This window comes from Lolium perenne, chromosome 6 (genome assembly GCF_019359855.2).
Source record: "Lolium perenne isolate Kyuss_39 chromosome 6, Kyuss_2.0, whole genome shotgun sequence".
NCBI classification, from domain to species: Eukaryota; Viridiplantae; Streptophyta; class Magnoliopsida; order Poales; family Poaceae; genus Lolium; species Lolium perenne.
Window position 1 is genome coordinate 43,400,369 of NC_067249.2, and position 144,179 is coordinate 43,544,547.

General features: G+C 43.4%; 4 protein-coding genes across 4 annotated transcripts; all 4 read left to right on the plus strand.

Annotated features, from left to right (window-relative positions):
* The first annotated feature begins 39,049 nt into the window (after positions 1–39,049).
* LOC127321325 (GDSL esterase/lipase At5g03610-like) lies at positions 39,050–40,451 on the plus strand. The gene is made up of 4 exons (XM_051350347.1): positions 39,050–39,356; positions 39,442–39,728; positions 39,811–40,087; positions 40,216–40,451. The coding sequence occupies exons 1-4, from the start codon at positions 39,050–39,052 to the stop codon at positions 40,449–40,451; spliced, it is 1,107 nt and encodes a 368-aa protein (XP_051206307.1).
* Positions 40,452–71,947: 31,496 nt separating this feature from the next.
* On the plus strand, positions 71,948–75,065 carry LOC127321318 (uncharacterized). The gene is made up of 2 exons (XM_051350339.2): positions 71,948–72,107; positions 74,278–75,065. Exon 2 carries the CDS (start codon positions 74,292–74,294, stop codon positions 74,844–74,846), a length of 555 nt encoding a protein of 184 aa, XP_051206299.1. The 5' UTR covers positions 71,948–72,107; positions 74,278–74,291; the 3' UTR covers positions 74,847–75,065.
* A 1,139-nt stretch (positions 75,066–76,204) lies between these two features.
* Positions 76,205–76,931, plus strand: LOC127321322 (GDSL esterase/lipase At3g09930-like). Its single transcript, XM_051350344.2, has 2 exons — positions 76,205–76,514; positions 76,633–76,931. The coding sequence occupies exons 1-2, from the start codon at positions 76,205–76,207 to the stop codon at positions 76,929–76,931; spliced, it is 609 nt and encodes a 202-aa protein (XP_051206304.2).
* Positions 76,932–100,877: 23,946 nt separating this feature from the next.
* LOC127321321 (GDSL esterase/lipase At5g03600-like) lies at positions 100,878–102,396 on the plus strand. The gene is made up of 4 exons (XM_051350343.1): positions 100,878–101,187; positions 101,280–101,566; positions 101,680–101,956; positions 102,080–102,396. Exons 1-4 carry the CDS (start codon positions 100,878–100,880, stop codon positions 102,313–102,315), a joined length of 1,110 nt encoding a protein of 369 aa, XP_051206303.1. The 3' UTR covers positions 102,316–102,396.
* Positions 102,397–144,179: the final 41,783 nt, after the last annotated feature.

Below are 144,179 nucleotides of genomic sequence, written 5' to 3' on the forward strand. Positions count from 1 at the left end.
CTAGACATATTCAAACCATACAAATCATGTATCTACCCGCTAACCCCTAAACTATGTCTTAAGAAGTCAAGCATGAAGAGAAGTGGTTTTGGGTTTCAAACATGGAAATTTCAAAAACCTCCCAAAAACTTCATTTTAGGGTGACTAAGAAGGATACAGGCTTCCCTTTTCATTTTCATGTTCTATACTTGTTTAAATCTTGGTAAAACCTAGGATTTGACCAAGATTCAAATGTGCATCAAAATTCAAAAAAAAATCAGAAAAATGAAAAACCAAAGCACATAGTTTTCTTATGTTACATACATATATATAGTAAGCATTCAAAAGTTGATAAACAAGGTCTACCTAGACATATTCAAATAAGACAAATCATGTACCCCGTAACCCTAAACTTTGTCTTAATTATATATGAAGTCAAGCATGAAGCAGAGAAGTGTGGTTTTGGGTTTCAAACATGGAAATTTCAAAAACCTCCCAAAAAGCTTCATTTTAATTAGACTGGCTGGTTAATTAAGAAGGATCCATGATTAATTACCTTTTCATTGTCATGTTTTAAACTTGTTTAAATCTTGGACGAACCTAGGATTTAACCAAGATTCAAATGGGCATAAAAATTCAGAAAAAAATCGAAAGAATGAAAAACCAAAGCACATAGCCTTCTTATGTCATATTGTAAGCATTCAAATTGATAAACATGGTCTAGACATATTCAAACCAGAAAAATCATGTATCTACCCCTAACCCTAAACTCTGTCTTATGAAGTCAAGCATGAAAAGAAGTACGGTGGTTTTGGGTTTCAAACATGGTAAATTCAAGAACCTCCCAAAAGCTTCATTTTAGAGTTACTAAGAGAAAGATCCAGACTTAATTACCTTATCATTTTCACATGTTAAACTTGTTTAAATCTTGCTCAACAAACCTAGGATTTTACCGAGATTCTCAAATGGGCATAAAAATCAAAAAATGAAATACCAATGCACATAGTCCTCTTATGTCATATAGTAAGCATTCAAGTTGATAAACAAGGTCTAGACATATTCAAACAAGACAAATCATGTATCTACCCCCTATCGACCCTAAACTTCGTCTTATGAAGTCAAGCATGAAGAGAAGTGGTTTTGGGTTTCAAACATGGAAATTTCAAAAACCTCCCAAAATTCAGCTTCATTTTAGAGCGACTAAGAAGGATCGATGCTTACCTTTTCATTTCCATGTTTTAAACTTGTTTAAATCTTGGTCAAATCTAGGATTTGACCAAGATTCAAATGGGCATAAAATAAAAAAACCGAAAAATGAAAAACCAAAGCGCACATAGTCTTCTTATATGTCATATAGTAAGCATTAAAGTTGATAAACAAGGTCTAGACATATTCAAACTAGCTAGACAAATCATGTATCTACCCCTAACCCCTAAACTCTGTCTTATGACGAAGTCAAGCATGAAGATAAGTGGTTTTAGGTTTCAAACATGGAAATTTCAAAAACCTCCCAAAAACTTCATTTTAGGGTGACTAATTAAGAAGGATACATGCTTCCCTTTTCATTTTCATGTTCTATATATACTTGTTTAAATCTTGGTCAAACCTAGGATTTGACCAAGATTCAAATGTGCATCAAAATTCCAAAAAATATCAGAAAAATGAAAAACCAAAGCACATAGTTTTCTTATGTCATATAGTAGCATTAAAGTTGATAAACAAGGTCTAGACATATTCAAACAAGAAAAATCATGTATCTACTCCCTAACCCTAAACTTTGTCTTATGTAGTCAAGCATGAAGAGAAGTGGTTTTGGGTTTCAAATATGGAAATTTCAAAAACCTACCAAAAGCTTCATTTTAGAGTGACTAAGAAGGATCAATGCTTACCTTTTCATTTTCATATTTTAAACTTGTTTAAATCATTGTCAAACCAGGATTTGACCAAGATTTAAATGGGCATAAAATTAAAAAAATCAGAAAAATGAAAAACAAAAGCACATAGTCTTCTTATGTCACATATATATATAGTAAGCATTCAAAAGTTGACAAACAAGGTCTATACATATTCAAATAAGACAAATCATGTATCTACCCCTAACCCTAAACTCTGTCTTATGAAGTCAAGCATGAAGAGAAGTGGTTTTTGGTTTTAAACATGGAAATTTCAAAAACCTCCCAAAAGCTTCATTTTAGAGTGACTAAGAAGGATCCAGGCTTACCTTTTCATTTTCATGTTTTAAACTTGTTTAAATCTTGGTCAAACCTAGGATTTGACCAATATTAAAATGGGCATAAAATAAAAAAATAAAAGAAACCAAAGCACATAGTCTTCTTATGTCATATAGTAAGCATTCAAGTTCATAAACAAGGTCTAGACATATTCAAACCAGACAAATCATGTATCTACCCCCTATCGACCCTAAACTTCGTCTTATGAAGTCAAGCATGAAGAGAAGTGGTTTTGGGTTTCAAACATGGAAATTTCAAAAACCAACCAAAAGCTTCATTTTAGAGCGAGTAAGAAGGATCGATGCTTATCTTTTCATTTTCATGTTTTAAACTTATTTAAATCTTGGTCAAACCTAGGATTTGACCAAGATTCAAATGGGCATAAAAATTCAGACAAAAATCTAAAGAATGAAAAACCAAAGCACGTACATAGCCTTCTTAATTATGTCATATAGTAAACATTCAAGTTGATAAACAAGGTCTAGACATATTCAAACCAGAAAAATCGTGTATCTACCCCTAACCCTAATTAAACTCTGTCTTATGAAGTCAAGCATGAAGAAAAGTGGTTTTGAGTTTCAAGCATGCATGGAAATTTCGAGAACCTCTCAAAAGCTTCATTTTAGAGTGACTACGAAGGATCCATGCTTACACCTTTTCATTTTCAAGTTTTAAACTTGTTTAAAACCTGGTCAAACCTGGGATTTGACCAAGATTCAAATGGGCATAAAATTTAAAAAAATTAGATAAATGAAAAACCATAGCACATAGTCTTCTTATGTCATATTGTAAGCATTCAAGTGTATAAACAAGCTCTAGACATACTGAAACCAGACAAATCATGTATCTACCCCTATCCCTAAACTATGTCTTATGAAGTCTAGCATGAAAAGAAGTGGTTTTGGGTTTCAAATATGGAAATTTCAAAAACCTCCCAAAAGCTTCATTTTGGATTGACTAAGGAGGATCCAGGCTTACTTTTTCATTTTCATGTTTTAAACTTGTTTAAATCTAGGTCAAACCTAGGATTTGACCAAGATTCAAATGGACATAAAAAATCAACAGTTTACAACAGCACACAAACATCTAAATCCCTAACTTTTACATGGAGGACCCCAGGCTGAAAGCAAGAAATGCGATCGGGTCTTGAATCTTGATGCGTCTTCTCTTGATAAAGAAGATCGCTGGGAGTTTGCGTACGTACGGCACGTCACTTGTGCTCACTGAAGTGTGGGACATGACGCATGCATGGGCAACACACGTAAGTGACATGGATTCAAGGGTAGGGAAGCCAAGAGAAAAAAACGAGAATTTGGACAAAAATAACCCAATCTTGCTAGTATGTCGAAAGTTTGTTTTTCCCAATCTTTTCGACTTTGGGTTATTTTCTGTCTATTTTGCCGAAAAACGAGGACAGAGACTGAAACGGTGATGCATCTAGCTTCGTAGTACGTCAGATTAAGACTTCATGAGCAACACTAGTCCGACGTAAGTACGATGTATATCTGAGACAAGACAGGGACTAGACATTGCTACCCACGTCCCTCTGCGCCCCTTCAAAGAAATCATACTCCGTACTAGAATCTCGAAACGTAGGAATTAGTCTGACACGATTTCCGATTGTTTAATTCATAGGATTGCAATTTTCAGAATTCATTGACAATACATTTTTATACAAAAACAAAAAATCCTTCATTGTGTAATCGTATGTTACTACTAGTATTTCTTTTGGTTTTCACACGCAATCAAATGTTATTGGATCCAAATACTGTTGTTTCTCAATCCTATATATTTGGAGATGATCATCACTCTCTAATCATACAATTTTCATATTCCCGCACTTTGAAAATCTTGCGAATAATCAAAGCAGCCAAAATATATGGTGTGTATTGTATATGTTTATGCCATGCTTAGTTTCATCGAATATTGTTTGGTTGCATCGCGGGGAAACCGCGTGAATTTAGATTAATTGTTGCATGTTTGTTTGTGGTGTGACCAACTGCTTTTGCAACGAAACAACCCCCCCACCATGTACGCATTGTTTGGGTCACATGCATGATGTGTACAAAATGTTAAAATAGAAATAATGTAGGAATTGAATATGATTGCATGTTGAATTAATCCTATATGAGAGAAATCACACAAATTTGAATTGCATGTTCTTTGGTTGTAGTGCTACACAAAAAACACGTGAATTAGTATGAATTATCATGTATTCAAGAATCAAAGGAGCCACTGAGATTTGAATCCCACAAAATTTCTATGAATTTTCTTTGAACCAAACAAGCCCAACAAGATTCCAAAGGAATATAATACAACGAACAAACAACTTCCGTTGTTGGAATATTTCCTTAGGACATCAATCCAATAGAAACTATATGATCCAGATTTCGGCGACAATCTGGTCGGTGTAGGCTCGAGGAGGCCAATTGTATATATATGTTTGGACCCGGTTGGTTGAGTGATCATGCTCGTGACATCCAGCCTGAAAGGTAAAATTCGGGCAAGGCCAGCGTGACGCCACAATACTTTTGAAATATTCAAAAGCGCGTAATATTTGTGAAATTTTAATAATAGCTACTACTTATGTGAATTTTTTTCGTTCATACGCTTATTGGGGGTAGGCTAACCCTAATGGCCTCCTCAAGATCCCTACCTCTACCAAGGTTTCCCGAGTTCATCCACCTCGACGGGTTCCTTGCCACTTTCGACCATGTTGTGGGCATCATTTCGGGTCCCGTACCACGGCCAGTCCTTTTCAGGAGTCCCGGACCCGATGCCATAATATTTGTTTGAAAAATTCAAGACCGCACAATATTTGTTGAAATAAATGAATAAGCATTTTTAAATAGCTAAATAAAAGAAGTATGAATTTTGAAAAATTTATTTTTTCTAAAACATTAATTGGAGCGTTGACATGTTGAACCCACTTGTCGATTTTGCTATCAACATGACTAACTAGCTGATTAGATAACCAAGTGGTGAAATTTGCAACATATTAGACCACCACATGGTGGAAACTGCAAAAAAAATGTCCAAGTGGTGGTTTGTGCAACATATAGAGCAAGACAAGATATGGTAGTACAAGATGAATGTGTGCCTTGCCGTGGGCCCGTGGTAATATATCATGATGATGGCAAAGGATCTTTTCTCTCGAAACTGTCCGTAGCTGATTTGATGAGACAAAATACAGCTCCACGGCGTGCAAGGACAGTATACAAGACATTAGCTTCGTCTCGGGTCACTCGCCTTCATGACAAGTGCAATAGTGCAGCAGAGACCAGAGAGAGAAGGCACGCCTGTAGTACTCGTATTATTGAGTTCAATTCAAAGTGTTTTTTTGCCTGCTTCTCCGTCTTCTTCATCTCCATCTTCTCTGGCGACCCCGCCTACACCAGCAACCCACTGCACCACCGCCGCCATGCCTTTTTCGGATCATCTCGAGCCACCTGTTTGATGGTACTAGTAGGAGTTGTGGACTTTTATCCATATCGCTCTACCAGCTGCCGCTCGCACTGTCCTCCAATACCTCATACCCAAACGCCAGCGTCCCACTCCCACACCCCCACACCCACTTGACCGCATCCTTCCAATGGCGAGATCGATCAATGAGAGTGGCAGTTCTTGGGTGTTTCCTGATGGCCCCCTTGAAGAAATCGCATCCCGATGCGATGTCATCACCGCCGCGAGCCTCGTCGGTTCATGCAAGTTTTATCATGATTCAGCAACACAAAGTGTAGCTCTACCTGCATCTCAGCCGTTTGGCATGCCCTGTGTTCTTCATACTCACCAAACTGAGGTACCGCCCACGCACAATCCCTTCTCCCGCGTCCACAAGTTCAAGCAGCGAGTGGTGCGCGAAGGACAAGCAGCATAATGCAAAAGATCGCAAGGGTACCTTGTGCCAACCGACGCCGCTGGACAGGATCTCTTCCGATGCTGTGATTCCGGATGGTGGTACGGGCATGTGGGCAAAGCGCGAATGGAGATTGGATCGCCCTTCTTGGCTTCCCCTGGAATTGGGAGCTTGTCAATGTGTACACTGGTCGCCGGATTCCTCTACCACCAATAAGTGAGTTTAAATCCACCCCGGATAAACTTGTGTTCGAGTCTAATGATCAACATCTTCAACTGCTGAAGATAGCTATTTGCCGAGTTCCAACAAATTGCTTCAAATTATACTAGTTTCTCTGTTCTTGCCATCTTCAACGCGGCAATTGCAGTCCTTCACTGTGCTTCTAGCAGATGGACAGTTCTTGACAACCAGTTCTTAGCGTACGGCTACTCCGATGCAATCATCCACAAGGGTATTGTATTTGTCAGAACTTTCGCAGTGCGAAGTTTATGCATGGAATCAACTTTCTTGGGGTAATTTTTCTCATCTCATATGATGTGTTTTCGCTATTACCTGCTAGTTTCAGATTTAGCTTTAGCCTTTTTCTTTTTGTTGTGCAGTTTTCATGTCATGCACATGCCTTTCCCCTCTATATTCAATCAAAATCAGCAGCGATATGCCTTTGAGTCAAAATAAAGTACTCCCTCCGATCCAAATCAAATTGACTCAGCTTTGTCTAGCCAGTGCATCTAGCTAGACAAACTTGAGTCAATTAATTTGTGCATATCTAGCTAGACACATCCAGTTGAGTCAATTAATTTGGATCGGAGGCGATATTTTAGCTACATCATTATTCATGTATGTAATGAACTAATCAAGTTTTGCTGAATTGACTTCAAGCTGTGCTTTCCTTTGCAAGGTACTTTGTTGATCAGCACGGCACCTATTCCGCCGTAACTTGATGAACAAGGTCGGTACAATCTTGGCTCCTGGTGGTTAGCACGATCTCCTGATGGTTCTAGACTTTTCTGGTCCATACGGGGCGTTGCGACGGGCGGGATTATCTTTGGACTGGTTCGGATTTTACCGTCTGCTACCTCCGAGGGTCGTCATGGTCGCACTATTCGCGGGTATGGTAAGGGTTTACTTGGCTGCGAGGTGTACAAAGATGGACACCGGTCAGTTGATGCCACCGAGGCCATGGAGGAGGATTATTTCCCTTGGATCATATTCTCTCTTCCTTGGAGTGAACTATCCGATTATCATTCCGAGAGAAGACGGGGCAGAACATGACCGTCCAAATATGGCGAGAAGCAACTATGTTTACACATCGCACCATGCGGTAGGCCTTGCATATCCTCCTTCTCCGTAAATTTGCCGCTTCAGTTTGAATTTGAAGACTGTCTTCGTTGGTTTCCAAACCAACATTAGATGGACATGGCGGCAGGTTCCGTTGTGGCTCATCCCAAGCTTCGCCAACGCCGGCAATGGAACCTGCCTTCGCGTCACGAGTCCGTAAAGAAGGGCTGATGTACTTTATGTAATACTCGTGTTGTAATGCAAGATTTGTATCTGTTGAACTATTTCATTTGCATGTTTATCTCTACCTAGGCTACTCCCTTTCCGTAGTTGTGTTGTACTATCTGTTGAACTATTTCCTTTGCCTCTTATCTCTACCTAGGCTACTCCTCCGTAGTTGTTAAATTGATGTAATGCTCCTACAATGCGAGGCTACACCGGGCGTGTGGCCTGTAATGTTATCAAACACCTTTTGTACTCGTTCTAGTAAGCATTTCACACTATAGCTCACATAATTAAAGTACTCCTACAACGTATTAGTTGAAAGATATCTCTCATAAGTAAGTACCCCTCTTTGAGCTTATGCGAAACATAAATGACTATTTTAGAAATATATACTCTCGACACAAGATTATATTAAAAACAATGGTACATAGTTCTATTAGAAAAAGAAAGTGTGAATAGTAGAATGATGGAGAAGTGTTTTTTGAGGTCTGTGCATAGCTAGTGTTCATGGTGCAAAAGCACTTAGACTAGTCACAATGGGAAGTATCGTAGACTGATACTAGTCTATGATACAACACCTTCAATGCATAGTATCATGAATTAGTATCATGCAATGTTGCGAAAAACCAATTATTCATTTCTTTCCAAATAGACTAGCTTTGCGAGGATGACAAAACATTTCTTTATTGCCCTCTCGTATGAATCACCTCCATACATCACCTCTCATACCGATTGAAAGCCATGCCAAATCGTTGGTTCAAGACCATGAATACCAAGCCAATTTTGTTAGCTAGTTGGACCACCCTCGGATTGAGAACCAACGGTTGAAAGAAAGGTGGGCGCCAACTCATATTTTTTTCTCGAGAGTCCGACACTTGATGTTGATTGCAAAGTTCACAAAGGCCAAAATTTTGACATCCTCTTTGTGCAAGTCTTGCCACCATCCAAACTCGGTTTTGAAGTACCAACCAAGAAAAAAAAAGCTTGCACTTTGGAGGACCCCATGGACCATGAAAATTTTGAAAAACTTCCAGTAAATCATGCATATTTCGATTTATATTTTGGTGAAGTTTCATTCGATTTGAATCATAGGTTTGTGAGCAAATATATATTTAGTTTAAACTAGTGCTCGAGTATGTAAGAATCTATTTAATCACAAGCTAGTCATCCGAATGGGATGAAATATTCATAGATTTTAAAACAAGGAATCTACATATTACTGGATTTTTTTTCAAAATTTTCTGAATAGTTTTTCTTTTTTAGCTACGAAATAAGAGATAGTTTGGAACGTTGGATCTCAAATGGATGGTAGATGGTGGGACACAGTCACAATGTATCTTGGAAGCATCAAGTCACTGAAGCTCTGTCCGGTTTCCAAACCAAGCTAGGAAAGGCATTGAAAATGAAGTTCTGCTCTAAAAAATTTCTCATTCCATTTTGGTGCTCGCGTGGTTGCATGCTGCCCACGTGTTAAGGTACGTGTCTCTGGCATGTAGAGAACTACGATTATTGGCGAAAAATATATCGAAATGGAAACTATAAAAAAAAGCCCTCTCTGGTCAACCTGATGTGACGAGACATCACTGCACCAAACGTCGTCGCAAATTTATAGATGGGTGACGTGCTAGTCTACCAACAGTCACATCGGCGCCCGATCCAGCAGCCTAGAGTACTACCTAGTTTTTGCCCCTTGCATGTCTATCATCTTCTTCTTCACCCCGTTACAAAAAAATAAAAAATCTTCTTCTTCACCCTCCCAGAATCACGCGCACGCGCAAGATCTCGATCCCCACCACGCCGCATCACTAGTACTACTCCGTATACCTTTCTCTCCTTACCCCGGCTGGCCGCGCGCCGCATCGTTCCTTCCATAGCGCTCGCCCTCTCCTCCGAAAACCCCAAGCGCAGTTGCATCCGCCATCCACCTAAATCCATCTTCACGTGATGGATTATTCTAGGCTTTGCCGGGGCGGCGGGGACGGCCACTTGGAGGCTCTCACCGGCGACAACATCGACCTCATCGCTGCGCATCTGGACGTTACCTACACCGTCCGACTTGCTGCATGTTCCAGGGAGCTCTACGACATGATCGGCAAGGATGAAGGTAAGATGCACCATTGGGATGAACCACACTGCCGATGCCTCCGCCTGCTTATTGGTTCGATGAACACTGGGACCTGGCGACAGCATCTCGTCTGCATGATACCGTGTATGACCTGGTGCCCCTCGACCATCCTCGCCGTTCTGTCGCCCTGCCGTTCATGCACGACAGAAAATGGCTTGGCGCGAACGGCGACTGGATCGCCACCGCCGATCATCATGAGTGGTGCCTCGTGAACGTCTACACCGAGCGACATATCCCCCTTCCATCCCTACCTGATTCGAAGATTCATCATAGTATTGTTTCATATCGACCTGCATACTCTTTTAACTGGGGTCCAGCAATTTATTTGTTGAAGATTGTAATCTGCCAAGTGCCCACAAAAGGTGGGAGGTACGCAGATTACAAGCTCATCGCCTTGTTCGACAAAATGATTTTCTACCTTGATGGGGGTGGCGACTGGAGAATGCTGGAGGCCCTTACACCTGCACCTGATTATCCAAATTACTGTGATGCCATTGAACTCCGTGGCCACGTTTTTGCGGTGGACTAAGCGATGGCTCCACGTACTCGGGACACCGCAAATGGTATTTTTTCAGTCCTTATGTTGCATTGCATGATACACTGCCTTAACCAATGAAGTTATTCATGAACTACCTTGTTTATATTTTACCTTTCTTATATGACTTAATGATCACACCCCCTTTTGCTGAATATGAATGAACCGTTGCTTGCAATGAATTAGTAGTACTAATTAGTCACCAACAAACATAGTATGCTCAGTATGTGATTGCATTCCTGAATTAGTAACTCTACGCCACTGCAGAATATGGGTGTAATTAACCAGTATCTCAAAAGATAACGTGGCACTATGAAGGCACCCTTTTTGATAACCTTTTACACCCATTGTTTCATATATAAATAATTGATTTTGCCTCCAAAAGGAGGACGAGAGACCCCCGCCATCTGCATCAGAGAGATGCATAAGGACTTTCATAAGTATATGACTTAACGATCACATCCTTTATCTGAATATGAATGAACCGTTGCTTGCAATGAATTAGTACTAGTCAGTCATCAGCAAACATAGTATACTCCGTATGTGAATGCATTCCTGAATTAGTAACTCTATGCAACTGCAGAATATGGATGTAATTAACAAGTATCTCAAATGTTAACGTAGAAACAGAAAAATAGAAGAAAATCATTTGTAATTACATGTGTAGCTTATATTTTCTAGAGATCGGGAAAAAAGCCTTGATTGGATGTACCTACATGCAGATCAAGCAGTTCTTTGTTTATATCGGTGAACAATCTGCAGAATGGTATAATTAATTTTGTTTTTTATACATTTTTTCTCCCATTTTCTTGAATAGATTTCAGTTTCCCACAATTATCTTTCATTAGTGATTGTGACGTCCCCTCATTCAAAATAACTCAGGTTATCTTTTTCCTAATTCAATGATATTTAAGTTTGAGTAAGTTTACGATTAATATCTACAACCTCATATATATATAAGATTTAGCACCTGCAGGCCTAACAAAGTTAGCTGCCTCTAGTCCCCTGTATAGTTCTTTCTTTTTGCTTTCTCAGTTTTTCGTAGCCTTGCTACAACCCTGTATGCTCTAATATATAATGATCCACAACTAGGCATGTGTTCAAGAAAAGAAAATCTAAATATCTTTTGTAATATATGAACCTATATTGATGTTTTAGATGTTGGTAGTATAATTTTCGATAAACTTGAACAGACTTAAATCAGTTTAACTTAGCACAACCATATAGCGTACCTTTTTTAGAACGCGAAAATGAGGTAAACAAATACCATGTGTACCCTTTACTATCAATAGTAGAGAAGAGATTATGAACCTTCAACTCTAAAATGCAAATTCTTCTACTGAATGGATAGCTGCATCTGATACCTATTTTGCAAATGTTACCAGACTTGGGGTTAGCTACAAAGAGCATTTCTTTCTTGTCAAGCTTCATGCACTACCAACACAACCAAAAGTCCGAACTGATCGCAAGGGCGGCAATCCACTTATACAATTCAACACCCCCCCTCACGTGTGATGGGAGACAAGTCAACATGTGGAAAGACTCAGAGGTATAGCTCAAGAGGCATATACGTGGACTCCGAGGGGGCAACAACAATTTTAGGATAAATTGCGAAAGCCAGGACTCGAACTCGAGACCCTGGCTCTGACACCATGTCAAGCTTCATGGACTAGCCAATGCAACCAAAAGTCCGAACTGATGGAAAGGTCTAGGCAATCCACTTATACAGTTAAACATCTCTTACCCTTCGGGTGGTCACAGGGAAGCTCTCTAATAGATCACTTAAGACAAAGGGAATTAACTACAGCACAGGACTTAAACTTAAGATGATATATATTTGTCAAAATTTGAATGTATCTATATGCTTTCACTGTCTAGATACATCTGAATTTGGACAAATCTCAGACACTTTCGGTGGGACAGAGGTAGTATATAACTGTGTATACACTAACTAGTGTCTAGTTTTGGCGAAGTTTAGACTAGTTTCGTGGGATGGATGCAGTATAACTGATATATTGGACACTCGATTTGAACACATGAATGATCAATGTCCTTAGCTTACATAGTCGTATTTATACTGTGAGCATGAACGATGAACAATGCCTTTGTTTGAATATGGTTGCCGGTAACACCCTATTCGTCTCCATTTCTAATATTGCGAGAAAACCTGATGCTCCCGTTTGTAATCCCGCCACCGGTGGTGGATGCTTAGCGATACGCGTGGTTCCTCGCTCCATCTGCGATGGCAAGCGATTGATGATCATCCTTACGGTAAACAAGATTGGGATTGCCAATGCTGAAGTACCTCCCGACATTCCCTATGCTGCTAATGGGCTTCGACTACGGCGATATCCTCCTGTTGCCACCTACGTCTTTGAGCTGGATCCCTTATCTACCGCACGTGCGGGGGACTTTCTTTGGAGGCGGGTTAACGGCCTCGGCGACCACTCTGTTCCTCGGACTCAATTACCCAATCATTGCCAACCTGAAGAAGCGTGAATCCAAAGCTCCTGATAGCACATTGGTTCCATTCATGAGGAAAAACTGCGTCTACACAACATACCGGAATATTCGTTATAATCAATACCCTAAAATTTTTGCTGCAACCTCCGGCCAGGATGAAGGTGATACGTGGGAGTTATCAGCCTTCCCAAGGATGGTTGGGATAGTGTCCGACAAGCGGCTATGTGGTTTAAGCCTGCTTTAAACATTGCCCGTTCGGTGTTACCTTTAAAAAAACAGTGACACTTTTTTTATTATGCTTGAAGTGTTGAGAAGTAGTACACTGTTTTTAGTATGTACTAGTTTGAATCAGTTTATTTGAACACTTGCCACTGCTTTTGTATTTCGTGTTGCCTTCATATTATAACCCATGCATGGCTGTTTTAGGATTGACTTTATTTCAGCACTATAATTACAATGTGTGTACGTCCTTTATAATATAGCCACCTCTTGTTGATCATACTCATGAGAGGACCATTCCTATTTTTTTCGCCGCTAAAGGGTAAAGTACATCCACTGGCACGGGGGTGTGTTCGGTTCCACCCCATCCCCAAACCGAACATGCATCAACTACGAGCAAGGAAGTAGATGTGCGACCTAGGTGATTTGTGCGGACCCCACATGTGAACCAAAGAAAAAAACATGTCAATACGGAACTGATGTACATACGACAACTCCTATATGATATGCGTATGTACGATTGAGCATCTGGAGGTGTGCTGCCACCTGCTTCCTCACACGAAGGGTTGGATCTTGTGTTTCGTACACGGATCGGACTGAAATTGTCGTGTGCATAGCAAGGTTCATGTCAATAAGGCTGAGTTTGGCATCTAAGTCTAGGCAACAAATACTTTTGGGTTCCAACGGCCATCTACAAGGTATTTGCTATAGGCCTACTTGCTCACGTTGTCGAAGCCCAATAACTACAAATGGGCATTTCTGCTCATGCAATGTTGGCCCTTTTCTAAAGAACCACGAGATCCTATGATTGGCAAAAAACAAAAACACGGAGATTCTACATAAAAGTTGTTTGTATTTATTTTGAATTATTGGGTTGCAATTTTTGAAACTGCTCATGGCCAATATGAAAATCCTTGATCGCTCCATACCCACATAGATCACGGTATTTTCAAAAATTCATAAAGTGGATTTGAAATTTAAAACATATCCTAATAATTCCATGATTTATTCTATTAACTTGCAAGATCTTGGAGCGAAAGAGCTTGTATTAGTCTCATGAAAATAATGCGATAAACCTGTCGTTAACAAGAAATGAAGGTTTATCGTTCGGAAAAGGATGCCATGTGGGACCCATGAGACAGATGGCGTCCTCAACGTTTCAAAGAAAAAGGCAAGTAGCCCGACAATAGGGGTAAACAATAAATCCTACAAAGGAACCATTTATAGTTCATAGAGGCTGACATGTGGGACCGATCTGCTTGCATCCTCATCATTTCGAAGTCGGCGAGGATCGAAGAAAAAGGTAAATAGCCAGAAATTAGGGGTCAAAAATAAATCCAAAAGGAAACTTTTATTCTTCATAGAGGATGACATGTGGGACCGACCTGCCGGCGTCCTCATCGTTTCAAAGGCCGCGGGGATCAAAAGAAAAAAAAGGCAAATAGCCGAAATTAGGGGTAAAAAATAAATCCAACAAAGGAAAGGTTTGTTGTTCATAGAGAGGATGCCATGTGGGACCCATGAGCCAGCGGCGACCTCAATTTCAAAGGCGGCATATGATCGAAAAGAAAAAGGCAAGTTAGCAAAAATCAGGGGTAAAAAATCTAAGAAAAGAAACTTTATTGTACATAGAGGATGACATGCGGGTCCCATGAGCCAGCACCTTACTCAACGTTTCAGAGGCGGCATGAGATCAAAAGAAAAAGGAAAGCGACCAAATATCAGAGCAAAAAATAATCCAAGAAAAGAAACTTTTATTGTACATAGAGGATGACATATGGGTCCCACTTATACAAGCTCTTTCGCTCCAAGATCTTGCAAGTTGATTGTACATAGAGGATGACATGCGGGGCCCTTGTGTCAAGCAGCTTAATCAACGTTTCCAAGGCGGCGGGGGATCAAAAGAAAAAGGAAATAGCCAAAAATAAGAGGGTGAAAAAATCCAAGAAAAGAAACTTTTATAGTATAGAGGATGACATGTGGGTCCCATGAGCCAGCGGCTTCCTCAACGTTTGAGAGGCTGCATGAGATCGAAAGAAAAAGGCAAGTGACCAAAAATAAGGGGGTAAAAAAATCCAAGAAAAGAGACTTGATTGTACATAGAGGATGACATGTGGGTCCCATAGATCAGCAGCTTACTCAACGTTTCCAAGGCGGTAGGGGATCAAAAGAAAATGGAAATAGCCAAAGATCAGAGGGTGAAAAAATCCAAGAAAAGAAACTTTTGTAGTACATAGAGGATGACATGCGGGTCCCATGGGCCGGCGGGTTCCTCAACGTTTTCAAGGGCGGCATGAGATCGAAAGAAAAAGGCAAGTGACCAAAAATCGAGAGGGTGAAAAATAATCCAAGAAAAGAAACTTTTATTGTACATAGAGGATGACATGCTGTCCCAACGTTTCAAATGCGGCTTCAGATCAAAAGAAAAAGAACGTCGGCAGAAATTAGTGGGTAAAAAACTCCAAGAAAAGAAAATTGATTGTACATAGAGGATGACATGCGGGTCCCACGAGTTAGCAGCTTACTCAACGTTTCCAAGGCGGCGGGGGATCAAAAGAAAAAGGAAATAGCCAAAAATCGAGAGAGTGAAAAAAAAACCCCTAGAAAATAAACTTTTGTAGTACATAGAGGATGACATGCGGGTCCCATGAGCCAAGCGGGTTCCTCAACGTTTCAAACGTGGCATGAGATCGAAAGAAAAAGGCAAGTGACCAAATATCGGGAGCCAAAAATAATCCAAGAAAAGAAACTTGATTGTACATAGAGGATGACATGCGGGTCCCATTGTGCGGCGGTGGTCCCAACGTTTCAAATGCGGCTTGAGATCAAAAGAAAATGAAAGTAGCCGAGAAATTAGGGGTCAAAAAAACTCCAAGAAAGGAAAGCTTTATCGTTCATACAGGTGACATGTGGGACCTATGAGCCAGCAGCTTACTAAACGTTTCAAAGGCGGCGGGGGATCAAAAGAAAAAGGAAATAGCCAAAAATCAGAGGGTGAAAAAAATCCAAGAAATCAAACTTTTATTGTACATAGAGGATGACATGCGGGTCCCATGAGTCAGTGATTCCTCAACGTTTCAAACGTGGCATGAGATCGAAAGAAAAAGGCAAGTGACCAAATATCAGAGCCAAAAATAATCCAAGAAAAGAAACTTTATTGTACATAGAGGATGACATGCGGGTCCCATTTTGCAGCGGCGGTCTCAACGTTTCCAAGGCGGCACGGGACCAAAAGAAAAATGAAGTAGCCGAAATCAGGGGTGAAAAAAATCCAAGAAAAGAAAGATTTCAATTGGGCTGCATCTGGACATCCGGGCCTTCGAACTATCCTTCGGGCCTTTTGACTCGTACAATTTCAGCCCACTCGAACATGAAAGTTCGGATTTTTCTCAAAAAAAACAGGAAAGTCCTATGCTTCGCCAAAACAAAAAACAAGGAGATTCAAGATATAAGTTGTAAAAATAAAGATTTAATTTATCCGTTTGCAATAGCTCGAGTGAAATACACTGTTTATTGTCTGCAAAATAATCAAGATATCACATGTTTCTTGTACGGGGAGGCCGACATCAGGGACCCATGAGCCAGCAGCGTCGTCAACGTTTCAAAGGCAGCAGGGGATCGAAAATAAAAATAAACCAAATATCAGTTGGTAAAAAAATCCAAGAAAAGAAAACATTTATCGTTCTGAGAGGATGACATGCGGGACCGATGAGGCAGCAGCATCCTCAACGTTTCCAAGGCGGCAGGGGATCAAAGAAAAAAAAGGAAATAGCCAGAAATTAATTAGGGGTTCAAAATAAATCCATCAAAGGAAAGTTTTATTGTTCATAGAGGATGACATGTGGGCCGACCTGCCAACAGCGTCCTCATCGTTTCAAAGGGGGCAGGAGATCAAAAGAAAAAGGCAAATAGCCAGAAATTAGGGGTAAAAAATAACTCCAAGAAAGGAAACTTTTATTGTTCGTAGAGGATGACATGCGGGACCCATGAGCCAGCAGCTTACTAAACGTTTCAAACGAGGCATGAGATCGAAAGAAAAAGGCAAGTGACAAAAAAACAGGAGCCCAAGATAATCCAAGAAAAGAAACTTTATTTACATAGAGGATGACATGCGGGTCCCATTTTGCAGCAGCGGTCCCAACGTTTCAAAAGCGGCTTGAGATCAAAAGAAAAAGAAAGTAGCCAGAAATTAGGGGTTCAAAAAAAATCCAAGAAAATAAAGTTGATGGACATAGAGGATGACATGCGGGTCCCATGACCTAGCAGCTTACTCAACGTTTCCAAGGCGGCAGGGGATCAAAAGAAAAAGGAAATAGCCATAAATGAGTGGGATAAAATAAAACAAAGAAACTAAACTTTTATTGTTCTTAGAGGATGACATGCGGGTCCCATGAGCCAGCAGGTTCCTCAACGTTTCAAACGTGGCATGAGATCGAAAGAAAAAGGCAAGTGACCAAATATCAGGAGCCAAAAATAATTCAAGAAAAGAAACTTGATTGTACATAGAGGATGACATGCGGGTCCCAATTAGCAGCAGCGGTATCACCGTTTGAGAGGCTGCACGGGATCGAAAGAAAAAGGCAAGTGACCAAATATCAGGAGCCAAAAATAAACCAAGAAAAGAAATTTTATTGTACGTAGAGGATGACATGCGGGTCCCATTTTGCGGCGGCGGTCTCAACGTTTCCAAGGCGGCACAGAACCAAAAGAAAAATGAAGTAGCCGAGAAATCAGGGGTGAAAAAATCCAAGAAGAAAGATTTCAATTGGGCTGCATACGGACATCTGGGCCTTCGAACTATCTGCTTGGCCTTTTGACTCGTACAATTTCAGCCCACTCCAAAACAGGAAAGTTCCGAATTTTCTAAAAAAACAGGAAAGTCCTATGCTTCGCAAAGACAAAAAAACAAGGAGATTCAACATATAAGTTTGTTTATGTAAAAATAAAGATTTAATTATCCGTTTGAAATAGCTCAGAGCGCAATACATTGTTTATTGTCTGCAAAATAATCAAGATATCATATGTTTCTTGTACGGGGAGGCTGACATCGGGGACCCATGAGCCAACAACGTCGTCCAACGTTTTAAAGGCGGCGAGGGGATGGAAAGAAAAATAAACCATAAATCTGTTGGTAAAAAATCCAAGAAAAGAAACATTTTCGTTACGAGAGGATGACATGCGGGACCCATGAGGCAGCGACATCCTCGGCGTTTATTGTTCATAGAGGTTGACATGTGGGACCCGTGAGCCGGCGGCGTCCTCAACGTTTTAAAGGCTGCACGTGATCGAAAGAAAAAATAAGCCAAAAATCGTTTGGTCAACAAAATCCAAGAAAATAAACATTTACCGTTACGAGAGGATGACATGCGGGACCCATGAGGCGGCGGCATCCTCAACGATTCCAAGGCGGCGGGGAAATATCCGAGAAATTAATTAGGGGTTCAAAATAAATCCATCAAAGGAAACTTTTATTGTTCATAGAGGATGACATGTGGGACCGACCTGCCAACAGCGTCCTCATCGTTTTAGAGGGGGCAGGAGATCAAAAGAAAAAGGCAAATAGCCAGAAATTAGGGGTAAAAAATAACTCCAAGAAAGGAAACTTTTATTGTTCGTAGAGGATGACATGCGGGACCCATGAGCCAGCAGCTTACTCAACGTTTCAAAGGCGGCATGAGATCGAAAGAAAAAGGCAAGTGGCAAAATATCGGGAGCCCAAGCTAATCCAAGAAAAGAAACTTTATTGTACGTAGAGGATGACATGCGGGTCCCATTTAGCAGCGGTCTCAACCTTTCAAATGCGGCTTGAGATCAAAAGAAAAAGAAAGTTGATTGTACATAGAGGATGACATGCGGGTCCCATGAGTCAGCAGCTTACCCAACGTTTCCAAGGCGGCAGGGGATCAAAAGAAAAAGGAAATAGCCAAAAATCAGAGGGTGAAAAAAATAATAAAGAAAATAAACTTTTATAGCACATAGAGGATGACATGCGGGTCCCATGAGCCAGCAGGTTCCTCAACGTTTCAAACGTGGCATGAGATCGAAAGAAAAAGGCAAGTGACCAAATATGAGGAGCCAAAAATAATTCAAGAAAAGAAAGTTTTATAGTACATAGAGGATGACATGCGGGTCCCATTTAGCAGCAGCGGTATCACCGTTTGAGAGGCGGCGGGGATCAAAAGAAAAAAGAAATTCCAAAAAAGCGGAGGGGTAAAAATATCCAAGAAAATGAACTTTTATAGTACATAGAGGATGACATGCGGGTCCCATGAGCCTGCAGGTTCCTCAACGTTTCAAACGTGGCATGAGATCGAAAGAAAAAGGCAAGTGAAAAAATATCAGGAGCCAAAAATAATTCAAGAAAAGAAAGTTTTATAGTACATAGAGGATGACATGCGGGTCCCATTTAGCAACAGCGGTATCACCGTTTGAGAGGCGGCAGGGGATCGAAAGAAAAAGGCAAGTGAAAAAATATGAGGAGCCAAAAATAATTCAAGAAAAGAAATTTTTATAGTACATAGAGGATGACATGCGGGTCCCATTTAGCAGTAGCGGTATCACCGTTTGAGAGGCGGCAGGGGATCGAAAGAAAAAGGTAAGTGACCAAATATGAGGTGCCAAAAATAATTCAAGAAAAGAAAGTTTTATAGTACATAGAGGATGGCATGCGGGTCCCAGTTAGCAGCAGCGGTATCACCGTTTGAGAGGCGGCAGGGGATCGAAAGAAAAAGGCAAGTGACCAAATTTGAGGTGCCAAAAAAAACTCCAAGAAAAGAAAGTTGATTGCACATAGAGGATGACATACGGGTCCCATTTAGCAGTAGCGGTCTCAACGTTTCCAAGGCGGCAAGGGATCAAAAGAAAAAGGAAGTAGCCAGAAATCAGGGGGTCAAAAAATCCAAGAATAGAAAGAATTTTGGTTCATAGAGGATGACATGCGGGACCCATGATCCTGCATCGTAAACGGCTCGATCGGAGAACGTTGAACGAGATGGCGCGATCGAGAAAAAAAACAATGCCAGAGAGGCTGCCATCTGGGCCCTACATCCCTCGGCGGTGCGGATTTGCGTTGACTCGGCTGGCGAACCCGAGATTTCGAGATGCACCACGTCCCGGGCCACCATACGCGACGTTTTGGCCGCTTTCGTCGGGCTAGGTGGCCTCAAAAACGAGAAAAAAAAGTTTTCACATGCACCACGGAGGGACCAAAAATCGTCGGCCATGGTACACCAGCAACCACGGCGCGACTTCAACTTCGTCGGCCATGGCAACTTTTCTTGTAGTGTGATAAAAAAAATGATGGCATTGTTGTAAATATGTTGATACAGGAAACGCTAAAGTTCAATTCACATAAGGTCGTAAAATAATTAAAATGGGGAATTCATTCGATTATAAAAATAATGAGTTACAGGTGATGCACTCAAGTTAGTGTTAAACCTTGTAATGTTTTGTACAATACCGGTATAGAGTAGTACTCTACCTGTTATTGTACTCCTTGTATTGCCACGTGTAGGGCTTTTCTACACCTATATAAACATGCAACCCGGCCTAGGTAGAGGGTACAGTTCTACCCTAGACAACTAACATGGTATCAGAGCTACCTTCTCCTACCTAGAACGTCTAGCTCCGCAGCCGCCACCCACCTACCGTAGATCGACCGGTGAAGGAACCCTCTCTGAAACAAACCCAAACACAAAACAACCAGCTCTCTCTCCGGCTGCTTCACGTCGTCGGAGATCCTCAAACAATCCCAGATCAAACCAAAACAAACCAAAACCAAAACCTAGATCAACCATGCCCGGTCGCCGTTCTTTGTCGTCGACCGCGAGCAACAGCAACAACAACCGATGGCTTCTTCCTCGTATGCGTCTGCCGTCGCCAGCCTCACGGCTGCTCTCGGCTCGCCCCCGACGGAGAAGCTTACCAGGCAGAATCATCTATTCTGGAAAACCCAAGTCCTTCTGGCCCTGCGTGGAGCTCAGGTGATGGAGCTGCTCGATGGCTCAGACGAAGCTCCGCCCAAGACGATTGAGGTGGAAGATAGCAACAACAAGAAAACTACTGTCCCAAATTTGGCGTATGGCGTCTGGCTTGCCCGAGACCAAGCGGTGATGAGCTTCCTCGTCAAGGGGCTAGATCAGGACCTTCTCTCCCATGTCATTGGACTTGAGCATGCACATGAAATCTGGTCTACCATTGAAGGCTTATTCATCTCACAGTCCTACTCTCGTGTGAACATGCTAAGGGGAGAGCTTGCCAACACAAAGAAGAATGATCTGAAGGTGGCGCAGTTCATCTCTAAGATGTGTGGTTTTGCATCTGAACTTGTAGCCGCAGGAAAACTCGTGGATGATGACGAACTGAAGGGCTACATACTAGGAGGGCTTCAGGGGCCATACACACTGTTTCTTGCATCCATGAACGTTGTCCCCAATACCACTCTTATTGACATGTGTTCTCAACTTCAAGCCCTTGATGACAGAGAAGGAGTACTAGCTCAAGCTCAGATTACCCCTGTTTTTCAGTCCTCTGCAAACATTGCCGCTCGAGATGTGGCACAGAGGCATCGTCTTGAAGACTCCCTCCGTGATGGAGGTGGCTACCATGATGATGGAGGCTACCGCGATGGAGGTGGCTACTGTGGTCGACGTGAAGAGCATCCCGAGATGACTACCGTTGTGACGATCGTGGAAATTATCGTGACCGCCGTGATGATCGAGGGTACAGGCGTGATGATCGTGGAGGTGGCCAATACAGGCATGATGATGGGTAGCGCCTTGATGGTGGTGCTAGCAGTGGCCGTGATGATCGTGGTGCACAAAAGGGAGGTTGTGGCTCTGGAAGAATCTATCTTACCATGTTGATCTCAATACTGATGAGGTTGATGAGGTAGATATGTATGTTTGGCTACATGTGCATGTCTATTCTTAACGAGCCTTAACGAGCAGCTCGCGAGCACTCGCATGCATATAACGAGCCGAGCCAAACAATGATTTTAGCTCGTTATTCTTAACGAGCTTAACGATTCGAGCCTTAATGATCTTGAGCTTAATGAGCCGAGCCTTAAACGATCCGAGCAGCTCGTTAGGGTCCACCCCTAGAGACAACACTCTTCCTTTTACTCCATAAATATGCAAGGAGGGCCAGGGTAGTATCACTCCGTCCTCTAATATAAGATGTTATTACGAGAGTGGATAAATGGAGGCCGAGCTCCATGTAGCTATTTTTTCAAAAATTTAGACATCATAGTTTTAAGTTTCAAAAAATTCTGAAAATAATTCCTAGATGTAGCCAATGATAGAATCTATAAACATGAAAAATCTCAACGTGAAATTCTTAGTACTTTAGGCTACACAAAAATGACAAATGTGTGGATCTGAGAATTGTGAATAGTGCACATTTCAAAACTATAAAACCTATCAGATTTTGTCATTTTTGTTGGAGATATGCCCAAGAGGCAATAATAAAAGTGGTTATTATATATCTTTATGTTTATGATAAATGTTTATATACCATGCTATAATTGTATTAACCGAAACATTGATACATGTGTGTTATGTAAACAAACAAATGAGTCCCTAGTAAGCCTCTTAACTAGCTTGTTGATTAATAGATGATTAGTTTCATAATCATGAACATTGGATGTTATTAATGACAAGGTTATATCATTATATGAATGATGTAATGGACACACCCAATTAAGCGTAGCATAAGATCACGTCATTAAGTTATTTGCTATAAGCTTTCGATACATTGTTACCTAGTCCTTATAACCATGAGATCATGTAAATCACTTATGCCGGAAAGGTACTTTGATTACATCAAACACCACTGCGTAAATGGGTGGTTATAAAGGTGGGATTAAGTATCCGGAAAGTATGAGTTGAGGCATATGGATCAATAGTGGGATTTGTCCATCCCGATGACGGATAGATATACTCTGGGCCCTCTCGGTGGAATGTCGTCTAATGTCTTGCAAGCATATGAATAAGTTCATAAGAGACCACATACCACGGTATGAGTAAAGAGTACTTGTCAGGAGACGAGGTTGAACAAGGTATAGAGTGATACCGATGATCAAACCTCGGACAAGTAAAATATCGCGTGACAAAGGGAATTGGTATCGTATGTGAATGGTTCATTCGATCACTAAGTCATCGTTGAATATGTGGGAGCCATTATGGATCTCCAGATCCCGCTATTGGTTATTGGTCGGAGTGAGTACTCAACCATGTCCGCATAGTTCGCGAACCATAGGGTGACACACTTAAAGTTGGATGTTGAAATGGTAGAACTTGAATATGGAATGGAGTTCGAATATTTGTTCGAAGTCCCGGATGAGATCCCGGACATCACGAGGAGTTCCGGAATGGTCCGGAGAATAAGATTCATATATAGGATGTCATTTTATGTGTTTGAAAATGATCCGGTGCATTTATGGAAGGTTCTAGAAGGTTCTAGAAAAATCCGGAAGAAAGTCACTTTGGAAGGTGGAGTCCCGAAGGGACTCCACCACCATGGCCGGCCAACCCTAGGGGGTGGAGTCCCAGGTGGACTCCACCTAAGGTGGCCGGCCACCCCCTCCCAAGGGAAGGTGGGAATCCCACCTCTAGTGGGAGTCCTAGCTTGGGTAGGTTTCATGTGATATGGAAGGTTTTGGTTTGGGGTCTTATTCGAAGACTTGTAGACAAACTCTTGGGTGTTCCACCTATATAATGAGGGCCAAGGGGAGGGGGCCGGCCACCACAAAGCCACAAGCTGGCCGCACCCCATAGAGGCCGGCCACCCCCTCTCCCCAAACCGTAGCCGCCCACTCCTCCTTCTTCCCCGCACGCTTAGCGAAGCTCCGCCGGGATTCTCCACCGCCACCGACACCACGCCGTCGTGCTGTCGGATTCAAGAGGAGCTACTACTTCCGCTGCCCGCTGGAACGGGGAGGTGGACGTCGTCTTCATCAACAACTGATGGCGTGTATTTCACACGTTCGTTGGGCAACCCCAAGAGGAAGGTATGATGCGCACAGCAGCAAGTTTTCCCTCAGAAAGAAACCAAGGTTTATCGAACCAGGAGGAGCCAAGAAGCACGTTGAAGGTTGATGGCGGCGGGATGTAGTGCGGCGCAACACCAGAGATTCCGGCGCCAACGTGGAACCTGCACAACACAACCACAGTACTTTGCCCCAACGAAACAGTGAGGTTGTCAATCTCACCGGCTTGCTGTAACAAAGAGTTAACCGTATTGTGTGGAAGATGATTGTTTGCAGAAAACAGTAGAACAGTATTGCAGTAGATTGTATTTCAGTAAAGAGAATTGGACCGGGGTCCACAGTTCACTAAAGGTGTCTCTCCCATAAAACAAGCAGCATGTTGGGTGAACAAATTACAGTTGGGCAATTGACAAATAAAGAGAGCATGACCATGCACATACATATCATGATGAGTATAGTGAGATTTAATTGGGCATTACGACAAAGTACATAGACCGTCATCCAACTGCATCTATGCCTAAAAAGTCCACCTTCAGGTTATCATCCGAACCCCCTCCAGTATTAAGTTGCAAAGCAACAGACAATTGCATTAAGTATGGTGCGTAATGTAATCAACAACTACATCCTTAGACATAGCATCAATGTTTTATCCCTAGTGGCAACAGCACAACACAACCTTAGAACTTTCTGTCACTGTCCCAGGTGTCAATGCAGGCATGAACCCACTATCGAGCATAAATACTCCCTCTTGGAGTTACAAGCATCTACTTGGCCAGAGCATCTACTAATAACGGAGAGCATGCAAGATCATAAACAACACATAAGCATAGCTTTGATAATCAACATAACAAGTATTCTCTATTCATCGGATCCCAACAAACGCAACATATAGAATTACAGATAGATGATCTTGATCATGTTAGGCAGCTCACAAGATCCGACAATGATAGCACAATGGGGAGAAGACAACCATCTAGCTACTGCTATGGACCCATAGTCCAGGGGTAGACTACTCACACATCACACCGGAGGCGACCATGGCGGCGTAGAGTCCTCCAGGAGATGATTCCCCTCTCCGGCAGGGTGCCGGAGGCGATCTCTGGATCCCCGAGATGGGATCGGCGGCGGCGGCGTCTCTGGAAGGTTTTCCGTATCGTGGTTCTCAGATCGGGGTTTTCGTCACGGAGACTTTTTATAGGCGAAAGGGTAGGTCAAGAGGTGGCACGGGGGCCCCACACCACAGGGCCGCGCGGCCAAGGGGGCCGCCGCCTAGGGTGTGGCCCCTCCGTGGCCCCTCTTCGTCTCTCCTTCGGACTTCGGAAGCTTCGTGGAAAAATAGGCCCCGGGCTTTGATTTCGTCAATTCCGAGAATATTTCCTTACTAGGATTTCTGAAACCAAAAACAGCAGAAAACAGCAATCGGCACTTCGGCATCTTGTTAATAGGTTAGTTCCGAAAATGCACGAATATGACATAAAGTGTGCATAAAACATGTAGATAACATCAATAATGTGGCATGGAACATAAGAAATTATCGATACGTCGGAGACGTATCAGCATCCCCAAGCTTAGTTCTGCTCGTCCCGAGCAGGTAAAACGATAACACGGATAATTTCGGAGTGACATGCCATCATAATCTTGATCATACTATTTGTAAAGCATATGTAGTGAATGCAGCGATCAAAACAATGTATATGACATGAGTAAACAAGTGAATCATATAGCAAAGACTTTTCATGAATAGCACTTCAAGACAAGCATCAATAAGTCTTGCATAAGAGTTAACTCATAAAGCAATAATTCAAAGTAAAGGTATTGAAGCAACACAAAAGAAGATTAAGTTTCAGCGGTTGCTTTCAACTTGTAACATGTATATCTCATAGATATTGTCAACATAGAGTAATATAATAAGTGCAATAAGCAAGTATGTAGGAATCAATGCACAGTTCACACAAGTGTTTGTTTCTTGAGGTGGAGAGAAATAGGTGAACTGACTCAACATTGAAAGTAAAAGAATGGTCCTCCATAGAGGAAAAGCATCGATTGCTATATTTGTGCTAGAGCTTTGATTTTGAAAACATGAAACAATTTTGTCAACGGTAGTAATAAAGCATATGCATCATGTAAATTATATCTTATAAGTTGCAAGCCTCATGCATAGTGTACCAATAGTGCCCGCACCTTGTCCTAATTAGCTTGGACTACCTGGATTATCACCGCAATACATATGCTTTAACCAAGTATCACAAAGGGGTACCTCTATGTCACTTTGTACAAAGGTCTAAGGAGAAAGCTCGCATTTGGATTTCTCGCTTTTGATTATTCTCAACTTAGACATCCATACCGGGACAACATAGACAACAGATAATGGACTCCTCTTTTAATGCTTTAAGCATTCAACAACAATTAATTCTTTTCTCATTAGAGATTTGAGGATGTTTGTCCAAAACTGAAACTTCCACCATGGATCATGGCTTTAGTTAGCGGCCCAATGTTCTTCTCTCACAATATGCATGCTCAAACCATTCAACTCAGTGTAGATCGCCCTTACTTCAGACAAGACGAACATGCATAGCAACTCACATGAAATTCAACCAATGAATAGTTGATGGCGTCCCCAGTAAACATGGTTATCGCACAACAAGCAACTTAATAAGAGATAAAGTGCATAATGACATATTCAATACCACAATAGTTTTTAAGCTATTTGTCCCATGAGCTATATATTGCAAAGGTGAATGATGGAATTTTAAAGGTAGCACTCAAGCAATTTACTTTGGAATGGCGGAAAATACCATGTAGTATAGGTAGGTATGGTGGACACAAATGGCATAGTGGTTGGCTCAAGTATTTTGGATGCATGAGAAGTATTCCCTCTCGATACAAGGTTTAGGCTAGCAAGGCTTATTTGAAACAAACACAAGGATGAACCGGTGCAGCAAAACTCACATAAAAGACATATTGAAAACATTATAAGACTCTACACCGTCTTCCTTGTTGTTCAAACTCAATACTAGAAATTATCTAGACCTTAGAGAAACCAAATATGCAAACCAAATTTTAGCATGCTCTATGTATTTCTTCATTAATGGGTGCAAAGCATATGATGCAAGAGCTTAATCATGAGCACAACAATTGCCAAGTATCACATTACCCAAAACATTTATAGCAATTACTACATGTATCATTTTCCAATTCCAACCATATAACAATTTAACGAAGAAGAAACTTCGCCATGAATACTATGAGTAGAAACCAAGGACATACTTGTCCATATGCTACAGCGGAGCGTGTCTCTCTCCCATAAAGTGAATGCTAGGATCCATTTTATTCAAACAAAACAAAAACAAAAACAAACCGACGCTCCAAGAAAAAGCACATAAGATGTGATGGAATAAAAATATAGTTTCAGGGGAGGAACCTGATAATGTTGTCGATGAAGAAGGGGATGCCTTGGGCATCCCCAAGCTTAGACGCTTGAGTCTTCTTGATATATGCAGGGGTGAACCACCGGGGCATCCCCAAGCTTAGAGCTTTCACTCTCCTTGATCATGTTGCATCATACTCCTCTCTTGATCCTTGAAAACTTCCTCCACACCAAACTCGAAACAACTCATTAGAGGGTTAGTGCACAATATAAATTGACATATTCAGAGGTGACACAATCATTCTTAACACTTCTGGACATTGCATAATGCTACTGGACATTAGTGGATCAAAGAAATTCATCCAACATAGCGAAAGAGGCAATGCGAAATAAAAGGCAGAATCTGTCAAAACAGAACAGTTCGTATTGACGAATTTTAAAATGGCACCAGACTTGCTCAAATGAAAATGCTCAAATTGAATGAAAGTTGCGTACATATCTGAGGATCATGCACGTAAATTGGCATAATTTTCTGAGTTACCTACAGGGAGGTGGACCCAGATTCGTGACAGCAAAGAAATCTGGAACTGTGCAGTAATCCAAATCTAGTACTTACTTTTCTATCAACGGCTTAACTTGGCACAACAAAACACAAAACTAAGATAAGGAGAGGTTGCTACAGTAGTAATCAACTTCCAAGACACAAAATAAAAACAAAGTACTGTAGGTAAAAACATGGGTTGTCTCCCATAAGCGCTTTTCTTTAACGCCTTTCAGCTAGGCGCAGAAAGTGTGTATCAAGTATTATCGAAGGGTGGTGCATCGTTATCATGAGCTCCCCCATCCATAGTGGTACTGAGGGATTTGTCAATTTTAGGCCTATAATAATACTTCTTTGGTCTAGGCACTTTAGAGACATACATAAACTTTTGCTCCTTACCCACATAAGCTTTCTCCTTATATTTAAGAGAAGAAAATGTTGAACCCAAGGTTCCCATAGCTTTTTCAAGTTCGTCAATCCTATTGATTTGATCATCATGGACAGCATTAGTTCCTAGGACACTAATTCTTTCATCAATTCCTCCTAAGGATTTATCAAGTTCATCAGTTTTATCAAGTAATATTTCCAATTTAGCTTCAATACTTGGAAAAATTTTCTCTATGGTTTCCAATTTTTTCATAACATCTTCAAGAGAGATTTCAGTTTTAACTTTATCAACAGGGGGTATTCCAAATAAGCTCTCAATAATGCAACTAGCTTCTAATGCAGGAGTACTTAGGAAGTCACCTTTTGCGAGACTATCAAGAACATATCTATTCCAGCTAGAGATACCAACATAAAAATTCCTGAGTAAAATAATGGTGGAGTGCTTCTTAGTGCATCTATTATGAGCATCGCTAATTCTATACCAAGCATCTCTCAAACATTCTCCCCCTCGTTGCTTAAACATGCGAACTTCAACTTCAGGATTACTCATTTTAGTAGCAGTAAATAAAGCAAACTAGATAAAGTAGATGCAAGTAAACTAAATTTTTTGTGTGTTTTCGATATAGCAAACAAGATAGCAAATAAAGTAAAACTAGCAACTAATTTTTTTGTATTTTGATTTAGTGCAGCAAACAAAGTAGTAAATAAAACTAAGCAAGACAAAAACAAAGTAAAGAGATTGAGAAGTGGAGACTCCCCTTGCAGCGTGTCTTGATCTCCCCGGCAACGGCGCCAGAAAAAGAGCTTGATGGCGTGTATTTCACACGTTCGTTGGGCAACCCCAAGAGGAAGGTATGATGCGCACAGCAGCAAGTTTTCCCTCAGAAAGAAACCAAGGTTTATCGAACCAGGAGGAGCCAAGAAGCACGTTGAAGGTTGATGGCGGCGGGATGTAGTGCGGCGCAACACCAGAGATTCCGGCGCCAACGTGGAACCTGCACAACACAACCACAGTACTTTGCCCCAACGAAACAGTGAGGTTGTCAATCTCACCAGCTTGCTGTAACAAAGAGTTAACCGTATTGTGTGGAAGATGATTGTTTGCAGAAAACAGTAGAACAGTATTGCAGTAGATTGTATTTCAGTAAAGAGAATTGGACCGGGGTCCACAGTTCACTAGAGGTGTCTCTCCCATAAAACAAGCAGCATGTTGGGTGAACAAATTACAGTTGGGCAATTGACAAATAAAGAGAGCATGACCATGCACATACATATCATGATGAGTATAGTGAGATTTAATTGGGCATTACGACAAAGTACATAGACCGTCATCCAACTGCATCTATGCCTAAAAAGTCCACCTTCAGGTTATCATCCGAACCCCCTCCAGTATTAAGTTGCAAAGCAACAGACAATTGCATTAAGTATGGTGCGTAATGTAATCAACAACTACATCCTTAGACATAGCATCAATGTTTTATCCCTAGTGGCAACAAGACAACACAACCTTAGAACTTTCTCACATCCGTCCTGTGTGTCAATGCAGGCATGAACCCACTATCGAGCATAAATACTCCCTCTTGGAGTTACAAGCATCTACTTGGCCAGAGCATCTACTAATAACGGAGAGCATGCAAGATCATAAACAACACATAAGCATAGCTTTGATAATCAACATAACAAGTATTCTCTATTCATCAGATCCCAACAAACGCAACATATAGAATTACAGATAGATGATCTTGATCATGTTAGGCAGCTCACAAGATCCGACAATGATAGCACAATGGGGAGAAGACAACCATCTAGCTACTGCTATGGACCCATAGTCCAGGGGTAGACTACTCACACATCACACCGGAGGCGACCATGGCGGCGTAGAGTCCTCCGGGAGATGATTCCCCTCTCCGGCAGGGTGCCGGAGGCGATCTCCTGGATCCCCCGAGATGGGATCGGCGGCGGCGGCGTCTCTGGAAGGTTTTCCGTATCGTGGTTCTCGGTACTGGGGTTTTCGTCACGGAGACTTTTTATAGGCGAAAGGGCAGGTCAAGAGGCGGCACGGGGGCCCCACACCACAGGGCCGCGCGGCCAAGGGGGGCCGCGCCGCCCTAGGGTGTGGCCCTCCGTGGCCCCTCTTCGTCTCTCCTTCGGACTTACGGAAGCTTCGTGGAAAAATAGGCCCCTGGGCTTTGATTTCGTCCAATTCCGAGAATATTTCCTTACTAGGATTTCTGAAACCAAAAACAGCAGAAAACAAAGAATCGGCACTTCGGCATCTTGTTAATAGGTTAGTTCCAGAAAATGCACGAATATGACATAAAGTGTGCATAAAACATGTAGATAACATCAATAATGTGGCATGGAACATAAGAAATTATCGATACGTCGGAGACGTATCAACAACCGAACGTGTGACCGAGTACGGAGGTGCTGCCCGTTCGTGGCACCGTGATCAAGATCTTCTACGCGCTTTTGCAAGCGGCAAGTGATCGTCTACCGCAGCAACAAGAGCCTCATCTTGTAGGCTTTGGAATCTCTTCAAGGGTGAGACTCGACAATCCCCTCGTTGCTACCGTCTTCTAGATTGCATCTTGGCTTGGATTTCGTGTTCGCGGTAGGAAATTTTTTGTTTTCTATGCTACGTTATCCAACAGTGGTATCAGAGCCGTGTCTATGCATAGATGGTTGCACGAGTAGAACACAATGGTTTTGTGGGCGTTGATGCTTTTGTTATCTTTAGTTTGAGTACTTTGCATCTTTGTGGCATAGTGGGATGAAGCGGCTCGGGCTAACTTTACATGACCGCGTTCATGAGATTTGCTCCACGCTCGACATGCAACTTGTATTGCATAAGTGGCTTTGCGGGTGTCTGTCTCTCCTACTATAGTGAAGATTCAATTTACTCTTCTATTGACAACACTAGTATCACCGTTGTGGTTCATGTTCGTAGGTAGATTGAATCTTACTCGAAAACCCTAAACCACGTAAAATATGCAAACCAAATTAGAGAACGTCTAACTTGTTTTTGCAGGGTTTGGTGATGTGATATGGCCATAATGTGATGATGACTATGTATGAGATGATCATTATTGTATTGTGGCAACCGGCAGGAGCCTTATGGTTGTCTTTAAATTTCATGTTGAGTAGTATTTCAAAGTAGTTGTAATAGTTGCTACATGGAGGATAATCATGAAGACGGCGCCATTGACCTTGGTGCTTCGCCGACGATGATGGAGATCATGCCCGTTGATGATGGAGATCATGTCCGTGCTTTGGAGATGAAGATCAAAGGCGCAAAGACAAAAGGGCCATATCATATCACATATGAACTGCATGTGATGTTAATCCTTTTATGCATCTTATTTTGCTTAGATCGCGATGGTAGCATTATAAGATGATCCCTCTCACTAAAATATCAAGATAATAAAGTGTTCATCCTTAGTAGCACCGTTGCCAAGACTTGTCGTTTTGAAGCATCTCGTGATGATCGGGTGTGATAGATTCAACAAGTGCATACAACGGGTGCAAGACAGTTTTGCACATGCGGATACTAAGGTGGCCTTGACGAGCCTAGCATGTACAGACATGGTCTCGGAACACGTGATACCGAAAGGTAGAGCATGAATCATATGATTGATATGATGAACACTTTGAGTGTTCGCCATTGAAGTTACATCTTGTCTCGTGATGATGGGACTTGGTGTGGTGGATTTGGTTCGTGTGATCACTAAGACAATGCGAGGGATATTGTTTTGAGTGGGAGTTCACCTAGTTTTTAATTATGTTGAATTAAAATTTGAACTCAATTTGTCATAAACATTAGTCTAAACTATTGCAAATATGTTGTAGATATGGCGTCCTCAATCAATTTTAACCAGTTCCTAGAGAAAGAAAAGCTTAAGAGCAACGGTAGCAACTTCACCGACTGGTTGCGTCATGTGAGGATCTTCCTCAATGGCGGAAATCTGCAATATGTGCTTGATGCACCGCTAGGTGACCCTCCTGCAGAAACTGAAACCGATGAAGTAAAGAATGTTTACGCGACTCGGAAAACTCGGTACTCTCAAGTTCAGTGTGCCATCCTATGCAGTCTGGAAGCCGATCTTCAAAAACGTTTTGAGCACCACGATCCACATGAGTTAATCAATGAGTTGAAGACTATCTTTGAAACTCATGCGGCCGTGGAATGCTATGAAGCATCGAAACACTTCTTCAGCTGCATGATGGAAGAAGGCAGCTCCGTTAGTGAGCACATGCTCGCCATGTCCGGGCATGCGAAGAAACTCAGTGATTTGGGAATAGTGATTCCTAACAGATTGGGGATTAATCGTGTCCTTCAATCACTGCCACCTAGTTACAAGAACTTTGTGATGAACTACAATATGCAGAACATGAACAAAGAGTTACCTGAACTCTTCTCCATGCTGAAATCTGCTGAGATTGAAATCAAGAAAGAGCACCAAGTGTTGATGGTCAACAAAACCACCAGTTTCAAGAAACAGGGCAAGTCTAAGGGAAAATTCAAGAAGGGTGGCAAGAAAGCTGCCACGCCTCCTGTGAAACCTAAGACTGGCCCTAAGCCTGATGCTGAGTGCTATTACTGCAAGGAGAAGGGACACTGGAAGCGTAATTGCTCCAAGTATTTGGCGGATCTGAAGAGCGGCCTTGTCAAGAAGAAGAAAGAAGGTATATCTGATATACATGTTATAGATGTTTATCTTACTGGTTCTCGTACTAGTACCTGGGTATTTGATACTGGTTCGGTTGCTCATATTTGTAACTCGAAACAGGAACTAAAGAATAAACGAAGATTACTAAAAGATGAAGTGACCATGCGCGTTGGAAATGGATCCAAAGTCGATGTGATCGCTGTCGGCACACTTCCTCTACATCTACCTTCGGGATTAGTTTTAAGCCTCAATAATTGTTATTTTGTACCCGCGTTGAGCATGAACATTATATCTGGATCTTGTTTAATACAAGACGGTTATTCATTCAAGTCTGAGAATAATGGTTGTTCTATTTTTATGAATAATATCTTTTATGGTCGAGCACCTGAAAAGAATGGCTTATTTCTGTTAGATCTCGATAGTAGTGATACACATATACATAACATTGATGCTAAGCGAATTAAATTAAATGATAATTCTACTTATATGTGGCACTGTCGTCTTGGTCATATTGGAGTGAAACGCATGAAGAAACTCCATACCGATGGATTACTTGAATCACTTGACTTTGAGTCACTTGATAGATGCGAAGCATGTCTAATGGGAAAAATGACTAAGACTCCATTCTCTCAGTATTATGGAGCGAGCTACTGACTTATTGGAAATCATACATACCGATGTGTGCGGACCAATGAGTGTAGCATCGCGCGGTGGTTATCGTTATGTTCTAACCTTCACAGATGATCTGAGTAGATATGGGTATATCTATTTCATGAAACATAAATACGAAACTTTTGAGAAGTTTAAGGAATTCCAAAGTGAAGTAGAAAATCAACGTAACAAGAAGATTAAATTTCTACGATCTGATCGCGGAGGTGAATATCTGAGTTATGAGTTTGGCATGCATTTAAAGAAATGTGGAATACTTTCACAATTGAAACCGCCGGGAACACCACAACGAAACGGTGTGTCCGAACGTCGTAATCGAACTCTCTTAGATATGGTTCGTTCTATGATGTCTCTTACTGATTTGCCGTTATCATTTTGGAGTTATGCATTAGAGACAGCCGCATTCACTTTAAATAGAGCACCATCAAAATCCGTTGAAACGACACCGTATGAATTATGGTTTAATTAGAAACCTAAGCTGTCGTTCCTGAAAGTTTGGGGTTGCGAAGCCTATGTAAAAAAGTTACAACCGGACAAGCTAGAACCCAAAGCGGAGAAATGCGTCTTCATAGGATACCCTAAGGAAACTATAGGGTACACTTTCTATCACAGATCCGAAGGCAAGATCTTTGTTGCTAAGAACGGAACCTTTCTTGAGAAAGAATTTCTCACTAACGAAGTGTGGGGACGAAAAGTCGCACTCGATGAGAGTGAAGAATCTCTGCTCGTTGATCGAATAGCGCGATCGGAAGATGTTCTTGTGCCGCCTACACAGACAACAGAGGAAGCTAATGATAATGATCATGAAACTTCAAATGAGACAACTACTGAACCTCGCAGATCGACAAGGGAACGTGCCACTCCTGAATGGTATGATCCTTGTCTAAATGTCATGATTGTGGATAACAATGATGAAGACCCTGCGACGTATGAAGAAGTGATGATGAGCCCAGATTCCAACAAATGGCAAGAAGCCATGAAATCCGAAATGGGATCCATGTATGATAACAAAGTATGGACTTTGGTAGACTTACCTGATAGCCGAAAGGCTGTCGAGAATAAATGGATCTTCAAGAGAAAAACAGATGCTGATGGTAATATTACTGTCTATAAAGCTCGACTTGTCGCAAAGGGTTTCCGACAAATTCAAGGTGTTGACTACGATGAGACTTTCTCACCTGTAGCGAAGCTAAAATATGTGAGGATTTTGTTAGCAATAGCTGCATTTTTCGATTATGAGATTTGGCAGATGGATGTCAAAACGGCGTTCCTTAATGGAGACATTGAGGAAGAGTTGTATATGGTACAACCCAAAGGTTTTGTCGATCCTAAAAATGCTGACAAAGTATGCAAACTTCAGCGTTCAATCTATGGACTGAAGCAAGCATCGAGAAGTTGGAACCGACGTTTTGATAAGGTGATCAAAGACTTCGGGTTTATACAGTGTCATGGAGAGGCATGTATTTACAAGAAAGTGAGTGGGAGCTCTGTAGCATTCCTGATATTATATGTAGATGACATATTATTGATTGGGAATGATATAGAACTATTAAGCAGTGTAAAGGGTTATTTGAATAATAGTTTTTCAATGAAAGACCTTGGTGAAGCATCATATATATTAGGCATCAAGATTTATAGAGATAGATCAAGATGTCTAATAGGGCTATCACAGAGTACATATCTGGACAAGATCCTAAAGAAGTTTAGAATGGACGAAAGTAAGAAAGGATTCTTACCTATGTTACCAGGCAAAGTCTTGAGTAAGACTCAAGGTCCGGCTACGGCAGAAGAAAGAGAAAGGATGAGTCAAATCCCCTATGCCTCGGCAGTAGGCTCTATCATGTATGCCATGCTATGTACAAGACCGGATATAGCACATGCTGTTAGTTTGACTAGCAGATATCAAAGTGATCCAGGAATGGAACACTGGACAGCGGTCAAGAATATCCTGAAGTATTTGAAAAGAACTAAGGATATGTTTCTTTGTTATGGAGGTGACCAAGAGCTCGTTGTAACAAGTTACACCGATGCAAGTTGGAACACTGATCCTGATGACTCTAAGTCACAGTCTGGGTACGTGTTTATATTGAATGGTGCTGCAGTAAGCTGGACAAGCTCGAAGCAGTGCACGGTGGCGAAATCCTCAACAGAATCGGAGTACATAGCGGCTTCAGAGGCTTCATCAGAAGCGGTATGGATGAAGAGGTTCATTATAGAGCTCGGTGTGGTTCCTAGTGCATTGGACCCACTAGTCATCTACTGTGATAACATGGGTGCCATCGCCAATGCACAAGAACCAAGGTCACACAAGAGGCTGAAGCATATCAAGCTGCGTTATCATTCGATTCGCGAGTACATCGAAGATGGAGAAGTAAAGATTTGCAAAGTACACACTGATCTGAATGTAGCAGATCCGTTGACTAAAGCTCTCCCTAGGGCAAAGCATGACCAACACCAGAATGCCATGGATGTTAGGTACCTTACAATGTAATCTAGATTATTGACTCTAGTGCAAGTGGGAGACTGTTGGAGATATGCCCAAGAGGCAATAATAAAAGTGGTTATTATATATCTTTATGTTTATGATAAATGTTTATATACCATGCTATAATTGTATTAACCGAAACATTGATACATGTGTGTTATGTAAACAAACAAATGAGTCCCTAGTAAGCCTCTTAACTAGCTTGTTGATTAATAGATGATTAGTTTCATAATCATGAACATTGGATGTTATTAATGACAAGGTTATATCATTATATGAATGATGTAATGGACACACCCAATTAAGCGTAGCATAAGATCACGTTATTAAGTTATTTGCTATAAGCTTTCAATACATTGTTACCTAGTCCTTATGACCATGAGATCATGTAAATCACTTATGCCGGAAAGGTACTTTGATTACATCAAACACCACTGCGTAAATGGGTGGTTATAAAGGTGGGATTAAGTATCCGGAAAGTATGAGTTGAGGCATATGGATCAATAGTGGGATTTGTCCATCCCGATGACGGATAGATATACTCTGGGCCCTCTCGGTGGAATGTCGTCTAATGTCTTGCAAGCATATGAATAAGTTCATAAGAGACCACATACCACGGTACGAGTAAAGAGTACTTGTCAGGAGACGAGGTTGAACAAGGTATAGAGTGATACCGATGATCAAACCTCGGACAAGTAAAATATCGCGTGACAAAGGGAATTGGTATCGTATGTGAATGGTTCATTCGATCACTAAGTCATCGTTGAATATGTGGGAGCCATTATGGATCTCCAGATCCCGCTATTGGTTATTGGTCGGAGTGAGTACTCAACCATGTCCGCATAGTTCGCGAACCGTAGGGTGACACACTTAAAGTTGGATGTTGAAATGGTAGAACTTGAATATGGAATGGAGTTCGAATATTTGTTCGAAGTCCCGGATGAGATCCCGGACATCACGAGGAGTTCCGGAATGGTCCGGAGAATAAGATTCATATATAGGATGTCATTTTATGTGTTTGAAAATGATCCGGTGCATTTATGGAAGGTTCTAGAAGGTTCTAGAAAAATCCGGAAGAAAGTCACTTTGGAAGGCGGAGTCCCGAAGGGACTCCACCACCATGGCCGGCCAACCCTAGGGGGTGGAGTCCCAGGTGGACTCCACCTAAGGTGGCCGGCCACCCCCTCCCAAGGGAAGGTGGGAATCCCACCTCTAGTGGGAGTCCTAGCTTGGGTAGGTTTCATGTGATATGGAAGGTTTTGGTTTGGGGTCTTATTCGAAGTCTTGTAGACCAACTCTTGGGTGTTCCACCTATATAATGAGGGCCAAGGGGAGGGGGCCGGCCACCACAAAGCCACAAGCTGGCCGCACCCCATAGAGGCCGGCCACCCCCTCTCCCCAAACCCTAGCCGCCCCACTCCTCCTTCTTCCCCGCACGCTTAGCGAAGCTCCGCCGGGATTCTCCACCGCCACCGACACCACGCCGTCGTGCTGTCGGATTCAAGAGGAGCTACTACTTCCGCTGCCCGCTGGAATGGGGAGGTGGACGTCGTCTTCATCAACAACCGAACGTGTGACCGAGTACGGAGGTGCTGCCCGTTCGTGGCGCCGTGATCAAGATCTTCTACGCGCTTTTGCAAGCGGCAAGTGATCGTCTACCGCAGCAACAAGAGCCTCATCTTGTAGGCTTTGGAATCTCTTCAAGGGTGAGACTCGACAATCCCCTCGTTGCTACCGTCTTCTAGATTGCATCTTGGCTTGGATTTCGTGTTCGCGGTAGGAAATTTTTTGTTTTCTATGCTACGTTATCCAACAATTTTTGTGTACTCTAAAATACAAAAAAAAATCACATCGAGATTTTGCATGTTTGTAGATTTCATTATTGTCTACATTCAGGATTTTTTTTCATATTTTTTAAAACTTTAAACTATGATTTCTGAATTTTTTAAAATAAAGGGCTACATGTAGCTCGGTCTCCATTTGCAGTTTTCGATGTTATTACAATCAACATGCTCATATATTAGTTGTAATAACATCTTATATTATGGGATAGTTAATAACAAAACAAGAGGTGGTCCTAAAACTAAAACTCATCTAGGGTTCCGTCCTCTTACTGGCGCTGCCGCCAATCAGTTCTGCCTCTTATGGCCTTGGGGACTTGGAGGCGTGGCGGATTACGGGTCCTCGCCGGCGAAACCGTTCCGTTCTTTCTTTCTCAATGTTTTATTCTAGACGGTGAGGCGGCGACTATATCTTGAAGTAAAAGTAAGGCCCTCCCCACTCTATCCTTTCTTCTGTGGTGCGTCTAGCATTGGTGGAGGGTGCATAGAGTTTGTATCCCGTGAATCTCCTGGGATCAAGTCGGTTTTCGTGTTTGCTGGTGCAGTTTTAGTTCTGGCTCTTTCGACCTACGAGTCTCATCTTTGGCGATGGTTGCTCTAGTGTGTTGGTTCTTTGCAACCTTAGCACGATGACTTTTTGTTTTTTCTACTACAATATATTCTTCTACGACAAGCTTTGACCAGCTACAGTGACACTTTTGGCCCGCGCCAATGTGTGTAGTCACCGCTGGGTGGTCCATAGATCTATTTGTATTTTTGTTACTTTTTAGGTTCTTTGTACTGCTTGGATGGTTATCGATAGATTGATAATTTTTTGTGAAATGAATAAATAATAGGCCAAGGTCTCACCTCGATTCTTAAAATGTTCAAAGGAGAAAGCCCGAAGGGTTCACCATATGCAATGAGGGCCATGACGTGCAGCTGGTCGTTGGCTTGGGTGGTGAACTCCGTGTCCGATTGTGTTGTACGCGTACCTGTACATGACTCCGTGTCCAACCGTGCTGTAGCCCGATCTAGCTGTGGTCTCCGATTCCGACCGACGCCGCGAGTCCGTTTACGATTTTACCTTCCTGGTATTTGAGCTTTGCGTTGCTGGTTCCATAAATAGGAAGAGAGGAGCCTATATCGCAGAAGACGAGTTCGAGGATCCTCGTATCCGCGCCCGCAAACATAAGCACTAGACTAGAGGCAATGAAGCTCCATAGGACCGTCCTGGGCGTCATCCTCCTCGTCCTCCTTGTTCTGAACCCCAATGGAGTTGAGGCCCGGCCTGCCCCTGCCGACGGCCATCAGAAGAAGCTGTCAAGCTACAGCCTTTTCGTCTTCGGGGATGACTTCGCCGACAACGGGAACCTCCCGCTAACCGACCCTGTCACCCAGATGTCCCGGCAGTGGGCATACCCCTACGGCTCCTCCTATGTTGACGCCGATGGAAACCCGCGACCAAATACTCCGTCGGGACGCTTCTCCAACTATAAAATTCAGTCTGATTTCATTGGTATGTACTACTCGGTATGATTGTCAATTAGTAGCTAGTATAGTATATATACTTACTCATGTGATCTCTGGTTCCTTAATTTCAGCAACGATCCTCGGGATCGAGGAAGCACCTCCAGCCCATGCCCTCACGGCGGAGAAGACATGCGACCCGTCCGGCATGACCTTCGCTCATGGCGGCGCTGGCGTGCTGGAAACCACGTCGGCACACAAGGTCCCCACCCTCGTCAAGCAAGTGGACACTTTCAAGAAGATGGTTAAAGACGGGATCATCTCAGAGAAGCAATTGAGTCGCTCCGTGGCGCTGGTGGCCATCTCTGGCAACGACTACCATGCGAACACCGGCGTGATTGGCCTCACTACTCCCAACGATGTGAGTAGCTACCGGCGTTATTTATTTATTATCTCTGCTTCTTACTTACTACTAATTCTGATACTATCATGTATGTATGCAGATCAATGCTTATATTGCGAAGGTGACCAAGGAGATTGCCGACAATGTGGACCAACTGCAGAAGCTCGGGGTGACAAAGGTTCTTGTGAACAACTTGCATCCTGTCGGCTGCACGCCATCACAAACAAGGACAAGCAACTACACCGCGTGTGACGTCTTCGGAAACCTGGGTGCATCTGTCCATAACAATAACCTGAAACAAGTGATGGAAGCAAAGAAGAATGTCCACGTTGTCGACCTCTACACCGGCTTCAGTAACATAGTGGATAATGTACCAGGTACGTACATACATGCATGCATCGGCAAGTATCATTGTATCAATGCTATTAAGTATAAGATTTCTAATCTATGAATTTGATTGTGTGTTTGAAATTGATACGAACAATTTTATCTGATGTACCTATAGGTAAAGGCCAAGAGCTATCCAAGCAATTCAAGCGGAAGTTGTCACCGTGCTGTGAAAGTTTCGATTCAAAGGGTTACTGTGGACAACAAGGCGAGTCGTCAGAGCTTCTTTACACGGTGTGCGACAAGTCCAGCAAATTTTTCTACTGGGACGACATGCACCCGACACATGCAGGATGGGAGGCAGTGATGAAACAGTTGGAGAAGCCATTGAGAGAGTTTGTAGATCAAGACTAGCTAGGATTTTCGTAGATATTTTTATTGTTTCTCTTCGATTGTACTGGCTTGGAGTATCTAGAGCTATGGATTTTTTTACTCTTTAATAATTCTATTTATTACACGATTAAACCTTTTTTGTGAAAATTATGTTCGTAGTCTTCCATCTTCCATGAACAACGAAGATGTGTTCTAGGCCTTTTGGGAATTATATAATTGATTGACTACATAACTACTACGAAGCTTAGACACGGCGACATGCATAATAATTTCTGATTCGATTTGTCAAACAAATCTAACATGTGCAAGACGGTGCTCAGGCTTTTTTTTTTTTTTTTTTTTTTTTGAGAAGTTACCACGTGTCCATTCATATTAGCAACCGATTACAACGTGGAAACAACACGAACACTCCAGAACAACAGCTGTTCCGACACTTTGCACAAAAGACCTCACAAAAAAGAAAATTACACATAGGCCCTTGAGATCTTTGTGCAGAACGCCATCGAGCATCTCCCGCACCCGCCGCCGTCGAGAACGCCGGAAGGGAAAGAGATGAAACCATCGAACCTTGACTCGGAGAAGCACCCTCGCAGACGCCGCTGCTTTATGGACCTCTAACCGCACCCGCCGAGCACGGCGGAGTTGCCTTCTTTGGGGAACATCGGCCGGGGAGAGCCCCGAGCTTGTCCGAGTCGCGCCGCCGCCGGAGCCAATCGACAGAGTCGATGGAAAACCGCGACGCCGCCCATCCACATCCACCAAGCCCGCATCGGCGACAGCAGCCTCTGGAGTGAACTGGCCCTTGATGCCAGCGCGACTCCTGTACAGAACCTCCCTAGCTCCATGGCGGCGTTGGAGTGAGCGCAGCCACGACGGCGAAGCCGGAGGACAAAATCCACAAGGGAGTTGGCGCCGCCGCCACGCCAACCCCCCGAGGAACCCTACTCCCATGGATCCGCCAGATCCGCGGGCACACACGGCCTCCAGCTCTCCGACGCCACCAGGGAAGGCGTCGTCGCGATGGGGATTGAGCTGAGGCCCCTTTATTCCTCCCGGCGTCGCCTCCACCACCACAACGCCGCCGGTAGACCCATCGACCCTACTATCTACAAGCCGGATCCGTAGATCCGCGGTTCCCCCACTCTCCCGCCGCCGAGGCAGCCGGTGGAGAGTGAGGGAACCGGCGATCTGGCCGGCGGAGAGACTAGGGAAACCTGGCTTCTCCTTTCCGCCTCTCACGGGTACTGTAGCGAGGAGAAGGGAAGAGGAAAGCAAGTTCAAAGACGGTGCTCAGGCTGCGACTGATGATAGACTGCAAGATTGAGATTCAATCATCCCACTAACGGCTATATATACATGACAAGGATACATATATATCTCAAAGTAGAACGCTCTCTCTTCTTCTCTCCACTCTCCTCTCCTCTACAAGTAAATGTTAAAGTCAAACTAACAGACGCACCCCGCACGTGGCTTATGATAACAGAATTGTATTTATAGAATTGTAATATCAGGAAGTGTGGCTATCACGCCCAAAACGTGTACATACTAAAGGGGTAAAAGCATCCCAATGGAGTGTGACTTTTTTTTGCACTGATTGGAGCCAGATCCCTGCTAGTACAGATAAATGGAGAATTTCCATGCTAAACCAATATGAATCATGGATGGCCAATAATTGGAAATCATTTTTGGACAAAGTTTTCCATAGGTTTGGTTTATCACCCGAGAAAGTGGAAACGACATGGTAGGAGGTTTGCACCCAGACTCACGATGCAGAATCAGCAACATGCGCGGTCAGAGGTTGCTGAAAAGAGAACATGCTTGTAACCGGAGGTACTAACGGTGACCCTAAGGCCACCGTCGAGAAACTTTCGGGTGTGTTGACGGAGTCATGGCCAACTGGCCCGTGGATCATCTCGACGCAGTGCGAAGGTTTGTAGGCCGGTGGCTTGAGCCGCTTCTGATCCGCACAAGGTTGCAACTGCAGCACCAGAGGGAGACGCTTGTTGCAGATCCGCCACGGTAGCTTGGAGTTGCCCCGAGCGGGCTTCAAGATTCGGCTTCCATGCACATAAATCAGCTAGTTGAGTGGTCTGATTTGCGATCTGGTTTGACATGGCCTCCTGTCGGGCCATGAGCGAAGCCGATTCCTGGCACGCGTCGTCTCCTAGTTCTCGGTCAAGAGCGTCGCCGTGTCCTGCCTCATTTCTCAAGATACTCCTTGAGAGCGGGATCCATGGTGGAGAGGAGGCGACGTCAATTGACAGTATAGCGGCGGGTTTCCAGTGTGGTGGGGGAAAGGAGATCGACCCGGCAAATCTGATACCGGATGTCATGATACCGTTGGGATCTATTCTTATCAGAAGTATATGGTGGCAATATCCGATTACAACGATGGTGGTAATATTCGATTACAGGGGACAATGCTCCGCCGCCGCCCAGGCCGTGATCTTGAGGATGCTTCTCTCCTTTGACAGTTGTTGCCTTAAGTAGAGGCGTGCGCTAGGCGTCGGTTGTCAGATCCGCCCCCCAAAATCAGTTGCATTTACTAACGTTCGATCAATATTGGATGATCATGAACCGGTAACCTTTCTCCCTATTGTTGCGCTGTGTCAGGGCATCTCCAACGGGCCGACGCATATCGGACGCCCAAAAGGTTACCTTACGCGCGTCTATTTGCATCGTCCCGCGTACATATTTTTACCGCGCGTCCGTTTGCGTCTGGGTGTGCTGCCAGCGGGGCGACCCATTTTTTTTGTTTTCCAATAATATTTAAAAAGCATAATGATGCAGCCCCGCCTATCGTCGACGCTACACCATGGCCAAGGAGTCCCCCAAGTGGACCAACGACACAAAACCCCGCCATATATGTCAAGGTGAACCCTATCCTCTCTATGGTCGACGTCAACACCAACTTGAATGGTATGCTACCTCATGCCTATCATCATGGTGTCTACAGGTGCCGACATCGACAAGGACCAAGAGAGAAGGAACTCTCATGGTGCAAGGAAGAAGGAAGAAGAAGAAGGAAAGAAGAGAAGAAGGAAGAGGAAGAAGAGGCGGGAGGAGAAGGCCCAGCCGGCCCAGAGGCCGGTCAGACCGGGCCCCAGACCAGATCCACCCCGGCGACAACCGGGCGTCGTACCGACGCCAACCGGATGGACTTTTGCGACCTTCCCGGTTGCCGCCCGGTCCCTGGCCCGGTTTGGACCGGACCGTCTGGTCCCAGGCCCGGTTGGACCGGCCCCTGGACCGGCTTTCACGGGTTCGACTCGACCGGAACTACCCGAGTCGGTCCACTGCATACCTATTCGACCCAAGTCACCTTGTACCTCTATATAAGCACCTAGGTCTTCCCCTTTACTCCCAAGACAAGATTTAGGCTTAGACATGGATTTGAGCTTTGTCTCCCTAGGGTTTCATCCCCTTTGTATCAAGGCTACTCTTGTTGGATGATTGGATATTTGTGAGTGAGATTCTAGTGTGCTCCACTCTCTCTCCCTCACCGGTCTCCGTCTTCAACACCGATCTCTCACACGGAATTCTACCTCGCGTCTCTTCCGGGTGATTCTATTGGCGTGGTCCATCGAGCCACGAGGGTAAGTATCGATTGTATCGGGTAGGTGTGCATGCGTGAGTTCCTCGTGTTCTTCGTGTTCATCGTATTCTTCGCGCTCTCCCTCCCTTCCCCCTTTGGATTTCGGGTCAATCGCGAGATCGGGCCACACACGGGGTATTAGACCACATCATATGGTATCAGCAGTCTTTGGTTTCCGCGGTTTTAACCCCCCACCCACCCAATTTCTTCTCAAAAAAAAATTCCCCAAAAATCCCCAAAAATAGCCCTAAATTGCCTTTTGATGGATCTGCGATTTCTTTGTGTTTTGAGTGGTTTTGGTCCATGGATTCGGTGTTATTGTGCTTGATCCACTATTTCCCCAACTTCTAGCCCCCAATTCCATCGTTTTCCTTCGATTTGGGTCGATTTGGACGAGTTTGGCTCAAGAACACGACAGGCCGGTTGAGAAACCCGGTCAACCGGGCGGCAGACCGGACCAGCCGGCGCCAGGGCCGGTCAACCGGGCGCCAAACCGGGTGCCAACCGGGCCAAAACCCGGTCAACAGGGCGGCAGACCGAGCCAGCCGGTCACAGGGCCGGTCAACCAGGCCCCAGACCGGGCGCCACCACTCCCACCTCCGCCGCCGACCACCACCACTCCTCTCCATCGCCGGCAAGCACCGCCACCATCCCAAACCACCGGTAAACACCACCGCGGGCCCTCAACCACCGCCGCAACCGCAAGAGCATCGACACATTCCACCACCGGCTTACCACCGCCACCACCGCCAAGCTACTTTGACCCTTTTTCTTCCGCTAACTTGTGTTTGCTTGTTCCGGTTTGAGTGCCTTGTTTGTGAAACTAACCCGCAGCTCCGAAGCAAGCGATGACATCCGAGGCACCCCAAACTTGCAACCGTACTCTTGACATCACCGCCATCATCGCAAGTTGTGTGTTCATCACCGCCTAACATCTTAGGTATAACTTGCATTCCCCTTGTAACCCCTCTTCTTTTGCGATCTATCCTATCGAGCATTGCTTATTGAGTGTTGCGAGACATTGCACGTGGCCCCGATAGTGAGGTGTGTGTGTAGTGTGGAGTCAAGCTTCTAAGCAAAACTCGTGTGGCAAGATAGCAAAAGCGAGCTAACGCTAACATAGTGCGAGAAAAAGCCGCAAAAACACAAAAAGAGTGCAAGTCGCACCATACATACAAAAGAGTACAAGTGCCACCATAGATACAAAAAGAGTGTCAAGTGCCACCAAATACAAAAGAGAAAAGCTTTTAAGCAAAAGAGAGAAAAGGATAAGAGAGGCCGCGTGTGAATCTTGTTGTCTCTTCGTTTGCAACCAAAGCTTTGATCTCTTCTTGTGTTAGTGTGACACCGAGCACCCTTGATTAAGGGCTTCTTACACTTTTCCGCTCATTCCTTGGTTGCACTAACCCCGCTTATCCCGTGTGTGCGTTCCACAACTTTTCCGTGTTTATAGTGATCATCGCTTTGACATTTGATTTTTGGATTTCACCCACTCTTAACAACAAACTTGATTTCGGATTTCGTCTTTTGGCTTTCCACCACACTCACCTACCACCATATTTGCTAGCTTTTGCATGTGTCTTTGTGTGAGTGCCCGATACAATTGTTCTAACTCTCGGTTTGTTGGATCACCCCAATCTTGTCATACCACGGTAAGGTTGCAAGGTAGTGTTCTTCCACTAACATACACCATATAGATCTTGTCGTGCTAACATGTATAGCGACGAAGAAGATATGGAGGAGTACACGGAGCACTTCGAGGAGGATACCTCTTCAAGCACCGCGGATGTGGAGGAACATGTGGAGCTCTACTCTGACTATGGCTCCGCAAGCATCATCGGCATGTCCGACATCGAGGAGCTCGACAACGACCATGGCTCCCCAAGCATCACCGACATCTCCGACATCGAGGAGCTCGACAACGACCATGGCTCCCCAAGCATCATCGACATGGACGACATGGTGGAGCGCCACCTTAAGGACGACTTCGACGAGCTCTACATCGACAATGGCTCACCAAGCATGGACGACATGATGGAGCAACGCCACGAGTACGACATCGACACCATGGCAGAGCCTCACCTCGACCCCACCATGAGCAACACCGGTGCCTCCATGTACCCCTACTTGGCCAATGGAGCTACATATGAAGATAGAGGACCTCCACGATGGCACCATCATATGGATCATCAAGAGCGTCCCCATCATGAGCGTCATCGACACACTTCTCCGAGCTCCTCAAGGCGCCACTATGAGAGTGCTTATGCACAAGATCGTCGACCTCAAGTACATCATATGGAGCATCAAGAGCGTCCCCTGCATGATCGTCATCGACACTCTCCTCCAAGCCCCACAAGGCACCGCAAGCAACATGCCAAGTCGCATGAGCCATCATCTAGGCATGGCAAGGACCGTCATCGACTCACACCATCTCATGATAGTCGTCGACCACTACCACCTCATGGTCTCCATCGACATACATCGCCACATGATCTTCGCCGCCACAAGCCATCTCATGTTCGCCATCGACCAACATCCCCCAAGGATCTTCGACGACACTCATCAAGACATGGTGACGAAGCACGAAGACGAGAGCCTCGACATGAAGGCGACAAACACCATCATAGGGTGTCTACCACTCCAAGGATGGAGAGGGCACATCAAGAGGGTCTTCCTCATAAGGCGACTTCCACCTCTTGTGCCACCACCACAATGGCCCCTACCTCGTCACATGCCTATGGACTCCAATGCTACAAGTGCAAGCAACAAGGCCACCCTCCACGGGAATGTCCCAATCTCCTATGTGAGGTGTGCAAGGCCAAGGGTCATGTGGCATGGCAATGCACAACACCAAGCGCCAAGACGCTCTACTTCAACGAGCTAAATGCACAAGTCCCCAAGATGCCTATAGCGCCCACACTTCAAGATGAAGATCTACACGGTCAACTCAAGGATGATGTGGATCCGAGCCTAGCTCTCCACGACACTATGGCGCCACCGCTTGAGGATGACTTGGGAGGCGATGGAGTTGAGCATGGTGACCATGGGATTCTCCCTTCACCTATGGAGGCGCATGGAGTTGAGATGGTTGAGCATGGGAACTTCCCTTCATCCAAGGAGGTGCATGGAGATGAGAAAGTCGAGCCTACTCCTATATGCTTGATCGATGAGTTGGTACCAATCCCATGTGAGCATGAGAGCCACTTAGCCCACTTGAGTGAGAGTGATAGTGAGTTGAGTGACTCCCACCCCATATGTGAGTTTGAGTGCTTCCATTTGGAGGACATGAGTGATACACCAAGTGAGTTGAGAGAGGTAGATGATAGGTCCATGGAGGACATCGCATTTGCTAACACATTAACCTCTCCCTCGTTTGTGTCTTCTTATGTGGCACTAGGTTCCACGGAGGACGAGTTCCCGATTATGGAGACGATGTACATGGTGCATGAGGATGATGATATCTCACCATGCTTGCTTCAAGACGGACATGTCGACCACATGGATCCTCCTACTTCCACAACACCTACCTCAAATGAGTCGGCCGACAAAGGTAACAACATAGGTGTTGATGATGCCATGATCCCACTAGTGGACATGATGACTTATGAGTGCATGCATGATCTTGATGATACATTTGCTACGTCACATGCTACTTTCATTTTCCCATACGATACTTTGCTTGATAACATTGTTGATCATGTGGAAGTGAATGCTTGTGATACCATGACCATGCCATGCTATGAGAGCTTTAATTTTTCTACCATTGCTTGCAATATGTCGACCACTTGCTCTTTCCCATGTATTGCTTGCAATGATAATGACAAGGATGACATTAGCTTCCGCATGCTTTGCCCCAAATGTTTACACTCTTCCATGATCCTCGCATCCAAGATTGTGAACAATTGCTCTTTCTTATGCTTGGTATGCAAGAATGCTTATTTCATTGTCCACGAGATGGCCCCCATAGCCTTCTCACTTTTTGATGATCATGAGTTACCACATGCCATGAATGCACCTTCTTGCCATATGCACCATCGCCATGCATTTCATACTATCTTGCTTGACACTAATGGTGATGTGCACAAGTCATGGAACATAATGATGGATGATGTTTTCATCTACCATGCACACACGCTTTTTGTTTTGCTTCTTCCATGTGTAGGTACACGGACGACCGCTTCAACCGCCACAGAACATGAGTTGACGAAACGCGCAATTGAGAGCTACCCCAACAAGGGCCTTACCCATGGGATTCACACCAAACGGTATGTTCCCAAAAGCCTTCGCCCTCGTGTGTTTCCGGCTTGTCTTGTCGAGCTTTCGGTTTGGTCCAACTCCTCGTCACCTCTTTGGCCTCTTATGCAACATCTCTTGACACATCTTGTTGGCACAATGGTTGTTGTATGTCTTGATGTTATCATCATACACTCCGAGAATCTCAAGGACCATGCCATACATGTGAGAGACACCTTATGCATCTTGTGCCACATGTCACACAAAAAGTTGCTCTCCTTTGGATTTCTCATTTCATCTTTGGCAATTGAAATGGATTCTTTGACACTTGAGGATACCCATACTTGGCTCACGCCAACCATACTTTCCCAAGCTAGAAGTTTCCATCTCTTTGCCATTGCACATAACAGTTTTGCCCAAAATTTTGCCGCCGATACTTGCCTTTTGATTGTTCCATTTGTGTGGGACAATTCTACACATCACATTTTTGACACTTTACAAACCAAACTTTTACATGCACAAACTTTTGCCCCACCAAATTTTGGATACATCGACACTCTTGTGGTTCCCATTTTTGCCACATGCCTCTTCGAGAAACGACTTGATGCTTCGCATTTGATTGAGAGCCTCTTGTTGGCCGATCACAAAATTGGCATCCACAAGCTTTCCATTCGCAAGTTGTTTTTCACCAAGTTCTTCTTCGACCGCGACTTTATCCCTCCACCACTACATGGGAGACCCGTCATGGACTACAACAAGGACGCCCGCACCACGACGAGCATCCATAAGGATACAAGGGCAACTATACAAGTCCTTCCCCAAGCTACAAGGATCAACGTCTACCTCATCGGTGAGGAGGAGCAAGAGTCGATGACGACTTTTCCCCAAGGGGGGGGGGGAGATGATGCAGCCCCGCCTATCGTCGACGCTACACCATGGCCAAGGAGTCCCCCAAGTGGACCAACGACACAAAACCACGTCATATATGTCAAGGTGAACCCTATCCTCTCTATGGTCGACGTCAACACCAACTTGAATGGTATGCTACCTCATGCCTATCATCATGGTGTCTACAGGTGCCGACATCGACAAGGACCAAGAGAGAAGGAACTCCCATGGTGCAAGGAAGAAGGAAGAAGAAGAAGAAGGAAAGAAGAGAAGAAGGAAGAGGAAGAAGAGGCGGGAGGAGAAGGCCCAGCCGGCCCAGAGGCCGGTCAGACCGGGCCCCAGACCGGCCAGGCCGGCCCCAGGGCCGGTCAGACCGGGCCCCATACCGGATCCACCCCGGCGACAACTGGGCGTCGTACCGACGCCAACCGGATGGACTTTTGCGACCTTCCCGGTTGCCGCCCGGTCCCTGGCCCGGTTTGGACCGGACCGTCCGGTCCCAGGCCCGGTTGGACCGGCCCCTGGACCGGATTTCACGGGTTCGACTCGACCGGAACTGCCCGAGTCGGTCCACTGCATACCTATTCGACCCAAGTCGCCTTGTACCTCTATATAAGCACCTAGGTCGTCCCCTTTACTCCCAAGACAAGATTTAGGCTTAGACATGGATTTGAGCTTTGTCTCCCTAGGGTTTCATCCCCTTTGTATCAAGGCTACCCTTGTTGGATGATTGGATATTTGTGAGTGAGATTCTAGTGTGCTCCACTCTCTCTCCCTCACCGGTCTCCGTCTTCAACACCGATCTCTCACACGGAATTCTACCTCGCGTCTCTTCCGGGTGATTCTATTGGCGTGGTCCATCGAGCCACGGGGGTAAGTATCGATTGTATCGGGTAGGTGTGCGTGCGTGAGTTTGTCGTGTTCTTCGTGTTCATCGTGTTCTTCGTGCTCTCCCTCCCTTCCCCCTTTGGATTTCGGGTCAATCGCGAGATCGGGCCACACACGGGGTCTTAGACCACATCACATAATGTACTACAAACTACAGTTGATACAAGACCTAGGCTACTTTCTACCTGACGGCCCAGCCCCTCCCTCGTCTGCTTCTTCGCCGCCAGCCGTGCAGCCGCTAGAGCTCGGTGCACCATCGCGTCCTCTAGCAGGCACCACCGCAGCGTCTCGTTCGCGGCATCCTCGGCCTTCTTGAGCGTCTCGAAGGAGTCGACTAACGTCCTCTACTACAGCGCCTTCTCCTCCGGGGTAGGCGCATCAGGGTCATCAGATGACCATGAGATTTCGGAGGAGTCGTCCTCTGCGGCGGCCGCTTCCCTGCGGCATTTCATCTCGGCGTCGAACGCCGCGTGGGCCGCCTGCTCCTCCTCTGCTTCCTGCTCTGCGTTAGCCAGGAACTTCGCGTCCCTGGCCGCGTCGAGGACGTTGTCGCTGCTTTCGTCGTCCTCCAACTCCTCGTCAGAGCTCTCGACCAGAGGAGGTGGAGTCAGAGGTGGAGACGCGGTAGCATGGCCGCGTCCGGCGCTACTCATGGCAAAGGTGGAGGTTGTGCGGCGGCGCTATGGTGGAGGTTGTGCGGCGGCTAGGGTTTTGCGTGGGAGGAGATGAGATGCGCGCGCCCCTCTTTATATATGTCGGAGGCAGGCGACGGCCGCGGCACGCTGATGTCTACACACGCTTCTATTCCTGTAGACAGTGTTGGGCCTCCAAGAGCAGAGGTTTGTAGAACAGCAGCAAGTTTCCCTTAAGTGAATCACCCAAGGTTTATCGAACTCAGGGAGGTAGAGGACAAAGATATCCCTCTCAAGCAACCCTGCAATCACGATACAAGAAGTCTCTTGTGTCCCCAACACACCTAATACACTTGTCAGATGTATAGGTGCACTAGTTCGGCGAAGAGATAGTGAAATACAAGTAATATGGATGAATATGAGTGGTAATAGCAATCTGAAATAAAGATGGCAGCGAGTAAACATGCAACATAACAGTAAATAAACGGAGTTTCAGTGCTTGGAAACAAGGCCTAGGGATCATACTTTCACTAGTGGACACTCTCAACATTGATCACATAATAAATAAGTTCTCTTCCTTTGTACTACTTTCAAAGACTCTATTGTTGGATAACAAACACCATTCATTGTGTAGGGCTACGAGAGCACCCTCAAGCCGGAGTAAACAAGCTCCATAACGTCATAAAGGAATCACACAAGATGCAAACACTGTCACTGTCACACCATAGAGAGTAATTCCGGAGTTCATATAAAGTAACTCTAGAGTGCATAGTAATAGTTAACTTCACAATCTACAAGAGATCACGATCATAACCTACGCCAAGTACTACATGATGCACACACTGTCCACATTACATCATGAAGGAGGAATAGACTACTTTAATAACATCACTAGGGTAGCACATAGATTAATAGTGATACAAAGCTCATCATATGGATCTCAATTATGCAAGGCAATTCATGAGATCATTGTATTGGGGTACATGAGAGAGAGATTAACCACATAGCTACCGGTAGAGCCCTCAGCCCCGGGGGAGAACTACTCCCTCCTCATCATGGAGACAGCGATGGCGGTGAAGATGGTGGTGGAGATGCCTTCCGGGGGCACTTCCCCGTCCCGGCGGCGTGCCGAAACAGAGACTTCTGTCCCCCGAATCTTGGCTTTGCGATGGCGGCGGCTCTGGAACTTTTCTCGTATCGTGGCTTATTCGGTTAGGGTTTTCGCGACGGAGTCCTTAAGTAGGCGGAAGGGCAGCCTCGGAGGGGCCCTGGTGGGGCCACACAATAGGGGGGCGCGCCCCACCCCTTGGCTGCGCCGCCCTGGCGTGTGGGGCCCCCCTGGCTCCCCTCTGGTCTTTCTCCGGTGTTCTGAAAGCTTCGTGGAAAAATAAGATACTAGGCGTTGATTTCGTCCAATTCCGAGAATATTTCCTTACTAGGATTTCTGAAACCAAAAACAGCAGAAAACAGGAACTGGCACTTCGGCATCTGTCAATAGGTTAGTTCCGGAAAATGCATAATAATGACATAAAGTGTGAACAAAACATGTAGGTATTGTCATAAAACTAGCATGGAACATAAGAAATTATAGATACATTTGGGACGTATCAAGCATCCCCAAGCTTAGTTCCTACTCGCCCTCGAGTAGGTAAATGATAACAAAGATAATTTCTGAAGTGACATGCTATCATAATCTTGATCAATACTATTGTAAAGCATATGAGATGAATGCAGCGATTCGAAGCAATGATGAAGACAATGAGTAAACAACTGAATCATATAGCAAAGACTTTCATGAATAATACTTTCAAGACAAGCATCAATAAGACTTGCATAAGAGTTACTCATAAACAATAAATTCTTAGTAGAAAGCTTTGAAACAACACAAAGGAAGATATAAGTTTCTGCGACTTCAACATGTATATCTCATGGATAATTGTCAACACAAAGTAATATAACAAGTGCAATAGGTAAACATGTAAGAATCAATGCACACAGTTTATACAAGTATTTGCTTCTGAGATGGAAAGAAGTAGGTAAACTGACTCAACAATAAAGTAGAAGAATGGCCCTTCGCAGAGGGAAGCATGGATTACTATTTTTGTGCTAGATCTTTTCATTTTGAAAACATAGAAACAATTTTGTCAACGGTAGTAATAAATCATATGTGTTATGTATAAGACATCTTATAAGTTGCAAGCCTCATGCATAGTATACCAATAGTGCTTGCACCTTGTCCTAATTAGCTTGGATTAACACGGATTATCATTGCATAACATATGTTTCAACCAAGTGTCACAAAGGGGTACCTCTATGCCGCCTGTACAAAGGTCTAAGGAGAAAGCTCGCATTGGATTTCTCTCTTTTGATTATTCTCAACTTAGACATCCATACCGGGACAACATAGACAACAAATAATGGACTCCTCTTTAATGCATAAGAATTTAACAACAGATAATATTCTCATAAGAGATTGAGGATTGATTGTCCAAACTGAAACTTCCACCATGGATCATGGTTTTAGTTAGCGGCCCAATGTTCTTCTCTAACAATATGCATACTCAAACCATTTGATCATGAAAATCGCCCTTACTTCAGACAAGACGAACATGCATAGCAACTGACATGATATTCAACAAAGGTAAAAGTTGATGGCGTCCCCAGAAACATGGTTACCGCACAACAAGCAACTTATTAAGAAATAAGATACATATGTACATATTCAATACCACAATAGTTTTTAAGGCTATTTTCCCATGAACTATATATTGCGGAGACAAAGAATAGAATTTTAAAGGTAGCACTCAAGTAATTTACTTTGGAATGGCAGAGAAATACCATGTAGTAGGTAGGTATGGTGGACACAAATGGCATAGTTTTTTGGCTCAAGGATTTGGATGCACGAGAAGAATTCCCTCTCAATACAAGGCTAGGCTAGCAAGGTTGTTTGAAGAAAACTCAAGTATAAAACGGCGCAGCAAGACTCACATATGAACATATTGTAAGCATTATAAGACTTTACATCGTCTTCTTGTTGTTCAAACACCTTAACCAGAAAATATCTAGACTCTAGAGACCAATCATGCAAACCAAATTTTAACAAGCTCTATGTAGTTCTTCATTGATAGGTGCAAAGTACATGATGCAAGAGCTTAAACATGATCTATATGAGCACAACAATTGCCAAGTATCAAATTATTCAAGACATTATACCAATTACCACATGCAGCATTTTCCGTTTCCAACCATATATCAATGAATGAAGTAGTTCAACCTTCGCAATGAACATTAAGAATAAAGCTAAGAACATATGTGTTCATACGAAACAGCGGAGAGTGTCTCTCTCCCACATAAAGAATGCTAAGATCTGATTTTATTCAAACAAACACAAAAATAAAAACAAACAGACGCTCCAAGTAAAGCACATAAGATGTGACTGAATAAAAATATAGTTTCACTAGAGGTGACCTGATAAGTTGTCGATGAAGAAGGAGATGCCTTGGGCATCCCCAAGCTTAGATGCTTGAGTCTTCTTGAAATATGCAGGGATGAACCACGGGGGCATCCCCAAGCTTAGACTTTTCACTCTTCTTGATCATATTGTATCATCCTCCTCTCTTGACCCTTGAAAACTTCCTCCACACCAAACTCGAAACAAACTCATTAGAGGGTTAGTGCATAATTGAAAATTCATATATTCAGAGGTGACATAATAATTCTTAACACTTCTGTACATTGCACAAAGCTACTTAAAGTTAATGGAACAAAGAAATCCATCAAACATAGCAAAACAGGCAATGCAAAATAAAAGGCAGAATCTGTCAAAACAGAACAGTCCGTAAAGACGAATTTTTCAGGGGCACTTAACTTGCTCAGATGAAAATTCTCAAATTGAATGAAAGTTGCGTACATATCTGAGGATCAAGCACGTAAATTGGCAGATTTTTCTGAGTTACCTACTGAGAATTCTACTCAAATTCGTGACAGTAAGAAATCTATTTCTGCGTAGTAATCCAAATCTAGTATTGACTTTCTATTAGAGACTTCACTTGGCACAACATTGCAATAAAATAAAGATAAGGAGAGGTTGCTACAGTAGTAACAACTTCCAAGACACAACAAAACAGTAGCAAAATAAAACATGGGTTATCTCCCAAGAAGTGCTTTCTTTATAGCCATTAAGATAGGCTCAGCAATTTTAATGATGCACTCCCAAGAAATAAGAGTTGAAGCAAAAGAGAGCATCAAAAAGCAAATTCAAAACACATTTAAGTCTAACCCACTTCCTATGAAAAGGAATCTTGTAAATAAACAAATTCATAAAGCATAATGCAACAAGCATAGAAAGATAAAACAAGTGTAACTTCAAGATTTTCAGCAAAAAGAGAGGTGTTTTAGTAACACGAAAATTTCTACAACCATATTTTCCTCTCTCATAAAGATTTTCAGTAGCATCATGAACAAACTCAACAATATAACTATCACATGAAACATTCTTATCATGAGCTACATGCATAAAATTATTACTCTCCACATAAGCATAGTCATTCTTATTAATTGTAGTGGGAGCAAATTCAACAAAGTGACTATCATTATTATTCTCATCACCATAATCATCATATATAGGAGGCATATTGTAATCATAATTAATTTTCTCCTCAGTAGTAGGTGGACTGAAAATATCATAGTCATCATTGTAATCATCATATTTAGGAGGTAAAGTATCATCAAAGTAAATTTTCTCCTCCATGCTTGGGGGACTAAAGATATCATGCTCATCAAAACCAGCTTCCCCAAGCTTAGAATTTTCCGTAGCATTAGCAACAATGGTGTTCGAAGCGTTCATATTAATATCATTGCTACTAGCATGCAAATAAGGTTCCATCGGTTTTTTAATTTTCGCATCAAACCATCCATGTCTTAACTCAGGAAATAAATTAAAAAGCTCACAGTTGTTTTCCATTATGCCTTACTAGTGTAAACAAGAAACAAAAAGATGCAATTGCAGGATCTAAAGGAAATATCTTCGAGCACTCACACATAGGCAACAGTGCTAGGAAATAGCTTAGTAGTCGGAGGATGTGAATACCTTTTACCTTACCTCCCCGACAACGGCGCCAGAAAATAGCTTGATGTCTACGCACGCTTCTATTCCTGTAGACAGTGTTGGGCCTCCAAGAGCAGAGGTTTGTAGAACAGCAGCAAGTTTTCCTTAAGTGAATCACCCAAGGTTTATCGAACTCAGGGAAGTAGAGGACAAAGATATCCCTCTCAAGCAACCCTGCAATCACGATACAAGAAGTCTCTTGTGTCCCCAACGCACCTAATACACTTGTCAGATGTATAGGTGCACTAGTTCGGCGAAGAGATAGTGAAATACAAGTAATATGGATGAATATGAGTGGTAATAGCAATCTGAAATAAAGATGGCAGCGAGTAAACATGCAGCAGAACAGTAAATAAACGGAGTTTCAGTGCTTGGAAACAAGGCCTAGGGATCATACTTTCACTAGTGGACACTCTCAACATTGATCACATAATAAATAAGTTCTCTTCCTTTGTACTACTTTCAAAGACTCTATTGTTGGATAACAAACACCATTCATTGTGTAGGGCTACGAGAGCACCCTCAAGCCGGAGTAAACAAGCTCCACAACATCATAAAGGAATCACACAAGATGCAAACACCATCCTTTGTCACACCATAGAGAGTAATTCCGGAGTTCATATAAAGTAACTCTAGAGTGCATAGTAATAGTTAACTTCACAATCTACAAGAGATCACGATCATAACCTACGCCAAGTACTACATGATGCACATACTGTCCACATTACATCATGAAGGAGGAATAGACTACTTTAATAACATCACTAGGGTAGCACATAGATTAATAGTGATACAAAGCTCATCATATGGATCTCAATTATGCAAGGCAATTCATGAGATCATTGTATTGGGGTACATGAGAGAGAGATTAACCACATAGCTACCGGTAGAGCCCTCAGCCCCGGGGGAGAACTACTCCCTCCTCATCATGGAGACAGCGATGGCGGTGAAGATGGCGGTGGAGATGCCTTCCGGGGGCACTTCCCCGTCCCGGCGGCGTGCCGGAACATAGACTTCTGTCCCCCGAATCTTGGCTTCGCGATGGCGGCGGCTCTGGAACTTTTCTCGTATCGTGGCTTATTCGGTTAGGGTTTTCGCGACGGAGTCCTTAAGTAGGCGGAAGGGCAGCCTCGGAGGGGCCCTGGTGGGGCCACACAATAGGGGGGCGCGCCCCACCCCTTGGCCGCGCCGCCCTGGCGTGTAGGGCCCCCCTGGCTCCCCTCTGGTCTCTCTCCGGTGTTCTGGAAGCTTCGTGGAAAAATAAGATACTGGGCGTTGATTTCGTCTAATTCCGAGAATATTTCCTTACTAGGATTTCTGAAACCAAAAACAGCAGAAAACAGGAACTGGCACTTCGGCATCTTGTCAATAGGTTAGTTCCGGAAAATGCATAATAATGACATAAAGTGTGAACAAAACATGTAGGTACTGTCATAAAACTAGCATGGAACATAAGAAATTATAGATACGTTTGGGACGTATCACACGCGTGGCATCACCATTACTTCGTGCGCAGAGGTAGGTGACGGCCGCGCGCCATGCGAGGCATCACCATTAACGTGGCCGCGGACTGCCGAAGCGATGCATCGGCGTACTGGTGCGCCTAAGAAGACGCATCGAGCCTGGGTCACTGTTAATTAGGCAGGCCCGACGAAACGTCCGCCAGACGCGAGCGAACACTTTGCATGTTCGCGCAGTGACAGCAGAGACGCATTCGAGGCGCATATTTAGACCGGGTTTGCGTCGCTGCGGACGGTCAGGCCACTATGCGTCGCCCCGCTAGAGCAGGACCCAGACGCATTTACGACCGCACGAACGTAAATGGTCGCGCAACGTCCGTTTACCGTTGGAGATGCCTTTAAGCCTTGTCACGGGGTTGGGGGCAAGCACGGCAGGCATGCATGGGGTCCATACGGTAAACGGAGGCTGCCCACGTGAGTGTAGAGCCCACCAAATGATGTGATTGATTTCTCCTACTGCAGGTATGCACCCCATAGATGATTTCATATTGTACAAGGAAAATAGTGTTGAGCAATTATAACAGAAATTATGTGTCTCCAGTAATAAAATGTGGTTAAGGAACATATGTGAAACAACGTTTTTTTGAATAATAATAATTACAAAAGTTTCCAATATTTACAATAAAAATGCGACCCTAGGATAGATTTGAGTCATACCAAGTATTGCAATAAAATCTCTCACTCCGCTTACAAAAAATTTAAAAATAATATTATAAAAATGGTTAAACAACAACAAATTTTGATATAGGTTGGTTTACAACAAAAATCAACAATAATTACAATAAAAAAACTACACATATTACACTGATGACGCGTAAAGCACACGCTCGTTGGGAACCCCAAGTGGAAGGTGTGATGCGTACAGCAGCAAGTTTCCCTCAGTAAGAAACCAAGGTTTATCGAACCAGTAGGAGTCAAGAAGCACGTTGAAGGTTGATGGCGGCGGGATGTAGTGCGGCGCAACACCAGGGATTCCGGCGCCAACGTGGAACCTGCACAACACAACCAAAGTACTTTGCCCCAACGAAACAGTGAGGTTGTCAATCTCACCGGCTTGCTGTAACAAAGGATTAACCGTATTGTGTGGAAGATGATTGTTTGCAGAAAACAGTAGAACAAGTATTGCAGTAGATTGTATTTCAGTAAAGAGAATTGGACCGGGGTCCACAGTTCACTAGAGGTGTCTCTCCCATAAGATAAACAGCATGTTGGGTGAACAAATTACAGTTGGGCAATTGACAAATAAAGAGAGCATGACCATGCACATACATATCATGATGAGTATAGTGAGATTTAATTGGGCATTACGACAAAGTACATAGACCGCCATCCAGCATGCATCTATGCCTAAAAAGTCCACCTTCAGGTTATCATCCGAACCCCCTCCAGTATTAAGTTGCTAACAACAGACAATTGCATTAAGTATTGCGCGTAATGTAACTAGTGACTACATCCTTGAACATAGCACTAATGTTTTATCCCTAGTGGCAACAGCACATCCATAACCTTAGAGGTTCTTATCACCCCTCCAGATTCACGGAGACATGAACCCACTATCGAGCATAAATACTCCCTCTTGGAGTTACTAGCATCAACTTGGCCAGAGCATCTACTAATAACGGAGAGCATGCAAGATCATAAACAACACATAGATATAACTTTGATAATCAACATAACAAGTATTCTCTATTCATCGGATCCCAACAAACGCAACATATAGAATTACAGATAGATGATCTTGATCATGTTAGGCAGCTCACAAGATCCGACAATGATAGCACAATGGGGAGAAGACAACCATCTAGCTACTGCTATGGACCTATAGTCCAGGGGTAGACTACTCACACATCACTCCGGAGGCGACCATGGCGGCGTAGAGTCCTCCGGGAGATGAATCCCCTCTCCGGCAGGGTGCCGGAGGAGATCTCCAGAATCCCCCGAGATGGGATTGGCGGCGGCGGCGTCTCAGTAAGGTTTTCCGTATCGTGGCTCTCGGTACTGGGGGTTTCGCGACGGAGGCTATTTGTAGGCGGAAGGGCAGGTCAGGAGGCGGCACGAGGGGCCCACACCACAGGGCCGCGCGGCCAAGGGGGGGCCATGCCACCCTAGGGTGTGGCCACCTCGTGGCCCCACTTCGTCTCCTCTTCGGTCTTCTGGAAGCTTCGTGGCAAAATAGGACCCTGGGCGTTGATTTCGTCCAATTCCGAGAATATTTCGTTACTAGGATTTCTGAAACCAAAAACAGCAGAAAACAAAGAATCGGCACTTCGGCAGCTTGTTAATAGGTTAGTTCCAGAAAATGCACGAATATGACATAAAGTGTGCATAAAACATGTAGATAACATCAATAATGTGGCATGGAACATAAGAAATTATCGATACGTCGGAGACGTATCAGCATCCCCAAGCTTAGTTCTGCTCGTCCCGAGCAGGTAAAACGATAACACAGATAATTTCTGGAGTGACATGCCATCGTAACCTTGATCATACTATTTGTAAAGCATATGTAGTGAATGCAGCGATCAAAACAATGGTAATGACATGAGTAAACAAGTGAATCATAAAGCAAATACTTTTCATGAATAGTACTTCAAGACAAGCATCAATAAGTCTTGCATAAGAGTTAACTCATAAAGCAATAAATCAAAGTAAAGGTATTGAAGCAACACAAAGGAAGATTAAGTTTCAGCGGTTGCTTTCAACTTATAACATGTATATCTCATGAATAATTGTCAACATAGAGTAATATAATAAGTGCAATATGCAAGTATGTAGGAATCAATGCACAGTTCACACAAGTGTTTGCTTCTTGAGATGGAGAGAAATAGGTGAACTGACTCAACATAAAAGTAAAAAGAATGGTCCTTCAAAGAGGAAAACATCGATTGCTATATTTGTGCTAAAGCTTTGATTTTGAAAACATGAAACAATTTTGTCAACGGTAGTAATAAAGCATATGAGTTATGTAAATTATATCTTACAAGTTGCAAGCCTCATGCATAGTATACTAATAGTGTCCGCACCTTGTCCTAATTAGCTTGGACTACCGGATCATCGCAATGCACATGTTTTAACCAAGTGTCACAATGGGGTACCTCTATGCACTTTGTACAAAGGTCTAAGGAGAAAGCTCGCATTGGATTTCTCGCTATTGATTATTCTCAACTTAGACATCCATACCGGGACAACATAGACAACAGATAATGGACTCCTCTTTTATGCATAAGCATGTAACAACAATTAATAATTTTCTCATATGAGATTGAGGATATATGTCCAAAACTGAAACTTCCACCATGGATCATGGCTTTAGTTAGCGGCCCAATGTTCTTCTCTAACAATATGCATGCTTAACCATAAGGTGGTAGATCGCTCTTACTTCAGACAAGACGAACATGCATAGCAACTCACATGGAATTCAACAAAGAGTAGTTGATGGCGTCCCCAGAAACATGGTTATCGCACAACAAGCAACTTAATAAGAGATAAAGTGCATAAATACATATTCAATACCACAATAGTTTTTAAGCTATTTGTCCCATGAGCTATATATTGTAAAGGCGAATGATGGAATTTTAAAGGTAGCACTCAAGCAATTTACTTTGGAATGGCGGAGAAATACCATGTAGTAGGTAGGTATGGTGGACACAAATGGCATAGTGGTTGGCTCAAGGATTTTGGATGCATGAGAAGTATTCCCTCTCGATACAAGGTTTAGGCTAGCAAGGTTATTTGAAACAAACACAAGGATGAACCGGTGCAGCAAAACTCACATAAAAGACATATTGAAAACATTATAAGACTCTACACCGTCTTCCTTGTTGTTCAAACTCAATACTAGAAATTATCTAGACCTTAGAGAGACCAAATATGCAAACCAAATTTAGCATGCTCTATGTATTTCTTCATTAATGGGTGCAAAGTATATGATGCAAGAGCTTAAACATGAGCACAACAATTGCCAAGTATCACATTACCCAAGACATTTATAGCAATTACTACATGTATCATTTTCCAATTCCAACCATATAACAATTTAACGAAGAAGAAACTTCGCCATGAATACTATGAGTAGAGACTAAGGACATACTTGTCCATATGCTACAGCGGAGCGTGTCTCTCTCCCATAAAGTGAATGCTAGGATCCATTTTATTCAAACAAAACAAAAACAAAAACAAACTGACGCTCCAAGAAAAGCACATAAGATGTGATGGAATAAAAATATAGTTTCAGGGGAGGAACCTGATAATGTTGTCGATGAAGAAGGGGATGCCATGGGCATCCCCAAGCTTAGACGCTTGAGTCTTCTTGGAATATGCAGGGGTGAACCACCGGGGCATCCCCAAGCTTAGAGCTTTCACTCTCCTTGATCATGTTGCATCATACTCCTCTCTTGATCCTTGAAAACTTCCTCCACACCAAACTTAGAACAACTCATTAGAGGGTTAGCGACAATAAAAATTAACATGTTCAGAGGTGACACAATCATTCTTAACACTTCTGGACATTGCATAAAGCTACTGGACATTAATGGATCAAAGAAATTCATCCAACATAGCAAAAGAGGCAATGCGAAATAAAAGGCAGAATCTGTCAAAACAGAACAGTTCGTATTGACGAATTTTAAAATGGCACCAGACTTGATCAAATGAAAATGCTCAAATTGAATGAAAGTTGCGTACATATCTGAGGATCACTCACATAAATTGGCATAATTTTTTGAGTTACCTACAGAGAATTTAGCCCAGATTCGTGACAGCAAAGAAATCTGAAACTGCGCAGTAATCCAAATCTAGTATGAACTTTACTATCAAAGACTTTACTTGGCACAACAAAACACTAAACTAAGATAAGGAGAGGTTGCTACAGTAGTAAACAACTTCCAAGACACAAAATAAAAACAAAGTACTGTAGGTAAAACATGGGTTGTCTCCCATATGCGCTTTTCTTTAACGCCTTTCAGCTAGGCGCAGAAAGTGTGTATCAAGTATTGTCGAAGGGTGGTACTTCTACAGCGGGGTGTGGATTTTTCTCAACCAAGCATAGTATATTGGATACATAAGTTTTAGCGTCTCCCTTTTCATTAGTCTTGGGCTTGCTACTCTCATCAAACAAATTTTCGGGAACAAGCCAAGCATAGTTATTTTCTAGTGCATCATTCATAGCTAGGAGTTTACACGGTATTGGTGCTTTGATCTCCCCTCCATCATCAATATTATTAGTGTATCTTATTCTATCCATGTCCATCTTTTTAAGGAGACTAACAAAATTAGTATGAGAACCAAGCATATTAAATTTAGGAAAGACCTTTCTAGCTTCTCTTGCTAGACCACCAAATTCTCTAAGAAGGGTTTCTAAAACAAAATCTTTCTTTTCCCCCTCTTCCATATCACCAAGTGTAAGGAACATGTGTTGGATTATATGATTGAGATTAACAAATTTAGTTTCCAACAGGTGAACTAAATGCGCAGCAGCAATTTCATAAGTGGGAGCAAGGTCTACCAAGTGTCTATCTTCAAAATCTTCAATGGTACTAACATGATTGAAAAATTCTTCTATATTATTTCTCCCAACTATAGACCCACGTCCTACCGGTATGTCTTTTGTGGTAAAATTAAAAGGAAACATGATGAATCAAGTAAAGTAAATGCAAGTAACTAATTTTTTTGTGTTTTTGATATAGCAAACAAGATAGCAAATAAAGTAAAACTAGCAACTAATTTTTTTGTGTTTTGATTTATTGCAGCAAACAAAGTAGTAAATAAAACTAAGCAAGACAAAAACAAAGTAAAGAGATTGAGAAGTGGAGACTCCCCTTGCAGCGTGTCTTGATCTCCCCGGCAACGGCGCCAGAAATTTAGCTTGATGACGCGTAAAGCACACGCTCGTTGGGAACCCCAAGTGGAAGGTGTGATGCGTACAGCAGCAAGTTTCCCTCAGTAAGAAACCAAGGTTTATCGAACCAGTAGGAGTCAAGAAGCACGTTGAAGGTTGATGGCGGCGGGATGTAGTGCGGCGCAACACCAGGGATTCCGGCGCCAACGTGGAACCTGCACAACACAACCAAAGTACTTTGCCCCAACGAAACAGTGAGGTTGTCAATCTCACCGGCTTGCTGTAACAAAGGATTAACCGTATTGTGTGGAAGATGATTGTTTGCAGAAAACAGTAGAACAAGTATTGCAGTAGATTGTATTTCAGTAAAGAGAATTGGACCGGGGTCCACAGTTCACTAGAGGTGTCTCTCCCATAAGATAAACAGCATGTTGGGTGAACAAATTACAGTTGGGCAATTGACAAATAAAGAGAGCATGACCATGCACATACATATCATGATGAGTATAGTGAGATTTAATTGGGCATTACGACAAAGTACATAGACCGCCATCCAGCATGCATCTATGCCTAAAAAGTCCACCTTCAGGTTATCATCCGAACCCCCTCCAGTATTAAGTTGCTAACAACAGACAATTGCATTAAGTATTGCGCGTAATGTAACTAGTGACTACATCCTTGAACATAGCACTAATGTTTTATCCCTAGTGGCAACAGCACATCCATAACCTTAGAGGTTCTTGTCACCCCTCCAGATTCACGGAGACATGAACCCACTATCGAGCATAAATACTCCCTCTTGGAGTTACTAGCATCAACTTGGCCAGAGCATCTACTAATAACGGAGAGCATGCAAGATCATAAACAACACATAGATATAACTTTGATAATCAATATAACAAGTATTCTCTATTCATCGAATCCCAACAAACGCAACATATAGAATTACAGATAGATGATCTTGATCATGTTAGGCAGCTCACAAGATCCGACAATGATAGCACAATGGGGAGAAGACAACCATCTAGCTACTGCTATGGACCCATAGTCCAGGGGTAGACTACTCACACATCACTCCGGAGGCGACCATGGCGGCGTAGAGTCCTCCGGGAGATGAATCCCCTCTCCGGCAGGGTGCCGGAGGAGATCTCCAGAATCCCCCGAGATGGGATTGGCAGCGGCGGCGTCTCAGTAAGGTTTTCCGTATCGTGGCTCTCGGTACTGGGGGTTTCGCGACGGAGGCTATTTGTAGGCGGAAGGGCAGGTCAGGAGGCGGCACGAGGGGCCCACACCACAGGGCCGCGCGGCCAAGGGGGGGGGCCGCGCCGCCCTAGGGTGTGGCCACCTCGTGGCCCCACTTCGTCTCCTCTTCGGTCTTCTGGAAGCTTCGTGGCAAAATAGGACCCTGGGCGTTGATTTCGTCCAATTCCGAGAATATTTCGTTACTAGGATTTATGAAACCAAAAACAGCAGAAAACAGCAACTGGCACTTCGGCAGCTTGTTAATAGGTTAGTTCCAGAAAATGCACGAATATGACATAAAGTGTGCATAAAACATGTAGATAACATCAATAATGTGGCATGGAACATAAGAAATTATCGATACGTCGGAGACGTATCATACACCAAAAAAAATTCTTTGTGGCTATAAAAAATTGGTTAAGCAATGAAAAATTTGCTATATATTTAGTTACAATAAAAATCACCAGCTATTTCAATAAAATTTATAAACGATTACTACTGAAACCATAAACTTGTGGTAAACATCTGGTAACATTACAACATCTTTGATATTATTTCACTACAAAATTAATACGAAACTATTACAAAATTAAGAAACGTATGTATAAAACATCTCTAGCGAGACATAGTTTGGAAAAGAGGGAGTCACAACATAAAATAGCTGCCCATGTGCACATAGCAGATTATCAAAGTTTCGCATGCACGAGTAGCCTAGAAGGTACTCTATAAACACTAGCCTAGAGTTGCGGTTGCATGCATGTTCCGACCTGTTGTGCAATAGTCTGCCAAAGTGTTGCTTCTACATGCATGCGAGACCATGCATGCGAGATCTGATTTGATATCGATGCAGTGGTTTGACCAAGTGCTTCTGCATGCACTAAGAAACCAGCGTGGAAAAGTTAGCTAGCTCCGCGCGAAGAAAAACAGCAATATGCAACAGGACAAAAAAAAAGCAGACAATGTTTTCCTTTTTTTGAGAGAGAATGCCTTGTGGCGCTTTATTAAACTTTAAATATAGTTACATCATCCATTACAAAAGGCAAAATGAAATCAGGAGATCCCGTCCCAAACTAAAGTTTGCTTCGAGAAATAAACATGCCTTGCTATTTCATGCGCCACCTTATTTGCATCCCTAAGACAATGGTTAAAACTTAAAAGAGATATCCACCATTGAATTAACCTTCAGGAAGCACTCAACCAAAATTGCAGAGTAAGGACTGCAGATATCAGAGTTACCCGTGCATGCCTCAATGAGCTCTAGGGAATCCGACTCGATGCAATCTACAAATGCACCCAGTTGCTCCAGGAACTCCAATCCCCTAAACAGAGCTAGCGCTTCCGCAGTAGCATCACTAAGGACATTTTGCAACAAACTTCCTGCACCAGCTATAGCCCCCCCTCTGCTATTTCGCAGGACAGCACCCGTCGCACCAGAACCATCATTGTGATAAGAAGCATCAATGTTTAATTTGTAAGAACCAGACATTGTTTTCCTTAAGTAAATGAGGATGATGTGCTTCCCGTCACTTGGTCTAGTTGTAACATCCCAAAAGTTCAAATCAATAAAAAGAACCATTTCCCATTATTCAAAAATTGGAACCAACAAAAACTTAAATTGATTTGTATAGTGTGCATAGTACTCATGCCTAAATGTGGTGAGTTTTGCCATGATGCTTGTTTGAAGTGTTTACCAATGATTCTAAAATCCTAACCATGCATAATGGAATCAAATAGGGACAAAGAAAAAGAAAAGAAAACCAAAATAACATCACATATGAGTCTATGGCCATTTTTGTAAAACCTTAACCTAGGCCATTTTACTTTGTGTAAATGGTTTGGAAACTACTAAACTCAAAATAATAACATTTGAATCAAAGAAATGCAAAACAAATCAAAAGAAAATCAAAAACCAAGTTACATGTGATAATGGTCATTTGTGCCATTTATATCAGGGTACCCACTTTGAGCCCCTGTATTAAGAGATTTCTACACTAAACTTGCTCAACTCTTTGCACCTCATCCAAAACCTCATCAAGATGAACACTTTTGGTATTGACCAACCTGGCTGATTCATTTTCAAATTCTTAGAAATGGCATGCAAAGAGGCAACATCAAACAGAATTAAGATCACACCAAATTTGGATTTCACCAAATCACTTCCACTTTGCAAACCAACACCACCCAGAGGTGCCAAACAATATTTGGATCACACCCATAAAATATTTTGGCCAAATTCAAATTTGAATTTCATGCGGCCATTTCATCAAACACCTTGTGTGCCCAAACCTGCCAACTCCATACACTCTTATATCCAACATGTTTTAGCCTAAACCATCCATGCCTAGGTCATCACCAGCCTCCTGTTGCACCTAGTGAGCAATGCCAAGCACCAAAGACCATGATCATGCATGATCATGACCGGTACCAAACCATGTCGTGGCATCATGCCACTCACCCAAGTCAAACCCCTCTCCTCTCACTTCTGGCTTGCATCACCTTGTCCTTGACCTTCTCCTCATTTTGCTGAACACGATGGACACAACCCTTGGCCAAGGAGAGAAAGGCAACGGCCAGGCCAGGACGTGCCCGCGTCAGCACTGTGACGCCAGAGCGTGCACGGCCATGTCCACGGGCACGCTAGAGCGTCGTCTCGCCCCGTCAGCACCGTCCTCCCCTTGAGCTCCTTTTCTGCACCGAGCATCATCACGCCACCGTCTACCTCCCAGACACGCTCAAATGGACCGGAGAGCCCTGTCGCCGTCGTCCATGTCGACGACTTCCGCCACGGTACTGCCAGCCTCCGTCACTCTCCTGCTCGTGTCAGCCCTCTGTTTTCTGTGCAATCAAGCCTGTCGTGCTCGCCGTGACGTAGAGAACACCGCTGCGTCATCGCCCAAGCCTCTCCGCCACTGTAGCGACGTTGCCATGGTCGACCTGCCCCGTGCGCCTCGGCACCTCGTCGCCCCTCTAAAAGGAGCACTCCCCCGTGCTCAACCTCCACACCATTCGCCTCCTCTCCTCTCAGAACCCCTCCACGAGCATCGCCACCTCCCAATTTCATCGCCACTGCCCCAATTGATCGCCGGAGTACCGCGGAGCCACCGCAGAACGAGCCGTTGATTGGAGCCGCCCCAGGAGACGTCGCCGGTACCAGGAGCACCGCCGTCGTCGACAATCTCGCCCTGCATCAACGCTGATCATCGCCGGACCTCCGGTGAGCCGCCGACCCCCTAGTGCTCGCCGCTAGTAGCGCCCGTGCTCGCCGTCGACGACGACGATCATCGGCCGTTAGATCCTCGTCTAATCCTACGGTCCATCGAGAGCATACCGTTTCGCTGTTTCAATAGCCACTGACCGGTGGAGCCCACTGTCAGGCGGCCCGTGCGTGCGAGACGCGTAGCTGGGCCGGCCTGTTATTTTTTTTCTCTCACTGGCCCATTTTCGTTTCCCGCCTAAGCCCACGATTTGAATTTGAATTAATTCATTTAGTTTAAATTCAATACTGATGCCATGTTCAAAATTAAATAGAACAAGATCTACTGAGCCAAAAATTGTGAATTAAATATTGTTGGAAAGCTTAGGAAATTATCTAGCCAACTACGCTGGTCTCAACCCTAGATTCATTGTATAACTCATGTAGTAAAAATAACAAGGCAGTAACTTTTCAAACTTCAATCATTTATTAAAAATCAACCATAAATTATTTTGAGTTGATTCCAACTCTCATAATTCACATTTCAAAGGTTCTACATGATTATGTAAAAATATAGCATAGTTGTTTACTGTGATCATGGGCTAGAGCAAAATAATGGCTATGTGGCCATTTCTAGTCCATTTAAACTACCCCAAATTATTTATTAAATGGTATGAGAGGTATCCTCTCATTTAAATCAATGTCCCAAGTAATCCAATGTGAGATAATGACCTTGGTATATAGAACCTCATATTTGATTACTTAGTGATATTAAATTGTTTCTAAAGTAGTGATTAAAATGGTATGAGATATTTTATCTCATTTAAATCATTTTCCCAAATGGTAAATATGAAGTGGTGACTTAGTTCAACATGATCTCATACTTATTATTTGAGGAGATTAAATCTTAATAAGATTCAATGAGAGGAAATTATTTCTCAAAGGAAATAAATAGAAACCCTAATAAATATTTCTATGAGAGGAAATTATTTTTCTTAAAAGAAAACAAAGCCAACCACCATGTTAATAATGTTGTGATGCTATATTAGCTTGTGTGATCCCTGTGAGTGTTAAGTCTAGTACTTAAGCATTGTTTGGTGATTACATACCTCGTATCCGTTTATAGACGCTAGTACCGAGGGCTGCGAGGAGGAGGAGGTCTTCTACGAAGAAGAAGAAGAATAAAACTTTGATCACTGTACTAATCAAGGCAAGCTATACTCTTGCAACCTACCCTAATGCAAGCTCTACTTGAGCAAGGCACCATTGCAATGTTAATTTTGTGTTTAAGGATTTTACTTTCCAAGCCCAAGTTTTTTTTATCTTGCAAAGCTTTTGCTTTGGTTATCACGGTTACTTTTATAGTTAACCTTGGTCTAGATATGAAGTATTACAAGAACATCAAAATTAGCCTAGAGAGTTACAAGTTAGTTAGCACCCCTCATGACTAGTTGCTAGTGCTAAAACTAAAATTGACTACTCTAGATGGGAACATGTGAATCAAATGACTTTGAAAACCTTGGAATGATAAGTCATTCTATTGAAAGATTTTGAAGGCGAATATGACTTGAATGACTTGGTGATTTCGACAAAAACTGATGATTGGGTTCGGATACGATACCACTCCAATTTTAGAGTACCCCCACAATACCTGATTATGGGTAGGACTTAACTGGAAATTTATGCACTTTAGTATGGGTTCCCTCTAAACAAGCGTCATAGGGGTTATGCCGAGGCTGGCACCGTGAAATGTAAAATGACGTGAAAATGAGGTGAATGTCTTACCCAAGCCCTGTGCAGTTCCCAGGGTGGCAGATTGCTATTACTGGGAGGCCAAGCTCATGGGGGAGGTGCCTATACTAGGGTATGTAAGTGAAAGGTTAATGGTTGATGATCCGCATACTGAGTATGATTATTCAGGGCTATCCCTGACGGGTGTAATCAAATGTTGTGGCACAAGTGTACAACCTCTGCAGAGTGTAAACCTATTCGAATAGCTGTGTCCGCGGTTATGGACGGTTGGATGGCCATACTGTTCCGTTATGAGATATTTTTCTAATAATGAATGGTGAATTGAAAGGTGAATTTGACTTGATCACAAAAGAGTTGTGGGAATGACACTAATGTTCCCACTTGAGTTAGTTAGGCAAATAAAGAGTCTTTTATTACTAAGTGCTTATGAAATAAAATTGGCTTTATGCAAATGAACCTAGAGGTTAGAACCCCATTGATATAGTTAATAATGCTTACACTAGTATTAGTTTGCGAGTACTTTAAAGTACTCATGGATGTGTCCCTGGCTATTCAAATGGCCAGACTATGAAGAGGAGCAGCAGTATCAGGATGATGGACAGCAGGACGTCTATGATAACTAGGATCGTCTCCTAACGTTAAGCGTTGCCTGTGGAATAGATGGACCACTACTACGTATTCCCGCTATATGTTGTGTAATTGATCCTTAGATCAACTGTTGTATTAAGACTGGATCATGTGATCCTTTGATGTAAGACTATTATGGTTTGTAATGAATGATGTGCTGTGATACGAACTTATTATGTCTCGCAAAAACAATCTTATTGGGATTGCGATGTATGGCATAATAGGCATCTGGACTTAAAAATCCGGGTGTTGACACTAGTTGTCACCCAGGTAGCGTCTGCTGGGCTGGCCGGACGAGTCTTGCGGGCTGTGTGCATCGCAAGACGAGACCCGTCCGTCTCCTTGTCCTCCGAGGCCTGCTTGGTATGTGGGCTAACAAATACACCATTTTTTTCTTGTTTCCCTAATTTTCTGGCCAGTCCTATACACCGACCAGGTCGGTGCCGATGCGGTTGCCACACACCCTGGTTGGGTATTGGGCCTGGCCCATTTAGCATTTTTTCGATTTCGCTTTCTCTTTCATTTTCTCTACTTTTTTTTCTTATTTGTTTTTTCTGTTTTCTGTTTTATTTTCTTTCTTTCTGTTTATATTTTCTTTTGTTCAAATTGAAAAAGTCTATATACGAAAAATGTTTAAATTTGAAAAACGTTCAAATTTGAGAATTACTAAAATTGGAAATTGTTCAAATATGAAAAATGTTCAAATTCAAAAATTGTTCAAATCTGAAAATCGTTCATATTCGAAATTTTTTCAAATTCAAAAATTGTTCTAATATGAAAATCTTTCAGATTCGAGAGTTGTTCAAATATAAAATTTGTTCAAATTTAGAAATGTTCAAATTTGGAAACTGTTCATAGAAAAAAAAATGTTCAAATTAATAAAATTTCAAATCTGAAAAATGTTCAGATTTTTAAAATGTGATTTCTTCTTAATTTTGAAAATATTAAAATTTGACAAATGTTCAGATTTTAAAAAGGATTTCTTTTAAAAAAGAAAACAAACAGCAGAAAACAAAAAGAAACGAAAAAAATGGCTTACCTGATGTTGGGCTGCGGCCCAGTTGGTAACGCGGGGCGCGCGGGGTGTGCGGTAACCGGATCGGCACCGACCAGCTCGGTGGATAGCACCTCCCTAATTTTCTAGTTTTTCCTATTTTTTTTAGAAAACAGTTCAAAAGGCTTAAATGGCCAGCCCGTTTAGTTACTGGGTCTTTCCTGGGCCGCCATCTAGATCTAGATGTTTATATTTCCATTCTGTGCCGGGCCGGCCCCTTGGGCAGGTCTTCCCGGGGGGTGCTTTACACCGACCTGCTCGGTGGGAAGCGACGAACCGCACACCCCCTCGGTCGTTGTTGGGCCCGGCCCATGAGCGCGGTTTCAGATCTGAACAGTTTTTTTATTTTTTTAGATTTGAACAATTTTTAAGTTGGAACAAATTTTAAATTGCAAACTAATTTTAAACGGAACAAATTTTGAAAATTTATTATTTTTTATATATGAACAATTTCCGAAGAACATTTTTTAAATTTAAACAATTTTCGAATTCAAACAATTTTTATATTTGAGCAATTTCGAATTTGAAAAAAATCATATTGATTTTTTTTGTATTTGAATAATTTTTATACTTGAAATTTTTTCGAATTTGAACAATTTTTGAATTTGAACAATTTTTGTACTTGAACAATTTTGGAATTTGAACAATTTTTGTACTTGAATAATTTTCGCATTTGAACAATTTTTATACTTGAACAATTTTCGAATTTGAATTCTTTTCGAATATTTGAGATAGAAAATTTTACATTTAAATATATTTAAACTTAAAAAATTAAATCTTAAGAAAATAAAAATAAACGAAAAAGAAAAAGAAACAGAAAAAAAGAAACAGAAAACATAAATAAAACAGAAAACAGAAAATAACACGAACTGGGCCGACCAGGCTGGCCCATACCGCGCGCGCGGGGGTGTGCGGCGCGCGGTAGCCACCGACCTGGTCGGCATATAGGATTTGCCGGTCTTCCCGACACCGATTAACCCACGACCAAACACCCCTTCCGGACTCTTCTCCTCCACCGCCGGAGTACGCCTCGTACCGGAGCTGCTCTCCGGCCTGCTCGTCCTCCCCTCCATCGCATCCGGACCGGCTGCTCCTCCCCCCTTCCTATCGGTAAGGAAGCCCTAGCCTTGCTTCGATTGTGCCTCCTTCTTGATTCGACCTTCTGCCGCAAGAACCGAGTCGAATCGAGGTCAGCCGGATCTCCCTTCTCCGAGATCGTTCTCGCGTCCCGTCGGTAGTGTAGGACTGCCGTGGGGCGCGGGGCTGCGACCCGTCCAGCGTATTAGTATTTTGCCCTCTGTTTGGCACCGAATTCAGGGAGATTGGGGAGCGATTCTAGACGGGACCGAATTGACCATGCCACGCGGGTGACGCAGCCTAGAGGGATGCTGTAGACTGCAGTTGATGATGCTTTAGCGCCCTGTTGTCAATCCTCGAGGGCTGTTACCTACAGCTTCTGATTCGTATGAAAGAGGTCAGACAGGTTGCCCAAATTGGATAGAAGTGCTCTTCTTCATCGATGCATCGTGGTACATTTTAGGCTTGCTGTTGAATCGATTAATACAACAATTCTGTTTTCAGCTATACAATACTGTCCGATATAAGTGTTGTTACTACCTCCATGTGGATATATCCCAGCATGGAGTCGTCATCAGTTTATGAGCTGCTAGACCCTGGTACACAGGAGAACAAGATTACAACACCTAGTTACCCAACTGACTTTATTAGCTATGTGGGAATTCTGTCTTTAGCTAGGAACAATGTTACAATGTTACTGTCTCGGTGTGGATACTGCCAAACATGGAGTCGTAATCGGTTTACTGACTTATTTTACACGTGCGGTTCCACATTTTATTTTCTATATCCATATGAGTGTGCTTGTATGTGTTCATGTACATTTATGTGCTAGGCCCTAGTAGAAAGGAGAGCAAGACTAGGAAACCTAATTATCTGTAGATTTCTGAGCACAAATAATTTATCTGTGATTAGTGTTAAGAACTATTGTGCAAATAAGTTGCGGATGAAGGAATTGCAGGAAGATACTGTTGGTCCATTTGAATAAATAATTCACTCAATAATTTTAGTGGAAACTGTTTGTAAAACAATACTAAAATAAAATATGATGCAATCAGATGAATCTGCATTTGCACCTCAACAGTTTGTGTTCTGGCCGGCTACGTAGGTCGTCTTTAAAATGTAGAGAAACCCTCCACAAGAATACAGGGGCATGCACAAGAAAGCAAACAACGGAAGGAGAGAGATTGATACATTCCGTGCCTTCTTCTCCACTGTGGGCCAGGTATGGCGTCAATACTCTTCAGGCTGGTGTTGTGAGCTCTTCTCCTCCCCTGCCCTCTTTGGTTCCGGAGCAGATATCATTATCCCCTACCCCTCCTTTGTTTGTTTGTGTGGTTGACTGGTTTCTTTAAGAAAAACATTGAACTCATCCAGATCTTTCTTCCCCTCCAGTTCATCCGCATGTGCTGCTTTTTCTTTGCGGTATCTTTACAGAAAACATTGCGGTGAACATGAAACTCAATCCACATCTTTCATCGTCCTCTTTTGCGTTTTTCTGGCGGACCTGCCGCGCAAGATCTTTGGTCTTCCCCTGGAACCGATGAAAAAAAGTGGATCACTTCTTATGTACTCGCTCAGAATGATTCTTCTCTATCTATATTTCATGGCCTAATCCTTCCAGTTTGTTGCTGAGAGACTTGTTTGCTTCCTTGCCCTTGCATGGTGTGGAGTTCTAGTATTACTTCCAAATACTTTGATCCTTCCACCCCTATTCAGTTGCTTCCGTAAGAGCAGCCATCAGGTCCCTAGCGTTTCTTGAAAGATGCAAAAGAGCGAGTTATTATTTGTTTGCACGCATTTGTTTATGTATGTAGGATCTGAAAGCTAGAAAATGAAATGATGATTGTGCTAATCCCTGACCTAACCAGGAAGCATTCTACAATTGTGTATGCCCTCCTGTTTTTAATGTGAAATTTTGGTGCAGGGCATATATATTCATTGACTGTTATGTAACATTAATAGGCATGCATGATGCCTTCAAATTTCTAACTGAAAGCGTTTTGTGTTCTAGAGTTGTGCTCTCATATTGTCATTGCCCCTCAAATCGTCTATTTAATTTGCGGATAATACTGTACTGGATAGCATTCAATATAGAGCCCAGCCCAGGTGTTCACTAGTATTTAACATGCCTGATACCTTGCTTGCTTGAACCTCCAAAAATATTGCTCTTAATGCCTGAATTTTTCTCTTGATGATATTTCAGAATTCTTGTCTGCCATGGGTGATTACAAGATCCAGATAAGCACCGAGTTGATCAACCAGCTCGCCCGCGATGATGAGAAGGTGAAAAGGAAGGTCAGGAAACCCAAGCCTAAGAAGGCTGTGGAACAACGAGATGGGCCTCAGGACAATGGCAGGGAGCTTCCAGGTGAGCCCAAGATTAACCCCACTCCTGCTCCTGGGTGGCAGCTGCCACCCCCCTTGTACCTGCCAGCGACCCCTGCGCCTCCGCCACCACCGTCGCCCACAATCCAGGAGGTGGAGGCCATACGCACCATCGTGGCAGAGAGTGAAAAGGTGCTGGAGAAGCTTGACAAGCAGGGGGCCGGGATGCAGCAGGAGCTCACCAGGAGAGCCAAGGAGCTGCACGACCGGGAGTTCAAGCTGCCCTACCAGAACCCAGTGCCGTGCGCCGACGAGAAGGCGGACTGCCGCGAGTGCTACGTGAGCAATGCTGCCCAAGACCCACTCAAGTGCGCCGAGGCTGTCAGGAGGTTCGAGGCGTGCGTCCGCATGGCCAGGCACAGCGGCGGGGTGCAAGTTGGTCAATAGTACCGTAGCTAGTCGTAATGAGTGAGTGAGCCGGCACACGATTTTGCGTTGAATAATCTGAGTTTTTGGTGAGACCTGAAACGCCATTGTAGATCAATTATGGTTAAGGGATTGCTAGGCACCCGTTTACTGTGACACGCCTGGGTCAGTGTCCTTGAATTTACGGGTTCCATGTTACATACTTTCTGCTGCAAAATGGACATGAATTGCAGGTACAAATCAAGTAGTAGTTTTTTTTTGTAGCTTTAGGCTTAAGCATGTTGCTTTTCACATGATCTCAATATCTCATCATCCCATGTTGAGTGGATTACTGTTTGCTATTAAAAATCCTGATGACACTTGATGACATATTGAGATCAAATACCGGGGCCTAGTTCTTAAATTTAGAGCTTGTGTGGAATTTTTCCAGATGAGAAGCCCAGTTTTCAAATATGATAGCAAGTTTATGTCTAGAGCGAGAATAAAAGTTCACAACTCAAATTAGTGAGTGCTAAGCAGTTAATCAACTTTAAATCATCTTTATGCTATTTCTATACTCCTTACTGATGTATAATAGAGTTTATTGGAACAGCCTACTCGCCATATTCCTAGAAGGAAAAGAAACTTGTGACATCACACTGCGAGCAGCCACGCTGATACTTCAGTTCGTGTCAAACAGGACCAAAATGTTCACGAACTTGAGATTTCCCTACTTCTGTACTTAATCTGGACAAGTATTGATATTGAATCAAATAAAATTTGGGCTTAATTGAATGTAATTTGTCCGAAAAAAATCTACGTTTGGCCAGACTTCCATAAGTAATAAGTTTGCAGATCCACCATTATGCTGTGTAGCGGTGTTCGAGCGGGCGTGGGACTAGTTTTATCGATTTTCTTCTGGTTTTTGCTAATTAACTGGAAACATTTCTCTTCTTGACTAAAAAAATAAACGTTTTTGCCTTCTCATCATCTCATCGGTTAGAACGAGTTCAAAGGAGAAAGCCCCAAGGGTCCACCGTATGCAACGAGGGTTGTTTGCTTGGCTAGTGAAATCCGTCTCCGACTGTGCTGTACATCCCTGGCGCGTATCTGTGACTCCGTGCCCGATACTGTAGGCACGTCTAGCTATGGTTTCCGATTCCGACCGATAACGCGAGTCCGTTTACGACTTCACCTTCCTGGTGTTTGAGCTTTGCGTTGCTGGTTCCATAAATAGAAGAGAGGAGCGCATCGAAGAGGACAAGCTAGCTCGAGTTCCTGATTTCGACCTTTTCCGTTCCCGACCAGCAAATTCGAGGACCCTCGCCTCGGGCCAGCGCGCGGGTACCTAGCTACCACAGAAAGCCAGTTCGGCGATCCGCCTTCGAAGCACCGGAGGCATGAAGCTTCGTCCGGCCGTCCTCGGCCTCCTCCTTCTCCTCGTCCTTGTTCTAAACCCCAATGGCGCGGAGGCCCGGCCTGCCCCTGCTGGCGGCCATCCTCAGAAGAAGCTGTCGAGCTACAGCTTCTTCGTCTTCGGGGATGACTTCGTCGACAACGGGAACCTCCCTCTAACAGACCCCGTCACCCAGATGTCGCGGCAATGGGCCTACCCCTACGGCTCCTCCTACGTTGACGCCGATGGAAACCCGCGACCAAATACTCCGTCGGGACGCTTCTCCAACTACCAAATCCAATCCGATTTCATGGGTAAGCATTATAATTCCCTCATACTCACTCATGTGCTATACAGTACCTAGCTAGTAGACTAGTACGTGCGTCATAATTAACACTGCGTATTGCTTTATTTCTACGTACGTACCTGCAGCAACGATCTTGGGGCTCGAGGAAGCACCTCCGGCGCATGCTCTGACGGCGGAGAAAACCTGTGACCCGTCAGGCATGACCTTCGCCTATGCTGGCGCTGGCGTATTGGATAGCTCGTCGACGCACAAGGTCCCCACCCTTGCCAAGCAGGTCGACACTTTCAGGAAGATGGTCAACGACGGGATCATCTCTGAGCAGCAGCTCAGTCGCTCAGTGGCCCTCGTGGCCGTCTCCGGCAACGACTACCGCGGGAGCTCCAGCAACATTGGCCTAAGCACCCCCAACGATGTGAGTAGCTAGCAACAGTTCAAAGCATGCATACATAGATTTCAAATGACTATTTTGTTTGTGCATCTTAACTAATGTGCTAACTTTTCATGTATATATGCAGATCAATGCTTATATTGGGAGGGTGACAAAGGAGATCGCAGCCAACGTGGAGCAATTGCAGAAGCTAGGGATGACAAAGGTTGTCGTCAATAACTTGCACCCCGTCGGATGCACACCATTGCAAACACGGACTAACAACTACACCGCCTGCGACGTCTTTGGAAATTTGGGTGCATCCGTCCATAACAGTAACCTCAAACAAACGATGGAGGGCAAGAAAAATGTCCACGTTGCCGACCTCTACACCGCCTTCAGTAATATTGTGGATACAGCCCCAGGTATGTACATACATGCATGCATGCATGCACAAGTGCCCAAAGTATTATTTATAAGATTTTGGATATATAGATGGATTTGAATGTGCGTTTGCTGCCTTTAAACTTTCTTTTATTTATGTACACGCAGGTAAAGGCCAGGAGCTATCTAAACAATTCAAGCGCAAGCTTTCGCCGTGCTGCGAAAGTTTTGATTCAAACGGTTACTGCGGACAACAAGGCGATTCCTCGGAGCTTCTCTACACTGTGTGCGACAAGTCCAATAAGTTTTTCTACTGGGATGACATGCACCCTACACATACAGGGTGGGAGGCAGTGATGAAGCAATTGGAAAAGCCCTTGAGAGAGTTTGTTGTTCAAGACTAGACTAGATAGGTTCCATGATATTCGTAGAGCTACCGATGCAAGCTCAACATCTTCTAATTGTTTTTCTAGGATTGCAGCTTACTTAGTTTGGAGTATATATTTAAAGCTAGGCTATGGGTTTTCTTGTATCTGAAGTCAATATGTTCTTTATTTACGTGACTTTGTCTTCTTTTGTGATTTTTTTTTGGGTTCATGATCACGTGTACACCAAATATATGTTGGAGGCCCACTTCCGTACACCTCCTCCTTCCCCTTCAAACTCAAACATATCAATGGTTGAGATCGCTCTTTACCCCTTCGCAAGCTTAATTACAAAGTGGTATGGGACATTATGAGCTCCTGGTATGTCTTGGGAGGGTGATATACCGACCCGAAACCTATATGTTTTAGCTTTTTTTAAATGACCATAAATAAAAATGTTCACATAATGAATACTACTCTACTATAGTTGCCAAGAAAAAAAAATCTCTCCGGCTCAAATTAGTAAAGGAAACCATATACTTGTCCAATATAAGTATACTCCTAAGTAGTGTGAATTAGTTTTGGCGTAAGGGGTTTTACTTTTTTTTCCTATTAGGCCTATGAGCCCAAATGAGACCATGGAACCAATTGGTCATATGGCAACTCAAAAAGTTGCACCTGGAACATTAGCAGAGATATAGAAATTCACCCATACTTAAAGTTCTCCGGTGGCACACTAGCGTGTGAATTGTCCTAATCCCACGCATGCACCTAACGTTGTTGATGACCAAGCTAAACCCATCATTGCTGTAGGTTTTGTGCAAATATCCTCTCTTCTTCTCTACTTACAAAATGTTCTAGCCCTCTTCTCATATAGTCAAAAACTTAATCTCGGTTCATCAATTTACTCATGATAACTATGTCTCAATTAAATATGATCATTTTAATTTTTCGTGAAGAACCTAGCCACCAAGACCCTTCTTCTTCGCTCCAATAGTGATGGTGACCTATCCCCTTCTTCGGATCCAAGACACCTCCACATGCATCCATGTGACTATGCAACGGCCAGAAATCCGAGGATGGCTATAAATAGCCACCCTTTCTTCCCCCAAGGGGTAGGTCTTCAGGTCGTGGGTTTTCTATCTCCTCCATTACTCTAGAGCTTCAAGTTGGTGGTTCTCCCTATGTAGCCAATTCACCCCATCTTTAGGTAATCGAAGGAGGAGGGCCCAATATACCCTTTGACCAAAGGGATTTGAATTTCCTCTTGATTCTATTGTGGAACTTGTAACCCTAGGTATTCATAGTGGATAGTCGAGACCCTTGTGAAGAGAGCATCTTGAGGGCTTGCTTGGTGTTGTACAAATATCTAGGTGTTGTTGGGAGCCTCGATGAAGTTGTCGAGTTGTGCCACAATCTTGTGAAGGTTTGGCAGCGCTTAGTGGACAAGTGAATTCATCTTTATGGTGGGTTCACTGGAGAATAAGGTGAGGCATTTGTGTCGTTGGTAGCCTTTGTTTCCCTTTTTATGCTTAATAATAAACTGGTATAGAGCGATGATGACCCACAAGTATAGGGGGTGTATCGTAGTATCTTCGATAAGTAAGAATGTCGATCCCAACGAGGAGCATAAGGTGTCGACAAGCAGTTTCGATGAAGGATTCACTGTAAATGCTCACAGACAAGTATTCAGGGGGTTTTGATGTAGCAGATGAATAAAGTACGAGTAAGTAAAGTGCGAGAGTAACAATTGCAGCGAGTGGCCCAATCTTTTTTAGCACAAAGGACAAACCGGTTTGTTTACTTATAATGACCAAACGTTCTCGAGGACACACGGGATTTTAGTCTAGTGCTTTCGCTACATACGGCTAATTAATCTTCATTGTTTTGATAAGTGTTGTGTGGGTGAACCTGTGCTAATGTACCGCCCTTCCTAGGACTAATACATACTTGTGATTATACCCCTTGCAAGCATCCGCAACTACAAGAAAGTAATTAAGATAAATCTAACCACAGCCTTAAACTCTGAGATCCTGCTATCCCTCCTGCATCGATATACCAACGGGGGTTTAGGTTTCTGTCACTCCGGCAACCCCGCAATTGGCGAACGAGTACAAGATGCATTCCGCTAGGCCCATAAAGGTGAAGTGTCGTGTAGTCGACGTTCACACGACACCACTAGAAGAATAACACCACAACTTAAATATCATAACATTGAATATTACTCAACCATACTTCACTACTAACATTTAGACTTCACCCATGTCCTCAAGAACTAAACGAACTACTCACGAGACATCATATGGAACATGATCAGAGGTGATATGATGATGAATAACAATCTGAACATAAACCTTGGTTCAACGGTTTCACTCAATAGCATCAATAACAAGTAGAAATCAATACCGGGAGAGTTTCCCCTATCAAATAATCAAGATCAAACCCAAATTGCTACAGCGGTGACGATGTGCAGCGGTGGAGACGGCGGTGATGATGATGAAGATGATGATGATGGTGATGGAGATGATGTCCAACTTGATGGCGGTGACGATGGCGTCGATTTCCCCCTCCGGGAGGGAATTTTCCCGGCGGATCTCAGCCTGCCGGAGAGCTCTTTTCTCTCTGGTGTTCTCCGCCCCGCAGAGGCGGCTGTAACTCTTCGCGAGGTACCCTCTGGAGCTTAGGTTTTCGGGACGAAGGCATACGCGAAGAAAAGGAGGCGAGAGGGGGCTGTGGGCCCCCTCCTCACAGGGCGGCGCGGCCAGGCCTTGGGCCGCGCCGGCCTATGGGGTGGGCCCACCTCGGGTCCCCTCGGCTCCCCCTTCTGGCTCACTTCATCCTTTGGAAAAATAAGGTTTTTCGTACAATTTCTGTCAACTGTTGATCTTCCGAAATATTGCATTCTAACGGCGCTTTTTCCAACAGAATCCTGGCTCCGGTGCTCGATCCTCCAATAATCATGAAACATGCAAAATAGATGAAATAACATAAGTATTATCCCCAAATATGAAATATATCAATGAATAACAGCAAATTATGATATAAAATAGTGATGCAAATTGGACGTATCAACTCCCCCCAAGCTTAGACTTCGCTTGTCCCCAAGCGAAACTGAACTCGGTAAACAGGACCACATGTTTATGGAGTGAAGAGTCGATAAATAAAATATGGACAAAAAGCATCATATTCATTCACACAAGACATTCTAGCAAACAACTTCCTCATATAACTCAACTTGAATTAAGTATAAGGTAATCACAAATAAAGGTGCATAAGAAATCATAGTTGGTGATGGCAAACTTCGTTCTTGGTCAGAGAACAATTAACAGGTTATTCTTATCTATCGAGCAGCGCTCTCATGTTAAAGTTTATATGGCACAACTTGCATACTCAATCATAATAGTCTCCTCATGATCATTGATAACTTGCAAAGCTATATTCATTTAGATAAAACTTGTACTAAACAAGGAAGAATAAAAGACATGATGAAGCAAATCACAATATAATGGTTTGATCACAACTACTCAAATGCTTGCCTGAGATGGAGGGAAATAGGTTTACTGACTCAACATAGAGTAAAAGACAGGCCCTTCGCAGAGGGAAGCAGGGATTAAATCATGTGCTAGAGCTTTTTCAGTTTTGAAATCATATAAAGAGAATAAAAGTAACATTTTGAGAGGTGTTTGTTGTTGTCAACGACTGGTAGCGGGTACTGTAACCCCCTTGCCAGACAAACCTTCAAAGAGTGGATCCCATTTTATTTTTATTTTGTGTGGCACTCCTTCCAACCTTTCTTTCACAAACCATGGCTAACCGAATCCTCGGGTGCCTGCCAACAATCTCATACCATGAAGGAGTGCCTTTTTATTTTAGTTTTATTATGATGACACTCCCCCCAACCTTTGCTTACACAAGCCATGGCTAACCGAATCCTTCGGGTGCCGTCCATCAATCACATACCATGGAGGAGTATCTATTTAGGTTAATTAATTTGGGACTGGGAATCCCATTGCCGGCTCTTTTTGCAAAATTATTGGATAAGCGGATGAAGCCACTAGTCCATTGGTGAAAGTTGCCCAACAAGGTTGAAAGATAAAACACCACATACTTCCTCATGAGCTATAAAACATTGACACAAATAAGAGATAGTAAATTTTGAATTGTTTAAAGGTAGCACACGAAGTATTTACTTGGAATGGCAGGAAATACCATGTAGTAGGTAGTTATGGTGGACACAAATGACATAGGTTTGGGTTAAGGTTTGGATGCACGAGAAGTATTCCCTCTCAGTACAGGTCTTTGGCTAGCAAGGTTAATTAGCAAGCATAAGAGTCGAGGGAAACAAACAAATATACATGTGATAGAAACAACCATGCATCTTCCTTGCAAGCACAAACAGTTTTAACTTCAGAATAATAAACTATGAGCTAACAAGAAAGAAAGATAATGAAACAACTACATGTATTTCTCTTTTCTACTTAAACTTCAAAGTGTTGTTGCTATTGACCAATGCTAAGTTTGCCAAAACCAAATAGATTTATTAAATGCTCCCAAAGTGATACCAATACTAATAACAAGATCAATCATATAATAAGGATTGCAAACTTAAATAAGATGTGCAACATGTAAATGATAAGACTTCTCATTAATATTCCATAACGATAACTCACACCAAGGGATACATAGATAATCAACTAAAGGAGAGATACTTCCACACTACAACCCATCTTATATGATAACTTCCCTACTCATGATATGACACTACTTGACAGTAAAAAGTAAAAGATAGTGATGATGTGATACCGCGGCACTCCCCCAAGCTTGGAACAAACCAAGGGGATGCCAATACCGATGATGAATTACTCCTTCGGCGATGGTGGTGATGAATTCCTGACAAGCTTCTCAACAAGCTCCTGAAGCTCATCAATCTTGTACGTGAGGTTGCGAATCATCTCCGAATTGTGCTCGACGCGGTTAAGAAGTATGTCCGACGGCGAGTCCCAACTCTTGGAGTTATTTCCCCACTCTTCACCCTCAGGCTTCATCCTTCTTGCAGTGTTAGAACGATCTATATCCCAATTGCTAGGCAATGCTGCCCTGGGAGTCCTTTCAACTTGACTATTGAAAATTAGATTGCGGAAGGGATGGTGAGTGCCTGAGAAAGATGTCTTCGGAGCTAGGTAATGACGTGGAACCCTTCCCCCGGTGCGAATTCTTGCGCTCTTGTTTGCACTAAAAGGGTTATCCACCACCTTGATGCTTGCGATGGTAGCACGCGGGTGTGCGCGCGAGTCTTCCTCCACCTCTTCTCCATCCTCTTCCTTGACGCTCTTGTCCACCTCTTTCCACTCGGGATCTTGAATATCTTCATCCGAAAGCTCCTTGCCCTTGTTCTTGGAGACCATGGTGCTCCTAGATTGAAAACAAATCCTGGCAGAAACAGCTCGAAACAAAACACGTCGAGAAAACGATATACGGACCTCCAGGGGTCCGGGGGATTATATAGCAGGAATTTTCACGACAAAAGGAAAGTACCAGGTCGAACCAGAGTCGGAAAGAGGCGACGAGGCGGCCAGCTCATAGGGCGGCGCGGCCTGGCTGGGGCCCGCGCCGGCCTATGAGGGCACGCCCTCGTGCGTCTCCTCCACTCCGTTTCGATCTCGTAATTTTTCATATTTTCCAAAAACAGCAAAAACATTGTTCGGAAAGTAAATTGCGAACTTTTTATTACCAGTACTGTTACCTATTCAAAGTCGAGTTCTGGCGGACTGTCAATTTGTCCTTTGATGAAAGCCTCCGGTGTTTCCACTCGAATAATATCAACATCTACATTATAAGAATCACCTGAGATATAATGCTTGAGTCTTTGTCCATTCACCACTTGTGTAGCATTGCCTTGGAGAGAGCTAATTTTAATTGCTCCTGAACGATACACCTCCTCAACAACATATGGTCCTTCCCATTTCGAGAGTAATTTCCCTGCAAAGAATCTGAGACGAGACCGATACAATAGGACTTTATCCCCAATATTAAATTCTCTTTTGATAATCCTTCTATCATGCCATTTTTTAACTTTCTCTTTAAAGAGTTTAGCATTTTCATAAGCTTCACTTCTCCATTCATCTAGAGAACTCAATTGCAGCAACCTCTTATTACCGGCAAGTTTAGGATCTTTATTTAATTCTCTAACAGCCCAATAAGCTTTGTGCTCTAGTTCTAAAGGTAAATGCCAAGCTTTCCCATAAACCATTTTATAAGGTGACATTCCCATGGGATTTTTATAAGCAGTTCTATAAGCCCATAGTGCATCCTTCAATTTACTAGCCCAATTCTTTCTAGTTTTATTAACAGTCTTTTCCAAGATAGATTTAATCTCTCTATTTGATAATTCTACTTGCCCACTAGTTTGAGGATGATAAGCGGAAGCAATTCTATGATTAATACCATATTTAGCAAGAGTTTTTCTAAAACCACCATGAATAAAATGAGAACCTCTATCAGTCATAATATATCTAGGAACTCCAAATCTAGGAAAAATAATATCTAAAAGCATTCTTAAAGAGGTCTCACCATCAGCACTTTTTGTAGGTATGGCTTCCACCCATTTAGTAACATAATCAACAGCAACAAGTATATGAGTGTTACCCTATGAAGAGGGAAAAGGTCCCATGAAGTCAAATCCCCAACAATCGAACGGTTCAATAACAAGAGTATAATTCATAGGCATTTCATTGCGTCTAGAGATATTACCAACCCTTTGGCATTCATCACAAGATAGGATAAACCTCCTTGCATCTTTGAAGAGAGTTGGCCAATAAAAACCTGATTGTAGAACCTTTTGCGCGGTTCTATCTCCGGCGTGATGTCCTCCATAAGCACTACCATGACATTTACTCAATATCTCTTGTTGTTCATATTCGGGAACACATCTTCGCAGAATACCATCCACTCCTTCTTTATATAAGTGTGGGTCATCCCAGAAATAATGCCTCAAGTCATAAAAGAATTTCCTCCTTTGCTGGGCTGAAAAAGTTGGAGGCAAGTACTTGGAAACAATAAAGTTAGCATAATCAGCATACCAAGGGCTATCTCGCGAGCTCACCTTTATTACAGCCAATTGTTCATTTGGAAAACTATCATTAACAGGAACAGGATCATAAGCAATATTTTCCAATCTAGACAAATTATCAGCAACAGGATTATCAGCACCTTTCCAATCTACAATATGTAAATCAAATTCTTGTAACAGAAGTACCCATCTAATAAGCCTTGGCTTAGCATCTTTCTTTTGCATAAGTTATCTGATTGCAGCATGATCAGTATGTATAGTAACTTTTGAATCAACAATATAAGATCTAAACTTATCACAAGCAAAGACTACAGCTAACAATTCTTTTTCAGTAGTAGCATAATTTCTTTGAGCAGCATCAAGGGTTTTACTAGCATAATATATAACATTCAATTTTTTATTTACTCGCTGTCTAAGAACAGCGCCTACAGCATAATCACTAGCATCGCACATAATTTCAAATGGTAAATTCCAATCAGGAGGTTCAACTATAGGAGCAGTTGTTAAGGGTTTCTTTAGAGTTTCAAAAGCTTCCTTACAATCATCATCAAAAACAAAAGGTACATCTTTTTGAAGAAGATTAGTAAGAGGCTTTGAAATCTTGGAGAAATCTTTAATAAACCTCCTATAAAACCCAGCATGACCAAGAACACTACGAATACCTTTAACATCCCTAGGATAGGGCATCTTCTCAATTGCTTCAACTTTAGCTCTATCAACTTCAATACCTCTCTCGGAAATTTTATGTCCCAATACAATTCATTCATTAACCATAAAGTGGCATTTCTCCCAATTGAGAACAAGGTTAGTTTCTTCACATCTCTGCAAAACCTTTATCAAGGTTCCGCAAGCAATTATCAAAAGAATTCCCATAGACAGAAAAATCATCCATGAATACCTCTACAATACTCTCGCAAAAGCCATGAAAAATAGCAGACATGCATCTTTGAAAAGTAGCAGGGGCATTACATAAACCAAAAGGCATACGTCTATAAGCATAAGTTCCATAGGGACAAGTAAAAGTGGTTTTCTCTTGATCCTTAGTTTTAACAGCAATTTGTGAAAACCCAGAATAACCATCAAGAAAGCAAAAGTGAGTATTCTTAGATAACCTTTCAAACATTTGATCAATAAAAGGCAAAGGGTAATGATCTTTTTTAGTAACCTTATTAACTTTTCGATAATCAATGCACATTCTATACCCTACAACTACTCTTTGAGGTATGAGCTCATCATTATCATTAGGCACAACAGTCATTCCTCCTTTCTTAGGAACACAATGCACAGGACTAACCCATCTACTATCAGCAATAGGATATATAATACCAGCTTCAAGAAGTCTTAATACCTCATTTCTTACCACATCCTTCATCTTAGGAATTAGACGACGCTGAGGTTCAACAACAGGCTTCACATCATCTTCCATATTAATGGCGTGTTGGCAAATAGAGGGAGAAATCCCCTTCAAGTCATCAAGAGTGTAGCCAATAGCTCCTCGGTGCTTCTTCAGTATTTCCAATAGCCTTTCTTCTTCAAACTCTGAAAGCTTAGAACTAATAATAACAGGATATATTTTCTTATCATCAATATGAGCATATTTAAGATTATCAGGCAATGGTTTTAAATCAAAGACAGGATCTTCCTTTGGTGGTGGTGTTGTACCCAGATCTTCCACCGGTAAATCATGCTTAAGAATAGGTTGACGAAGGAAAATTTCATCAAGCTCATCTCTTTCTTCCCTAAAAACTTCACTCTCACTATTCTCCAAATGTTGCTGCAAAGGATTATTAGGAGCAAGAACAATAGATGCACACTGTTCAACTTTAAAATCATTATTAGGCAAATCAACTTTATAAGGAGTTTTGGTAAATTTAGAGAAGTTAAACTCATAAGATTCACCAGCAAATTTGATCAAAATTTTCTCTTTCTTGCAATCTATAATAGCTCCACAAGTATTTAGAAAAGGTCTACCAAAAATGATAGGACAATATTTACTAGGAGCAGAACCAAGTACCAAAAAGTCAGCAGGATATTTAATCTTACCACATAGAACTTCCACATCTCGAACAATACCAATTGGAGAAATAGTTTCTCTATTAGCCAGCCGAATAACCACATCAATATCTTCAAGTTCACAAGAACCAATTTCGTGCATAATCTCCGTGTAAAGCTCATAAGGAATAGCACTAATACTTGCACCAATATCACATAAACCATAATAACAATGATCACCAATTCTAACAGATAGCATAGGAACACTAGCTTGCTTGGACTTATTAGGATGTGAAATAATATTAGAAGCATCTTCACAGAAAATAATATGACCATCCTCCACATTTTCAGTCACAAGATCTTTAACTATTGCAACAGCAGGTTCAACTTTTATTTGTTCTACAGGTTCTATAGGTTTCTTTTCACTTTTATGAACCGCACTATTTATAACAGAATACTCCTTCATTTTAGCAGGGAAAGGAGTTTTTTCAATATAAGCTTCAGGAATAACATGATCAACAGTTTCAACTACAACACATTTATTAATAGATGAATCAATTTTATCTTTATACGGTTCATGATACTTATCAAAATTCTTCTTAGGCAATTCATAATGAGAGGCAAAAGCTTTATAAAGATTTGCAGCAACTTGAGAATCAAGACCATAAGTAGCACTCATATTACGAAATTTATCAGTATCCATAAAAGTTTCAATGCATTTATAATCATAATTTATACCTGATTCTCTATCTTTGTCGTTCTCCCATCCTTCAGTATTTTCCTGGATCCGATTAAGAAGGTCCCTTTTAAACTCTTCCTTGTTGCGCGTGAATGATCCAGAACAAGAAGTATACAGCAAGGTCTTGTCTTCAAAAGAAAGTCTTGCATAGAAATTATCAACAATAACATTACCAGGAAGCTCATGAATGGGACATTTGAGCATTAAAGACTCCAATCTCCCCCACGCTTGGGCAATACTCTCTCCATCATGAGGCCAAAAATTATATATGCGATTCCGATCCTTGTGAATTTCACTTGGAGGATAGAACTTAGAATAAAACCGGGACACAATATCATTCCATTCAAGAGAATCCCCATTATCCAGTAATTTATACCAATGCGCCGCTTTACCAGATAGCGATATAGAGAATAGTTTCTTCCTCACTTCATCCATAGCAATACCTGCACACTTGAATAAACCGCATAATTCATGTAAGAACAATAAATGATCTCCAGGGTGGACAGTTCCATCCCCTGTATAACGGTTATCCACTACACGTTCAATAATTTTCATAGGTATTTTGTATGGTATCTCTTCCTCACCTGGCGCCTCATCCACTACCTTTGCAGTAGTAGCAGATTTTCCAAATAAAAACTCAAGAGAAGATCTCTCCATAATGAATTATGGCAGCAGCCAGAAATAAAATCAGCACAAACAGTAGAAATTTCCCTTACCAATAGCGCTTCACTCCCCGGCAACGGCGCCAGAAAATAGTCTTGATGACCCACAAGTATAGGGGGTGTATCGTAGTATCTTCGATAAGTAAGAATGTCGATCCCAACGAGGAGCAGAAGGTGTCGACAAGCAGTTTCGATGAAGGATTCACTGTAAATGCTCACAGACAAGTATTCAGGGGGTTTTGATGTAGCAGATGAATAAAGTACGAGTAAGTAAAGTGCGAGAGTAACAATTGCAGCGAGTGGCCCAATCCTTTTTAGCACAAAGGACAAACCGGTTTGTTTACTTATAATGACCAAACGTTCTCGAGGACACACGGGATTTTAGTCTAGTGCTTTCGCTACATACGGCTAATTAATCTTCATTGTTTTGATAAGTGTTGTGTGGGTGAACCTGTGCTAATGTACCGCCCTTCCTAGGACTAATACATACTTGTGATTATACCCTTGCAAGCATCCGCAACTACAAGAAAGTAATTAAGATAAATCTAACCACAGCCTTAAACTCTGAGATCCTGCTATCCCTCCTGCATCGATATACCAACGGGGGTTTAGGTTTCTGTCACTCCGGCAACCCCGCAATTGGCAAACGAGTACAAGATGCATTCCCCTAGGCCCATACAGGTGAAGTGTCATGTAGTCGACGTTCACACGACACCACTAGAAGAATAACACCACAACTTAAATATCATAACATTGAATATTACTCAACCATACTTCACTACTAACATTTAGACTTCACCCATGTCCTCAAGAACTAAACGAACTACTCACGAGACATCATATGGAACATGATCAGAGGTGATATGATGATGACTAACAATCTGAACATAAACCTTGGTTCAACGGTTTCACTCAATAGCATCAATAACAAGTAGAAATCAATACCGGGAGAGTTTCCCCTATCAAACAATCAAGATCAAACCCAAATTGCTACAGCGGTGACGATGTGCAGCGGTGGAGACGGCGGTGATGATGATGAAGATGATGATGATGATGGTGATGGAGATGATGTCCAACTTGATGGCGGTGACGATGGCGTCGATTTCCCCCTCCGGGAGGGAATTTCCCCGGCGGATCTCAGCCTGCCGGAGAGCTCTTTTCTCTCTGGTGTTCTCCGCCCCGCAGAGGCGGCTGTAACTCTTCGCGAGGTACCCTCTGGAGCTTAGGTTTTTGGGACGAAGGCATACGCGAAGAAAAGGAGGCGAGAGGGGGCTGTGGGCCCCCTCCTCACAGGGCGGCGCGGCCAGGCCTTGGGCCGCGCCGGCCTATGGGGTGGGCCTGAAGGAGATATGCCCTAGAGGCAATAATAAAGTGGTTATTATTTATATCTTTATTTTTATGATAAATGTTTATATATCATGCTATAATTGTATTAACTGAAACATTAGTACATGTCTGATATGTAAACAACAAAGAGTCCCTAGTATGCCTCTTAACTAGCTTGTTGATTAATGGATGATTAGTTTCATAATCATGAACATTGGATGTTATTAATAACAAGGTTATATCATTGTATGAATGATGTAATGGACACACCCAATTAAGCGTAGCATAAGATCTCGTCATTAAGTTATTTGCTATAAGCTTTCGATACATAGTTACCTAGTCCTTATGACCATGAGATCATGTAAATCACTTATACCGGAAAGGTACTTTGATTACACCAAACGCCACTGCGTAAATGGGTGGTTATAAAGGTGGGATTAAGTATCCTGAAAGTATGAGTTGAGGCATATGGATCAACAGTGGGATTTGTCCATCCCGATGACGGATAGATATACTCTGGGCCCTCTCGGTGGAATGTCGTCTAAATGTCTTGCAAGCATATGAATAAGTTCATAAGAGACCACATACCACGGTACGAGTAAAGAGTACTTGTCAGGAGACGAGGTTGAACAAGGTATAGAGTGATACCGAAGATCAAACCTCGGACAAGTAAAATATCGTGTGACAAAGGGAATTGGTATCGTATGTGAACGGTTCATTCGATCACTAAAGTCATCGTTGAATATGTGGGAGCCATTATGGATCTCCAGATCCCGCTATTGGTTATTGGTCGGAGTGAGTACTCAACCATGTCCGCATAGTTCGCGAACCGTAGGGTGACACACTTAAAGTTGGATGTTGAAATGGTAGAACTTGAATATGGAATGGAGTTCGAATATTTGTTCGGAGTCCCGGATGAGATCCCGGACATCACGAGGAGTTCCGGAATGGTCCGGAGAATAAGATTCATATATAGGATGTCATTTTATGTGAATTAAAATGATCCGGAAGGTTCTATGGAAGGTTCTAGAAAAGTCCGGAAGAAACCACCAAGGAAGGTGGAGTCCCGGAGGGACTCCACCTTCATGGCCGGCCAAACCCTAGAAGGGGAGGAGTCCCAAGTGGACTCCCCCTATGGGGCCGGCCAACCCCCCCACATGGAAGGGGGGAATCCCACCCCAAGTGGGATTCCCACCTTGGGTAGGTTTCCCTATCACATGGAAGGTTTTGGGTTCGGGTCTTATTCGGAGACTTGTAGTCCAACACTTGGGGCTTCCACCTATATAATGAGAGGCCAAGGGTAGGGCGCCAGCCACCCTAGAACCACAAGGTGGCCGCACCCCTATAGTGGCCGGCGCCCCCTCTCCCCAAACCCTAGCAGCCTCTCTCCTCCACCATATCCCGCACGCTTAGCGAAGCTCCGCCGGATTTCTCCACCACCACCGACACCACGCCGTCGTGCTGTCGGATTCAAGAGGAGCTATTACTTCCGCTGCCCGCTGGAACGGGGAGGTGGACGTCGTCTTCATCAACAACCGAACGTGTGACCGAGTACGGAGGTGCTGCCCGTTCGTGGCGCCGGAGGGATCGTGATCAAGATCTTCTACGCGCTTTTGCAAGCGGCAAGTGAACGTCTACCGCAGCAACAAGAGCCTCATCTTGTAGGCTTTGTAATCTCTTCAAGGGTGAGACTCGATAAACCCCTCGTTGCTACCGTCTTCTAGATTGCATCTTGGCTTGGATTGCGTGTTTGCGGTAGGAAATTTTTTGTTTTCTATGCAACGTTTTCCTACAGTGGTATCAGAGCCGTGTCTATGCATAGATGGTTGCACGAGTAGAACACAATGGTTTTGTGGGCGTTGATGCTCTTGTTGTCTTTAGTTTGAGTACTTTGCATCTTTGTGGCATAGTGGGATGAAGCGGCTCGGGCTAACTTTACATGACCGCGTTCATGAGACTTGCTCCTCGTTCGACATGCAACTTGTATTGCATAAGAGGCTTTGCGGGTGTCTGTCTCTCCTACTATAGTGAAGATTCAATTTACTCTTCTATTGACAACACTAGTATCACCGTTGTGGTTCATGTTCGTAGGTAGATTAGATCTCACTCGAAAACCCTAAACCACGTAAAATATGCAAACCAAATTAGAGACGTCTAACTTGTTTTTGCAGGGTTTGGTGATGTGATATGGCCATAATGTGATGATGAATATGTATGTGATGATCATTATTGTATTGTGGCAACCAGCATGAGCCTTATGGTTGTCTTTAATTTTCATGTTGAGTAGTATTTCAAAGTAGTTGTAATAGTTGCTACATGAGGTGAATAACCATGAAGACGGCGCCATGGACCTTGACGCTACGCCGACGATGATGGAGATCATGCCCGTTGATGATGGAGATCATGTCCGTGCTTTGGAGATGAAGATCAAAGGCGCAAAGACAAAAAGGGCCATATCATATCACATATGAACTGCATGTGATGTTAATCCTTTATGCATCTTATTTTGCTTAGATCGCGACGGTAGCATTATAAGATGATCCCTCACATTAATATCAAGATAATAAAGTGTTCTCCCCTCGTATGCACCGTTGTACAGTTCGTCGTTTCGAAGCATCTCGTGATGATCGGATGTGATAGATTCAACGATTCACATACAACGGGTGTAAGCCATGTTGCACACGCGGAATACTTGGGTTTGCTTGACGAGCCTAGCATGTACAGACATGGCCTCGGGACAACGGAAACCGAAAGGTTGAACACGAGTCATATGGATGATATGATCAACATGTTGATGTTCACCATTGAAGCTACATCATCTCACGTGATGATCGGTTTTGGTGTAGTGGATTTGGATCGTGTACCACTTAACAACTATGAGGGATGTTGTATTAAGTGGGAGTTCATTAGTAATTAGATTAAAACATGAACTAATTATCATAAACTTAGTCTGAGTAGTATTTTGAATTAATTTTGTAGTATTGGCATCCGTTTACTACTATGCGCTAGTCTTGTAATTGAGATAGAAATACTGTTAAAATCTGACAAGAAACTTTACGGATTGGTACCGTATTGTTAAGAATCAAGAATTGATTAAGTCCTATTGCAAACTTTTAGTAAACCTCACATTGTTGATTCAAAGAGCTATGTTTTCAATTAGTACCTAAAGTTATCTTGTCTCCGTTCAAATCTGTTTGAAAAATAAGGGGCTGAAAATTTATTTTTCAGAAATAATCAAGGTATGAGATATATGTGATATCTAAGACCTTATTGCAAGATGATAGAATATAATTTGGTGAGACTACATAAACTCATAAGTTTTATGGGAATGTACGAAGGTTGAAGACGCAAGGCGTCCCAATCCTCCAACTATTGGGGCACTAATAATATTCGCATATCCATGAAGTGATTGTCCTTAGTATGCACCGTTGCTAAGACTCGTCGTTTCAAAGCATCACGTGATGATCGGGTGTTATAGATTCTACGTGTGCTTACAACGGGTGCAAGCCAGATTTGTACATGCGAATACTGAGGTTAAACTTTACGAGCCTAACATGTACAGACATGGTCTCGGAAAGTTATCATGATATGATGGATAAAATTATGAGTGAAATTGTTCATCATATTACAAAGATACTAAATAGTGAAATCCGGAACACTTGTCATATGATGATCAACTTCAAAGTAAGTTGAAGTGTTTTTATGAATAATGAGGAAAGCTAAAAGAGAAACTACAAAAGAATATTGGCAGAAAGAAAGTAAAGACTAGAAAGTCTAGCTCAGGTGTATATAAATGATATACATGTTATGGATGTATTCCTTGTTTGGTCATATAATGAAATTCTTGGGTATTTGTACCAGATTGGTTGGTATGAGATGTCATACAAAACAACACAATACAAGAATACAATGGCCTAAGTGACTGACAAAGAATATGATAGAAATGCACGTCTGGAACAAAAATAAAGTGTTATTATGTTCATCGTTGGCATTCTATCTAGCCCTTAGAATTTATAATAAAGAACTTAATAATTGTTATTTTGCTCTTGTCAAATAAAAACAATGAGTTGTTCAAATTATGACATTACTCCATGTACGATGGATAAGTCATTATAAATTTTAATGGTGAAACACACATACATAACACTGACGCTAAAATGCCATAAGGCAAATGATTTGAATTCCACTTATTTGTGGAACCGCCATTTAGGTCATGTTGGAAAGGAACGCATGAAGAAACTCCATGCAAATGGATTTTTGGAGTCATTTGATTTTTGAATCATTTGGCGCTTGCAAATCTTTTCTAAAGAGAATGATTAAAATATCGTTCATAGGCCAAGAGTTGAACGGGCAACAAACTTAGTGGAAAAATACATGATGATGTATGTAGTTCACTGGGCATAGTTGTGTGTGGGAGATTCTTCTACTTCATGAAAACTTTCAACAATGAATTGAGTATATATGTGGATATATTCAATAAGGAAGAAAGTTTGAAACATTTGAATGGATTCAAATAAATTTTAGCATGAAGTAGAAATCATTGTAATAGAAAAGTCAAATATCTATGATTGGATCATAGTGGAAATATTTGAATTACTAGTTTTAGCGAACATCTAAGAGAGTTATGAAATTGTTCTACAAACTCACATTTCTTGGAGTATCATGGTGATGATGAAGTATCCAAGAGATGTATCCAAACCTTGTTGGATTAAAGATGAGATAAAATATTACGATGCCATTATATTTTTGTGGATTATGCTTTAGTGACTACTACTTTTACACTGAATAGAGCATCATCATGATCCGTTGAAATGACACCATACGAGTTATGGCATGGGTATGAACCTTAATAGTCCTTTCTCAAAATTTTGGTATGCATAAGCATATGTAAATAAGTTTACAACCAAAATCGGATGAATGTCTTTGTTGGTTATCCCAGAGATTTAATTGGGAATTCTTCCCACGAGACAAAGACAAAAGTGTTTGTCAATGTTTCTTATTTCCGAGAAATTGTTTCTAGTAAAGTATTTGAGTGGGAGGACAATATATTTTGATAAGGTTTATGAACCTGAGCATAATGATCAGAGTAGCGCAGCATCGGAATTGGTTTCGGAAGCGGCCACGACGATCATGGCTCCCATGACTACAAAGTGTTTTAGCCATGGAGATCGAAGTACATATTGAACCTTGTAGGTATGGTTTACTTTGTGATCAAATAAAATAATTTGTTGACAAAGGATTGATTTTGAACAATGATAAACCAACTACAAACAAAAGAAGTTATGATGGGCCCTGACTCCGTTAAAATGGTTATACGCCATGAAATCCAAGATAGATGAATACTTTCTAAAAGTAAAATGGATCTATAAAATTGATGGACTTGGATGAAATATCATTGAAGAAGCTTGACTTGTCGAAAAGTTGTTTACGACAAAGTTCAAAGAGTTGACTACGACAAGATTAGATCTTCCGTAGCAATACTTATAGTCTATGTGGATTATTCTAGTAATCACTACATATTTCTTTTATAAGATATATTAGTAGGATGGCAAAATACATTACTTATCAGAAGTATGTATTAAAGGTGTATACAAGATACAACCAAGAGTTTTGCTGGTCCATGAAATACTAGATAGGTATACAAACTTCAATTAGATGAAGTAAGTATAGCGGAGTTAGAATCTTCACCAGATGAAATAATCAAAGAGTTTTTGATTTCATCAGAAACGATGAAGATGCTTGCATTTGCAAGAAATTAAGTGGGAGCGCTGAGACATATTTATAATACTTATGTAGATGACATATAGTTGGTTATAAATGATGTTATTATATACTTGATTAAAAGGTTTCATTGAGAAATTAATTTCAATGAAAGGATATGGACTGAAACAAATTTTATGTCAAGATCTATGAAGATAGATTGAAACACATAATATGTTTAAGTCAAAGTACATAGAATGGATATTGAAATAGTTCAATATAGAAATATTAAGAAAATGTTCTTGTCATGTGAAGTTTTAACAAGACTTGAGTGTATCTAACACTCAATGAGTAAAAACACATGAGTGATTATAGATCACGAATAATATGTACACAATCAGATGTCATATGCTCTAAAAGTGTTATGAGCATGTACCAGAATGATTCATGTGATGATCATTGAAAAACAGTAAGAATATTCTTGAGTACTTAAGAAGAACCAAGGATATATATATAATTTTATATGGAGAAATGACAAACAAATTGTTGTAAGGTGTTGCATCGATGTTTGTTTTGTCACATATGAAAGTAAAATTTCAATCTCAAATTAGGCTAAGTGTTGTTTAAAAGTTAGCACAATGAGCTAGAAGTTGTCTATGCTAGATTTAGAAGAGTTCTAAATATTGTGACGGATTCTACAAAAGAAGGCAGAGTATGTCATTATTTTGACAATGACAAAGGATGTTAAGTCAAGAGGTTCTTTGAGAACTTGGTGTAGTTCCGACAGAGTCAGAACTTTGAAGCTATATTGTGTGTGACAATATTAGTGACATATTTCAGACCACGGAATTAAGGTTTCACCAGAAGACCAAACATATTCAATGCCGACTGATTTGGAAATGAGTGATGCGTTGAGACGCAAATGAATTACAAAATACATATGTTTCTGAGCATGTCAGATCCGTTGACTAAAACCTCTCTCATGAGCAAAACATGATAAAGCACCGGAAGGCCAAGGTGTTATATCTTTACAAATGTAAACTAGATTATTGACTCTAGTGCAAGTGGGAGACTGAAGGAGATATGCCCTAGAGGCAATAATAAAGTGGTTATTATTTATATCTTTATGTTTATGATAAATGTTTATATATCATGCTATAATTGTATTAACCGAAACATTAGTACATGTGTGATATGTAAACAACAAAGACTCCCTAGTATGCCTCTTAACTAGCTTGTTGATTAATGGATGATTAGTTTCATAATGAACATTGGATGTTATTAATAACAAGGTTATATCATTGTATAAATGATGTAATGGACACACCCAATTAAGCGTAGCATAAGATCTCGTCATTAAGTTATTTGCTATAAGCTTTCGATACATAGTTAACTAGTCCTTATGACCATGAGATCATGTAAATCACTTATACCGGAAAGGTACTTTGATTACACCAAACGCCACTGCGTAAATGGGTGGTTATAAAGGTGGGATTAAGTATCCTGAAAGTATGAGTTGAGGCATATGGATCAACAGTGGGATTTGTCCATCCCGATGACGGATAGATATACTCTGGGCCCTCTCAGTGGAATGTCGTCTAAATATCTTGCAAGCATATGAATAAGTTCATAAGAGACCACATACCACGGTACGAGTAAAGAGTACTTGTCAGGAGACGAGGTTGAACAAGGTATAGAGTGATACCGAAGATCAAACCTCAGACAAGTAAAATATCGTGTGACAAAGGGAATTGGTATCGTATGTGAATGGTTCATTCGATCACTAAAGTCATCGTTGAATATGTGGGAGCCATTATGGATCTCCAGATCCCGCTATTGGTTATTGGTTGGAGTGAGTACTCAACCATGTCCGCATAGTTCGCGAACCGTAGGGTGACACACTTAAAGTTGGATGTTAAAATGGTAGAACTTGAATATGGAATGGAGTTCGAATATTTGTTCGGAGTCCCGGATGAGATCCCGGACATCACGAGGAGTTCCGGAATGGTCCGGAGAATAAGATTCATATATAGGATGTCATTTTATGTGAATTAAAATGATCCAGAAGGTTCTATGGAAGGTTCTAGAAAAGTCCGGAAGAAACCACCAAGGAAGGTGGAGTCCCGGAGGGACTCCACCTCCATGGCCGGCCAAACCATAGAAGGGGAGGAGTCCCAAGTGGGCTCCCCCTATGGGGCCGGCCAACCCCCCCACATGGAAGGGGGGAATCCCACCCCAAGTGGGATTCCCACCTTGGGTAGGTTTCCCTATCACATGGAAGGTTTTGGGTTCGGGTCTTATTCGGAGACTTGTAGTCCAACACTTGGGGCTTCCACCTATATAATGAGAGGCCAAGGGGAGGGGGCCAGCCACCCTAGAACCACAAGGTGGCCGCACCCCTATAGTGGCTGGCGCCCCCTCTCCCCAAACCCTAGCGGCCTCTCTCCTCCACCATATCCCGCACGCTTAGCGAAGCTCCGCCGGATTTCTCCACCACCACCGACACCACGCCGTCGTGCTGTCGGATTCAAGAGGAGCTACTACTTCCGCTGCCCGCTGGAACGGGGAGGTGGACGTCGTCTTCATCAACAACCGAACGTGTGACCGAGTACGGAGGTGCTGCCCGTTCGTGGCGCCGGAGGGATCGTGATCAAGATCTTCTACGCGCTTTTGCAAGCGGCAAGTGAACGTCTACCGCAGCAACAAGAGCCTCATCTTGTAGGCTTTGGAATCTCTTCAAGGGTGAGACTCGATAAACCCCTCGTTGCTACCGTCTTCTAGATTGCATCTTGGCTTGGATTGCGTGTTTGCGGTAGGAAATTTTTTGTTTTCTATGCAACGTTTTCCTACAGGGCCCACCTCGGGTCCCCTCGGCTCCCCCTTCTGGCTCACTTCATCCTTTGGAAAAATAAGGTTTTTCGTATAATTTCTGTCAACTGTTGATCTTCCGAAATATTGCATTCTGACGGCGCTTTTTCCAACAGAATCCTGGCTCCGGTGCTCGATCCTCCAATAATCATGAAACATGCAAAATAGATGAAATAACATAAGTATTATCCCCAAATATGAAATATATCAATGAATAACAGCAAATTATGATATAAAATAGTGATGCAAATTGGACGTATCAAGCGACCCCAGTTCTTGATATGTTAGAGTTTTAGGGAGGGGGTGGACCAGAAACCTATATGTTTAACATTTTTTGAAATTTTTGTTCACAAAGAAAACTATTTAAAATTAAATATTACTCTATTGTAGTTGCCAAGAAAAAAATCTCGCGGATCAAATTAATTGATGATGCCATACACTTGTCCAATGTAAATATACTCCTAAGTGGCACTAATTAATTTAAACCGATAGTTTCTTTACCTAGACGTCCTATAAGTCCAAATGAAACCATGAAACCAATTGGCCGTATGCCAACTCAAAAAGCTGCCCGCGGAATATTAGGATATAGAAATTTACCAACTTGAAGTTTCCATGTGGTACAATCGACTACTCTACATTCCTAATTTGTCCTAATCGCACGCCCGCACCTAAAGTTTTTGATGATGAAGATAAATACCATCATTGCTCTAGGGTCTATCTAAATATTGTATCTTCCTCTTTACTTACAAAATGTTCTAGTCTCTTCTCACTTAGTTAAAAATTTAATCTCGGTCTGTCAATTTGCTCGTGATAACACTTTGTCTCAATTGAATTTGATCCTTTTAGTTTTTCAGAGAAGAACCTAGATGTGAAGACCCTTCTTCTTCGTTCCCATAGTGACGGCGATCTATACCCCTTATTTGGCTCCAAGACACCTTCATGTGCGACATTCTTCGTTACTATCAACAACTTCAGGCATAAATAACTTGGGAATGCTAGGAAATCTTAAATTTCTCATTTACAATTAGATTTTCTTGAAAATTTTAATAATGATACCACTAGTCGCTCACCACTTTGTGAGGAATGTCAACTTGATCTCCAACCTTGCACTCCCTTTCCCACATGCACATCTCATAGCTCCGTTGCATTCCAACTCGTACATTAAGACTTGTGGACATCTCCTATTGTTAGTTTTGATCACTCAATTTCATGTCACTATCCAATGCTTGCAATGTGACAACGATGGAGAATTTCTTACTAGTAATTTGCATGATTTCTTTCCCACTCACGGTGTGTTTCCTTCCGTCTCTCCTGCCCTCACACCTCCCCTCAAAATGACAAAGTTGGATGTAGTTTGGGCACCACATATTACATAATTCGCACCCTCCTAATCCAAAGCGAATTTTACCCTCCACTTTTTGGGTAGAAGCCCTCCAAACCGCAGCAAACCTCCTTAACCTTCGACCATCCTGCACCATCTCTCACCACACGCCCATTACCGTCTCTACGGTGTACACCCCTCTTATGATCATTTGCGTGTTTTTTGGGTGCTTATGCTACCATAATCTATATGCCACAATCGATCAAAAAATAGCTTCGTGCTCTACAAGTGTGTTTTCTTAGGCTATTCCGGTGAGCACACTTCAAATCGTGTCAAACAGGACCAAAAGATTCACGAAGTTGAGCTTTCGCTATTTCCGTACAAGTATTGAATCAAATAAAATTAGAGTTTAACTGAATGTAAGTTGTACGAAAAAAATTCTACGTTTGTCCAGACTTCCATAAGTTTGTAGATCCACCACTATATGTTGTGTAGCGGTGTTGAATTGACACCACTATGCTGTGTAGCGGTGCTCGACCAGGCATGGCCCTAGTTGTATCCATTTATGTCTTGTTCCTGCTAATTAACTGGAAACATTTCTCATCTTCATATCTTATTCCCGACGTCACTAGGGATCTTGAAAGATTACATTTCTCTAGGTATGATCCTTTAGAGTTTGCTTCGCCAGATCAAGTTTGGATCTTTTCTTGTAGTTGTCGCGAGACGGATTATCCTCACAATATTAGTCCCGGCTGTTAGGTTCTTTACAATGATGATTCGTCCTCTTGGCTCTTCAGCGACGCTAATCACGTTATTCGGTTGTTTTTCTCTATCATATAGTGGTGGTACTCTTGCCAATATTAATTGACTAGTCCAATGATTGCGAGCAGGATGTAGTCTTATCATTGCGGCTCAAATTAAAATTAAGGAAAAAACCTTGCTTGGTATCTATCTTTGGCTACATTCAGAAAAATACAAGATTATGTTATGAAAGAAAAAAGAGTTTGAAGACCTGAAAGATTTGTTCCTTTCGTTTTGACTTAAATATTTTTTAATTATTAAAAATAGCTTGTGTATCTCTATCATATACTATTTGTTATTATAAATATAGGGAGTATTGACTGTTAACAAAATTGGAAACATTTCTCTTCTTGATTAATGAAAAAAAACTATTTTTGCCTTTGTCATCGGTTTAAGAACAAGTTCAAAGGAGAAAGCCCAAAATTCAAAAAAAAAAGGAGAAAGCCCGAAGGGTCCACCATATGCAATGAGGACACTTGACCTGGCTAGTGAACTTCGTCTCCGACTGTGATGTACATACGTGGCGCGGATCTGTGACTCCGTGCCCGACACTGTAACTGTACGCACGTCTAACTTGATTTTTCCGAGTCCGAGCGAGACCGCGACTCCGATTACGACTTGTTTTCCTGGTGTTTAGGGCTTTGCGCTGCTGTTCCATAAATAGAAGAGAGGAGCACATCGCAGCAGACAAGCTAGCTCGTGTTCCTGATTTCGACCTTTTCCGTTCCCGACCAGCAAGTTCGACGATCAGCCTTCGAAGCACAAGCGCGGGAGGCATGAAGCTACCTCCGGCCGTCCTCGGTCTCGTCGTTCTCCTCGTCCTTGTTCTAAGCCCCAATGGCGCGGAGGCCCGGCCTGCCCCTGCCGGCGGTCATCCTCAGAAGAAGTTGTCGAGCTACAGCTTCTTCGTCTTCGGGGATGACTTCGCTGACAACGGCAACCTCCCGCTAACCGACCCCGTCACCCAGATGTCGCGGCAGTGGGCTTACCCCTACGGCTCCTCCTATGTTGACGCCGATGGAAACCCGCGGCCAAACACTCCGTCGGGACGCTTCTCCAACTATCAAATCCAATCAGATTTCATCGGTAAGTACTGTAATCTCGATCAGGCTCACTCATTTGATATTACGTGCATCATAATCAACACTGCATGTTGCTCTATTTTAACTTACCTGCAGCGACGATCTTGGGGCTCGAGGAAGCACCTCCGGCGCATGCTTTGACGGCGGAGAAAACCTGCGACCCGTCTGGCATGACCTTCGCTTATGCTGGCGCTGGCGTGTTGGATGGCTCGTCGACGCACAAGGTCCCCACCCTTGCCAAGCAGGTCGAAACTTTCAGTAAGATGGTCAAGGATGGGACCATTACACAGCAGCAACTCAGTCGTTCCATTGCCCTCGTCGCTATATCCGGCAACGACTACCACGGGAGCTCCAGCACCATTGGCCTAAGTAACCCCAACGATGTGAGTAGCTAGCAACTGATCAAAACATGCACGTACACATAGATTTCCAATAGTACTAATTATTTTTTCTCTACATCTTAGATACTGTGCTAACTTTTCATGTACATATGCAGATCAATGCTTATATTGGGAGGGTGACAAAGGAGATTGCAGCCAACGTGGAGCAGTTGCAGAAGCTAGGGGTGACAAAGGTTGTCGTCAACAACCTGCACCCCGTCGGATGCACGCCGTTGCAAACACGGACGAACAACTACACCGCGTGCGACGTCTTCGGAAATTTGGGTGCATCTGTCCATAACAGCAACCTCAAACAAACGATGGAGGGCAAGAAAAATGTCCACGTTGCCGACCTCTACACCGCCTTCAGTAATATTGTGGATACCGCCCCGGGTATGTACATACATGCATCCATCCACAAATGCCCAAAGTATTTTTACAAGATTTCAGATATGTAGATGGATTTGACTGTATGCTTGAGCTTCGTTTGAATTTCTTTTATTTATGTGCATGCAGGTAAAGGCCAGGAGCTATCTAAACAATTCAAGCGCAAGCTTTCGCCGTGCTGCGAAAGTTTTGATTCGAACGGTTACTGCGGACAACAAGGCGATTCCTCGGAGCTTCTCTACAGCGTGTGCGACAAGTCCAACAGATTTTTCTACTGGGATGACATGCACCCCACACATGCAGGGTGGGAGGCAGTGATGAAGCAATTGGAAAAACCCTTGAGAGAGTTTGTAGATCAAGATTAGATAGGTTCCTTGATATTTTGTAGGGCTACCGATGCAAGCTCAACATCTTCTAATTGTTTTTCTAGGATTGCACCTTAATTAGTTTGGGTTTTCTTATATCTGAAGTCAATATGTTCATTATTTACGTGACTCCGTCTTCTTCCTTTTGTGATTTTTTTTGGGTTCATGGTCCCGTGTACAACAAATATATGTTGGAGGCCCGCTTCCGTACACCTCCCCCTTCAAACTCAAACATATCAATAATTGAGATCGCTCTATACCCTCGTAAGCTTAATTACAAAGTGGTACAAAACATTCTCAGTTCTTGGTATGTTTTGGGAGGGTGATATACCCGAAACCTATATGTTTTAGCTTTTTTTCAAAAAAAAATACCGTAAAGAAAACTGGTCACATAATGAATACTACTCTACTATAGTTGCTAAGAAAAAAACTCTCCCCGACTCAAATTAGTAGAGGAAAGACATATACTTGACCAATATAAGTATACTCCTAAGTAGTGTAAATTAATTTGGGCGTATGGGGTTTTACTTTTTTTACCTATTAGGCCTATAAGCCCAAATGAGACCATGGAACCATTTGGCCATATGGCAACTCAAAAAGCTGCATGTGGAAGATTAGCAGTGTCGAGGCGGCTCCTCGGCAATGTCTTCCATTAGGGGTTTAGGGTTGACGGAAGGCGACGATGGAGATTCCGGGAGCGAGAGAAGGCACGACGTACCCATGTTCACGTCTCCGCGGTGGAGGATCGCTACGTCCAGCTAGCAATCCACTATATACATATATGTGTCCACGTGTATGTTTTTTTGTTTCTGAATATATCTAAGGGGTGCCCCTGCCTGCTTTATATATCAACCAGGCTAGGGTTTATAGGATTCCTAGTAGAATTCGTATTGGAGTCTTCTCACTAGTAGGAAAACTATTATAGGTAGAAATAACATATGTGGCGCACTAAAATGTGCATGCGCCAAAAAATTATTTTTGTGGTGCATGTAGAATAATGCGCCACAAAATTTTATCAAACTCTGTGGCGCACCTACAGCATATGCGCCACAGAAAGAGGACATTTTGTGGCGCACGTACGCTGGTGCGCCACAAAAAGTTTGTGGGGCCCACGCGGGGTCCACTACTGCACATGGGTGAAGGATATTCTGTGGTGCATGTACCAATATGCGTCTGTGGCGTATATTGGTACATGCGCCACAGAAAGAATACCCTGTGGGGACCAACCCGACTTCACGAGGCCAAGACCACAGAATGTGCACAGTAGATCTAGGCTTTATTAGGGCAGCTTTCCCCTCTTCTCTTCCACCCCACCACCCTTTCCATTCTTTTATCCTCCAACCATCTCGTGTTGCTCCTCTCTCCCACTCCATTTTGATCATACTTTCCTCCATTGTTGATAGCTCTAAGCATATTTTTGTGGGTATATTTGTAAGGGGAAGCCACTCCAACTTGTAGAGGGTACTAAAAACCACAATTTTCTTTCCCTCCTCCACTTTCCCTGTTGCATGCTCCATTGTTTTCTCTCCACAACCCCATCCTCTTGCTCTACCATGATTGGTAGATTTGTGAGAGGTTGAGTACTATTGGATGCATGTTTTGTGTGTATGGATGTTTTGTAGGTGAAGATTATCGCGCTCTCGTATGGTTTGCGGTGGTTTCTACGTTGAGCTTTGTGTTGTGGTTGAATGTTTGCTTGCGAAGAAGCTTATTTGTGTTGTTGGTGTTGTTGGTTTGTGCCGGCGTGGTGCATGGATGTTTGTCGAAATGTTGATTCATTTCCATTTCGGCAAATTTTTGTACTAGCCATATGTCCTACTTTTAGGATAGGTCGAAATTTTCCGGCGATCATGCATGCATGTGTGTTTGTGCATGGTGTGTGTGGTTCTAATTACCTCTCTTTTTCTCTATGTATGACACGCAGTCAACCATGGTCGTCCATATGAGGGAAGGCCAAGTGGTTAGATACAAGGTGAAAGCCAAGGCCGACATGGTTAGGAACAATAGGACCCTGATAAGATGTCCGTGTCGAAAATGCGGACTCCGGCAGTGGATCGACCCTGATTCTGGACAACTGGAGGAACACCTGCTTAGGCACGGTTTCATGCTTGGCTTCAATGAGGAGCCGGCGACAAATGTTGGTCATGAAGAAGAGGCCGACATCGGGAGAGAAGACGAAGAGTCTCCGGAACATGGTGTTCATCATGAGGAAGGAGAGGCCGATGAAGGAGAAGATGATGCCGGAGCTGATGGTGGTGGAGAAGCCGAGAGCACGCAGATGCCGCTAACATCGGCCTTGCAGGACCCTCATGTTTAAGAACTGCTCCTGAAGGACACGAGCAACGCCAAACCGGAAGCCAAGCTGGCGCAAATGGAGTTCGACGGGATGAATCTATTGTATCCTGGGTGATGGCCCGAGAATACTCACTTGAGTGTAACGCTCGAGTGTCTGGAGATGAAGCCGGAACACAAATGGACCGACAACAGCTTCAGCGATAACATGAAATCCTGGCACGCTCGTCTTCCCAAGGACAACACATTGCCAACAAGTATCGACGAGCAAAGAAAATAGTTTTCCCACTCGTCCTACCGCAAGTAAAGTACCATGCATGCATCAATGATTGTGCACTTTATCGGGATGAGTACAAGGACAGCATCACATATCCGGTGTGCGGCCAAGGATGGTACAAGAGAGGGAACAAGAAAGTTCCTCAAAAAGTTGTCTGGTACTTTCCTATCACTCCCCGTCTGCAGCGGTATTTCGTACATCCTAAGAAAGCAAAGCTCATGCAATGGCACGAGAAAAGGGAGAAGACCGCAGATGATCCAGAGAAGGGCAAGATCCTGACACACCCTGCAGACGCTAGCCAGTGGAATGTGTTGGACATTGAGTTCGCAGATGAGTTCGGGGGAGAACCGAGGAACGTTCGTCTGGGCATGAGCACCGACGGACTCAATACCTCTGGAAACCAGATTAGCACGCATAGCACCTGGCCCGTATTTGTATGGCCATACAACCTCCCCCCTGGTTGTGCACAAAGCAGCGGCACGTACACATGAGTATTCTTATTCAGGGGCCGAAACAACCGGGTATCGACATGCATCTGTATCTCGGTCTGTTGAAAGAGGAGTTAGCCACGTCGTGGGAGACGCCGGCCCGTACGTAGGATGCGTACAAAAGAGATTATTTCCCTCTCGGAGCCGCATTGCTCACGATAGTGCAGGACTATCCTGGTTACACATATGTATCGTGCCAGGTGAACCATAGATTCAAGGCATGTGTCAAGTGCATGGATAAGACCCCGCATCTGCGGCTGCCGAAGGTTCTCGGGTCTTCTAAAATTGTGTTCCAAGGGACTCGAATGTGGCTTCGCTTCGATCACCCGTGGAGAAAACGCAAAGACTTGTTCAATGGTGAAGAGGAGCTTGGAAGTGCCCCACAACCGAGGAGCGGCGAAGAAATATATGAGCTTTTGGAAAACTGGGAAGAGTGCCCCGCGCCGGGAAAGAAGCGACCGAGGGAATCGCCGTTGCTAGGCATATGGAAAGCGAGGTCCGTTTTCTAGGACCTTCCGTACTGGAAGGTCCTCCACACGCCACATAGCCTCGATGTCATGCACATCACGAAAAACGTTACCGAGAGCCTACTTGGCACTCCGATGAACATGACGGAGAGGACCAAGGATGGCCCAAAAGCAAGAACCGACCTGAAATTGCTTGACCTCAAGAAAGAACTTCAGTACCCCACCGATAGTGATGATGATGATGAACAGACGGAAACGACTTAGGGTCACCACAAAAGGGCTAAGAAGAATGAGGTGGTGGTGCTTAAACATGCTTGCTTCACTCTGAGCGAGGAGGAGCTCGAGGGGTTTTTCAGGTGCCTCCTACGAGTCAAAATTCCTCACGGTTACTCTGGGAAGATAAGCAGATATCTGGACGTAGCGAAGAAGAGGTTTAGCGGGATGAAGTCTCACGGCTGTCACGTGCTGATGACGCAAATACTTCCCGTTGCGATGCGAGGGATAATGGACGACCACGTCCGCGAGATGATGTTTGGCCTCTGCAACTTCTTCGACATCATCTCTAGGAAGTCCATCGGCATTAAGCAGCTCAACAGGCTACAAGAAGAGATCGTCGAGATACTATGTGAGCTCGAGATTTACTTCCCTATCGCGTTCTTCGACATCATGGTGCATCTGCTTGTCCATGTAGTGGATGACATCATCCACCTCGGGCCGATATTCCTACACAACATGATGCCATTCGAAAGGTTGAACGGTCTCATCAAAGGATTCGTTCACAACAGGGCCCGTCCAGATGGAAGCATAGCCAAGGGCTTTCTCACCTACGAGTGCATCTCCTTCTGCCAGAACTACCTAAGCACCGAGAACGAGGATGTCGGTCTGCCCACCAGGAAGCACGTCGGCAGGCTCGCATGGTTTGGTCACCACGAGGGCTACCGCGCAATGCATGTCGTCATCGCTGGCCAACGCGTCGACTTTGATAGGGCACACTGCTGGCGTGTAGTTGACGTGGGAGTTAGAAATCTCTGTGGTGTAACTTTTCTTCAGGTCCCCGGCAACGGCGCCAGAAAACAGTCTTGATACGCGTGAAGCACACGTCCGTTGGGAACCCTAAGAGGAAGGTGTGATGCATACAGCAGCAAGTTTTCCCTCAGTAAGAAACCAAGGTTATCGAACCAGTAGGAGTCAAGGGCCACTTGAAGGTTGTTGGCGGAGGAGTGTAGTGCGGCGCAACACCAGGGATTCCGGCGCCAATGTGGAACCTACACAACACAATCAAAATACTTTTCCCCAACTTAACAGTGAGGTTGTCAATCTCACCGGCTTGCTGTAAACAAAGGATTAAATGTATGGTGTGGAAAATGATGTTTGTTTGCGAAGAACAGTAGAGAACAATTATTGCAGTAGATTGTATTCAGATGTAAAAGAATGGACCGGGGTCCACAGTTCACTAGTGGTGTCTCTCCAATAAGAAATAGCATGTTGGGTGAACAAATTACAGTTGGGCAATTGACAAATAGAGAGGTGCTTGTGACGGTAAAGCACTCGTCCGTTGGAAACCCCAAGAGGAAGGTGTGATGTGTACAGCAGCGAGTTTTCCCTCAGTAAGAAACCAAGATTATCGAACCAGTAGGAGCCAAGAAGCACGTTGAAGGTTGATGGTGGCGGAGTGTAGTGCGGCGCAACACCAGGGATTCCGGCGCCAACGTGGAACCTGCACAACACAACCAAAATACTTTGCCCCAACGTAACAGTGAGGTTGTCAATCTCACCGGCTTGCTGTAACAAAGGATTAGATGTATAGTGTGGATGATGATGTTTGCAAAGAACAGTAAGAACAAGTATTGCAGTAGATTGTATTCGATGTAAAAGAATGGACCGGGGTCCACAGTTCACTAGTGGTGTCTCTCTAATAAGAAATAGCCTGTTGGGTGAACAAATTAGAGTTGGGCAATTGACAAATAAAGATGGTATGACAATGCACATACATATTATGATGAGTAGTGTGAAATTCAATTGGGCATTACGACAAAGTACATAGACCGCTATCCAGCATGCATCTATGCCTAAAAAGTCCACCTTCGGGTTAGCATCCGCACCCCTTCCAGTATTAAGTTGCAAACAACAGACAATTGCATTAAGTATGGTGCGTAATGTAATCAACACAAATATCCTTAGACATAGCATTGATGTTTTATCCCTAGTGGCAACAGCACATCCACAACCTTAGGGGTTGCTGTCACTCCCCCAGATTTAATGGAGACATGAACCCACTATCGAGCATAAATAGTCCCTCTTGGAGTTACAAGTATCAACTTGGCCAGAGCCTCTACTAGCAACGGAGAGCATGCAATATCATAAACAACACATAGATGATAGATTGATAATCAACATAACATAGTATTCCATATTCATCGGATCCCAACAAATGCAACATGTAGCATTACAAATAGATGATCTTGATCATGATAGGCAGCTCACAAGATCTACAATGATAGCACATGAGGAGAAGACAACCATCTAACTACTGCTATGGACCCATAGTCCAGGGGTGAACTACTCACACATCACTCCGGAGGCGATCATGGCGATGAAGAGTCCTCCGGGAGATGATTCCCCTCTCCGGCAGGGTGCCGGAGGCGATCTCCTGAATCCCCCGAGATGGGATTGGCGGCGGTGGTGTCTCTGGAAGGTTTTCCGTATCGTGGCTCTCGGTACTGGGGTATTCGCGACGAAGACTTCTTATAGGCGGAACGGTAGGTCAGGAGGCGACGCGAGGGCCCCACACAACACAACAGGGCGGCGCGGCCCCACCCTTGGCCGCGCGGCCCTGGCGTGGCGGTGCCTCGTCGCCCCACTTCGTTTCCCTTTCGGTCTTCTGGAAGCTTCGTGGAAAAATAAGATCCTGGGCATTGATTTCGTCCAATTCCGAGAATATTTTCTTTGTAGGATTTCTGAAACCAAAAACAGTAAAACAAAGAATCGGCTCTTCGGCATCTTGTCAATAGGTTAGTGCCGGAAAATGCATAAATATGACATAAAGTGTGTATAAAACATGTGAGTATCATCAATAAATTAGCATGGAACATAAGAAATTATAGATACGTTTGAGACGTATCAAGCATCCCCAAGCTTAGTTCCTACTCGTCCTCGAGTAGGTAAACGATAACAAAGATAATTTTTGAAGTGACATGCTATCATAATCTTGATCAATACTATTGTAAGCATATGTAATGAATGCAGCGATTCGAAGCAATGGTAAAGACAATGAGTAAACAACTGAATCATATAGCAAAGACTTTTCATGAATAGTACTTTCAAGACAAGCATCAATAAGTCTTGCATAAGAGTTAACTCATAAAGCAATAAATTCAAAGTAAAGGCATTGAAGCAACACAAAGGAAGATTTAAGTTTCAGCAGTTGCTTTCAACTTGTAACATGTATATCTCATGGATGGTTGTCATCATAAAGTAATATAACAAGTGCAATAGGTAAACATGTAAGAATCAATGCACAGTTAACACAAGTGTTTGCTTCTAAGATGGAAGGAAACAGGTAAACTGACTCAACATAAAAGTAGAATAAAGGCCCTTCGAAGAGGGAAGCATGGATTGCTATATTTGTGCTAGAGCTTTTATTTTGAAAACAAGAAACAATTTTGTCAACGGTAGTAATAAAGCATATGTGTTATGTATAAGATATCCTATAAGTTGCAAGCCTCATGCATAGATTACCAATAGTGCCCGCACCTTGTCCTAATTAGCTCGGATTTACATGGATTATCATTGCATAACATATGTTTTAACCAAGTATCACAAAGGGGTACCTCTATGCCGCCTGTACAAAGGTCTAAGGAGAAAGCTCGCATTGGATTTCTCACTTTTGATTATTCTCAACTTAGACATCCATACCGGGACAACATAGACAACAGATAATGGACTCCTCTTTAATGCATAAGCATTCAACAACAGATAATATTCTCATAAGAGATTGAGGATTGTTGTCCAAACTGAAACTTCCACCATGGAACATGGCTTTAGTTTGCGGCCCAATGTTCTTCTCTAACAATATGCATACTCAAACCATTCAACTCATGATAAATAACCCTTACTTCAGACAAGACGAACATGCATAGCAACTCACATGATATTCAACAAAGTGTTGATGGCGTCCCCCGGAACATGGTTATCACTCAACAAGCAACTTATTAAGAAATAAGATACATAAGTACATATTCAATACCACAATAGTTTTTAAGCTATTTTTTTCCCATGAGCTATATATTGCAAAGACAAAGAATGAAATTTTAAAGGTAGCACTCAAGCAATTTACTTTGGAATGGCAGAGAAATACCATGTAGTAGGTAGGTATGGTGGACACAAATGGCATAGTTTTTTGCTCAAGGATTTTGGATGCATGAGAAGTAATCCCTCTCAATACAAGGCTTAGGCTAGCAAGGTTGTTTGAAGCAAACACAAGTATGAACCGGTACAGCAAAACTTACATAAGAACATATTGCAAGCATTATAAGACTCTACACTGTCTTCCTTGTTGTTCAAACCCTTACCAGAAAATATCTAGACTTTAGAGAGACCAATCATGCAAACCAAATTTTAGCAAGCTCTATCACTACAAGAAAAGTTCTGATAGACAACGTCTCAAAATTGTCCGCTAAGGGGTATTTTTTGTCGCCTATGGGCCTAACCCGACGATATGGGTTCTGTTGTCGAAACTACGTCAGGCAAAGTCCTACGACGATTTTTTCGGTCCGTCGCGCTTGGGCGCTTTTCCGCCACGGAAAACCGGACCGTTGCAGAAGTGTTTCCGGGAGCCCGTTGACTGCTGATGTCATGCAAACTGAACCGCTGAAACCCCGTGGTAGATGGTAGGCCCACACGAGGCCTGCCACGTCTTAAGCGGGCCGGCCCATCAAGTTTGCGGGCCGGGCCAGCTGACTTAGTTTGACTGGTCAACTATATAGCTGGGCTAGTCCATTAGTTACGTGGGCCGGGCCTAACCTCTAAGGTTGACTGGTCAAAACTTTAATGGGCCAGCCCACTAAGCATGTGGGTCGGGCCGAATGCACTCGTTTGACCGGTCAACAGGCAAAAGGGCCAGCCCACAAGACATGTGGGACCCACTTTCCTGTTATCGGGCCGGCCCATTTACCTAGTGGGGTCCACCTTAAAACAACTGGGCCGGCCCAAGAAGTTATTGGGCCGGCCCAATTAGCATGTGGGTCCCACTTTCCTGCTATCGGGCCGGCCCATTTAGTACGTGGGGTCCACAATAGATCAAATGGGCTGGCCCAACAAGCCAGTGGGCCGGGCCAAAATCACATGTGGGTCCCACTTTCCTGTTAAAAGGCCGGCCCATTTAGTATGTGGGGTCCACCATATAGCAAGTGGGCCGGCCCAACAAGATAGTGGGCCGGGCCAAAAACACAGGTGGGTCCCACTTTCCTGCTGAAGGGCCGGCCCATTTAGTACGTGGGGTCCACCATATAGCAAGTGGGTCGGCCCAACAAGATAGTGGGCCGGGCCAAAAGCACAGGTGGGTCCCACTTTCCTGTTAAAGGGCCGGCCCATTTAGTATGTGGGGTCCACCATATAGCAAGTGGGCCGGCCCAACAAGATAGTGGGCCGGGCCAAAAGCACAGGTGGGTCCCACTTTCCTCTTAAAGGGCCGGCCCATTTAGTATGTGGGGTCCACCATATAGCAAGTGGGCCGGCCAACAAGATAGTGGGCCGGGCCAAAAGCACAGGTGGGTCCCACTTTCCTCTTAAAGGGCCGGCCCATTTAGTACGTGGGGTCCACCATATAGCAAGTGGGTCGGGCCAAAAACACAGGTGGGTCCCACTTTCCACTTAAAAGGCCGGCCCATTTAGTATGTGGGGTCCACCACAAAAGCAATTGGGCTGGCCCAGCTAGTTAGTGGGCCGGCCCAGTAGTGAGTGGGGTCCACCTTAAAGCAAATGGGCCGGCCCAATTAGAGTGTGGGGTCCACGGTAAATCAAGTGGGCTGGTCCAATAAGTAAGTGGGCTAGCCCGTTTAGTTGCTGTTTATATGCCGGCATAATAGGCGCTTTAGGATTTTGCGGGCCGGCACATATGTGATTTCGCTTAATTGGGCCGTTTAAGGGATGGGAATTCGTGATTTAGATACTGAGAATATTTACGCAAAGATTAATTTAAATCGGATAGCCTCACTTACCACAAGCACCATAGAAAAAAAGCGCGAAAGAACTATAAAAAATAACTAAATATTACATCAGCTGCAAGGCTTTGAAAAAATATTAGAGAACCGAGAGAAATTGAATGGTAATTAAACCTAGCAATACAATGAAGCGATCCGGCAATCTTTTAAGTTGTCCATGCAGCACCTATATCTGAAACAAAGACATTACAAGTTAAGACAGCAACAATGGAAAGGCAAAGACACTACAATATTGTTTGCCAAAGAATTTGGAACTCATCATTTCGTCATTATAAGAAGATCATTGTAATGCACACAATAAGCAAACAAAGAGTGCATGCCGCATACCAACAGCCAATATAACAGAGCATGTTAGAATGAAACAGCAGACTTACTACTGTCGAGTCCCATGCAAACCAACATGTTCAGGGAGTACAAAATTGGCATGAACAACATAGTAGCAGGCTATAAATTTTGTAACAACGACTGAGCAAGATGAAGTTATGATGGCTACATCTACAAAGCAGGGAATGTAAACCAAAAATAGAAGTTACGATGGCAAAAGCTAAAGAGGAGGGAATGTGAACCAACATGTGCCAAGTGCAATTACTTTAAATTGGCCGTGAACTAAATAATACTCCTGAACTTATAGTGAAGGGGATGCAAATCAAGATGTTTCAGCATATAAACTTGTAATGAGCAACACATAGAGGACAGTTAATGATGGAGCTTAGGATGGACCAGATACAGAATATAGTGGGATCACCTGTGAACTTGTATAAGAGGGAATGCAAACTAATATGTTCAGCTTTCCATATGTGAGCGTCATGCCAAGTCAGAGAAACAAGTCAATAATGCAGCTTTTGAAGAACAAGATGGCACGCAAAATTATTATCTAGTAGTATGACAAGTTTATTTGTACAACAGGCTAGATAGCAGAGTGATAGCATGCCAAACTAAGTCCTTACTTTGTTAGCTTACAATGAACTAGATACAAAACAATGGCATCACCTGTAGTACAGGGAATGCAAGCCAACATGTTCATGGAATAAAAAATTGGCACAAACAACATAGTAGCAGGCCATAATTTTTGTAACAACGACTGAGCAAGATAAAGTTATGATGGCTAGATCTACAGAGCAGGGAATGTAAACCAAATATAGAAGTTACGATGCCAAAAGCTATAGAGCAGGAAATGCGAACCAACATGTGCAATTACTTAAAATTCGCCATGAACTAAATAATAGCAGGATGTTACTATAATACCTATAATTTTTGTAACAACGACTGAGCAAGATAGAAGTTATGATAGCTACATCTACAGAGCAGGGAATGCAAACCAAAATGTTCAATCGCTTAAAGTTAGCAATGAACTAGAAAATAGCAAGGTGTTACGGTCATAGCTAGGAATGAACTAAAAGAGCTTCAGACAAACAAGCATCTGAACCCAGAACATGGCGCTAAAACAAGGGACTTACATTAGGAGAAGCACTCTGTGGGAGTCACAACAGATCTTCCTGGGGTTGATAGATCCGGTGATGAAGTACGCTACATGTGCTACTTGGGGTTGGAGAGACGGCCATTACACTTCATGGTTACTCATCTCATCTGCAAAAACGTAACGGCGCGTCGTTAGCACAAACAGGTTCCCCCAAGATTAAACAAGAACTTGCAGGCAAGCAATAGAAACGCGACAGTAGAAGAGTTTAGATCATGCAAGGCGCCGGTGAAGCAGATCCGGTTCATGCACAGCGGTGTTGGTGAGCAAGATCCGATGCGGTGGAAGACGGATCCAGCGAAGCGGCTCAGCTGAAGCGACTGCGGTAGACTGCTGGATGAGCATATGGTTTCGAGGTACGGCGGGGATGATCCGGTCCGGTTGATGACGGCGTCGATGAAGCGGCTCCGGCAGGCAGCCGGATGACGAGGATCGCGAGGGCTCGGGTAGGCCAGGGAAGTCCGGCGGGGATGTTCCGGTGCGGTGGTCGTGGAGGTGGGAGAGAGGGACTTGGGAAGTTCCGGTGGGTGGTCTGAGGGAAATGAATTTTTTCTGGGAGGGTTTCCGGGCTAGGGAGGTGGTGATCCAAAAAATGACGGGCATACCCCCCCACCAACCGACCTTGCTGTCATCTCCACAGGGGTAGAATGGGAATTTGGAAGCGTGTGAAATTTTTGTATTTTGTGGGCGGGAAGTTTTGCCGCTATGAGATTTTGAATTTGGCTAAGGTCCAACTATAATGATAAAAAAATGTGAGACCGTACTAGTACCTCTGTTCAAGGCCGAGTGCAAAATCAAATCATCATCACATTAAATACCTAAGCACTACCATGATCATCATCTATCTCTGAAATTGGCTCATCCGCTAGATCTTGCAAATTATAATGATAAAAAATTGTGAGACCGTACTTGTATTTCAGTTCAAGGCCGAGTGCAACATCAAAACATCATCACGTTGAAAATTTGTTACCATGATCATGATCTATCTCTGAAATTGGTGCATCCGTTGCAAAGTATAATGCTAAAATTTTGAGTGACCGTACTAGTACTTCTGTTCAAGCCCGAGTGCAACATCAAATCATCATCATGTTGAAAATTTGTTACCATGATCATGATCTATGTCTAAATTTGGCGCATCTGCTAAATGTTGCAAAGTATAATGATTAAAAAATTGTGAGACCGTACTAGTACTTATGTTCAAGGTCGAGTGCAACATCAAATCATCATCACGTTGACGATTTTTTCTGTTACCATGATCATTATCTATCTATAAGAGCATCTCCACCGGCACAGCATCCTCTATTTGGGGACGCTGCTCCCACACCGGCGGCCCCAAAACGGCAGCCCCGATAGATTTCAAAATTTAAATTGACATCTAAAAACCCAAATTCATACGAAATTTATACCAAAGTAGCTCGAATTTAAACATAACTAAACATAAACTTAATCCTGGTCTACTGGCCGTCGGTAGGGGCACTCGACGGCCCTGCCTCGTCGTTGTTCTTCGCCATTGCCGCCTGCTTCCGTGCCCGCCTCTCCTCCGTTGCTTCGCACATCTGGCGGTGGAGCATGGCGGCCGGGGTCGCAGGGGCTTGCCGGCGGCGCTGTCCCCGCGCTTCCAGCCTTTCCCGAGAAGCTTCGATCTCTACGCGCCTCGCCTGCTGGTGAAAGAACGCGTCGTAGTGGCGATGAGCGTTGAGCTCTGCGAGCTTCTGTCGCTCCGCCTCCATGAGGCGGCGTCCCGCCTCCTCCGTGGCCGCTCGCTGGCGCGATATCTCGAGGACGTGCTCGAGGTTCGCGTCGTTTACGAACTCGCGCTCCTCCTCCCTCAACCGCTGGTATCGTTGTGCGTTCAGCGACGCGAGGATCGCCGCCTGCTCCGGGTCGGCGGGGGCCTGCGGTGGCTCGCCCGACTGCGCTGCCTCCTCCGCCACCTCTGGTTCCGCTTCTGCTACATAGACATCGTGCCACGCCTCGAACCGTGGACCCTCGTCCTCGTCGGAGCTGTGCTCGTCGTCGGCCTGCGGCTGCGGCTGCGGTGGTGCTGGAGGCAGCGCGCGGCCGTTGAGGCCAACCATCGAGTAGGTGGTCTTCAGACGGCGGGCATCTTGATGTGGAGAGTAGAGAATGGAGCGGCGGTGGTGGACGGCGTACGTCCTATCTAGCGGTAGCAACTGCCCACATTTAAGGCGACTGGACGCCGCATGGCCAGTCGCTGCCCTCGTGGCCAGTCGCTGCCTCGGTTTCCGCGCCATTAGGGCATGTACATTGATTTAGACGGATGTTGTCTGTAATACTACTCCATGTCATCTACGGAGTATAGACAATGCTATAGACAGTATATACAATAGTCTATCTGTAAGTTATCTAGTATTTTTAGTCATAGCTATATATGAGTATAAGTTATAGACACCCTTCATACAACAACAAAAATGGTGTATGTAAGCTGTCTGTAAGAAGCCTACAGACTGTCTGTAACTTTGGACCATGCACTATGTGTATCAAAAGCGAACCAAAACGTCCATTGAATCGGTTCCGCACATAACAGAGCATCGATGCATAGGTTCTGACAGGAAAAGCGAACCAACAATTTGGTTCGACTCATCTATGATGGAAATTGATACTCCACATTGAAGTCAATTAATATGAATCGGAGGTAATGTGCATGGCTTGGTGAAGTGTGCCACTTGCTTTAGGATAAGTAAAATATGCATGTCATATTTCTGCTGGGTCCCACTTGTACTGCTTGATCCGGTTTCTTTGAATCGGCACCACATAGTCCTTCTCTCTCCTCATTCTTTTACCTCCACATCACCAAAATCACATACGAGTACTATAACTACCTCTTACATGACCTTAAACGCCGACGACCAATCTTTCCGCGTCACGGCCGATGCGAACCGTCGCGTCCTCTCGCGGACAAGGCGCCCCCACCAGAGAATACCGTCGTTCCGCAAAGGCAACCGGGGTGCCTGATTCACGCCCTTGTCAAAGGGGCCGGCATGGGATGCCGGCGATTCTATTGGGCTCGACAAATGACCGGCGCTGTTTGGAGCGCACCGGTGCGAGCCCTAAATCGACGTAGGCCCCCAAATCGCTATCGGGGCCGCCGGTGGAGATGCACTGAATTTGGGGCATCCGCTAAATCTTGCAAAGTATAATGATAAAAAATTGTGAGACCATACTAGTAGTTCTGTTTAAGGCCGAGTGCAAGATCAAATAATCATTACATTGAAATTTTGTTACAATGATTGCAAACTATAGCAATAACAGGAAAAAAGCTCAAGATCAAATAATCATTGCATTGAAAATTTGTTACAATTATTGCAAACTATAGCAATAACAGGAAAAAAACTCAAGTGTTACAATAACAGGAAAAATTCTCAAATACCACAACAAGTCGAAATAACTCAAATGATACAAGCCATACAAATGGCATCATCGGCAAAACTGCATTTCTTTTAGGTAGAATTCATCGGAGTGCAAGTAACAGCTGGCTTTCCATTAGATCTGCAGAGTAGATTATTAAGGATCTGCTCAATCCAAGCTTGCCTATTTTTCAATTCATGTATCTCATTGACTGTTATGTCGATTTTTGAATCTCTTTCATCTCTTTGCTGCTGCATTATATCAATTGATACGTGTGCAAAGGCAGCGATGGTTTCTTATTTGGAATGGCTGGGACAAGAGATATCATCTGACTATCAGATGAATTGGCATTGTCATGGCTGTGCTGTGGAAAGACCTGGACACTTGATGTACATGCCCTGCCATCTGCCTTCCTTGCTCTATTCAGGGGCTGAAAACAAGACAGTGCAGGTTACAGAACCATACAATTTGAGAAAACAACCATATTAGTTGTCACAGATTTTTGCAAAGCATCAAAACAGATGGCAGATTTTCACAAAGCATAAGGCATAATATAACAAAGCAAGCTATCAACCCCATTGCAACAGGCAGAGCAACCGGATGGCAAATATGAACAAAATAAATCAAGTAACTAGACAGTCTGTGCCTAATAAAATAAGCCAGGAAACTGCATAATAAGTCTCACAATTAAAATTGACACTTGGAAGGGGTGCTTCAGATCCCTTAAGTTCCACAAAAGTGGTCATGTAGACAAAACTAGCCAGACATTGTGCAGTTGGAGAATCTCCAACCCCCTAAATTTCATTATTTTCATCATCGGCCAGTGACATAGGCATCCCCAATGGGCCTGCCGAAGATAGTACCCTGGGTTTACTGAAGGCCCACGACCCGAAGAATATGAAGGTTCGAAAGCCCAAGTTGATATTAAGGAAAGTTAGAATTGTAATAGAAGTGGTGTTTGTAATCTTGCGGGATGAGTTGTAAACCTTCCCGGACTTTGTAACTTGTACAACACGAATCCCTCGGCTCCACCTCCTATATAAGGGGGAGTCGAGGGACAAAGAAAGCATCGAATCATTGTCTCTCAACCCTAGTTTTCATAATCGTCGAGTACTTTTCGGCTGAAACCTTCGAGATCTACTTGCCCTCTACTTCCAACTAAACCCTAGTCTACAACCCGTAGGCATTGACAAGTTGATACCTTGTCAATTGGCGCCGTCTGTGGGAATTAGAGGCGTCAAGGCTCTGATCTCGATGGCACGTTCAAGATCGTCGACTTCATCAACTGCAAGCAACGCGATGGATCGAGGTAAACAGATCGCAACTGGTCCTGTCGATTTTGTTCCTCACCCGCCCTCCCGTTTGGATGCATATGCGTATCTGGAGGAGCCTATGGAGATGACGTTCGGAAGATTTCACTTTCGCGTCGAGAAAGAGGGATCGTATCGTGTCGAAATTCCGATCTCGTCGGGATTTTCGGCGGTCGATTCCGATTTTTCAAGTTATACAACGTCAACCGAATCAGGAGAGGAAGAAACTTCATCGTCACGCTTCATCAGCACCAGGGCAAGAGAAAAACTCGCCAAGATCTTTAGCGACATGTCGCTTGATTCATCTGCGGACTCCTATATAAGCGATGATTCAAGCAGTGTCGACAGCTTCAACTTCATCGACAAATCCACTACAGTGGGCAAGGTCTTCGCCAATCTTCATGATGGTGTTGCCAAACCCAACATAGATCCAAATACAAAGTATCATCAGATCTATGTCATCGGAGAGCCAAGTCGTGACCAGGAAGAAATATCCGAGGCTTTCGACGATTTGGGAAATCCATATGTCGATCCCTCTGATTTGCGACGAGGCTTAGGCAACAAATACATCGGGTCACAGCCGCGAGATAGAGTTCAGCTTCCACAAACAGCATGGGATAGAGCCGCAAGAGCTATGGATGGCTCAGAACCAATGGCCACCACAGCCACGCCAGAAGAGCTACAAGCATATCAATATAGGCTCGCACGAGCTGCAAGGGAATTGGAAAAACAGACAATTGCTCTAAACAGAAGAAGGGAGGCAGCCTCCGCATCAAGTAGGCGAAGGGCAGAGCTGAGTCGACAATCTAGAACTTCGGGTGATAGCCACAGGGAAGTTCGGAACAGAGCAAGATCAAGGTTACAAAACGTACCTGAAGGAGAAAGAGAGCACTTGGTTCAAAACCTCGACATGTCTTTTATGTCGATAGACACGAGAGGGAACATCGTCCCCAAGACACCAGAAGCTGGGTATATGGCGACACAGGCTTTCATCCTTGCATCCAGGCCACCCCCAGGAGATCCAAGGGAGGCACTGTATAACATGGCAATGGCAGGAGTTGGAGCCATGGGAACGGCATTTGCATCAACACCTCCCGAAGGAGCAGCAAGGCAAAATAGTCCACGACCTGCGACAGCAACAGCAGCAGCTCCCGAAGGACCAAGCGGAGCAAGGGACACGGCAGCACAAGCAAGGGTCGACAGAGCGCGACAAAGCAGAAGGGAACATCGGCAGTCCCCAGAGCTAAACGACGAGGATATGTGTGGTTTGCCATGCTTCACAAGGAGAGTTCGAAAAACTCGAGTCCCTTCGGGATTCAAGTTGCCTGATAATTTCAAGAAATTTGACGGCCTTCAAGATCCAGAGGATTGGCTAGTTGATTATCTCGAGACAGTGAATCTCACAGGAGGAACCAGAGCAACAACTATGCAACGTATCCAGGTGCATTTGAGTGGAGCCGCGCGATCTTGGATAAAGAAACTTCCTCCCGGATCTATCGACAGCTGGGATAGCTTCGAGGAAGTGTTCGTCAAGAACTTCCGGTCCACATGCAAAAAACCTGCGTCATTAGAGGAACTGAGGGCGTGCCGACAAAAGCCATACGAGCCAATGAGAAAGTATATCCAAAAGTGGAATATCATCAAAAACTCGGCAGAAAACATATCTGACGAGAGAGCAATAGACGCGTTCGTCGCAGGAATTAGGCGTGGAGATTTTGTCGAGGATTTGGGAAGGACCAATCCAAAGACAGTATCCGCATTAATGGAAATAGCAAACAGATGGGCAGATGGCGAAGATGCTGTTCACAACAAACGGGACAGGTCGCCAGAGGAAGACCGCAGTCGAAATTATCAACCAAGGCGACGATTTCCTCGGCAGTACTCGAGCTATGATGCTCCAGGACAAATCTCGGCTGGCTTCCGAGCAAACGCCGGAGGAAATAACAAAGATGATTACCAGAGAGGCAATGAGCAACGAGGTGACAATAGAGACGACTCTCGACACAATAGGCAAAATAGCGGGCCACGGTTCCAGAGGCCTTTCGTGTCTCCTGAAGAGATGATGAACGGGCCGTGTCAGATGCATTTTTTCCTCGACAAAGAACGGAAAAGACAACAGACATCTCGCAGTAAGGATTGTCGAAATTTCCAGTGCAATGCTAAGGTGGGCAGGGCATGCTAATGCTCAGCAAAGACAGATATCCTCGAGAACCCAGGAGTGAGATTCACTTGCCACCTCCTCCCGCGATTACGGACGAAAATCGACATCAGCTCAGAATAGCGGCAGCACCTGCACCACCACCTTATGTTGATCCTAACTCTAATGGAGCGGTCTCGATGATTCAGAAAGGCAGGCCATCCAATAGAGCTCAGAAAGTAATCTCGCGACAGGTGTTCATGGCAGAGAAGATGCCTCCACCAACAGTCGAGTATCTTAATTGGTCGGGACAAGATATTGGTTTCACAATTGCAGATCATCCACAGCAAGTTCCTCGACCAGGGCAATCAGCACTCATCTTACCAGCAGTAATTGCAGGATTTGACGTATCTCGAGTGTTCATAGACGGCGGCAGCAGCTTAAACCTTATGTATGCAGATACATTAAGGAAGATGAACATATCCCTGGCAAACCTGAAACCAACAGACACGAGATTCCACGGTATCACACCGGAGAAGCCAAGCTATCCGCTGGGGAAGATTAATCTCGACGTTCAGTTTGGGACCTGAGAAAATTACAGAATCGAGAGGCTGGAGTTTGAAGTCGTAGATTTCCCGTCACAGTACCACGCTTTATTGGGATGACCAGCATACGCGTACCTGTTGTGGAGGATGCCTGGACCTAAGGGACCAATTACGGTCAAAGGAAGCTTCGCCTTAGCCGATAAATGTGACAAGGATTTTCATCGAATATCAGAAACTTTCGGGATGCAAGCTGAGTATTTGGCGTCAAGGCTTATGACTGACTACGACGTGCTGCCAGACGTTGGAAGGCCAAATAAAGAATCAACTTTCAATACTGAGAAAAATTCTAAGGAGGTGCAGATTCACCCGACAGACCCGAAAAAGACGACGTCCATCGCAAACGACATGGACCTTGCATAGGAAAGCGCGCTCGTTGAGTTCCTCCGTGAGAACTGGAAAATCTTCGCATGGTGCCCAGCTGACATGCCAGGAGTACCCAGGGAACTTGCCGAGCACCACCTAAACTTGGACCCACTAGCGAGACCAATCAAACAACCTTTGCGACGTTTTTCGGAACCAAACCGCAAGGCTATGCTGTCAGAAATTGATCGACTAAGAGAAGCTGGTTTTATCAAGGAGCTGCACACAGAGGCCACATGGGTAGCAAATCCAGTGTTGGTGCCAAAGAAAAACACTAAGGTCCTTCGCATGTGCGTCGACTTTACGTGTCTCAATAAACATTGTACAAAGGATCACTTTCCCCTCCCGAGGATCGACCAAATTATCGACTCCACGGCAGGATGTGAACGTCTTTCCTTCTTGGACGCGTATTCTGGTTATAACCAAATCACATTAAAAGAAGAAGATGAAGTAAAAATAGCGTTCATCACACCTTATGGCGTGTTTTGCTATAGAACGATGCCCTTTGGTCTGAAAAACGCGGGAGCAACATATCAGAGGATGATGCAGAAGTGTTTGGCGACACAGATTGGAAAAAATGTGCAAGTATACATCGACGATGTCGTCATAACGTCAAAAAAGGGGACGACGCTGATCGAGGATCTCAAGGAAACCTTCGACAACCTCGACAAATTCTGCCTCAAGCTGAACCCGACGAAGTGCTCCTTCGGCGTCCCAGCAGGAGAACTTCTTGGGTTCCTAGTTTCAGCAAGAGGGATTGAAGCAAATCCCGACAAAATACAAGCCATCGTAACAATGAGGAAGCCAACAAAGTTGAAAGAAATACAGCAACTAACTGGGAGAATCGCAGCTTTAAGCAGATTCGTCGCCAGGCTGGGAGAAAAAGCGTTACCATTCTACGCTTTAATAAAGCAAGGGGAGAAATTCCAGTGGAACGAAGAAGCCGATAGAGCTTTCGAGGATCTGAAACGCACAATCTCGACACCACCAATCTTGGTGGCGCCGAAGGAAAAGGAACCTCTCCTGATGTACATCGCAGCCACACCCCAGGTGGTTAGCACGGTGCTAGTCGTCGAAAGAGAAGAAGAGGGAAAACTCCATGGAGTGCAAAGGCCGGTATATTTCATCAGTGAAGTTTTATCACCTTCCAAACAGCGGTACCCGCAGTACCAGAAACTAGCATATGGAGTGATTACAACAGCAAGAAAGTTGCGCCACTATTTTTCGGCACACCCGATAATAGTAGTCAATGAAGCACCGCTTTCAAATATACTGAACAATCCAGAAGCTACAGGGCGTGTCTCCCTTTGGGGAATAGAACTTTCCCCTCAGGACATCACGTATGAAAAAAGAAAGGCAATCAAGTCGCAAGTTTTGCCAGATTTCATTGCAGAATGGATGGAGCTGCAAAACACGGGACCCCCAGATTTGTCGAGAACTTGGACGATGAACTTTGATGGATCCAAGAGAGTAGAAGGAGCTGGCGCAGGAGTGATACTTATATCACCCGAAGGCGACAAGTTAAAGTATGTCCTACGGATGACGTTCCCAAACGCATCCAACAATGAAGCAGAATACGAAGCCCTCATACACGGGATGAAGATGGCAAAAGCCTGCGGAGCAACTCGACTAAAAATCTTTGGCGACTCGCAATTGGTGGCTCAGCAAGTTATGAACCAATGTGATGCAGTCAATGATAGCATGATAGCATATAAGGAGGTGTACAATGAGCTTAAGAAGCTGTTTGATGGATGCGAGGTAAATCACATCAGTAGGTTGAGCAATGATGAAGCCGACGTTCTCGCAAACATCGGGTCGCAGTGTCTTCCAATCCCGCCAGGTGTATTTTGGGAAGAAATAGTGGAAAGATCCACAAAGCCGAAGAAGGCGTAGAAAAAAGCAAAGGAGGAAAAAACTTTGGCGCCCCTCAAAGAAGCCGTGGATGATGCAGAGGACCAAGAGCTTGTGATGATGGTAGAAGTTCCTTGGATGCAAGCGTACATATCGTATATCCTTAGGAAAGAAATACCCGACGGTCCAGTTGTGGCAAGGCGAATTATTCGACGATCCAAAGCTTTCACAGTGGTCAAAGGGGAGTTATACAAGCGAAGTATTTCAGGCGTCCTGCAAAGATGCGTCACACCCGAAGAAGGAAGGATAATCTTAAAAGACGTGCATGAAGGAATATGTGGTCACCACGCAAGTAGTCGAGCTATTGCGGCCAAGGTTTTTCGGGCAGGATTTTATTGGTTGACAGCAATCGAGGATGCAAAAGAAATAGTACGAACCTGCGATGCGTGCCAGAGATTTGCCGCAAAACCTCACTCTCCGGCGGCAGAGCTGATGCCAATACCATTGTCGTGGCCCTTTGCTCAATGGGGACTTGATATGGTGGGCAAGTTGCACAAAGCTTCGCCAGGAGGATATGAGTACCTGTTGGTTGCTGTCGACAAATTCACCAAGTGGGTAGAAGCGAAGCCAATAAACTCACCAGATGCAGCGTCGGCAATAAAGTTTGTGAAGGGCCTCGTTTTTCGGTTTGGAGTGCCTCATAGCATTGTCACAGACAACGGTACTAACTTTACAGCTAAGGAGTTCAAGGCATACTGCGCAGAAGTAGGCATCAAATTGCACTTTGCGTCAGTTGGACACCCGCAAACCAATGGCCAAGTCAAAAAAGCCAATGGTATCATCTGCAACGGCATTAAAAAGCGCCTACTAGGACCACTTGAAAAAGCTCGACATACTTGGCCAGAAGAATTTCCAAGTGTTCTGTGGAGCATCCGAACAACACCAAATACGGCGACACAGGAAACTCCATTTTTTCTCATCCACGGAGCCGAAGCAGTACTACCAATTGAAATAGAGCATGATTCTCCAAGAGTAACAGAGTACGACGAGGAAACATCACGAAAATCTCGGGAGGATGATGTGGATGCACTCGATGAAGCTCGAGATGAAGTACTATCACGAGTTACCAAGTACCAGCAGGACCTGAAAAACTACCACAGTCGACGATTGCGGCCCAGATCTTTCCAGGTCAGCGATTTGGTCCTACGGCTCAACCAGCAAAGTACTGAAAAGCTCGAGTCACCATGGTTGGGACCTTACGTCGTCACGGAAGTCATCGACGGAGGAGCATACAGGATCAAGGACAAGAAGACAGGGGTTCCTGAGAAAAACCCGTGGAACGTGGCGCAGCTCAGGCGGTTCTACGCTTAGAGTCGAAATATAGTCCTCCTCTGTAAAAATGCAATGTACTGAAACGTCCGCGAGTTTTCAGACGCACTCTTTTCCTTTTCGGGGCACCGAGTGGGGCCGGAAAGGTTTTTAATGAGGTGGGCTCGCGGTGCTGCAATATAATAAAGATAGTGGAGATATACTTCTTATTCTTCGACACGCTCGGGGGCTCAATGCCTTCAAATTACGAAATATAAACAATACAGATGAACTAAACTTACCGAAATATTTCGCTTTGGTACAAAAATACCTCGCAAAATATAACATCGGGGGCCAACAACTATAAATATAGTGTACTCGTCAAAATTTTATTGCTTTGGTCTCGAAACCTCGCAACAAAAATATCGCCACCAAGACACTTGGGGGCTTGACGATCAAATAGAAACAATATATATTTACAGAGTTGACAGCTTTACAATATAGATCATGTTTACAAATACACAAAGACGCATCAATGAAGAAAATACAGCAAGAAAAAGGAAAAAACCCTCAGCGGATACCTAGCACATGGTCTATGGTTATTCACTCATTGGAAGGATGAGTACTATGCTCGGCATAGCTACCCTTCACAAAGAACTCAGCATCCATCCGAAGAAGTTCATCCATCATATCTTCGGCTACAGGAGTCACAAGATCGTCAATTTTGCCCATGTTTCTCTTCTTTTTTGACATCTTAGCCAGGCACTTGGAAACAATTTGATTCATGGGCAATTTTGGATAGCAAATCTTTATCATCATCATAGCAAATCTTGCGCCAGCAGAGAGTTGAGCTCGCACGAAGCCATGGATTCGAGGAGCATCTCGAAATTTCTCCATCAAAGCAGGAAGAGTTTCTGGCATCTTGTTGCGCGGGAACATGGTTCCATATACTAAAAACAAGGTCTTTGTACAGAAGTCGAGGAAATCACGGACCTGAGCTGCGCGATCTTGGAACCTGACAATTTGGCGGGTACGTTCAGGAGTAACCCAGAAGTTAGAACCATGTTGTGCAGCAAGTCTGAGTAGCACACTAGCTCGAGCCTCTACGCGTTGATCTTCGGCAGCAGTATCCAAAAATGAGCCTGTTCCAGTGAAGAAATTATTAAGGGAAATAGAAAGAATTACATCAAATGTGGTTTTGCACAGGAAGCATACCCGTCATGTCCAGGCTGGCGTCATTCATTAGTTGAAGCATATAATTTTCTCGAGAAGAAGCTTCGGTAGCTTCAGCAACCGCGACATCCTTTGCAGCAATGGCATCTTGAGCCTGTTGAAGAGCAATTTTTTCCCTCTCTGAAGATCTTCGAGACTGTTCCATTAGTACAAGCATTTGTTTTTTCATGGATTGAAGTTGTTCCCGAAGTTCTTGCAAATCTTGCGACAAGTGTTTACTCGAAGAACCTTCGATAAGGCTATTGTCGACAAGGATTTTCTTCGAGAAGGAAGAAGCAGGCGAAGTATCGGGAGAACAAGGACTGGCGGAGTAGTTATCAAATATCAACTGGAAAAGAAAGTCTTGGTATCAATGATGAGGCAAAATAGAATTTCATTAAGCTTCAGGAAATTTACAAGGATATTACAGGACGAGTTCTTCAAAAGGATTACTACGACTATTGTCGCCCAAACTGCTGTGGCGACAAGATCTAAAGAAACAGAAAATAAATAAAAAAGAAGAAGGGGTATTCAACTAGACCTCCGGCTTCAACGAGCTAGGATTCGAAGTTGGCTTGATCCCGAGATAGGCCAAGATCTTCTTCGTGTTGGGCTTTGCCGCCCTGATCAGTGTTCGCCACTTCGTGGTCTCCATCTGTTCGGTGTCGCCTACTTTCGTCCAGTCGATAGTTTGCTGGCTGTCAGCGACCAAGGCGACAGTGCTTTCGACAGCAATCTTCATATTTTCTTGGCGCATCTTCAGTCCAAGATATTCTGGTGGATTGAAGTCCTTGGCAAGCGCAAGGAAAGTCTTGGGTTCCGTTTTCTTTGGGAAGAAGTAAGGGAACAGCCGTGACAATCCTGCGTCAGCCTGGTCAATGCCTTCGCGAGCTTCGGTTCCATGAAACTCAAGGACAGAGAGTGCGTCGAGAAGAGGATCGTTGTCAGGATCTTCAAGCCCAAATTCTTGGTTTGTTTTACCTGTCGCAGAAAATATATGTTGGGCGATAGGCAAGTCAAGAAAAGCAAGTCTAAAAAGATAGAATGGATCGACAAACTTACCGACAAAGCGTCGATTCTGCGAGTTCAAGCGCTTGATGATCGCCTTTTCACGAGTAGCCTGTGTGGCTTTATGCTCATTCAAAGAAGTTTCGGCATCATGAAGTCTTCTCTGCAGATCTTGGACACCAGCGGCTTCTGCCTTGGCCTTATCAGCCTCCGCTTTAGCTTGGCCAGCATCAAGTTCAGCCTTCTTGCGAGCCGTTTCACTTTTCTCTAGTTTTTGAGCAAGCGTGTCGACAAGTTTGTTGGCTTCCGCAAGTTTTTCTGCCAAAATAGTTAAGAATCGTCAAAATTGCGACAAAACAGGAGCAAGAAGTTATAAACAAGGGCAAGCAAAGAGTTATTACCTTCAGTCTTACTAGCATACTCACGGTACCCAATGAATTGGGCACCGATGCGAATAAGCTCTTTGATCATAGGCTGTCAAAGAAGGATAAAAAAGAAAAAATGTCGGTATGGGAAAAAATATGAAGGCACAGCAAGGCAAAACAGAGAAAGGATAGACAATAACAGAAAAATTAAGGACTTACATCATCCAAAAGAGGACTAGAGGAGCTACCCAACTGGAGGGCAGGCTCCGTGATTGTTTCAATTCTTGTCCTTTTTGGTGAAGGGACAAGAGGGCTTGAAGGAGGAGTAGGAGCGTCGAGGTTTTGTTGAGGAGGCGAAGATTCTGCTCTTTCAACTGGCGTCTCAGACACAACTAGAGTATGCGATGTACTCGTTCGAGCAGCCACATCAAAAGTTGGTATTTCGTCCTCATCACCACTGCGATTAAATGTCAGCAGCATAAAAAGCAAGATTGACAAAAAAATTCGAGTACAAAAATAAAGGGAAATAAAAGGTGACTTACGAGCTGATGAGGGCCTCAAGGTATGGATCATAAGCTGCCTTCTGACGTGAAGGAGCAGTTTCTTCGGCTTTGGAGGTGCCGGAATCTTCGACATCAGCCCTTTTCCTTTTGTTCCTTGGAGAAACAGCAGGAGGACGAGACTGTGCCGATGTAGTAGCTTCAGAGGCAGCCTCCTTTTCAGAAGATCCCACAGATTTTTGAGATTCTGCGGGTTCATTCTCAAGAGAAGGGGCATCTTGGTTGTCGTCAGTGACAACAGCCCGTTCATCGACTTCTCCACCTTTAGGAAGGGGAGGAAGCGAGACAAGATTTGGATGGTTCTATACAAAAAACAGGGGGAGGTGTCAGTAAAAGAGTTATGAAAAAGATGGCAAGGCAGTAGCAAATCAATTGACAAAGGTTACCTTGGGAAGCGCATTGGTGGCGCTGTATGGTTTTACGCGGCAAGAAGAAGGGACAGGATCTTTTTTGCTGAGGGAGGAGATTTTTCGGACAAGTTTCTCTAAGTCCTTGACCTCTAAATCCGCCGACAACCGATCTGCGTCCTTGTCGCCAGCATACTTCCAGAGAGGGTATTTGCGAGCCTGAAGAGGCTGCACTCTGGTTCTAAGAAAGTACGCCGTGATTTGGATACCTGACAGCTCTTTGCCGCGAGTATTCTGCAACTCATGGATGCGAGTCATCAGGGCTTCTGTCGATAATTTTTCTTCTTCGGTAGCCTCTGCATCCCAGGAGCGGCGGCGAAAGATTTTCTCGGCACCATCGAAAGGAGGGATGTTGTCTTCAGCACATCCATGGTTTTCCTCCTGAATGTACAGCCACTTCTTGCGCCACCCTTGAACTGAGTCAGGGAGTTTGACGTCGAAGTAATCGACTGTGGGGCGAACGGAGATAACAACGCTGCCTATATTATAGGCGACATTGGGAGAGCCATTGCGGCGACAAAAGAAAATGCGCTTCCATAGCGCCCAGTTAGGCTGGACGGCAAGGAAGGCCTCGCAGAGGGTGATGAAAATGGAAATGTGGAGGATAGAATTGGGCGTGAGGTGGTGAAGTTGCAGACCATAAACAAAAAGCAATCCGCGGAGGAAAGGATGAATAGGGGCGGAAAGACCGCGGATGAGATGGTCGACGAAACTTACCCGATACCCCATTGGAGGGGTTGGGTAGCTTTCTTCACTAGGGAAGCACAGCGCTTTGGGCTTCTTGGTGATCCCCAGCTTCTTCAAGAGGTTGATGTCCTGGGTGGAAATTTTGGACCTTTCCCACTCCGCGCTTCCCAGATCTACGGCAGCCATTGATGATTCCGGCGTGCTATGTTTGATCAACCTACGCGGTGGCATCAACAATCGCGCAGGAATGCAGCTTGGAGAAGATGAGCTCAGGGAGTTGTGGGGCGCAGGAGGAAGTTTTGCAGAGGAGAGCAGGAGAACGGCGCGAGCGGAAGTGCTCGAGGAAGAAGAAGGAGATCTTATATAGAGGTGCGGTGAAGCGGCGGACCGTTGGATGGAAAAACTGTGCGGCAGATGATAACTACGTGGAATAGGGGTAAAAAAGTATTTTAACCCTGGAGAAGTTACGGTACGAGCGCCAGGAAAAGCGGAGGACGTGTGTCCCCCACCTGCACGACGTGTCAAGATAATGGATAATTTGGGCCCGCAAGGCAGTGGGAGAAGACTTCTCGCGATTTTCGGACTTGCAATCGTGGCTGTCGTCAGCAATAACGTCACTTTGGTAGGAGAAAAATTCGACTCAACAGCTTCATGAAAAAGGCGACATGGAACAGTATTGGAGAGCCTTTGATCAAATACAAGTTTTTGATCAAATGCTCGGGGGCTACTTTGAAAAAATGAAAAGATCAAGAAAGACAAAATAGAAATGGCATGAGTCTATGATCAAATACAAATATTTGTTCATAGCCTCGGGGGCTACTCCCATCGGGAGCGCTGTTCGCGCACCCGAGAAATTTGAAAACTTCGGGAGAGAAAGAAAATATAGCGGCATAAGGTGTGGAGCCTACACCCAAGCACAAGTCCTTGGTTGTAGCCTCGGGGGCTACTCCCATCGGGAACGCTGTCCGCGTGCCCGATGAAATTATAAAAAAAAAAAAAAGAGAGAAGAAGAAAGATGGAAGAGCAAAAGAATATATTTCGAGTTATAACTAACTCTACATATACTCCCATCGGGAAAGCAATATAAAGTCATCCGTTGACTCAATAAAATGTGCCATTCCAACAGCCGAATAAGCACTCGACAATATATTCTCAGAACGCCAAAGTTGCGATCAATTTCTGAATGCCGCAAATTTGCGAAGGTAAGACCCCAGATCCGTTCTGTGTGGCGTGGCGCCGTCTCTGACATTGGTTTGCTACTTTTATCCGTATCAACCGATACGAAGAAAAATCCTAACGAACGCGTTAGGTACCCGATAAATATGACTGGGACTCGACAGAATGGTAAGACCTTAAGCGGCACCTGTCGAAGTTTACACCAGTATCCCGAGATCATGTCCAGGGACGTGATCTTGAAGTAGGTTTTTGCGGATTGCCACTAGAGCAGTTAAATAGTACCTGATCCATCAGATGAACTAGCCCCAACTACCATTATCCCTGTACAATATAGATATCAATATAAAGAAATATAGAGAAGTTTTAAGTTGTCGAGTAAAAATAAACAGTGGATATTTTCCCTAACTCTGCGATTCAAGCAAAATCTCGGGGGCTACTGACATAGGCATCCCCAATGGGCCTGTCGAAGGTAGTACCCTGGGTTTACTGAAGGCCCACGACCCGAAGAATATGAAGGTTCGGAAGCCCAAGTTGATATTAAGGAAAGTTAGAATTGTAATAGAAGTGGTGTTTGTAATCTTGCGGGATGAGTTGTAAACCTTCCCGGACTTTGTAACTTGTACAACACGAATCCCTCGGCTCCACCTCCTATATAAGGGGGAGTCGAGGGACAAAGAAAGCATCGAATCATTGTCTCTCAACCCTAGTTTTCATAATCGTCGAGTACTTTTCGGCTGAAACTTTCGAGATCTACTTGCCCTCTACTTCCAACTAAACCCTAGTCTACAACCCGTAGGCATTGACAAGTTGATACCTTGTCAGCCAGCCATGGGAATGCCTCAGATAAACGAGGAATATATCCATTTGGTGCCAAATATAAACGAGCAGGACCAATTAAGACAGATTAGACAGCAACCATTCTGGGATTCATATAAACTGACATATTATTTCAATGTTTAACCCATGAGCCCAATATAAGGGAAGGAGAAACAAACAAATGAACCATTTTGTGCCTAAAAATAAAAGATGGGTCAGCCAAAAAGAAACAACATATCTTATTTATGATACCCACTGAAGGTGGATTTCCTACTACAGAAGGTGGCATTGGATTAATCAACAGTTAAATTGGTTTAATCATGATCAAACAAAAAAAGATTAGACAGGCAATAGAACAAGTTTGAGAAGCTAGCAGGAAAATGAACGAAGACGTGCAGTCATATAAATAGCATGATTTATTTCAAACCAGTTATCCTATCTATATGGAGAGTAAATGTGTTAAACACAAACTGGTTCCCAGCACGATAAGCATATCAATACAAAAATGAAAGGTACTTACTGATTATAGGGGTGATTCACTCCACGATTTTCTGTGTTCCATGTGATAGTGCAACATGAAATTACAGCAAAGAGTTAGGGTTGCAGCTCTTGAAGAACAAAAACAATGAAGAATTTAAATGTACCAGAGCAATGAGTTCACACATGTACTACAGGATGGCAAAAGGATAGCAGAAAGGAAATAGTAATTGGCATTTACCGTCATTGTTTACAACAAAACAGATGGAAATTATAATTTAAAACCTTGTGAACACAGAAGAGCACAGAATGGCGGAATATAAAACAACATTTGGCAACGAACAAAACAGACGGCGGCTATGGTCCCAGCACAGAACCTGACACCTGAGAATAAGAAAAGCAAACAAACATGTAGGTTTCCTAACAAAAATAGATGAATTACATAGCATGCAATTACTGTTCTAACATTAGGACGAACTAGATAGATATTATAGGGGTGTTTCTTGAGAGTTTATAGAGCAGGGAACGTTTTGCTAGTCTTAGTATGAACAAGATAAAAATTAATACTATTTTTTGCAACACACAGTACAATCATAGACGATCACATGTACATGCATACACTCATCACTCACGCACACACACTCTACCCCTTCGAGCACATCCAGGAAAATGCATCCAAGAAACTGATCCGACGGGTATTGAGATTGACGAAGTCACCACTATCACCACAATGTCATCGGGAACGCCGCATCCCACACAAGAATATTCCTCCATTTTTGAGACACCAAAGCGTCAAATCTGGGGTGCCATCGCCTTCCTAACCATCCAACCACAGGTTGGTTCTCAGTGATTTGGTACTTGAAATGCACTACATGATATCTAATATGAAGTCGGTGTGAGGCTAACAAGCAGGGTGCGGCGGCGTTGCTTGGCGTGAGTCGGTGTGATGCCATCACAAGATGAAGTGCATGGTCCATGTGATCTGGATTAGGGGATACTAGCATAATACCCATGTGTTGCAACGGTTTAATAACGAAAGATCGCTCTCTCCAAAAATAGAATAAATGGAAAATAATCACAATGTCTATGTCCAGGATGTGTGGCCACATGGTCCTCATTTTTCTTTAGAATCTGTGGTACATCAGTCTTATACAATGTGCATTATTTTTTGTCACCACAGAGACAACTCTGATGCTCGATCGACCGATCCGAGTTGATCAATCGACCAATCTAATTGACATGTTTGAACAAACGATCGAATAATTCATAGTATTTATTGAATGATACTCCGTCCGTGCCAAAAATAAGGCGTCTAAGGATTAGTTAAAAGTATGTTTTTAAAATTTGACCAAGTTTATACAAAAAAATATAAATATTTACAATACTAAATCATTATCAATAGATTCACCCTAAAGTATATTTTCTTAATATGTCAATTTGATATTGTAGATGTAAATATTTTTAAATATTTGGTCAAAGTTTGTAAGGTTTGACTTTTGACCAATCCTTAGACCCCTTACATTTTGGGACGGAGGGAGTATATCGTAAAAGGTGCCCTTTCACACCATCTTTTTTTACAAAACACGGTACAATATAAATGCTCACTAAGTACATACACTCGCTTCTATGAACGCACAAATGCACATGCTACCTCTATGAACACCTTCGAGATACTTTGTCTGAGAAACTGATTCGTCGAGAACACACGTCGAAACGTGGCCCCAACTGAACAGATATTTCTCTTTACTAATCAGATATTTCTCTTTATTAATGAAACACCCACGCGTGAAACATGGTTTTTTAGCGAGAATGTCACTGCGCTCCTAAACATGTGGTTGATTCTTGTCACTAACCTCTTAAATGCCACAGGTCTCGAAAGTTTTGTTTTTAAAGGATTTTTAGTTGCATAAGTGTTGAGATTTGTATGTCCTATGAATTTTAAATGGAAAATGCATGCACGTGCAAAAATTAGGAAAAGAAACCTAGAGTCATATAAGTTGTCACTGTATGTTTGCGAATGAAAGAAAAGTTAGAAAATTTAAAGTTGCACGGCAAGAGGAGCCTAATCAATGGGTCTCTTTTGGCTTTTTTTCTTTTTTGCCGATCGTGCCGATCTAACCGGGATTGTCGGACACGCGTTGATGAACCACGGCAGAGAAGAAAGGACGGATCACCTGCTGATATAAAGATTGACCGGTACAAAAGCCATCTCCATCAATCTACGCTCATTAAGGAGAGGGTTCCTTAGAGAATAAAAAGGGGAGCGAACGAAAAAGATGTGTGGCTGAACCGATCTATGCTTGTTTTAGCGATTAGAATTAGGAAAGGGATGCTGATTTTGCTACCTAGTGCTACGGATTGGATTTTGGTCGTGACCTAACTAATCCTGATAAGAACTCCTCATGGAGCCGGTCACGCTGACCTTACTTTTTATGTTCGGGTGAGTTGTATACACGTTTGACGTACCATCACCAACCACCGCGACCTGTTTTAAATTTAATACGTAGTAAAGATAGTTTGTATGACAAGATTATGGGGGAGATTGTTAGTAGTAATCTTATCAATGTGGTTGGCTAGTAAAGGAGCTAGCTTAGTCATGAAGTATCCAAGGTATGTAGAGAGAATTGTAGAATGGGGAATGTTCTAGAGTAAGATATTTACGAGTAGTATGAAATATCTAGAGTTTGTAGAGTATTCTAGAAGTATGGTATAGGGTTTGGATTCTGGCACATGGCAACAATCTAAAGGGTCATGTACAAGCTTCCTAGTATTATAAGCCATGTGTGTGAAGCACATCAAGGTGTGTGAAGCACATCAAGACAGAGAGCTCGAGGAGTGGCATGGGCAAATGCGCAGGTTTCTGTCATCTGCCACGCGCATTGAGAGCAGGGCGGAGCTGGATCTATGGGACTTCTCTGTCGATGCTTTTTTAGACGGACGAATCAGTATTAACTCGCAGGGGGCATAGGTGTAATTTTCGGAAATTTATGGGTAGTTTGAAGTTGGACGAAAATTTTGCCTTAGTTTCTTTATTATTATATATTATTAGGTATAGATATAGATTGACACGGGTTTAACTAGATTGGATTGCATGACAACAAACCAATTCTAGATACTTACATGCTAATATAAATCTGAGTTATGACTAGATTCAGATGTATATAGACACATTCTAGTTGACCAAGACATGCTTGAACCTTCTATGGTAACAGCCCAAAACGTGTAGGGGGGAGGGGGTCTGGTTACCTCGACGGCGGCTTCGTGTAGTCATACTCGGCATCCTTGCGGGTCACGTCGACGACGGCGGGGGTGCTGCGGTTGCGGTGGGCGTCGGCGTCGAGGAAGCAGATCTGGGGCGGTCGATGATGGTTTCGGGGAAGCAGATCTGAAACGAGGGAGTCGGTGAAGCAGATCCGGTGCAGTGCACGGCGTCGTTGGTGAAGCGGATCAGGTACGGCAGACGAGGGAGTCGGTGAACTCAGATAGTGCAGTGCACGGCGGCGTTGGTGAAGCGGATCTGGTGCTACGGACGAAGCAGTCGGTGAAGCAGATCCGATGCAGTACACAGCGGCGTTGGTGAAGCAGATCTGGTGCTGCAGACGAGGGAGTCGGTAACCTCAGGTAGGTGAGGTGGTAGGCCGGCTAAGTACGGCCAGGATATTCCGGTGCGGTGGTCCAGCAGGTGAGAGATGATGGGCCTGGAGTATTGCAACAGATTTTTGGCGGAAATGGGGAAGACGAAAGGAAGGCGGTAGACTATATATATCAGAGGGGATGTGTAAATTACGAACGAGACCCCAACCCACGCCGGCTTCACTTGTCTGCCATTGCGTCATTGGTAATAGGGGTCGAATGGGAATTCAAAATATGTGTATGGAGGCGGGAGTTTTGGCGCTCAACTCGTATTTTGAATCTCCCGGTGTATAAGCAAGACAAGATACTAGATATTGAATCATAGACCAGGGAAGACAAGTACAGTAGTACAAAAATACTGTAATGTCTACATTGCATGATGCTGATCTACCTTGCGTTAGTGTTTGTAGTGGTAGCTAAGTGGTGCAAGGAAGACATATTTGTAATTTCTACAACTAAGATATGTCTATATACATCCGTATTAGACAAAACTAAGACACCTCCTTTTAGACGAAGGTAATACTATTACTTTTGAATCTCTTTGTACTAATGCTGATGATTTAGATCCTCAGAGTTTCGTACGGAGTAGTAGAAAAAAACTAGGCTCCTCTCGAGAAACAAATAAGCATCCAATTAATTAGGTACGTGGGCGGTTATTATTATTTTAACAAGGAAACTGCATTCGTGCCCTATGGCCCGTCATCTTCAAAACCGTCCAAAATGCATGCATCTAGCGGTTTCCAGGCCCTGGCGTGGCGGTTAACATTCGTCTTCCTCATTTCGTCTTCTCCCTGACACTCTCGCATGTGCCCCTCTCGCTACCCTCCATGGAAGCGTTCTACCACGGGCACACTTTCCTCGCTCATGGAACAACCACCATTACGGCCAACTATACCAATATGGCGTCTAAGGTGGAGCAACACATCAACAAAATCGAGTTGATCTTGGAGAAAGAAGACTCGTACAAAATTGTTGGCCTAGACGTAGAGTACACCTATGGGCCTGAACAGAAGGCTGCCCTCATACAGTTGTGCATGGGCACGGACTGCCTCCTGTACCAGATTTCCTCGGCCGACCAGCCATGCCCCAAACTCGCTGACTTTCTTGGCAAGGCTGACGTAACATTTGCAGGTGTTGACATCGGCAACGACATTACCAGGCTTGGGCGTTGCAACCTCTCAGTGGCGAACTTCGTGGACATCCAGAAAAGGTGGAAGCCTGCCGATTCCACTAGTAACAATAAGGATTCGTTGGCTGACTATGCTGCGGCCATTATAGACATCCAGTACAAATCTATCATGAAAAAACTTACGCATGAGAAATACAAGCTGTGGAAGCAGGTGCCCTTGTCCATGAAGCATATCATGTATGCAAGCATCGACGCATACGCGACATATGAGGTATACAGGCGAATAGTGAACTTTGAGAAGGGTCAACAAAAATTGGCGGAATTCCAGGACAGCGGGAGTAAGAAGAAGAAGAAGAAGAAGAAGAAGAAGAAGAAGAAGAAGAGCAGCATGGTACAGGCTGTGGAAGCTGAAGAGGAAGATCACTGAAAAGGATAGCCTACTGTTAAAAGTTGTACAGTACAGTACTAGTATGTATACGATCGTGTGTGTATGCACTAATGCACCCAGTGATAAGTAGTTCTGTACATCCAGCTATATTTTATCTTGCAAGTAGTGTTAAAAACAGTACAGTACTACTGTAGTATGTACGATCGTGTGTGTGTATGCTCCCAGTGTCGTGAGTACATAACTGATAAGTATAAAATAAGATTCGCAAAAAAAGTACTCCCTCCGTTCTTTTTTAATTGACTCGAATTTAGTACAAGTTTGTACTAAATCCGAGTCAATTAAAAAGGAACGGAGGGAGTATATAATAATAATATGTATGGTAGATCTTTTTTTATCTTGCATACTCCCTACGATCCATAATAAGTGTGCCGTTTCACTCTAACAGCATGCACTGTGTTGTCCACAACAGCTATCCTCATCCACAAGCAATAAGTGTAGTCCATATGCCCATATATATAGTGGACACGTACAAGCTTTTGGTTGCTCATAAGTAAATAGTAGAGTAATTATTTTACTCTATGCTCTGTCTTGCATGTGTGTACTTCTAACAAATATGTGCGTCCTAGCGTGTGCCAAAGTTAACCTTATACTGAGTATACTGTATTGTATTACTCCCTCCGATCCACATTACTTGATGCTAAAATGGAAGTATCTATAGCTACAATATGTCTAGATACATCTACACTAGCGTCAAGTAAAATGTAGTTGCTGTTTCAGTAATCTTTTGGTTCCCATAGGTGTTGCCTTAAATGACAAAAGTCGTGGCCATATCAAAACCATGATTAAGCCGAACCTCCGCCCCAAGACATGACATCTCTTCTAGAATGCTCTCCGTCCATAATACTCCGCCACCTGCCGAGTAGGGTGTATGTAGGCATCCTATCACGTCAGGACAGCTATCCAGTAGTAATATCCATCTCCCAGTTACCCAGTCTATCAATGGACATGGCACCTATCGAGGTACTGCTGATGATTTTGTACGTATATTTATATGAGCACGATGCTTTGTACTCCGTACAAAGTTGTCCCTGTCACCTCAAGGTTGCATTAGCAGGACGAAAAATAGTTACGGAGTACTCCCTTTCTTGTTCTTTTTCTTTTGTTGTCACAGATTTGAAACCAATAAGTTCAAGTTATGTTCCTGATGATGTTACCCAACAATAGAAGCGAAACTGAAATAATAGTACAACTCAGACAGTGTTAGTACTAGTACTTTACTAGAGGTTACATCCGCATTAGCACTATACTAGTATGTATCATCATATGGAGTAGGAGTACTTATTTTGAGGATTAATTGTTCTCCTTCTCGATGCGAATGTAGAAACGCAGCAGCTTGGAAGGTCCACCAAGCACCAGGTACAGCGGCGGCACCGAGAGGAACGACGTGAGTTCATCAAACGCGACGTCGCCCGGCAAGGCGCAGCTCGACGCCTCCAAAGACACACTCACGGTGTCCGCCCTGCTCCTCGCGTGCGCCAACGAGCACGACGCCGGCCCATTCGCCCACATCTTTGCCGTGTACAGAGGCCACACGCACGCGGCCGCCCTAACGCACACGGTAGACACGATGGTGGTCGAAGTCGAACCGAGCACGCCGATGATCAGGACGAACACGGCGCCGTCCTCCCCTTCGGCGATGATCCGCAGGCACGGCGAACCCGGCACCGGCACCGGCACCTGGAACACTTTGGTCGTGTTGTACGGCAGGAGCTTGTGCACTTGGATCGAGTGGGCCGCTGCGAAGTGGGCGACGAGCGCTGTTGGCGGGGCGGCGAAGTCGCAGCCGGGCTCCGTGCAAGCGCAAGGGGCGTGAGGGCATGCAATCTTGTGGTCGTGGACCTGGTGGTAGGCCACCAAGCTCCCGCAGCTGTTGTGGGGGCACTCAACCGTCGCCGCTGATACGACGGCGTCCATTGCCGGGTCCTGCTCGAATCCGCTGCGGGGTTCCACGCACCTATGGCACCGGTTCCCGGGAAGCTCGCTGAGGCAGCGGCCGCAGGCCAAATGATTACCCTTGCACTGCACAAATCAAAGTTCATGGATTCCCATTTTTGCAGTAGTGAACCCACAAAAGAAACATCAATGGAGTGTGGGAGGGAAAGGGATCGACCTTGAAGACGGGGGGCTTGAGGGGCTGGGAGCAGAAAATGCAGTGAAGCACGGTGGAGTCCATCTTCAGGGTAATGGTGACAGTTTCCAAAGATTACGAGCCTGCGAGGAGTATGGCATATCGATGGCCTCTCTTATCTCCTAGCCTCGAGGCTGGAGTACTCTATTTAAGGGGATGGGAAGGGATTTTGCTTAAGACGAGGAAAACCCAATATAGTACCTCCATCTCAAAGCTTAAGGCTTATACTCCGTATTATTTTTAGAAAGTCAAATTATGTCAAAATTGACTAAGCATTTTCCGAAAATCATGGTAGTTAAAAAATGCGTATCTCCGCCATCATACTATTTGAGACTATATTTGTGATGGTAATAGGCACAACTACATACATAAAAATTGACATCATCTGATTATTAGTTATTTGGACTGCGGGATGAACTCTTTGGAACCGTGCATTAAGCACCGGTAACCACTTAGGGCTTCTTTGATTCATAGGATTGACATAGGAATTATGTTGGATTTGATTCCTATGGGAAAATTTCAATCCTACACCTTTCCTATTTCTACACTCTCCACATTCCTTTGATTGAAAGCAGCCCTTATAGTGCTTCTTTGTTTTTTATAGTAAGTGAAAGGACATCTAAAAAACAGGAGAAATGATCTGAAAGTGCAGATAGTTTTATACCCCCCTATCTCGGTTCACAGGGCCTAATCTGAACAAATATTTGTCCCATATTACCTCTCATCTAAGGCCTGCATGCATTTAAATTAGAAGTACTAGTAACCTTCTTGAATTAGTCTCCACCTTCCCTTTTCTCCTTTTTCTATTCTCTGGGAACAGCCTTGTGCATGCTGGTGGAGTGTGAAACCAAACAAGTTTGCATGGGGGCATGTGATCGGCTGCATGCACGCTTTGTACACCATTAGTGGAGTATTAGGGCATGTACAATGGTGATATTTTAGTAGTGCCACGTAGGATAAACGCTGATGTGGAAGAAAGAGAAAGATGAAAAAAGACTTTGCCTTCTCTTAGCTAAGAGTTCATCTCTTAGCATAAATCTCTCTCACCACAAATTTAGGATGTCTCGTTACCAAAGATAAGACTAAAAAACAACCCATTGTACATCATGTTTTATTGTCATCCGGAGGAGGCAGCGCTCCGGAGAGTTTTCGCCATCCAATGAAACAATGCCTTGGTCCTGCTGCAAAATAAACCAAGCCCTCTAAATCGAGACGGGGGGAGTAAATCAGATGGAGGGGTTACAATTACATATAGTAGTTGGAGTATTCACTTCCGATTCACAAAAAAAAGAGTATTCACTTCCACGCTGCATCATTATTAAGTATAAGTACTACTACAAACAGTTCAGCACAAATATGAAACAAAGACCCCATAAAAAAATAGCAGCCGTACGAACACTCTAGTACTTTACAAATTGACAGTTTTTTCAACTACGCAAAGTAGCAGTAGCTACATCTGCTTGCATAAGCGAATGTAGAAACGCAGCTCCTTGGACGATCCAGCACCAACGAGGTATGGCCCCGGCACAACGAGGAACGACGTGGGCTCCTCAAACACGACAGCGCCCGGCGACGCGCTGCCAGAAGCATCGGCAGACATCTTCACGACATCCCGCCTGCAGTCCGATTTCGAGGACGGCGGCGGGCCGTGCGCCCAGATCTTCACCCTGTAGAGCGGCCACACGGATGTGGCCGACCTGACGCATACCAAAGACAAGACAATGGCCGGGCCGAGCGCGTCGATGTACAGGACGAACACGGAGCCGTCATCCCCTTCCACGACGAGCCGCCTGCACGGCGAGCACGGGTGCGTCATGGTCACCCGGAACTCTATGGACTTGCCATACGCTAACCTATGCACCTGAATCGAGTGGGCCTCTGCGAGGTGAACGAGGAGCGCTGACGGTGGGGCGGCGAATTCGTAGCCCTGCTCCGTGCAGTTGCACCGGTCGTGCGGGCACGCGATCTGGTGTCTTAGGGACTCGTGGTAGCTGACGTTGACCCCGCAGCCGTCGTGGGAGCACATGACCTACGCCGTTCCAGCGATGTTGTACGCGATGGCCTCCAAATTCGTAGGGTTTATTTCCATGGTGCCGTCCATCGCCGCCTCGTGGTTGAATCCGGAGCTGCGCTACTCTTCTTCTGGCACCGTTTACTTGGAACCTCGCCGACGGTGGCAGGCGGCAGGCCTCATACCACGCTGCAACTCCGATCAATATTAATTGATGGTAAAATGGATGTATCTACAACTAAAATGTGTCTAGATACATCTATATTACCATCAAGTAATATGAATCGGAGGGAGTACAAGGAATGACAGTTTAGCACAAGTGACACCAGCAAATAAAAGTCAATGGACTCTCAGAGGAAAAGGGAGCGACCTTGTTGAACTTGGGGCAAATCAATGGAGTCTGAGAGACAAATGATGCGATATCTAAAGCCGGTTAGTGGAGAGAGAGAGAGAGAGAGAGAGAGAGAGAGAGGAGTGTGTGTGTGGCGGGGGGTTGTTCACTTCTTCTTGGTTTAAAACGAGGATTCGTACAAGGTAATAGAGCCCGCATGCTCGGCTGGGTAGATAGCCAGAAGCCCAGAAGTGAACCCCAACATGGTCGTGCCACAAGGATTCATATTTGAATTTTTTTGGGGGGGGGGGGCGGGTAGCAGAATGGCATGGCCAACAAGTTTCAAGTAAATTTTGTTCATAGTGGAAGTATGTAAACCACGAATTATATGACTCCATCATTTCTTTCGACCTTTTTATATCGAGCCCCACAATGACTTTGGCTTGTTTACAAATTTAGGTCGATCAATCTCACGACGCCCCTTTATAACAAAATAAGTTGAACTAGTATTCCAATAAAAATCATTTTCGCATGCATTGTTCGGTACTTTTCATAACTGAAGTGCTTACTCCCTCCGTTAGGGATTATAATGTCAGCGTGCATCCCTATATCATTAATTTTATTACAACATAATATGAATTTTATGGTACAAAAATTATATCATTACAAACTAGATGTCCATTTTAACTTTTTAATCGTATATTTTGGGTAATATATATATATATATATATTGTGTATTATGTTGCTCAATTTTACAACATAGGTATACTTGTCAGCCTTGTAATATCCTAATGGACATATAGTACATCACAAATTTGCAACTTCATGCTTTGTTTTGCCATTTTACGATTTTTCAAACCACCTTCGGCTTGATTTCAAATTTATGTCAAACTATCGGTGCATGCTATGTGTTATACTTGGATGCACCGCACATGTTTGGCCATTGTTTTAGGCTTCCACATCTTGGGGGCATGTCATGTATTTACCTAGTTTTTTAATTCTAATTCATGTACCCTTCCTTCCAATTACATTTGAAATAAAACTTTTAGCCCAGAAATAATTCAGTATATGGTTGCACACAAAGATAATCCGTGGATCGTTGGAAATTGCCATCGTACGTAGCTACCATGTCTCTTATGCAGACCTGTGAAAATTGGATTGGTGGTAGTGTGTACACTTCATTCGGTAGGCACTTCATAGAAAACACCCATTTAATATAATTTTTCTCCTTTGGGCAGTAATCAAGAGAAGAAAAAACACATGATTCAAAAGTTTTAACATATGCATGGTTCTTGTGTAGTGGTACCAAGCTCACGTGTGGGAGGACAATACAACCACGAGCTTCATTTTGTAGTGACTAAGAAGGATACATGCATGCTTACTTTTTCATATTCATGTTTTTAACTTGTTTCAATCTTGGTCAAGCCTAAGATTTGACCAAAATTCAAATGGGCATAAAAATTCAGAAAAATGAAAAAAATTAAAACCAAAGCACATAGCCTTCTTAATTATGTCATACAGTAAGCATTCAAGTTGATAAACAAGATCTAGACATATTTGAACCAGAAAAATCATGTATCTACCCCTAACCCTAAACTTTGTCTTGTGAAGTCAAGCATGAACAGAAGTGGTCTTTGGTTTCAAACATAGAAATTTTAATAACCTCCCAAGTGCTTCATTTTGGAGTGACTAAAAAGGATACATGCTTACTTTTTCATATTCATGTTTTAAACTTGTTTACCTCTTGGTCAAACCTACGATTTGACCAAGATTCAAATGGGCGGAAAATTCAAAAAAAACATAAAAATGAAAAGCAAAGCACATAGTCTTTTTATGTCAAACCTAGGATTTAATCAAGCATGGAGAGAAGTGGTTTTGGGTTTCAAACATGAAGAGAAGTGGTTTTGGGTGTCAAACATGGAAATTTCAAAAACCTCATAAAATGACATAAGAAGACTATGTGCCTTGGTTTTTCATTTTTTGATTTTTTTTAAAAAATTATGCCCATTTGAATCGTTGTCGAATCCTAGGTTTGACCATGGTTTAAACAAGTTTAAATCATGAATATGAAAAATTAAGCATCTATCCTTCTTAGTCACTCCAAAATGTAGCTCTTGGGAGGGTTTTTGAAATTTCCATGTTTGAAACCAAAAACCACTTTTCTTCATGCATGCTTGACTTCATAAGAATGCTTACCATATGTTTGAATTTTAAAAGCATATAGTCTTCTTATGTCATATAGTAAGCATTCAAGTTCATAAACAATGTTTGGACATATTCAAACTAGACAAATCATGTATCTACCCCCTAACCCTAATCTCGGTCGATTTTATGAAAGTCAAGCATGACGAGAAGTGGTTTTTGGTTTCAAACATGGAAATTTCAAAAACCCTCCCAAGAGTTACATTTTGGAGTGACTTAAGAAGGATAGATGCTTAATTTTTCATATTCATGTTTTAAACTTGTATAAATCATGGTCAAACCTAGGATTTGACCAAGATTCAAATGGACAGAAAATGAAAAAACAGCAAAATGAAAAACCAAAGTACATAGTCTTCTTATGTCATGTAGCTAGTAAGCATTCAATTTGATAAACAAGGTCTAGACATATTCAAACTAGACAAACCATGTATCTACCCCCTAACCCCTAAACTCTGTCTTATGAAGTCTAGCATGAAGAGAAGTGGTTTTGGGTTTCAAACATGGAAATTTCAAAAACACTCCCAAAAACTTCATTTTAGAGTGCCTAAGAAGGATACAAGGTTGCATTTTCATTTTCATGTTTTAAACTTGTTTAAATCTTGGTCAAACCTAGGATTTGACCAAAACGTTCGAATGGGCATAAAAATTCAAAATAAAATAAAATAATGAAAAACCTAGGATTTGACCAAGATTCAAATGGGCATAAAATTTAAAAAAATGAAAAAATGAAAAACCAAGGCACGTAGTCTTCTTATGTCATATAGTAAGCATTCAATTAAGTTGATAAACAAGGTCTAGACATATTCAAACCAGGAAAATCATGTATATACCCCTACCCTAGCTAAACTCTGTCTTATGAAGTCAAGCATGCATGAAGAGAAGTGGTTTTTGGTTTCAAACATGGAAAATTCAAAAACCTCCCAAAAGCTTCATTTTGGAGTGACTAAGAAGGATCTATAGGAAACTATGTACTAATACAGTATAATAATCACCCGAGTTATTAGAGCAACAAGTTCTGCCGGGCCACGTGTGGTTCCCATGCGTGAGGTCCCACACTTCAGTGAGCACAAGTCACGTACGCTAGGTAAGCAAACTCCCAGCCATATTCTTTG

Excerpts from the sequence above, each read along its gene's own strand:
- LOC127321322 (XM_051350344.2), top strand. The coding sequence starts at position 76,205 with ATGAAGCTTCGTCCGGCCGTCCTCGGCCTCCTCCTTCTCCTCGTCCTT. Across the intron at positions 76,515-76,632 it reads AATCCAATCCGATTTCATGG|CAACGATCTTGGGGCTCGAG; the intron begins GTAAGCATTATA and ends ACGTACCTGCAG.
- LOC127321325 (XM_051350347.1), top strand. The coding sequence starts at position 39,050 with ATGAAGCTCCATAGGACCGTCCTGGGCGTCATCCTCCTCGTCCTCCTT. Across the intron at positions 39,729-39,810 it reads GCCTCACTACTCCCAACGAT|ATCAATGCTTATATTGCGAA; the intron begins GTGAGTAGCTAC and ends GTATGTATGCAG. Across the intron at positions 40,088-40,215 it reads CATAGTGGATAATGTACCAG|GTAAAGGCCAAGAGCTATCC; the intron begins GTACGTACATAC and ends ATGTACCTATAG.
- LOC127321318 (XM_051350339.2), top strand. The coding sequence starts at position 74,292 with ATGGGTGATTACAAGATCCAGATAAGCACCGAGTTGATCAACCAGCTC.
- LOC127321321 (XM_051350343.1), top strand. The coding sequence starts at position 100,878 with ATGAAGCTACCTCCGGCCGTCCTCGGTCTCGTCGTTCTCCTCGTCCTT. Across the intron at positions 101,188-101,279 it reads AATCCAATCAGATTTCATCG|CGACGATCTTGGGGCTCGAG; the intron begins GTAAGTACTGTA and ends ACTTACCTGCAG. Across the intron at positions 101,567-101,679 it reads GCCTAAGTAACCCCAACGAT|ATCAATGCTTATATTGGGAG; the intron begins GTGAGTAGCTAG and ends GTACATATGCAG.